This window comes from Archocentrus centrarchus, chromosome 7 (genome assembly GCF_007364275.1).
Source record: "Archocentrus centrarchus isolate MPI-CPG fArcCen1 chromosome 7, fArcCen1, whole genome shotgun sequence".
NCBI lineage: Eukaryota > Metazoa > Chordata > Actinopteri > Cichliformes > Cichlidae > Archocentrus > Archocentrus centrarchus.
The window spans coordinates 3,370,287-3,514,465 of NC_044352.1; the positions used below are offsets into that span (position 1 = coordinate 3,370,287).

The following is a 144,179-nucleotide window of genomic DNA, read 5'->3' on the forward strand; positions in this document are numbered from 1 at the left end:
ACAAAAGCTTGTTCACCTTCAGCCATGAGCTGATTATGAGAGGCTCCTCAGGCATCCTCGAGTCCTCCTTCAAAGGGTCTGCTAATCTTTGTGTTGGAGACATTTCCTTATGTTTTTGTAGTGCAACTTTTCATGGTTATTTCTGTGGAAGTCTAATCTCTTTAAGGTTGTTTTTGTGTCTTTGAAGATCTTGTGAGCCTCTGTTTCTTTGAGCTGGCTTGGAGAATTTTTGAATATTTTGTCATCTTATGGCAGTTTTGTTTTATGGTTTTGCATTTCTGTTTTCTGATTGTAGTCATTTAGTCACTGTGTGGCTCTGTAAATCTTTGTGTTCCCCTTTATTTGAATGAGAAATAATTCATTTACCTGTATGACAGTTCCATATTTGACCACATCTCCATGGACTTTCTTGTTTTCTGTTTCATTCTGCTTCTGCTCCAAATTTGATGCATGCTGCAACAGACACAGTTCAATCTAATTAAGCATCTGCTCATTAACCCTCTATCAAGCCCTTCTTGTTACAGTGTATCACAAAAGTGAGTACACCCCTCACCTTTCTGCAGATATTTAAGTATATCTTTTCATGGGAGAACACTGACAAAATGACAATTTGACACAATGAACAGTAGTCTGTGTGCAGCTTATGTAACAGTCTTCATGTAGAGCAACAATTCGTCTTTTAAGATCCTCACAGAGTTCTTTGCCATGTTGGAACTTTCAGTGACCAGTATGAGAGAGTGTGAGAGCTGCACTACAAAATTGAACACACCTGCTCCCTGTGCACACCTGAGACCTAGTAACACTAACGAGTCACATGACATTTTGGAGGGGAAATGACAAGCAGTGCTCAATTTGGACATTTACGGGTGTAGTCTCTTAGGGGTGTACTCACCTTTGTTGCAGCTGGTTTAGACATTAATGGCTGTATATTGAGTTATTTTGAGGGAAGAATAAATTTACACTGTTACATAAGCTGCACACAGACTACTTTTCATTGTGTCAAAGTGTCATTTTGTCAGTGTTGTCCCATGAAAAGATATACTTAAATATCTGCAGAAATGTGAGGGGTGTACTCACTTTTATGATACACTGTATATAATATGACAAACCACAAACCTATAGTCATATTTCTTTGTAGAGGTACACTTGTCTCCAAGAGGTCCAGTACATATTTGGATTAGCACAAAAGCTTTAAGCATGGGTACATGCTAGCCTAGCTTCATCCAAACAGAACCATGCTAATTTAGGACTCGGCAACTTGGACTTGATCATGTTTGTGCAGGAATGTGCAGGTGTTACCTGTAGTTTTTGTAGCAGAACCACATCACCGATCTTGTCCTTCTCATGTTTGGCTTGTTTGGCTTTCCAAAACTGCTTCTGAGCCGAGTATCGACTCATGGGACAAACCTTAAACAGGCAGTCTGGAAGAAGAAGAAGAAGGCAGTTTGAATCACATCACAGCGGTCTGCAGATCAAAGAGAAGATTTAATGCAAAACCAGTTTTTACTTCTTTTAAACAGTTTGTATTTTTTGCTCACACTGTGGTATTATCTCACTGTGTTTTGGGTGGCTGGTTGGTCAGTGGATCGTGTTGCTACTGTTCTAATTTTATTTATTAGCCCCATCTCAATCTTTAAACAGCTTCGCCCCAAAAATGCATTGATTTTTTATGAGCTGATTAACCAACAGTGATTAAAGTCTTGATGACATGAACATTGATTTCAAACCCAACATAAAAATGCACGTTCACTGTTTGCTGATGACAAACAACTTTATGTGACCTAAAAATACTAAAACATTTAGTTATTTTTTTCACATGTATTAAGATCCCTGGATGGTACAAAATCTCAGTTTTAGTAGAACTGCAGCAACATTTCTGATTCCTTCATCATTTCGGTCATATTTAAGCAGAGTAAATACTGATTTCCTTTAAATTATATTGTAATATATTGAAGATGGGCATCTTGGCCCAAGGAATCCTGGCCCCACGTGACTTGGGCCCAAATGTAATAGACATTTTTCTTGTTTTATTATGTGTAAGGATTAATAAGAAATAAAAGGTCAATCGGTAATGAAAATGTTGCCCTTTGGCAGGCTTCCAGAAACTGACCAACCAAAAGAAAGAGGGCTTTCATGGAGTGGGCAGAGGGAACTGAGTCCAGAAGGTGCCACTGAACGCTTCTACCTAAACACGAGCCAAAACAAGTTCAGTGACTTCAAAGAGACTTCTTTACGCAGAACAAATGTGGAAGTGGAAGACATTTGTGGTCAATGAATATTTGAGACATCGCCGCAGCGGCACAATGCATGAATGAACAAACATGTTTTAGAGTGAACAGAAGACTGACAGTGTGTACTTAGACAAGACCAATAAGACATTAAAAGAGTGCCAGAGAGAGCAACATTCAGTACAACAGTTGGAGCAAAATGATGTACGAGAACACAAAAGCAAGGCAAATATTGACCCTCCTTCAGCAGATCCTGTATGTTTTCACGCTGTTCCAGCTGTGTGTTTGTATAGCAAATATAAGTTGCCTGTGTGTAATCACTCTGTAATATTACTAGAATGTAAATGGTGTAAAAGCAGCTTAAATTAGAGCACTGAGGTTTAAACACAACACAACCAAAGAAATTAAAATAGCACTTAATAATGTGTATAATTAATAGGTGTATTAATTAATAATTAATAGGTGAAAAAAATAATTACATTTGAACTACAGTTTTTTAGTTTGGTGAAAAAACTTTAACGTCTATATTTCCAGATAGTGGATGAGATGAAAATATTCAAACTGAACAAATTTATTGGCTTTATTTTATCTAATAATCTATATTATGCTATTTAAATTTACAAAATCATCAATTATCAACATAATTACCGTATTCTGTTCTTTTTTCAACTAATAATTTATTTTTTTTTTTGGTAAATTAATGAATTTATCCTCTGTTGTGTTCTCTGCACCTTTTAGGCTGCATGCAGACTGAATTTGTGCTTCACTGATCTTTTAATTGTTTTTATGTGTCTGAGTTGTTTGCGTTTTGCATTCCTAATTATTTTTTTTAAGGCTCTCTGAGATCTCAATCCCAACAATGCAACATAAAAATAAAGATTTTAAATTCTAAATAAACATGAGTCGTAGTTCATGAGGGCAAAGAGCATCGATAAAGAAAGAAGAAAAAGATTATTTATTTGTAGTTCTCAGTTTAAAACAGCACAGCAAAATTAGGCCTCTGTTCTCCATCAGTCTGACTCTTAAAGCTGTTATAAATTATGTGTTTTGGTATCAGACGGTTATGTTTTTCCATTTGGACTGCCCTGTCAGGTTGCTGTGATCCACCAATAACGCTGAGTGAATTTCAATAGTTTGATCCGGCCTGTTCTGGATTTTAAGTTTTCACTGTCAGTCACTCTCTGTGCTCTACTTATAAACTGGTTCAGCCGCTCGATGTCCCAAAGTCGAGGAGAGCAGATGGTAAAGTAACTTTATATGAGAGCGAAATCATCAGGGAGCAGCTGGTGGAAAACTTCTCCTCCAATGGTCTCTGATGATCGAAGCTGAACTAACATCACACAAACTTCATTTATATTTCATACTAAACACTCGAGGTTTGCGTGGCTTCTCTTGGTCCTTTGGTCCTCAATCTTTTTATTATTTAAATAGAGCAGCAGTAGACACATTAGAAATACTGAATAACTCTTACTGATACAAACACAGTTATACCTACCCCTGAATTTCTTTGGAGGATTTTCCAAATCTCCCGCAGCTGGCTCAACCACACAGCGGTCATCTACCAACCTGCAGACACAGAACAGGAAACATGTCATCAATGTTGCCATTCTGATATTTGTAAGGAGGGTCAACTGATTCACCCACAGACTGAGGTGAACTGCTTGAATACAAATACACAGCACAACACCACAATATGTAAGCATTAAATACTCCTTTTATGCTCATTTCCAGCTCCATATTTCCATGTTTTAGATGCCCAGGTATCCGATTAAAAAGATTACCATTTAAAATTCATGTCGAGGAACTGATGAGGAGTTGAACAATTAAGGACTTAGTCACACAGGCCCAGAGACCAGTCAGCAACCCCCAGGCAACCACTGCTCATTAGTGGAAAAATGAGTATTCCCGACCAGCAGGCGAGTGACTGGTGGTTGTTGTTATAAAAATCAGCTGCTAAAGAGCAAATCACGCAGGCCTGGTGACCCTTTAGCAAATGCTGGGCAATAGGGAAAAATCTGTATTCCCTAACTAGTTGGTAAGTGGTTGCTGGAGGCTGCTGGAAGTAATTAGGTGAAAGTGGTCACAAAGAGGTACCGCACCAAAACCTTCCCTGTGATTGGTCATCAGCAGTTTGCCACGATCGCCTGTAGCTTGCACGGGAGACGCCAACTACTCGCCCGCTCTCAGTTTCTGGCTCCTTTTTCCAATCAAACACATTTTTCTCTAACAACCAGAGGATGCTGTGAGTGCCGCTGACCGGACTCTAGTCCAGTGTGACTGATTTCTTTATGCTTTCAGAAACACGCACTGCAGTAGGCTGCAGAGACAAGAGTTAAGTCACATGACCAACAAGCTGAAAGGATAATCAGGTTCTGCTGAAGAACAATACTTTAATATTTTGTTGTATTGCGTTTTCGATTCATACAGTCTACTTTTTTTGTTCTTTTTAACAGTTTCATTGTTAAATTTGCCAAATAGAAACCTGTGTTTTGCAAGTTTGAGTCAACAAGAACATGAAGTAAAAATAATTTACTGCACATGGTTCTTGCTCTGTAACTTAAAAATGATATAAGGTTAAAAAAGTCAAAATCCTGTTAATAAAGCCTTAGAAATATAACCAAGTAAAAGAGAAAACAGCAGTTAAACCAATGAAACACATAAATATAATGCTTGACAGTGTAACTATGTAACTATGCAAAGATCAATATGCCAAGCCAATAATCAGGCTGATAAACTGATCTCCAGTAAAATCAGATAAAACAATCAATGACTTTTGTGGCAGTTCAGTGTTTAAAGCTTACAGAGACGGTGTGGAAAGTTCTGAGTAGGGTGTGAAGTGTCTTCTTGTTGTTATGAATATAAAACAGCAGAAGTACAGTCATTTGAAGAGACGACAGGAAGCAACACTCTGCAGTCCTGTGAAGAAGTTTGTGGTAACTCTGCATCTATTTTTGGACACGTTTTCTCATTAAATGGGTCGGAGGTTTTAGACCAACGCTGCCGAGACATAAACTCTGCCAACATTGGTACAGATTAACCTGATCAACAGTGTGAAAACACAAGAGAGCACTTTGAAAATCTGTTATATTTTCCTCAAATTAACCTGGAAATAATCATTAGGTTTGATGATTTAGAACCAAACAGAAGAACATTAGTGGTGTTGAGCATGTTCACTTTGTACAATCCTCCAGTCACACTTCTTTAGATAGCTACAAGTGTGTATCTACAGTGACGCGGATACACACTTTCAGATTTAGCTCAGCAGCAATAACATGAAGTACTCTTTTTCTGTTTCACTTCATCAGCTTTTCACATTGTGAATGACCCACTCTTCTTTACAATGTTCATTATTATTATTATACACAGTTCTCTTAAGTTCCTGCCAGGCTGAGGTCTGGACTCTGACCGGGCCATTGCTTTTCTTTTTTAGCCATTCTAGATCTGCTGCTGTGCTTGGATCACTGTCCTGTTTCATGACCCCATTTATGACAAGTTTTAGCTGTCAGACATAAGGTCGCAAATTTGAATACTTTGGTGTACAGAGGAGTTCACGGTCGACTCAGTGACTACAAAGTGCTCAAACGAGCCCAATCATCACCCCTCCACCCTCATGGTTGACCTTTGCTGTGAGCTGTTTGTGCTGATATGCTGTTTGGGTTTCTCCAAACGTGGTGCCGTGCGTTATGGTCGAACATCTCCACTTTGGTCTCATCTGTCTGAAGGACATTGGTCCTCATTCACAATCTGTGAATACACCAAACATTTAATGCACAAATCAGCGATTCATCAATATTTTTGTACCTCAATTTGTTTGTACTCTACAAACAAATTTAAAAATGCCTCAACCCATGAGCATGAACAAATGATGAAGGCCTGGCTAGCCAAAAGATTTAAATACACATCTTTAAACTGACTACTAATATTTCTTTTGCTACTTTTGCTACTATTTCTTCTTCTTCTACTACTACTACAACAAAGAAGAAGAAGAAGAATTGCCTTTTGGTCATTATTTATTCTGGTCATTAACACAAAAAAATGTTCAGAATTACAATTAAATGAAAACAAAATAAATTTGCATGTAAAGGAAGCTAAATGCTAAATGAGGAGCAGAAGGTGTTTTTCTTCTCAGAAACTGTTGTTTCAGTTTCTTCAGTTGGATTTTCTTCTGCTTTTCTGGCTTAGCAGTGTTCTCTCTAATCTCGTCACTGCTTCCTCTGCTTCACCTTTAGGTAAACGTATTTCCTTATATAGAGAAACAGCAGAATGCAGATAATCTGCAGAATGTACAAACTTGTTGGTTTAGATTGAATCTGATATATTAACATAGGCACAGTGTCACATGTTTCATTGATCCAGTGGTAATTTTGCCTACGCACTTGTTTTGTGCACAGGGTAAGAACATTTCTATGCAAATATTAGAGGATGAGGCTCATTGTTTGAGACAAATGAGCCGTACTGAGGCCTGTAGAGTCTGAGATGGAGCTCTTACTTTTTCCTGTTTCTCTGAGCATTTTCTGGGACTTTCACTCCTGGGAAGACTGTAACATTTTGTTAACTCCTAATTACTATGGAAGTAGTAAGGGTATACTCAGTTTTTCACAGGACCCACTTCTGGTCAGATATCATCAATATCCTTTTTTTGCACGTGTAACTTGACCGTCAGTCTTAACCAACTGACACATTATTTGATGCAGTCCCACAGCAGACACCAGTATTGATGTGCCAATCTTAGGAGGCAGCATTCTTCACCTTACTTGCTCGACTCCTGCTAATCCTTAGCTGGAAGAAAAAGGATGACACCACCACAGAAGTGCTGGATAGAGGAAGCGTTACCACGGTTCCCAGGCTCCAGCATCATGTAACATAATAATTGGGAAATACGTCTGCAACATATTGATATGATGGAAGTGATATCCCTTCATTAATACATTGTAAACACCTCTTTTTCATCCTTTATCAGTTTTGTTCACTTTTAAATCTTGCGATCAAACAGAGCAGAAGAAATTTAAGTTTCTGAACATGTAGCAACAACACATCGTTCTTATTTTGGAACACTCAGCAGCATCACAATTGTGTAACGTGCTGAAAAAATCTAAGAAAAAAACACTAAAAGGTTGTATTTCCTTCAATTGGTGTAACCACTGTGACACCCACTGGTTTGTGAAGGCACATTATGAAGCCACCATCTCGGTATTTTAAAACCAGACATGACAGGCGACGGGTTAATCTGACTGAACCTTGGCTAGTTCTCCTTTTTGACTCCAATTCCTCGCTGACAGACCGAAAATAAACGACATCACAGGTACTTGACTAAAGAAAGAATACAAGGCCAAATCCTTGGATAGGCTAAGGCACGCCAGAACAGAAAGAGAAGAGGGCTGCTAAAGAAACAATCAGGTGGGGATGATATTTAAACCTGCTGGGTTGCAACTCTGGACTTTTAAACTTGTAGACCACGTGGAGGCCCCCCTGACCAAAGAGACACTGGTTTCTTCAGACACATGCTCCGCCCTCTGGTTTGCATCTTTTGCCAAGAGATAATGACCCCAAACACACCACAAACACATGAAGACCAAAGAGCAGGCTAATAACATCAGCCGGGTGCTGCTAATTAGTCTATCAACACACAACACTGTCCGTCTGTATATTTGTGTATTAGCAGAGCAGGATCTTTTATAAGAAAGGGTATTTGGAAAAATACATTAATTTACATTGTGGTACTGTGAACAGCACAGGTACTCACAGGCATGACCTCGACTTGATTTTGCACCAAAAACCTCTGCAACATGTTTCAACCTTTGAGGGAGAGTCAGCAGATTACAGAGGCTCACTAAGTAAGGTGATGGAGCTCGAACTTTACGTAACCAAACACAGCTCCATCCTCTGGGCCTGTCTGCTCTGTTTTTGGTGATTTTTGTATTAAATATGACTATTTAAGGACCCACCGCTGACAGCTGACTATTCAGAGCACGACTCTGCATGTGTGTGCGCTCATTAGAGTAAATCTGTCTTACCATCAGTGTTTAGGAAACACCGAGAGCACACACACACACACACACACACACACACACACACACACACACACACACACACACACACACACACCCTTTCATGCAGTGGCTGCGGTCAGCAGGATTACCTGTGCATTCAAGCACACTTTTAACTACTTTCAGCAGAATTCCAGGTGTGTGTCACACATCCTATTGTTGGGAGCTGACTCCATTGTGGAGACAAAAAGCAATTCCCATTAATGTAATTCATTACATTTAAGAATGAATCCCTGGTTTAAGGTTCATTTTAAGTTAAGTCTGCAGGAAACGGCCCCTGAAGTGAAACCTGCCTGTGTGTGCAGGTCTTAATCCCCCGCAAAGAAAATCATGACAAGGCGATCACAAAACGACACATTCAAAGTCTGGTTTTGTATTCTGGTTAAAAAAAAAGAAACACATTATACTAAGTGCATAATAGAGGCAGGTTTTGATGCTTACTCATAACTATTATCATTATCTGAATCATATTTTGCATTGAGGTTCACACTAAACAGCAGCCTGTAAACAAATCAGGTGTCTGCCAGTGAGCGTGGAGCTCCAACGTCCACGTATCTGCGGCCCATCGGTCAAACGCTTTTATGAGCTCAGTTCAAACAAACAATCAAACTGAGGAAGGCTGGATGTCGTGCTCACTGTGGTGTTCCTTCATTTGTTTACTGGCCTGGATGTCGGTGGGTAGGCGCACGATCGGGTTTATTCCACACTGACAAAAGTTCATTCATGCTGACCTGACAAAGCCAGAGAGAAATAATAACTGATAACTTTTAGTTCAACACTGTGAGGTCAAAGCACCTCGGCTGAACCCCAAACCCAACCGGAACAACAGAACAGGGTTTATGATTCCTCACAAGGCTGAAAATGTCCTCTTCCTCTCTCCCATTTTATGTCTTTTATTCTGTTAATTTCAGTTTTCTTGTGTCTTTCTTTTCTCTCTGTTTTCATTTCTGCCCATCTTTAGTTTATCCTCTTTTCTTTATTTTGCTCTTTTTCTTTCTTCTTTTCCTTATTCATTTTCATCCTATCGAGTATCAGTCAAAAGTCTGGAAAATGTGTGAGTGTATCCAAACTTTTGACTGGTACTGTCTCTTCCTTTCCTTTATCATTTTCCAAATTCTCTTCTTGTCTTTGTTTTTAAAAAAACTTTAGCCGTCCCTATTTTTGAAAAATGTCCTCCCGTTTATCCTTTTTTGTTTTCTTTACTTCTGTTTTTTTTTCTCACTCATCTACCTCTCTTGACTTCTAGACATCCTCCTCGTGTTTCTTCCTACTTCTGAGGTTGGATTTTCCACCCACCCAGTGAGACCAGCAACACTACAAAAACAGCCAATCAGTCCCTTTGTCTGCCTGCCAGGTGTGTGCGTGTCTTTCAGGACGTCTGTGCTGCAGATTGCTCCATTCAAACAAACTAAGGTGTGTTGACTCAGCAGCTGAAGTGCTCTGACACCATATAGTATTTTAATTTACTTACAGTGTAAATGGGAATTAACTAGGGACAAACTGAGGATGAACTGGGGATCATGGCAAAAAGTCTGAAATCAGCAGCTATAACCTGCATATGAGCCAAACAGCAGAAGATCAGCGATGTTGATTAGTGAACTGCATCAATCTGAAACCAAAATTATTTATTCAAGAAGAAAGGCCCAGACCTCCTTCACTCCAGCTACCTCCTTCAGATCTTTGAGGGACATTTTGTGTCCCAAAGGCAATTAAGAGACATAATCTGTCCAGTGTGTCCTGGGTTTGCTCCAGGGTCCTCTCCCAGTTGGACATCCCTGAAACACCTCCTGGTCAGATGCCTGAAGCACCTCAGCTGGCTCCTTGAGGTGGGTTTAGTTTGAACTGAGGAGTAAAAAGTTCTTAGCAAGGTCGAGCCATTCAGGCATCACCAGCAATACAAACATAATACTTTTCTGTTTTGGGCTTAAAAACACGGTACACACTTATGGCTTATTTAGCGAGGCACAAATACACAACAGTGGCAGCACAGATTAAACTTTTTACAGTTTTACTACTATTTATATTCACTGCCACCATTTTGGATTGCTAACTCGGGGCTGGTGGGGCTGCTCTGACTTTCCTGGTGGGAAATCCGAGTTGAGGCGGCCTTTCGGGAAAACTTCTGACTCTGAACTTGGAAATTCTAACTTCCAACTTGTTCTGGAGGTATATTCTCATCCCTGCCACATCACACTTGGGTGCTAACCACCGCAATGAAGGCCAGAGATCAATGAAGCCATAAGAACCACATTATCGTGATCCTGGGTCCAAACACGACACCTTTCCCTCTTTGGCCTAAAAATTCTGTGATTAGAAATTATGAAGAGAAGATGTAAAAAAAGCCCAAGAGAAGTCCAACACCAACTAGGAACAAGTCTGACTTTTTCACAATTACCGCCAAAACAAGAAAAATGAAGGATTTTCTTTGACTTAAATATAGCTCATTACGATAACAGCTCAAACCAAACTCTTTTCAGACTTCCATCCCTCTTACAGTTTATCCCTTGACTGGCTTTGAAACGGCAGCAGACCTGGAGGCAGTGGCTGGAGGGAGGTCTGGGTGGTTCTGCTTAGACCGCGCCCAGTGAGAGGTGGAAAATGAATGTTTAGATTAATAGATCAAAGTCTTTTTAACAGCCTCTTCGAGATGGACAACAATTATAATCCTTATATAGCACTTTTCTACTCTGAGCACTTATACAACACGGTTACATTTACCCATTCATACAAGCATTTCCATGATTAACTAAGCTAAGTGCTTTTATTATCTTACATTCACACACATTCACACTCCAACAGTTGTGTTGGAAAGCAACTTGGGGTTAAGTATCTTGCCCAAGGACACATTGGCATGTAGCCTGGAGTAGCTAGGAATCGAACAGCTGACCTTCCGATCAGTAGGTGACCTGCTCTACCTCCTGAGCTACAGCCACCCCCAATTTTAACAGTATTTACTTCAAAGCAGTACTCCCCCCCCGCTTCCTCCTGCTACTGCAGGACGATCAGATTTGAATGTGGATCCAGATATTTGAATAAACGCAGGTGTTTTCCATGTTTCCTTCCCAGAAAACAGCAAATGAGCTGGCAGGCCACAGATTTCACTGCTGATGAATGACGACTAAAATCTCAGTTATGCCTTTTAGTTTTTGAACCAAGGTGACCAAACCTTCCCACAGTGACTCTAATAGACTCAACAGTGGATAAAAAAAACTAAAGATGCAGCCAGTGGACACAGAATACAGTAATATCTCTTTATTAAGCACACATTGTATCTTTCACATACTTCATGTGAACACCTGTAAATTATCCACATGCAAAACTTCTTCTCTCTGATTTACTGCCTATAATAACCTAATAAAGGCATTTTAAACTGACCTGTTACAGGAAATCAGAGTTAATCATCTTAGAAACACAAAAATCTAAAACCTCCAAAAATGATCAGTAAAAAATATTTGTTTTAAAATGATTTTATTCAGCAAATGTTAAAAATTAGAAGTAATTATTCCTTCCCTATGAAAGCTACTTCTACCAGGAGGTGGTGATAATGCATCTATGAGCCAGCAAACATTAAACAAAACTAGAAAATTAATGCTCTACTAACCACGCATAGCACTGATAAAACCTGTGAGGCACTGTGAGATAAAAAAGTACAAACTGGAAAAACATGCAAAGCCAAAGATACGGCCGTCAGAGAGTTCATCAAAAAAAAGCTAGCCCGCTACACCTCCATGGAGCCCTTTCAGAGTGCTTTCAGGTGGGCTGCGTCTGCTGAATACTTCCCATTAAATACAAAATAATAGTTGCTTCAAATTCAACTGACCATCATGTAAATTATGGCTGCATTTTCCATCCAAACCTTACTTACCAACAGGAGGACATGTTTGTTGAACCCGCAGGTGATCTATGAACACTACCCTACTCTGGTGATTTATTTAGAGTTAAGGTTTGGTTCAATATTAGCAACACGCTAAACATTCACATTTTCAGAAGCTAAAATTTCAAATTCAATCTCACACATGCATTTTGGTCCTGCATTTCTTCTGTCATAAGCTTTTCCATCTGACTGGCAGCCAAAACTTAACCCTAACCCGGTGTGAACCAGTGGAAACCTGGTGGATGTTAAAAGGTTAAAGGTAATCACATAACTAATCCCAGCCTTGATAATGTTTCTAAGAGGTGTCCTCACTCATACAACCTGCAGAAAACAGCACAATAAGAACACATAAAATGGGGAAAGTATGTAAAATATGCTTTTTGTATTCCATCTTTGGACTACAATGAAGTTCCACCACAGCTAAACCACATCAACAACATCTGCTATCACATTTATAAGTAGTCTAATATAAGTGCACCCAAATTCTCTCCTAAGTCTTTATAAATTCTTATTTGAATCTTGCCAGGACATCATGATGTTTTCCACAGATGTCAAGGAAAAATCTTCTAATTGGTGGGTGGGAGTATGAGATCACTGAAACTATCTGAATGGATGAAGGTTAATGTACAAAGAGGAGGAAAAACTTGAGGGACAAATGTGTTTGCACCCAAAAAAAAAAACAACAAGAAGAAAGAGCGAGGACCCAGGAGGGGAAAGGTCCCAGCATTTCAGTTTGTTTATCACCTGGCACCACATATACAACACCGGTACACAACCACACGGTAATTAACACATAATGCACCAGCACAAGCATAAATAACAGCAACAATGTCGGCTACTTATGTCTGTGACATCGCAGGCTTTAAAAAGAGTCACTGCAGACGTCTAAATCAGGCCTTACTGTTGCAGCACCTTTGGCTGCAGCATAGAGCTGTTACTTGAACATTAAATTAAAAAAAGGAGAAAGAAGGAATAAAGGTGGAATTGGTGGGAGGCACAGGGCTGTCAGGTAGGACGGTACGACCGTATTACGAGGAATCCTCGACTGCAGATACCATCATATGACTGTTGCACCCTGCTGGGCTGCAGGTGCAGATGGACACAACAAGAAACCACCAAAAGAAGACCTGCAGAGATCCAGAGACCAATGCAACTGCAACCTTTAATGGTCCTTCAAAATGTTAACTGTCAAAACTTTTACAACTCTGATATCTTCCACACAGATCACATTGACTAAAAACTCTTTCCATTATCTTGGCATCTGCATTTGTCCTTCAGATATTCTCGCAGTGTGACTCAGACTCAGGGAGTGCCACTGCGATTTCAGTCGTTTTGCATACCAGAAAAACTACAAGAAAATTGCTTCAGCTCAGAGCTCTCGTCACTCAACACCTGCTTTGAATTAGCGCGCAGGGAGGACAGCCTGAGATGTTTTAACCTTTATGTGGCCTTCGTCACATGATTACAGTCTTTCTGCAGATTCACACTTTCCGTTCAGGCCCTACAGCCCTAACATGATCCACGTATAATGTTTATTTAATAGATCTGATTGCTGGGAAGGAGACAAATAATTTCTCTGGAAAAGTGAAGATGTGTTGGTAGTAGTTGTACTTCACTACTTCAGCAGCTCAGCGCATCTCTGCACATCCTGTTTAAATCCTGTTTGTGCAGCGGAATTTGACTGTAGGGAAACCAGCAGGTTCATCGAGACATACTTCACTCACTGTCTCACCCGGCAGGAACTCCCTATTCAAATGTCTCCCTCTCAAAATAAAGAGTTAGCAAACACCACACGCATGCCAGAACAACATGTGGAATTCTCTGAGGCCACAATGAATTTCATCCCAAAGAAAAACTCTTAAGCTTAGGCCTTGAAATTTTTGGCAATCAATGAAATAAACAAAGTGGTATCACAAATATGGAGACAAACGAAGGTAAGAGCCGCTGCTCTACGAGGTACCCAGGATGGAAAAGCTGGTCACGAAATCAAAACACACTAAACCTGAATTATTTTGTTTTCCTCAACGAATTCAAATTTCTTATGAAATCTCCTCTAACTGAAAACCCCAATTATTGCTCCTAAGTTAGATTTTGTATTATGTACCCATATTTCCTTATTTACTTATTTATTGTTTTATTGTCCCGTGTCCGTGGCTGATTATCATTTTTCTGTCTAAAGGTATGCTTTCTTGGCCAGGTCTTCACAGGAACAGATTCTAAATGTAACAACTTCCTGGTTAAATAACAGTTAAATCAAATATGGAAAAAAAAAATCATCTGTGGGTTAAAGCTTCCATTAAACGGATAAATGTTCAACTTTAAATGACTTTTTGTTCTCTTTCACAGAAGGTCTCTTAGGTGGGTCTGGTTCTTTTTGTTTGATTAAAGGAGTGGAGGAAGTGCAGCAATATTTACATTTCTCATGTCTGGCTAAGATGCTGGCATGGGCAAAAGAGCACACAACTACTGAACATTTAGCATGTCAACATCAGCGTGTAACACAAGTTTATCCAAACCACAGACGCGGGGATATCCAACTGATATAAAGGTTCTGATATAAAGATTAGGCTCTCTCGGATGGGCAAGATCTGGAAACCCTTTATGTTGTACTTTCAAAGTGGGAATTGTAAGATAACAATTGTTTGAGCATCACTTCATATGCTTTATAGGTGACAGCTCACATACTTAATAGATCTTTTTTTTTATGTATATATATATACTTGTTTTGTTTGTTTGTTTTTGAACAAACTCAGCTGACTAATATATTGTTCCTGTGACAGCTTTTTCCGGATTTTATACTGGAACAGGTGCCAAGGGTGGGGATGGATGGGGGTTTGGTTTATCAGTGACTAATTTCTCATATATTTGTTATTTCTCTGAACTCTGATTTGCTTTGATCTTCTGTAATTTGTTACAACATCTAATAAACAGAATTATAAAAAATAAATAAATAAATAAAGGTTCTATGGAATAAAAAGTTTAATAATTGATATGGTTACTTTTTTACAGATATATCTTTTATAGTAGGACTGTTTTGCTGCAATACCATAAGTGGACACAGGACAAACTAAAGAAGTATTCACATTATTGTGGAAAAATAATTTTATGTGATGCAACAAAAACTCAAACCTGCTAAACTTATTCATCTAATGGGAAATAATGACAAAAATATTTTATCTGCAGAAATCTGAAGATTTTGTTGACTTTTTTAATCCTCTGGAGACTGAAAAAAAAGTGCATCTGGACTCTTAGGTGCCGTTTACACGAGACCGTTTTCATTTTGAAACGGTGTCGTTTTGATGCGTTTCGGCCTTGCGTTTACACGACAACGGTGTCGTTTTGATGCGTTTCGCCCTTCTGTTTACACGACAACAGAGTGAAAACGATGTGTTTCAGAAACGGGGTCCAGAGTGGAGCGTTTCAGAAACGCACCGGCTTGCGTTTTCGTGTAAACACTTGAAACCGGGGTGATTTGAAAACGCTCAACTCGCACATGCGCACTATGGTTGCGACGGCCAGTTTTTCGCGCACGCGCAAACTGATAAACAGTACTCGCGGATTCACGAGTGCTTCTTATGCTTTTCCTGTGTTTTGACCGTTTTGTAATTCAGCGTTGTGTGCAGCAGCGATCCAACCTCATCATCGGTCCACACAAAACCTCTCACATTGGCCGTTTTGTAAGTAATGAACAATTTGCCGCACTACCTACTGTGTCACTCCACGCATGCGCGTCTTGCGTAAACAAACTTTGCAAAGAGAAAACCAACGCCAACTTGTGGCCTGGCATGGGAACTACATCGTTTTCATCGTTTCACATGTCCTCGTGTAAACGCGGATCGTTTCTGAAACGCCATCGTGTAAACGAAAGGCTGAAACGCATCAAAACGACACCGTTTCCAGTGAAAACGGCTTCGTGTAAACGGCACCTTAAAGGCTTCTTCAGTTCGTAGTCCCCTGGAGGTGGTTGTGACCCTCCTTTGTTCATGTGCATAATCACATGCACCAAGGTGTGAAAGGAGGTGTGTGTCATTACAATCAGTGGTTCAGGTGAAACCAATTTGGGACTTTGCCCTATTCTGACCTGTTGAGGTCACCTGAACAAAGGTGTGAACAGGGGTTGACTTTGTCTGTTTTATAACGATGCAAACTAAGGGTGTGGGGGCTGTGAATGCAGCTTGTCATAAATGTTTTCTACTGTCTCTGAATCTGAATATGGTGACTTGAAAAGTCTGAAATTCCTGATGTGGACATTTTAAAATTTAGTTGACTTAATAAAGATGCATAAAAGCCTCCTGTTAGTTATTAAAATGTTAGAGTGTGAATTGGGACTAACAGATGGAAGGGAAGGTGTGGGGTTTATTAAGGGCCCTGGGTTCATGTGTAGACTGTATGGACCGTATGTATTGGCTCGTGAAGCCCCAGTTTAAAGCCTTGACATTAGCATTTAGGCTAATTACTTTACTCTTACACATGTGGCGTCACGCTGGTTATTAAAGGGACCTGCTGTTGTTGTTGTCTTTGTTCAGATCAGTGGGGGGGGCCGTCCATGAATAAAGCTGGAAAGGTCAAGACTGAGTGAAATACAAAGGAGTGGGTGGAAGACCACGGTACAGGAAACACACACAAGCGTTTGTACAACTATCTTTGTGAGGACCCTGTGTGACATAACACACTCTCAGGACCCAAACTGAAAACATAAACCCTCATTTAGAGAAAATGGATTCTAACCTGAACCCAGAAAACACATCTGAACCTAAATAAAGTGAAGACCAGACACAACGTCCTCGTAAAACTAAGACTACAAACTGATGAACAAGGGCACACACAAACTGGCAAACTGGAAATCTCTCTTGGACATACTCGGTACCACTTCCTTTTCCTGTCAAGCAATCGGACAGCAATTCCTCTCCTCTATGCAGCGAGCGTGTGTTAAAGTTTGCACTGTAGATAGCAGTAACAGCATAAATGAAGGCTCCGGAGAATATTTGGAAAAAGAAGATCACATTTCTGTTGAACTTCTTTTTATTATTGTTTTCTTTATTTCAATCTTCTTCTTTTTTTATTGAAATAACACATTTAAGAACGAGTTTTTCAAAATCAGCAACTCTGATAAAACACAAAGTCGTGTCTTCTGGGTGGCACTCCCCTCCTGATTCAGTGGATAACCTTAGTCATATACCCGATAGAAATAATGACAGGTGGAATGGATGCATTATCTCTGTGACCTTTCTCCCTGAAACTTATCTTTATATGGTACTTTCTATATGTTGGCAATACACTCCACAATAAAACTCCACACTCCCTTAAAGAGAGGGTGAAGAGTGCAGTCATTTGAGAGGGGCTCAGAGTAGAGCCGCTGCTCCTCCACATCGAAAGGAGCCAGTTGAGGTGGTTTGGGCTTCTGACTAGGACGCCTCCTGGGCACCTCCTGGGTGAGGTGTTCCAGGCATGTGCTGCTGGGAGGAGGCCCCGGGGCAGACCCAGGACATGCTGGATAAATGATATCTCTCAGTTGGCCTGAGAACACCTTAGTGTTCCCCCAGAGGAGGTGGCTGGGCAGAGGGAGGTCTGGGTTTCTCTGCTTGGGCTTCTGCGCCTGCAAACCAGCCTATAAATACAGTATTGTGCAAAACTCTTGAGCCAACCCCCTTTCTCTATATTTTGCTTCCTTTGTAGTTTTTAAAGTGACCTTGACCAATAGTTCTGCATCCAGCAAAGACCTGACGCAGTAACTGAGAGTACAGATGTCACCAGACTCCATATTTATCAAACTCAGTACAGTAGGTACTGCAGGCAGCAGATGTGCCGAGTTGTAAAAAAAAGCTCTCAAATAGATACTTCAGTACTAATTGACACTAAAACAGGATCAATACCAACGATGTCGTCTTTGCTTCCACCAGATGACACACAACTTTACACAACAGTGCAGCATACAAGCACACACAGCCCCTCCCCTCAGCTGAACAGCAGTGTGACAAACCTGGCGAAGTATCCTAAAGACTTACACCTGAGTCATTACAAAGAGTTTTGTGAGGACACTAAAGTTCCCGTTTCAACAACACTGAAGTATTGAACAGTTATCATGACTGTTAACCTGGTCCTGCTACGGTGCTCTTAAAATCTCAGGCTGAGACTGAGAGAGGTCGACCAGCAACCAGACACCAACACAGGCAGTCTACAGTTTGATTTGATCAGCAAAGAAAAGATGGTGCCAGATAAACAGAAACAGGAAAAAAATAATACATAGAATACATTTGCACAGACCAGGAACCCTCTAATCTTTACTTTTAAAAACATTTCTCTTAATTTTGTCATATTTTTGCCCCTGTGTGTGTCACACACTGTGAAAATACCAAACACGTTTAAAAGCTTCAAAAGCTGCTCCTTCATTAAAAAAACAAGTTAAACCAGCGTTCTCTGCACACAGGACAAAATAAGGCACTTTCCATTAAAAAAAGGCACTTTGCATGCCTTCAGTAGTCAAAAGTAAAACAGTGCATCATGTCTATTTTCCTCTTTCTAAACACTGACAGGTCTGTACACTCCTTCACACGGGCCTCCGAGTGAAACGATCATCTCTGGAGTTTTGGACAAAGACGTTCACCTCGTGGACTATTTTTCCATCACCTGCAAAACTTTGGAAAATAGAACCTTAAATCGATTTAACATCTGCAAAGATGTTAAAGAGATGTGCATCTGTTCATGCTCTTTTTTTCCTTTTTAATTGCAGATGTTCTGGATTAAAACAGCTACTCTTGATTCTCACAGACTCTAAATTCCTCTGTTTCAGGCTTTTTATATGACTTCCATCAATTCAATTCAATTCAATTCAATTCAATTCAGTTTTATTTATATAGCACCAAATCACAACAAACAGTCACCTCAAGGCGCTTTGTATTGTGGGTAAAGACCCTACAATAATACAGAGAAAACCCAACAGTCAGAACGACCCCCTATGAGCAGCACTTGGTGACAGTGGAAAGGAAAAACTCCCTTTTAACAGGAAGAAACCTCCAGCAGAACCAGGCTCAGGGAGGGGGGGTCATCTGCTGAGGGGGGAGAGACAGAGATTAATAATAACTAATGATTAAATACAGAGTGGAGTTTAAACAGAGTAAAAAGAGGTGAATGAAAAGAAACAGTGCATTATGGGAACCCCCCAGCAGCCTAGGCCTATAGCAGCATAACTAAGGGAGGGTTCAGGGTCACCTGATCCAGCCCTAACTATAAGCTTTATCATAAAGGAAAGTCTAATCTTAAAAATAGAGAGGGTGTCTGTCTCCTGAATCCAAGCTGGGAGCTGGTTCCACAGAAGAGGCGCCTGAAAGCTGAAGGCTCTGCCTCCCATTCTACTCTTAAGTATCCTAGGAACCACAAGTAAGCCAGCAGTCTGAGAGAGAAGTGCTCTGTTGGGGTGATATGGTACTATGAGGTCTCTGAGATAAGATGCTCTCTCTTTCTAGTCCCTGTCAGTACTCTAGCTGCAGCATTTTGGATCAGCTGAAGGCTTTTCGGAGCGCTTTTAGGACAGCCTGATAATAATTAATTACAATAATCCAGCCTAGAAGTAATAAATGCATGAATTAGCTTTTCAGCATCACTCTGAGAAAGGATGTTTCTAATTTTAGAAATATTGTGCAAATTCAAAAAAGTGGTCCTACATATTTGTTTAATATGTTCATTGAAGGACATATCCTGGTCAAAAATGATTTCTCACAGTGTTACTGGAGGCCAAGGCCTGATCAGTGGCTCCCATCCCAATGGACATTATTAACAGTTAGTGGTGGGTGATATACCATATATACAGTCAAATATTTAAGCATGATATGACTTTCTCAAATAGCTCTACAGCACTGAAGAGCCAAATAAGGCGTTAAATTCCCCTGTCTCACTCATGGTTCACATTTATTAATCCACAACTAACTCTCTTCAACAGGCAAATGTCACAATAATTTGTGAAAGATGATTTGTTACAGCAATAACTGCATATTTACAAAATTATCCATAGATTTTTCTTTTTTCTCTCACTTTTTCATTTTTTGTGGGGTGATTGTTGACACGTGCTGAGGGGAAGTGTGTGTGCTGTGTGTGTGTGTGTGGGGTGACAAACATGGTACACTGGTGGTGTTGAGGTTGGGGTAGGGATTAATAAGCATATACATACTTCTTTCATGTCATCGAATTTGTTTGATTTTGTTTGTGCAAATGTGCATGTGTATATATTGTTTTTTTTATATGTCCGAAATAAAAAGGTTACCATCATCATCATCATCATCATCATCATCACAGCGTTCATACATATTGCAGCTGTTACTGAAACAAAGTGTTAGGTACGGTTTAACTATAAACTATAATTCTGATTTCTCTCAGGTGAGGTCACTCTAACTCAGTCAGTAACTCAGGTACCCACACAGTACTTTTAATAAATGTATCCAGGAGGACAATAGGAGGGATGTGCAGATCTGATGTGTGTATTGGATATCAGTCCTATCCTCGCTCCAAAAGCTGCTTTGGGGCCAATTTGTTCCATTTACCTCTGTTGTATGGACTTCTGTGTTTATGATCCCCTGCCTCAGCAGCACTGGCTGCTATCAGGAGAACTAACACAGCATGAAGGAAGCTAAGAGAAAAGCAGTTTGGAGGCATTTCCTGCCAGTTTCCAACCGTTTTTGAAATATTTTCACTTGAGCGGTAAATTGTGGGCAGGTGAGTCACTGAAATGCTGCAGCCATGATACCGTGACTGTAGGTTTCCCCTGTCTGGAGGTTAATGATAAGAATAAGGTGCTGCTGTCACCTGTCTCATGTCCTGCTGCAGTCCTCTCTCTGCTTTAAGTGAGAGCAGGGAGGAGAAACTGCTAACAGCAGGGTGCACTAACGACTCAGACTGAACTGAAATGAGACTAATGCAAATAAATGAGCTGATATGTATTCATTAGTTTCCATTATTTATTGTGAGTTATTGTTTTGCCAATAAATGAAAACTCTGTAACTTTATATTCGTCAATTGTTATGTTTTATTTTACAGAGTTAATAAAAGAATAATTGAGTGTGATGCTGCCTGATAGAAGAATGCTTCCTAGTCTCTAATAATCTACAACTTATTCATTTAACACTGCTATTAGATCAATACTCGGTATTGACACCTGAAACAAAGTTCCATCCCCAAATATCGAGTTTGAACTTATCTTCAGATTTATGAAGCTGGGGGGGGGGGGTTCTCTTAAGCTGTTAACGGATGTGTGGAGACGCAAGTACAATGGAGGAGCCCATAATCATTTCCACGGTGGCGGTACACTCACCCCAGCGTGCTGATGAAGCCGTTCACTGACCCCTCGGCATACAGGGACACAATATCCCCGATGTGGAGGAAGCTGGATGCAGAGTCAGACATTCTGCCGCTGATTTATTACAGATTCCTTCAACGGCGAGAGGAACCCGCAGGTAGAGCCGAGGAGAGGAACTTTCTCCTCCTCTCTTCTCCTCTCCTCTCTTCTTCTCTCTGTATGTGAGACTTCAGAGGCAGGACAGAAACTAAAGGTTTTCCTCCTCGCATGCAGCAGCTGGAGTCCAGAGAGTTCAGAGAAACCTCTTTACATTCAACCTGCTTCAGTCCTGCCGCCTTCACGGACTCACCGGCGGCTTCTGCATGACAGCGAGCTGGAAAAAAAAAAAACTCTCTGAAGACTTTAAAACCAGGAGCGCGCAAAGTGGGACAAACAGCTGATTAGTTCCCGCGTCTGCTGAGAGGCCGAGCGGAATACCACAGAAAACATTTGTGTGCGTATTGTGCTACAGGTTAAAGTGTGTAGACACAACATGGACCTGCTCTGTCCCCTCCCTCTCTGTCTGTGTGTGCGGCCCGTGCGCGCGGGCGCGCTTGCTCCGTAGACTCGGGTACTAAAAACCAGGAAGTGAGTTAAGGCGCTGATAAGGTTGACAGAAGGTTTCAAGAAAGAAAGACTGCGGCGGAGCTTAGCGCGCACACGCGGATGCAGCGTGTGAACGCAACACGGGCTCCGGTCTGAGGCGTGCGCTGACAGGCCTGCAGGACGCGGCCGTGCGCTCCCGTGCAGTCCCAATTATAGTGACATACTTACAGAAATAAACAGATCAAAGAGGGCACGTGCACACACATGCCAGCAACATGTTTTAGTATTCAAAGTTCACACTTGAGCCTGAACATCAATAATAAGGATCACGATCAGGATCTCAGCTCATCCGCATCACCAGAACCAGTCCAACAGGGGCGTTTCCAGGAATTTAAAAAAAATCTATTAACGCAAGAAGTCAAAATATTTGATCATAACTACACTGTAGAAAATAGGTGTAGAAAAACTGGCTATGAACTCATGTGCAGCCCTGTGCCCTCACTGCAGGAAAAGTGGCTGCACAAGAGTTCATATATTATTTTGCATTGAATAACTACTTTGTATTCAGACTCTTAAGTAAAAGAATGCAAGTAAAATTCACAATCCTGCTTCAAAAACATATTTAAAGTACTTAAAATACTGATTATGCAGCATCTTATAAATTATGTAATTAGATCAAAATGACTGAGTCATCAGTGCGTCTGTCACTTTAATGTTGCAGCTGGAGATTACTGCTGGGCAGCCATATCTATAATAATACAGGCTCATATATTACCAGTAAACAAGCCTCATAATACACTCACCACTTCATTAGGTACAGCTGTTCAATAGCTCAATAAAACAAAGCAGAAGAGCATCTCTGAATGCACATACATCAGATCTTGAAGCAGAAGAAGGCCACAGCACGCGCCACTCCTGTCAGCTAAGAACAGGAAGCTGAGGCGTAATGGTGTGGGGCACACTTTGTACCAAATGAGTCTCATTTAAATACCACAGCCTACTGGAGTATTGTTGTGGACCATTTTCACCCAGTGTACCCATCTTCTGATTCCAGCAGGAACAGGAGACTGGCATCATGGTTTGTGTGATGCTGTCATGCCATTGTGGACCAAAGTCTCTGAGAAATGTTTGCAGCATGTTGCTGAATCTGTGCCAGGAAGAATTACAGCAGTTTTGAAGGCAAAAGGATTCTAACCTGTACTAGCAAGGTGTACCTAATGAAGTGTACGGAGTACAAAATACAATATTTGCATCTGCAGGATGAAAAAAAGGCACGACACACTTTTTGTTCAGCAACACAATCTTCACAAATGAATATAACTTTTATTTTGAAGCTTTCATAGAAGTCACCAAATTACATCAGCAGTGTAAACATCATCCCCACTAACCTTAAATCAGGTAATGATGCTGAAAGTTCTGACAATTTTAACCACCTGTTAGAAAGCAGCTCCTTGTTTACTGACATATCTCACGCTGCAGATCAAACCATGAAACTGCCTAAAGCTTGTGTTAAGTGCAGGCATCATTTCAGGCATCTAACCAAAAACCTGCGTACAGGTGGGGGAGCAGGAAGTGCCAAACTGCAAACCTATTTCTGGGTTTCAGGATTCGTTGTTGCTGCATTAAACCTGAGTCCAATTTAAACTGGTGTTTTTAAAAACAAAAGTTATCATCTGTTATGAAGGGATAATTGTCTGCAGAGACCCAAACCATCTCTGCTTCAGGCTGTAAACATGCTGTTTGAACATGGGCCTGTCTCACCTTTGCAGCCACCCTCAAGTGCACATGAGAGAAAGCTCAGTTTTTGGCACTTCAGCCCACTACGGTCGCTGCTTGGTTGTGCTTAGCCCTAACCTGCCCTAATGCCCACTCCTGTTTTATAGACTTCTACATATTTAGAAGAATCTTTATGAATTCTGCAAATATCCCTGGAACACATCTTTTAAATGATGCTGGAGTTTTCAAGCATCTCACAAATTACAAAAAGCCTAAAAAGTTTCTTTTACTTTGTCAGTCAAACTTGGCTTCACTGTTGTAGTTATTGGAGTAAAATATAAAGTATAAGAAGTTGGGTCTTTGAAAGATGTGAAATGCGGAAGTTTGTGGTTTGCTGTCGTGAACCGCAATTTTCCGTCACAAGACAGAAACACCCAGAAGCTGAGTTTTTACCCCACAGATGTGCAGGCTGAGTGTGTGTGTGTGTGTGTGTGTTGTGTGTGTGTGTGTGTGTGTGTGTGTGTGTGTGTGTGTGTGAGAGAGAGAGACTAACTGTTAAATTAGCAGGCTGAAGCTGTCTGATGCACTCCAGCTGTGCTCCAGTAAACATCACGGCCGCCTTACTGGCCTGACGGTTCATGAAGCTTCAGCATTTGCATAAAGTGAACCCAGCAAAGTGACAGCAAATGGCAACAGTTTAAACTGCTCTGCTGTCTTCAGGCTGCACTCAGCTGACTTCTGTAAATACAAAAGGAAAACAAACGGTGCAAAAGAAAGCCTCGTTGCTGATTGGCTGGAAGGTGTCATGCGCTACACTAAGGCAGCACAAACACTGATCTGGTTCCAGTCCACTGAACTGCAGCCCACATCTGAGTCTGAGGGATTTAAATGATTCTGCTGTTTGTCACAGATGAAGGGCGTGCCATGTCATGCCTGGAAGTACACAGTAAGGAAATGTATTGAACAGCACTTTTTTAAAATATTACCTCTTGAAATGCATCGAGTATCAATATACACACTTTATGTATGCAGCTGTAATTTAAACAAGTCTATTTGCCATTAATTAACTGCAAACTGCTTTTTTTAATGGACTTTTAGGGTCATTTTTACTTTAGTATTTCAGTTTATCTTTACTGGAACTGGATTTATGATCTGCAAACTAACTTAACCCTGTGAGGTTCACCGCTGTTCCAAGACTTCTCCATTTGTCACTTGGTGTCGGCTCTCACTGCGGTATCGGGAAAGCAGGCCGGCTGGGTGACTGTGAGGAGGAAGCGTAGTCCTAAACCGAAGCACCACCAACCCCTTCATGTCTCTGTTTTTCCCCACTCAGCGACTCACCTGCTGAGGAACAAACTCTGATTTGAGAAACTAGAGACACCAGTGACCACAGTCAAATGGGGCCAGAGGAGGCGCCATTCAAGGAAATTTTAAATTTTAAATTTGCTTACCAAATCGTAGATTTGGTAAGATCATAATTCACATCAGCAGTAATGACACCCGGTTACCCCAATTGGAGGTCACTAAAATTAATATTGACTCGGTGTGTAACTTTGCAAAAACAATGTCGGACTCTGTAGTTTTCTCTGGGCCCCTCCCCACTCAGAGCAGGAGCGACATGTTTAGCCGCATGTTCTCCTTGAATCGCTGGCTGTCTGAGTGGTGTCCAAAAAACGACGTGGGCCGTATCATAGTCCCGTATCACCCCAACAGAGCACTTCTCTCTCAGACTGCTGGCTTACTTGTGGTTCCTACTTAAGAGTAGAATGGGAGGCAGAGCCTTCAGCTTTCAGGCCCCTCTTCTGTGGAACCAGCTCCAAGCTTGGATTCAGGAGACAGACACCCTCTCTATTTTTAAGATTAGGCTTAAAACTTTCCTTTATGATCAAGCTTATAGTTAGGGCTGGATCAGGTGACCCTGAACCCTCCCTTAGTTATGCTGCTATAGGCCTAGGCTGCTGGGGGGTTCTCATGATGCCCTGAGTGTTTCTTTTCATTCACCTCTTTTCACTCTGTTTAAACTCAACTCTGCATTTAATCATTAGTTATTATTAATCTCTGGCTCTCTCACCTCAGCCCCCCTCACAGCAGATGACCCCCCCTCCCTGAGCCTGGTTCTGCTGGAGGTTTCTTCCTGTTAAAAGGGAGTTTTTCCTTCCCACTGTCACCAAGTGCTGCTCATAGAGCATTGCCTGATTGCTGGGGCTTTCTCTGTATTATTGCAGGGTCTTTACTTTGAGGTGACTGTTGTGATTTGGTGCTATATGAATAAAATTGAAGTGAACTGAAAATCAAATGCAGAGAGAGACAAAATAACTCAGCTTAAATGCGCTCTGAAGGTTGTTCCATGACCACGGTGCAGAATAAGAGCGCTGAAAATGAACACAATTAACTGCAAAATGTTCTTCCAGCTGTTTCCATTCTTTTTATTCTTGCTTTATTCAACTGTTCTTTTAATTGTTTTGTTTAACGATTCCTTTTGATTGATTAATAGTTGTAATGTTCAGAGGCAGGTCTCCCTCTACGTGCTGTATGTAAATGCAAAGAAAACTGCAGCTGAACACAGTGATAGCATCAGCAGTCCACGCACACCTGCGCCGTCCATTAATACGGTTATAACCACGTCTGAGCCTCAGCGGTCACATGGTAGGCTGGGCACTCAGTTTCAGTGGTCTCTGTGGTGACTGAAGAAATCAGGCCAACAATGCCTTTCTTTTTTCTGCACTCAAACACAACTAAACTTCCTTTAGGCGGCGAACAACAAGTCCTCCTAAATCTTTCAGTTTCAGGGTGAAATCCTGGTTTAGCTTAAGGTCACACTGAAATGAAGCTGGGTGTTTTGTGACTTCTGGCAGCCTCTGTTCACCCTCCTCCTCCTAAAATAAAAATAAGGTGCTCACAGAGACACAGTTCAGTCTCATTGTGTTCGACAGCTGGTCTTTCCTCCACGTTATATCAAAATTTCTACGTTGATTAAATCCTATTTTTGGCCTCTTTGTTTGCAAATGTCACCAATCAGGGAGCAGCTAACATCAGGACCAACAACCTCCTGATTAGTAGACATCCTGAAGAAATGAGCTTTCTATATGTGTGTCTGTGTGTGTGTGTGTGTGTGTGTGTGTGCGTGCGTGTGCGTGTGTGTGTGTGTGTGTGTGTGTGTGTGTGTGTGTGTGTGTGTGTGTGTGTGTGTGTGACATAGTTGTGTTAACCATTTGAAGCGATGTGGAGTGGACAGATTTAGAAAATGGCAGCTGTTTAAATAGGGAGAAGACTTTCCATCTGAACCTGAAAACAAGCCACACTCCTCTCTGGAGGTTATGAACCCGCTTAACTGGGGCAGAGAGAGGGCGGGAGGAGAAGATGAGGTAAAAGTTCAGTGCTGAAGTTTAGAGTTGGTGCATTTCTGTAGGGGTGCAGTGCTACACAAAATTCACAGTGGGTGTGAATCTCGGTTTGGGGTCACACTCCGAGCTTCTTTTGGTAAAGCAAAAGAAAGAAAAGAAATCCATAAAGCAGCAATTTTGTCTTAAATTTGGGACATTGATAACTGACCTGATTGGTTTTCATTCTTTCAGTTTCTGCTCTCAGAGGTGAGAACATCAGCGTACAGAGACTCCTGACAGAAACAGATGAGATCACAGGAAGTGATGGACTGAAGTTGTACCAAATAAGCAGTCATTTTCAGGGCTGAAACATGAAACCAGTGCAGAAGTGCTAAAAACCACAATTCTTCTAATGGACACTCCGATGGCCAAATATGAGAGAATCCCTGCAGATTTAAAACGTCCAGCTGTGCCGCCTGCTACAGGAACCCTTTGGTCTCTATAGCTAATTACCTCCTTCATAACCACGGCACGAGGGCTCAATTAAAAATAATTCATCCATTTGGATCCTTAACGCTTAAGAGGAAAACAGAGTGAAAAGGATCAGAGGATAAATGGACGTGAATCACATGACTTCAGCCTCAAAGAGGGTGAAAAACAAAAACAGGACATGACTGCAGCATTTTCAATAACTTCATTTCCTCGTGTCCATTAAACCTCTTTGCAGTGGTTTAATGGCACCAATTAGCTTCACCAACTGTTTCCATGAAGAATGAACTCCTAATATTGCAGCTGGTGGAAATGATTAAGCAGGACTTTGTATTGTATCAACATAGATTCCAAAATATGATTAAAAAACGATGGACAGATGTGGCCTGTGTGACATTAGCTTTATGGAGTACATTAATGCTTTATAATTTAGACTGATATTTATAGCCTAGCATCTTTCTACTCAAACAAAAGACTTCTACCTTCACTGGTGCAGCACTTTACTCTCACAGGGATGCAGCAGGAACAATTTGGGGTTCAGTATGTTGTCCAAAAACATACTGACATGCAGACTGAAGGAACCAGGGGTTGAACCACTGACCTTCTGGACAGTAGAGGACCTGCTCAGCCTTTTGAGCCACAGCTGCCCTGAGACTGGGACAAATGAAGTATATCTTATTCCAGTGTTACGGATATTTTTGCAGGGGTCCCCCAGCTGTAATTTAGGGCTTTTCCTACACCTGCAGTTAATTTACTCTGGTCAGAATCAGCAGATGAGTTTGGAAACTTGCAGTTTTTTTCCCACAAAGAAAACTCCAAACGAGCTCCAGGTGAAAATATGTTACTGCAAACCACGTGAGGACATTCAGTAGTGAGAACAGGAAGAAGGTGCTAAGTTCTGAACTAGTGGATGATGTAGAGAATTTACTCCTAATATTTGCACTTATCTGGACAATGTATCAGGTTAAACTGTCTTCTGCAACATCTTTGTTGCATCCCTGAATACAAAGCATACCTGTCAACGGGAAGATGTTTAGCACAGACTTGCAGTGGTCACCTGGTACTTGGGTCAGCCTGAGGTCTGATCAGGTTCTCACCATAAACAGATCACTCTGAGCTTGTTTCAAACAGGCTGAAACCGCCTTACAGCTGCTTTGGTTCATATCTGTGTGACTACTGCGGGGTTCGGTTTAAATGGGCTGAACAGTAAACAGCACAGGTATGGAAACATTCAGATATTCACACTGTTTCCAAATCAAGAGGTGTAAACAAAGTCAATCAGACCCCGTCTTCTGTGAATGCCGTGTGAGGACTTCCAGCGACAGACTGTAGAAAGACTTCCAGGTGTGAAACGTGAATCCAGCGTTGAGGGGCCCCTCCTAGAGTTGCTTCTTTCTGATGGCCAGCAGGGGGCGATTTATTATGGTTGCACAAAGAAGTGTGACGGTAGCAGTCTATGTGGAAATGATCCTACTGCTCACTTAATCTATGAACTCAGTAATCAGTTTCCTGAGTTTATGTTCTCAGTCTCTAGCTTCAGGTCTTATTTAGTACATGATGGTTACTCTGTAAATTATAGTCCCATCAGAGTCAAAGTGCTTTAGGGTGGACCTAGCTTGTGATTGACAAGCTGCCACCATATGAGCGTGCAGTGTCCCTCGGTTTCACAGTGAGACCCTTTATCATAACACTCAGCTCGAAGCTTAAAAAATATGTTATTGTTCACCACAGAAATCAGCAGCTGTGATGTGTTGTGCTCAGTTTATGGACAAGAGCAAAAAGAAACTGCAGTCTTTGAATCTTTGAACTGAGATTCACTCGAATGAAAGTGAATCCCAGAAGCATATTGGGATTTTCACCCCCGCAGCTGGGCACAGCTGGGCCTTCCCAGAGTCTTGATATAATGAGGCTGCCTGAAGAACACAGACTGGGCAGATGGATGTTGGATTTTTGGGCTCAGGAACAAACATCTCTGAGCTTTAAGATTCTCCAGAATGATTCAGTCAGTGACCGTCGACTTCACGCATCTCCATGACAAAAGTGGTCTGTCCCACTGAGGGTGGACACAACGCACGAAGCCTGACGTGCTCGTGGACATGGACAGTGTATTAATGAGGACAGATTGCATCTTTTTTTTTAGATATTTGAGGTCAGCTGCTGGATGCTTCACTCCAAGCCAAACAGGACTGTCAGCTCTGGGAGATTTAAATGGGATTTAAGGGAAAGGAGGAATTTCATGCTCTGTTGTTTCACACCAACATTTTCCACCAACTTTCTCTCCCATATAAGGTTTGCATGTGTGTGTGTCCACTGACCCGTGCTTGCCCTCCATGTCTTTCCACTGGGAGAGACTGACAGCCTTATATAGAGCTGCAGCAGCAGAGAGGTCGAAGCAGAACAGCGAGTCCACATGCAGCTCCTCGACTCACCTGATACGTGGTGGCCTCACCTACAGTAGAACTGCCACAGGGCTGGTTCCTCCTGAAGCTGACGTGAAACACTGGAGCAACCAGACACTCAGAATGAAACGTCATATTATTACTACAGAGAGAGTGGAGGTGTCTCACAGTGAAGATGCTCCTGCATTGGTCATAATCACATCTTCACGGGAATGTTTGAGGGTTTAGACTCAATTTCAGGGTTGAGGTTTTAGATTAGGGCAGGAGGCCTCACTGAAGATCCTCACAAAGATAAAACATGTGAGAAGAAAACATATCAATAACATAATCCAGGAGGACAAAGTTCAGTTTGATCTAATACTGTGGAAATATTATTTTAATGAGGGTCAGTCACACTTACACACACAGAGTCTAACTAATCTCAAGGTTTATAGTCCATCCCAAGTCAAAATGTCTCTGAGCAAGATACTGACCTCCCAGTGATGACCTTTCAAACTCTCCGTGTGAGATCACACCTTCTAACAACTGTCTTTGAATGAGAAACAAGCTCTGCCTCTGTGGGAGAATCCAGTTTCATTTTTATTATCATTTGGCATCTAATCAAATTCCCACGTACTCCTAGGGCTCGTTGGCAGTGGGGTTCAAACTTTTTCTGGCATGCATCATATCAAATGCTTACGAAATGTCCTGCATCCCACAGTGAGCAAATTAAAAACAATATAACATAATCCGAGGTGAATTTCAGTGAAATATCAGTCAGCACAAAAGGAGGAGCAAATTCTTTGGGTCATTTTCCGAGTGACTCACAGTGTGAGAAATGCTGCTGCAGACTGTCAGAGTTTAAATCAGATCTGCAGCTTTTCTTTTTCTTTTTTTCTTTTTTTCTGTAATCTAGATGTCATCTTAAGCTGGAGCTGTCTGCATACAGTGGGACCTCCCCACACACACACACACACACACACACACACACACACACACACACACAAACACACACACACACACCACACACGCGCGCGCACGATCTATTAACCGCAGGTGTTGTCGGTTAGTTGATTTTGCCAGCACAAAGGAACATCGACCTCTGGTGGCAGAAAGCTGAACTGCGGTTTGCAGAGATGCACCGAACCATTTCATTATCACAGATATGATTTCCATATGTAGAAATCTGATCCAGTGGAGCATCCTGATTCTGCAGTGCAGTGAGAAAGTAATCTACTAACAGTAAAATTTCTGAATTTGAATGAACACGATTGATCCATCAGATGCAGCGCAGTTGGACGAATACCACACAGAGCTGGAGCTCTCTAATTTTTGATCAAAGTCAGCAAATGTTTGAGGAGGTTTTCCATCAGATCTGACAGGCGAGCACCGATATTAAAGGAAACTTTGATAATACTGCAGAATAACTGCCTAAATAAACATCCAGAGATGTTTGAAGAAGCTGCTGAGTGGTGAGACTTAGGATGGTCTAACTCATATATACTACTTCAAATTTGTAATGTATTTGTAACTCTGTGCATGAAGCATCATTATCTGGACCTTTGAAGGTGATGTAAGCATATCTATAGACTGTATATAAAGGATGGACACAGCCACCATGATGTCACTCACAGGTTTCTGGACTCAACATCAAAGCTTCATTGTTAGCTGCTGACTCAGGTGTGACAATATCCAACCATGAGGAGGACAAGTACTAAATTATTAGCTAAGGGTCACAGGCTGCATCCATAAACTGCATGGGTATATCAGTCAGACCTGATTATATCATCAGGTCTCATTGATATTGCTCATTGATTGCTGCTGAGCTTGTAAATTTATCCACCATCAGGTACAAAATATTCCAGGAAAACAAAGACTTATGCAGCCAAAACCAGAAGTGGATAGTGCTCTTGTTTTTTTCCTTAGCTATTAGCTCCTAATGAAATAACAGACCGTGGGTTAATGATGTATCGGTGGGAGCTCTACCACGTAAAAGAAAAAAGTCCCTTTGTCAGAGAAGGAGGGGGGGTGGTGACAGAACACAGTTATACGTTGATGACATTGTTGAAGTTACATCAGTAGGGCTTTGTATGTATGCAGTTACAGTTGCAGCTAAAGTCTGTCCCTAGTTTCATGTCACAAAAACACAAAGAAAAGCCGTTTCAGCAGCATTCAGTTCACTTTCTCTCACAGCTCAGCTGGGTTTAGGCCCCGAGCAAAACCACCACCAGGGGGCAGCAGAACTGAGACTTTGTTGAAAATGTGTGTGTGTGAGAGAAAGTGAGAGCCAAAAAGAGCAGAAGAAAGTATGCATGATTGTGCAGACAAATGTGTGTACTTGTGTGTGTGCCAGCCTTGTTTGTATGCCTGTGTGTGTCCCGACAAAGGCTCCATCCAGCCGTGCTGCAGAGGGCTGCTCGTTCCCAGAGACCCTCAGAGCTCCAGGACGCCCAGTCTCTGTGCTGCCTGCAGCCCAGACCCAGGAGCCCGGACACGGACACGGACCCTCACCCTGCTGCTCCTCCCATCCTCCTTCTAATTCTCCTCCCGAAGCCTCAACACCTGTTTGGATTACTAACGGATGGGAAAAACAGAGTCAAGTTTTAAAGTGAGTAACTTGGAGGTGTTGGGATTTGGAAGAGAAGAGCAGAGAAGAGAAGAGAAGAGAAGAGAAGAGAAGAGTCGAGTCTGGACCACAAACTTGGAAAACGACAGGGTTTCTCCATAATTGGAAATATTCTTAAACTGAGTTTCCTGTAACACGCTTGAAGTAATTTTAGAATTTTTTTTTTATGGATTTTTGACTTTGACAAACAAACTGTTTTTTTCATGATTTTATGGATTGCTAGACTTCATTAATCTAACTGAAAAGTTTTGGAAACTTAACTCATTTGTATCCAGAGTATTGGAAGTTTCTGGGAACATTGTTGGAACTTTATTGACTTTATTGACAGAATTAGTACTAACAGGTAGTCCTCAACTGTTCTGGTTTGAGTTTAAAAGGAAACTGTCACATTAAATTCTGCATCATGGCTCTGTCGGTCGGTTTGTGGCTGTGTCTGTATCTGTCGCTGCTGGTTACCAACGCAAAGAGTCTCGGGCAACATGACGGGCAGCAGAGCAACAATGATAAACCTTCCTCTGCTGTCAAACCGAAGTCCCTTTGGACCAGCCAACAGGCCAAATCCCAGGATGATGCCTACGCCCCTGACAAGAGCCACCCCCTCCCTGAGATGCTGGACCTGGACCTTGAAAGTACCCGGCGCCAAGCCCGTGGTGCAGATGAGGACGAGCAACACTCCACCTTTAGCGATTCCTTCGACTTGGATTGGGTGACGACACCTCAAGTCACCGAGTTCGGCAACACAATGACCCCAATGGCAGGAAACGGGGATCATGAAGATGATAACCACAACAGAAACAGCTCCAGCACCGACCACGATGCTCCAGGACTCTTCAACCCCTTTTACCCCCTGATGGAGAGCTCATACGCGGCCTACGCCATCCTGTTCCTGGCTGGCCTGGTGCTGGCAGTGGGCGTAGTTGGAAACATGGCGGTCATGTGCATCGTCTGGAACAACTACTACATGAGGTCCGCCTGGAACTACCTGCTGGCCAGCATGGCATTCTGGGACTTCCTGGTCCTGGTTCTATGCCTTCCTGTGGTGGTCCTCAACCAGCTATCCCATAGGAGGATCCTAGGTGACATCACTTGTCGCATGGTGCCTTATATGGAGGTGGGTGGGGCCTATTTTTTTAAAAAAGAGGAAGCCAGTGAGATGGTGTAAAAAATGTATTTTCTTAATTTTTATGATTGTCTGTCCAACATTTAAATCAGTTACATGATTCATTTTACTGGCAGCTTTGGCAAACATTTAATTTAAATTTTAATTAATTGGTTGAAGATGGTGTGGCAGGACAGCCACACTGAAATGTGCACGATTGCTCTTTGAAACACCTAAACAACAAATACTCCATGTACTACACTAAAAATGGCCAGAATATTCACAGGAAACCTTTGAACCAGAGTGATCTGATTTTGGTGCCAGTTTGTGAAAGGAGGCGGAGGCGGTGCCGATCTTCATTAGGATTCAGTTCAATTCAATTCAACTTTATTTATATAGCGCCAAATCACAAAAAACAGTTGCCTCAAGGCGCGTTGTATTGTGGGTAAAGACCCTCCAATAATACAGAGAAAACCCAACAGTCTAAACGACCCCCTGTGAGCAGCACTTGGTGACAGTGGAAAGGAAAAACTCCCTTTAAACAGGAAGAAACCTCCAGCAGAACCAGGCTCAGGGAGGGGGGTCATCTGCTGTGAGGGGTTGGGCTGAGGGGAGAGAGACAGGACATGCTGTGGAAGAGAGCCAGAGATTAATAACAATTAATAATTAAATGCAGAGTGGAGTATAAACAAAGTAAATAAGGTGAATGAAATGAAACAGTACATTATGGGAACCCCCCAGCAGCCTAGGCCTATAGCAGCATAACTAAGGGAGGGTTCAGGGTCACCTGATCCAGCCCTAACTATAAGCTTGATCATAAAGGAGAGTTTTAAGCCTAATCTTAAAAATAGAGAGGATGTCTGTCTCCTGAATCCAAGCTGGGAGCTGGTTCCACAGAAGAGGGGCCTGAAAGCTGAAGGCTCTGCCTCCCATTCTACTCTTAAGTATCCTAGGAACCACAAGTAAGCCAGCAGTCTGAGAGAGAAGTGCTCTGTTGGGGTGATACGGGATTCAGTCATCAGAGTCCGTTACAGTACCTGCTGGAACATCCTGCTGCAGCTTGCAGCATTAAACAGGAACTCATTTGGGGTGAAAACATGTTTGCATAATTTATGGAAGTGCTGAGCTCTGAGAACAGCTGGCAGTGTTTCTGTCCGGCTCAACAGTCCTGATCATCCATAGACTGAAGCAGCTTTGGAGGTGCTGACTGTTGAAATGTCCTGTTGGTGCACTCAGTGAGGCTAAACACATCACAGACACAGAGATGACATCATGCTTCCATCTGAAACATCCAGAAAGATCCCATCTTTGTCTTTTTTTTAAATTAATTACTTTTAATGAGTCTAAGGGAAGACTTCCACTGTGGACGGCATGTGGAATTTTAATTATGACTGTAAAACAGTTTAATTATTAACTAATGACCCCAATTAATATATTTGTAATATATTAACAAGATTTTTTAAGTGAAGTTTTAAAACATTGGCATTGGTTGTCATTTATTATTGAACCAATTCCAAACATGTGTGTTCATTTCTACTAATTTCGACTGACAAAGAAGATTAATAGGCTCATATTTAAAAATGCAGGTATTTTAAAAGCTTTTTAGAGTTTGGTGTGTCTGATCTGATGATCAGAACATCGATTCTTTCAGTCAATAAATGTGTTGGATTCCACACAAACACAGATAAACACAAAAAACGACCTTTTCTTGATGAATAAAGTAACTTGCTTGGATTACATTTCAGTGTCAGTGTTTAAAAGCTAAACTTCTGTCAGAAACTCCCTCTGAACAAACATCCTTTGTGATCAAGTCTGTGCCCTCTGAATATGACCAACGTGAGCGTCCTGTGTTTCACCTCCTTTTGTTCAAGCTGAGACACAGAAACAACCTGCATGAGTAAAAATAAGGTTTGGGCTAAAACAGAAGGCATCCCTTCACACACCAACTTTGTGGCTCTTTAACCCATTTCGTCCTTAACTCCTTAATGCAAGTTGCAAAAGAGGGTGTGGTTGTGGGTCAGGGTTAAATGTCTTTGATTATACTATCTAACCTAATATGAATAACTTCATATTAGAAATTCATAATCAAGAAGTTGCTTTTTTCTAAAACTAATACTGAGCTGTTTTTAGAACTGGAAATCTTTGGGGCACGTCAGGAGGTGGTGAGCTTCAGATGCGTTCTCATTTACTGCAAAAAACTCTGATTGATTTAAGTGATGGAGCACAACATGAATCACCTGCTTTGTTCCCACATAGTAGGGAAATTGGCACAATCAGATATCCCACAAACTTTGTATTAGAATAGGTAGATAGGTGGGTAAAACATACTAAGACAAGAACAAATGTAATTCAATTGAGAGGAAGGCAACCAAACCTTGATGCACCACACTGTGTAAAAGATGGACCATAGCTTCTTAAAAGTGAAGCCAAACCAAAAGTGCATTCTTTCTAATGGCCAGCAGGGGGCGACTTCTCTGGGCTTCTTTTGTATAGAAGCTCGAGGGGAAAACGATCCTCAGCTCTCTTCTTCTTTGACCTCAGTCAACATTTTCCTAATGAATTAATGGGCTCATTTGCCAATTCTAGGGTTAAATCAAACATAATGTTCATTTTGTTAACTATGATCAGCATTAGAGTTAAAAAAGATGATCTGTAGCATATGCTCTTCGTATCCAGAGCATGCAGTGTCCTCTGTTTCACAGTCAGGTCCAGTTAGCTTGTTTTTAAAGCACAAGGTGGAGACATTAAAACACTCAGCTTCATGACTGGACTTCATTTACCTAATGGTGAAGTCGTGGTAACCACGCCCCTCTTTTATATATATTCTATGCATCATACTTTAATGTATGAAATACTGAATCTTTTTCATAAGATGAGCACCTGATATTTCCTTGGTGTTGTTGGTCTCCTCTTCCCTGCAGGTCGTGTCTCTGGGCATCACCTCCTTCACTCTGTGCGCTCTGGGCATCGATCGCTTTCACGCCGCCACCTCCTCCTCCCAGCCGAAGGCTCGGCGGGTGGAGCGCTGCCGCTCGGTGCTGATGAAGCTGCTGCTGGTGTGGCTTTCTGCTCTGCTGCTGTCCAGCCCTGAAATCTTCCTATGGCAGCTCAGCCAGGCCGTGTCTCCATCCACCGGCCGGCTGGTCGACTCCTGCACATCACGCCATCCTCTCCTTTGTCCCTCTACCTGCCCGACTCCCTTCACTCCCTGCTGCTCAGGTATCACAGGTGAGACCATAGCAGGCACACACAGACTGGACTGACTAAACATATAGTATCCATCTGTTGATAATGTGACATATGATTATGTAAATCTGGACCTAGATCTCATCATGTGGCCATTCCCATGATGAGAGTCTTTACACTGCTGAAGAAATGTCACGTTAATAGGACGTCATTAAAGGAGCACCAATAGGAGCTCAAATAAAAGTAAAAAAATGGTTTATTTAATTAATGAGAGGATGATTATTTCTCTGAGATCTCATAGGTTTGGTTCTTAAACAGAGAAGAAGCTTCAGCCAACAGTGACGTCACATGCTTCACAAAAACACATACAGACAGATGTGCAAGAAGATGCTACAAGCTTGAATGCCACATGCAGATATGATGATGACACTACCTTTTTTAACTCATGGGCACGCAGGTGGGCTCAGTGCTGGTAACCCTGATTCCACCTGGTTGGAAAACAAACATTTTCTATCCAGAATATTTTCCGGTGGAAAAGATCTCAAAGGGTTCTTTAGTTGTGGAGAAAAGTTCTTGCATTGTGGCTTCTTTTGGCTCATGAGGTTCATAAAGTACCAGAGAAAAGCAGGACTTTCCCAAACTGCAACACAGACCTTTAAAAATAAAAGCACCACAACGTTATCCTCTTTCACTTGTTACTGTTTTAACTTCTCTGCTTCAGGGTCGTATGTGGTGGTGTTTCGGCTGCTACTTCTGCCTCCCTGTCCTCTTCACCATCCTCTGCCAAATGGCCACCCGCAATGTCAACAGCGACTCCAGCTCCACCCAAAAGCAGCGTAACCTTGACGAGCGCTCCAACCAGAAGCGTCAGCAGCACCAGGCCCTGGAGCGGCAGCTGAACTGCACTCTGTTAGCTCTAGCTGTGGTGTATGGGGTGTGCGCTCTACCTGAGCATGTCTGCAACATCACGCTGGCCTACATGCACATCACCGTCTCCGAAGACACCGCCACCATGCTGACGCTGTTACATCACTTCCTGTTGTTCTTCAAGTCATCGGTGACGCCGGTGTTGCTGCTGTGCCTGTGTAAGGTAGGTTGGCAATTAACGGACAACTGAGAGGGGGAGGTTCATTGAAATGTCAGAAAGATGATTTTGCTTTAGTCATACTCCAATCCCTGCAACGCCAAGGGGATCCCTCTTGAGGTATCAAAGGTGGATTGAGCCACTGTGACATCATGGCGACAGTAGCCGTTAAAATCCAGCTGTAAAGCCTCATCAATGGTTTGGGAAGGTTTTAATTAATTGCATTTTGGTCAAGTGGAGCACTGTGCTTGATTTATGGAAGGATGAAATCTAGATAGTCGAGCCATTATTACCAGTGCTGCGTATCGTGTGCATTTCAGGCTCTTGGCCAAGCCTTTATGGACTGCTGCTGCTGCTGCTGCCAGGAGTGTCAGCCAACCACAGCTCAAGGCTCTCCAGGCTCTGCCCAGGTCAAACTCAAGGGAGCCAATGAGACGATCTTCTTTGATAAGGCTAAAGACACGTCAGCGATCTTGTCCATCTCTAGCTAGAGCCACAAGTCTGTCTCTGACCACAGATCATCTCTTCTTCTCTTAGCTCTTCCTCCTTTTCTCCTCCCTACAACATCACCTGTTTACCCTTCTATCTGTTTTTCACTAGTCTGAACATATTTTTCAACTTTCTGTTTTCTTTCTATTCTGCTGGGCCATCGTTTGTATGATAGTCCTCTGTGGACTCAGCGTTACCCCCTTCAGCTTCCTGTCAGTGCAGGAAGTGATGTTTAATTTGTAGTGAGATGATGTAGTGAAGATGCTGTACTTGCACAACCAGTTGATGTGAATGCAGGAGCCTGTTTCAGGACTCTTTGAAAGAACTCATCTCTCTGGCCTCTTGCTGCACAATAGATGGAAATGAGATATTCCTGGAAGTCTTCCTCGGTTACACTCCTTAGATTGATATTACGGGCTCACGTGTTTTTGTGTTCGATGGAACATTAAATTAAGCTCATTTATATGCAACATTAGCTTGCTGCAAGGCACAGGAGTTTGCTGCTACGATAAGAAGTGGACTCCATTGACAATTTTAACAGGAACATTTGTTCTGCTTAATTAGAAATTAGAAGAATTAGAATTGTTCTGCTTAATTGGAAAACATTTAAATTTGTTTTTTTAATTTGCTGGAAATGATTGAATTGAAACATTTCACAGAGACAGGCCAGCCTGGAATTGCTTCATTCCTTGGTTAAACAAATGTTGCTGTTGAGGCAGAAATAATCCTGTTCCATGAAACGGGATGTGAATGATCTTGGTCACTGCAGGATCTGCATTTTGAGGATTTAATATTTTTCTCTATCAACAGTTTTCAGGCTCAGTCAAAACACAATGAAGCATTATGTAGCGTTACAAAATACATGTCCACAAATCAGTCATCTAATCGTTTTCATTGTTTTCCCCAAAAGCCAAAAACCACATATTCCGCAGCACAGGGTAGCAGGGGTTAGGTTTGGGCTGCTTTTCACTGATGATGACTTACAGATGGTAAGACTAATCTGATGGATAGTCACAGTTCACCATTTATCTGCATAAATGGTTAGCACACCTGGACTCATCAGTTTATCTATTTTCTGCAGCAGGTTTTTAAAAATGTCCGAAATTCAGAACTTCAAACATTCCTCAGAATCAGAATCAGAATCAGAATCAGAAGGTTTTTATTGCCATATGGGTGAACAGGTTCACAGCATTAGGAAATTGCTGCGGTACTTCGTGCTTACAGAAAAAAACAAATAAGTATAAAAACTATAAGACAATATACAAGTATACAAATTGCAAATATACAGAGATATTAGAGCTATAACTATAGCCCAATATTACAAAATTACAAAATATACAGTGCAGAGACTAATTAAAAGATAAAGAATGTAGACTATATTCCACTAATATGTACATCAGTGCAGTCAGACAGGTGCATAGACATAGGGTCATCAGCGTTTGTGGAGGGTGGTGGTAACAGTCTTAGGGTAATTGTTCATGAGTCCAACAGCAGAGGGGAAGAAACTGTTCTTATGGCGGGAGGTTCTGGTCCGTATGGACCGTAGCCTCCTGCCTGAGGGGAGAGGGTCAAAAAGTCTGTGCCCAGGGTGAGAGTGGTCGGCTGTGATCCGACCTGCACGCCCCAGTGTCCTGGAGGTGTACAGGTCCTGGAGAGATGGGAGGTTACAGCCAATCACCTTCTCAGCAGAGTGCACAACGCGCTGTAGTCTCTGTTTGTCCCTAGTGGTGGCTCCAGCGTACCACACAGTGATGGAGGAGGTGAGGATGGACTCAATGATGGCAGTATAGAACTGCACCATGGTCCTTGCTGGCAAGTTGAATTTCTTCAACTGCCGCAGGAAGTACATCCTCTGCTGGGCCTTTTTGACAACAGAGGTGATGGTGGGCTCCCACTTGAGGTCCTGGGTGATGGTAGTTCCCAGGAAGCGAAAAGAGTCCACTGTGGTGATGGGGGTGTCAGTCAGGATGATGGAGGGTAGAGGGGCTGTGTGCTTCCTAAAGTCCACTATAATCTCCACTGTCTTCTGGGCGTTCAGTACCAGGTTATTGTGGCTGCACCAGGACGCCAGACGTTTGACCTCCATCCTGTAGGCCGACTCGTCCCCGTCTGAGATGAGTCCGATGAGAGTCATGTCGTCTGCAAACTTAATAAGCTTGACAGACTGGTGGTCAGAGGTGCAGCAGTTGGTATACAGGGAGAAGAGCAGAGGAGAGAGGACACAGCCCTGAGGAGTGCCGGTGCTGATGGTCCGGGAGTCCGAGACATTCTTCCCCAACCTCACATGCTGCTTCCTGTTCATCAGGAAGTCAATGATCCACCTGCAGATGGGATCTGGCACGTTCATCTGGGACAGCTTGTCTTGGAGGAGATCAGGGATGATGGTGTTGAAGGCAGAGCTGAAGTCCACAAACAGGATCCTGGCGTAGGTTCCCTGGGAGTCCAGATGCTGTAGGATGAAGTGCAGAGTCAGGTTGATGGCGTCGTCCACAGACCTGTTGGCTCTGTAGGCAAACTGCAGGGGGTCCAGAAGGGGGGCTGTGAGGGACTTGAGGTGGGACAGCACCAGACGCTCAAATGACTTCATGACCACAGAAGTCAGTGCCACAGGTCTGTAGTCATTTAGTCCAGTGATCCTTGGCTTCTTGGGGACAGGAACAATGGTAGCGGTTTTAAAGCAGACATAAATGTAAAACTAACTCATTCTTGTTTTTCCAGTGGAAACACAAAGATGATTTCCTCTAATTACAGATGGTTCCCAAATCTAATTTAAGGTGTTTTCACATGTGCACTTTTTAATCCAGTTAAATCTGGTTCTGGTTCATTTCCCCCCTTGGTATGAATCGTTTGGGCAGGTGTGACCACAGTGATTAACAAAGACACCAAGACCCTTTACAGGTATTAATCGGGTCCCAAACAAACTGGAGCAGTTCATTTATGGTTGGGATGATGATCTGCCTCATATTCACATGGATTTCAGTTTGGGACTTTGGTTTGCTTCCATCATTTTCATAAACAAGGACACAAACCAGCTGATTTGGAGCAAACAAAGCATGTTTAAAAATGACCTCAGAACTGTTTGAGTGTTTCTACCAAAAGGAAACAAGTTTTGATGGGAATCAATGGAAATTACTAAAAACAGAAAACATTTATGTACGATTCATGTTGAAAGTTTTTGTTGTCTACATCTTTGCATCATCTGTAATTTGCAGAAAGGGTTCAGGTTTGATTATTTCTGCCTTCAGTGCAGCTCTGCCTTTGAGCAATGTTTGCAGCAGCTGTCCAGCAACCTCCAGGGAAGAATTTCATTGTACTGCAGCTTAGATATGCATGTATGTATCTGTGTGAAGGAAAATCAGGATGTTGTTGAAAGTTGATTTCTATAAGTTCTGTTTCTGGGAAAGATGCGGTGCCTCATGAGGCCACTAATCTGTCCTGAAGCAATAACATGAAGAAAGTGGTGTGAAACAGGAAAGTGAGGATCTCTGAAGAGTATTTGAGCAGGACTCGGACCTTCTGGGCACTGAGGCGCTCTCTTTGTACAGGAAGTTCTACTGTGTAGTTTTAAGAGTATTAATCTGTATTTAACACAGTGCTTTCAGTCAGGCTGTCAAACTCAAACAACTAGAACAAATGAAGAACAGAAGACATGAATGTAGCTTATTTTTAATGCTAGCTGATAAGATATTAGTTTTTTGTATGTCACGAGAATGCAGTTGTAATATTTGGTGGCACCATGTTGAATTTCTGATCGAGAGCCAACTGTGCCTTATTGTCCCGGCTGCGACGAAGTACCAGTAAAAACTAGTCAGACTAACTTTGATGTCACAGTGAGAAACTGCTTCCAACTGTTGCAGCTCTGCAGTACAGCTTTTTAACCCGAGCTTTGCATTCAGTAATTCAGATCGGCAAATCAAACCTGGGGAGACAAATATAAGACCTGCTCTGTTCCACTGGTTGTATAGCCATTAGCCAATACATTAACTCTGGTGAAGGTAATCAGGTTGATTTTGTGGTAATCAGGTCTAAAGGTAGCAGATGTTAAGTAAACATTTCCTTTTTGGGTTCAGACAGCTGAGTTGGAGCCTTGTGGGAGGCAGTGGCCAGTATGTCATAGTTTGCTTGAGGGCACCAAATATCAGCTTTTATTCAATTTGCAGCAAATCACAAGTGGTATGAAATTTGTCTTCAGACAAAGAGTGGAAGAGCCTCCACATGCCTACAAATTCAGTTTGTGACTGCATGGACTCACGTGTCCATGTCTGAGTATAAATGCCATCTCAGGTGTACTGTTAGGCAGGTGGTGATAATGTTTCGAGTCGTCAGTGGTAACAAACTGTGTAAGCACTTCCAAACTCAACGCTGATGAAACTGTCACATTTATGCAGTTTATGGTAAAAACGTCTCCACAGGTTACCCAGCTGACAGATCCCTCCCTCATTGTTTGGTCTGTTTGCCAATCTGTGCTTTCATAGATATCCAGGTGATTCGCTGCAAACTGAATAACAATAAACAGACCTTTGCTGCCCTCAGTTTTATTTCTTAACTATGATGTTCAAGAAATCTGAATGAGTATTATAGAAAGATAAAAACTGTTGCACACTAGATCGAAAAATTCAGATGGTACGATCAATGAACGTAGATTAAAAATTGAATAAAAATATACTTCTTCCTGTTCTTTTTCCATGTTCATGTGCTGCTGATCAGCAATTTGATTTTTGATAAGTGAAAAAGAGTTTTGGTTCCATCACGGGGTAAGGCACGAGAGGATACATCCAACATGATTGCTTCAAGAAATGCTTTTGGTTACGTTTATGTTTGTTTAGAGGGAATCTGGATCTATACTTACCTTCTATTTGTTGTTGCAGTGATGCCATGAAATGGAGACTGGAATGCTGGGATAAATCTACATTAGGATTAGATTTGGAAATTCCTTAATTCTGTTTTATGAATCTGGTAAATACAGCTTTGCTATGAGATGTAACAACAGCAGATTAACTGTGTTTGAATCAGTTCAGACAAACTGGGTGTTAATAAGTGTTAAGAAGTGACAGTGAACCTGGTGAAGCCAGAAAGAAACTTACTGAATGCTTCTCAATATTAGTAACACTATGAGACACAGACTGAAACAGGACTGGAGGGTTGTTGCAGGCTTCGTACTCAAGAACCACTTGTATCTTTCACAGATTCATTGTTGCATAAGTCAATAAACATGTTATTCCATATCGGCTTCAGCTCATTTGTCATATTATAATAACATTTGTCATATTATAATAACATTAACCTTTAAATTGATTCCATTTACCATCTACAGTTGTGTCTTCTGTTACTGACAGAAACAAAATTCACAAGTTCCACATAAAAACATAAACTGCTGTGGTTTTATGTTACAGAAGGTTTCCTGTCCTGTAGACTCATCGAGTCATAAAGCAATTCAATAACTGGTGGCCAAACACATCTGAGAAACCGTTTTATCTGGTTATTAAATGCTTTTTAAATAAAACTTACAAATTACAAATATGCTGTTATTCATAACCCTTTGCTAGTTTTTCTCAAACAAAAGCTGCTGCACGAGGTCTACAGGACTTTATTTTACAGGCTAGCTTGTCCTAATCCTCTGCTGCACTCCACATAAGAAGCGTTCAGAGAACATTCGGTATGAGAGGATAAAGAGGAGCTTCCACAGCTTCATCCAGCAGCTGAAGCTCGATGAGTCTGTTTGTTCAGACATGGTTGAGGGTGTCAGTAGAACTGTTTGAGGTTCTTTTCAGGAACTGTCACACATTTTCCTTTTAAATTGTGTCCTTTCTCAGGGCGGCTCAACGAGTCTACCACTGCTGTGGTCTGCTGTTCGCTCCATAAACACTGACTGCTGAGGCTTTGATTTGATAGGCTAAAGTTCAGAAACATCAACTCAGTAATATTCACATTGTCCATTGAGGTTCACAGTATGTAAAGGCTGTAGAATTCCAAAATTTAATAGTCAGAAATAAATTCACATGTAAAAAACTTCCAGATTTGTGTTATTGAATTTATTTTGTAACAAAATATAAAAATGTCTACAACGTGAGACAAATAAAAGCAAGAAATCACATATTTGAGAAGCTGGAACAGCCAAATGTTTGAAAATTCATATACAGTACCAGTCAAAAGTTTGGACTCTCACAGGTGAATGTGCTGGTCATGACTAAGCTCCTGGACAGCCTGAGGTGTAACCTGGTGGCTTCAGATGGACTGAAACATAATGTCCCAGAGGTGTTCTATTGGATTTAGGTCAGGCAATGGTATCAGTTCTTCACCATCCAGGAAGTGCCTGCTTACTCTCACCACATGAGGCCAGTCATTGTCATGCACCAGGAGGAACCCAGGACCATTCCCAGACCATCACTGACCCATCACTCTCTAACACTGTAACGCCTGTGTTAAGAGCTCAAACAATATAAAACGTAGACGTAGCTTCCAGGTTGGAAAAATTAAGCGACTGAGGAAGCACCTTAAAGCTGCATTCAATCTGAAGGCCACCAGAAGGCGATAGCTGTGGTTGCAAAATTACTTCTTGAAAAATGGATATTAAATAGAAGATAGATTTCCAAAGTAAACAGCTAAAGCCCATGCAGAGCTGCCTTAAACCTATATTCTTTGTAATGGCCAGCAGGGGGCGACTCCTGTGGTTTCAGACAGACTTTAAGTTTTATAAACATCTATGTAGAAAACAGACCCCAACTCCTGTGCTGTGTGACCTAAATAAACACTTTCCTCATGAGATTATGGGTTCAAGCTCTAGTTTCCACTCATGTTTAATACAACATGAAGTTCATTTCATAAATTATGGCACCTTTATGATGGCTAAATCAAACACTGGAGGATCTTACAAGCTTTTAGTGTGAAACCTTTCGAATTCCTCCGGCACGGCCACCCGAGGAATGTCTGGTTGCATCACACCAGCGGCTCTGTTACCATTCAGGGTTTTATTTTGGTGGATAAGTGACAGTTTAGAGGAGAGAAAAAACAGTGTGGAGCTCAGTTTTCTCAGCGATTCAAAAGCAGATGGACAAAAAAGCAGAAGAAAAGAAGCTGAAAGGGAAAAAAGGAAAAACGCTGGTCATTTGGTCATTTGGATGTGACGTGATCGCACTGATAAAAACTCCCACCTCAGTCTAACTTCATCCTCATTTCTCCTTCTCTGCATCCATCCATCCCTCCCCCCTTTTTTTTTCTCTCAGCTACTTGTCAACAAGTAGGCAAAACTTCTCTTTCATAGTGTGAAGTGTGTGAGTGTGTGTCTGTGTGTGTATGTGGAACCACTTTTGTACCAATCAACAAAGAAACAGGCCTCACAGTTTCCTGTCTGCAGTACAAGGTGGTCCCACCAGTGTGTGTGTATGTGTGTGTGTGTGTGCGTGTGTGTGGTGTGTGGGTGCGTGGGTGGGGGTACTGTTTCCAGTGAGAGTCAACCTAGCTCTCCATCAGGGACCCCGTGCTTGTAGTCATGACAACAGTATCCCCCCCCCCCCCCCCCCCCCCCCCCCCCCCCCCCCCCCCCCCCCCCCCCCCCCCCCCCCCCCCCCCCCCCCCCCCCCCTTCCCACTCCTGTCCTCATCAGCTTTCCCACAGAACAAAACCAACATTGTGCTCCTGGTTTTCTGTGTGTGTGTGTGTGTGTGTGTGGTGTGTGTGTGTGTGTGTGTGTGTGTGTGTGTGTGAGAGAGAGACATTCAGGTCAGATTAGTTTGTGTTCATTGAGCTCGCACTTGAAGACACACAAATACACTCACATCCTCACACATACACACTTGTCGCTCTTCATTCACTCGGCCTCATCTTGCTGATAAGAGGGCTTAAATTCACACACACACACATTTTTCTAGATGAGTAGTGCTCCATATCAGTGGATTTCAGAGTGCGAGGTTGCCGTTTAAGATGTGACGTAATGCAAAAAAACCTTTTAATTAAATGCACTGAACTCATCAGCTGTCAGAAAGCGCGTCTTCTGTCTGCTTCCAAAACTTAAATTTATGAAAGAGCCCAGTAGGTGAACCTTAGTGACCAGAGGCTTCAGCCTTTTATCTGAAGCCTCTGACTGATGCTACAAACACTCACTGCACATCAACTTAATGACACTCTGATATTTTCTTTGTTTAAAGGGTCCACGTCACAATTTTTCTGTCCAGAGTTGCATTCATTTTTATGCCAAAAGCTCGTACTGATTAGTGGGGTGGGGGAGAACATCACAGAGATTCACAGTGGGGTTAGGGTGCACCTCCATCTCAGAGTAAATCTGGACTCATCAGACCACATCACCGTGGTCCATGACTCCAGCAGAGTCCAGCCTTCATGATGCCTCACTGATAACTGGTTAGTTCAGGCTGCACAGCAATCAATCCTCTGATTTTTCTTCTCACTGCGTGTGTGGAAACACTCTTACTGTCACTACTGGACACAGCTGTGAGTTCACTTTTTATTTGTTTTTCACCAAATGTTTAAGTGATCTCCGATCATGTTCACCGAAGATGGTTTTTTTTTCCAGCCACATTTGAGTCTGGAAAATGAGAGCTCAGCAACATCTGCTTAGTTTTCTTTGCTAATAAGTTTATCCTGCTGAAACACAGCAGCAACGCACGTCTTCCAACACGGTTAACAAACGAGAAGCTGATCAAACATGCTGCCAGTTGAAACATATTAATAACTCCAATAGAAGGCTCAGACCTATTTGCTTAGTTAAATCCAGGTGGTGATTTTTTATTTATGTTTTTGGCCAGGATGTTTATAGAAGATGTATATATCCTTAGGATACGCAGTTGGAAATAATAAATAACGACAGTAATTGTCAAGATTATTAGTATGACACAAACAAAGTATTAATATGGCACATAATACACACAAAAAATAAGCATAGGCAGGAATTTATGGTCAAAAATCATATATTATAAAATAAACACCAAGGTTAAAATACAAAAACAGTCAGTGTTACCATAAATGTGCGATGGGTACCTGGGTCTCTCCACCATTTGGTTGAGAACTGAAGAAGCCTTTCGGATGAGAGGTGAAACGTCTTCAAGAAACAAAAGAAGTCCAGTCGCCTTTTTCAAGCTCCAGAGGTTTGCAGTGTGTGCGTTAATTTAGGTTGCATTAACTCACATGATGCTACACGCTGTTAAAAGGGCCAAAGTCTAAAGTTACCTTTGTGGAATCTCCTGCTGTCCATCATTCAATGACTATTAATGTCATTAGTATTTTTTAAAAAAGGCTTTAATTAAGTCTATTTTTTCTATTTTCTCACTCATTAAAAAAGTATTTATTTCTGTTTTTGGTTTATTAATTCTTTTTTTTTTAATTAATTAATTAATTTTATTTTATTTTATTTTTTTATTTATTTATTTTTTATTTTATTTTTTCTTTGATGTGTAGTTGATGTTTAGTTACTGTAGATTGTATTTTTCTTGCTGCTGTTACACAGTAATTTCCCTGTTGGGACCAATAAAGTATCTATCTATCTGTCTGTCTTATATGTGACATAATCTTTATATTTTACAGCCAATCCCAGCTGTTTCCTAAAATAATAAAGTAAATATTGCCCCTCCTTGTCCATCCTTTGGCCACATATGACAGAAAAGTTATATTACAACTAAAATTGTAACATTAATTATGTTCCACGTAATGTGAAAAGTCTGATCATCATATGAAATGTTATTGTGTATAAAGTGAGATGGTTTTAAAATGTTGCAGAGACTGCAGAGCTGAGTGAGAAGCGGATGCGGTCGTGTGAAACATGCACACACCTCGAGTATCGATGTGGGGCTCGAACCTGTGACCTTCCTGTTATGTAACTTCAGCCAGCAGTTGGTTCCCATCCAAGCCTGTCCCAGCGACACTCTCGCATGACCAATGGAGGTCTAGGTCGCCCTGTGTGTGCGTTCATTAGTGAACAGAGGCGGTCTGTTCACGAGTTTGTATCAGAGGGGCGAGCTCTCATCACTGCTAATGAGAACAACACCACCGGCCTCCCGAAACACTCTGTTCCTCCAACTCTGACTCAGTGGCTCTGTCCCTGCCTCTCCACCTCGCTCCACTCCTCCTGCCGCCTTCATCACGCCTCAGAAGCTGATTTAAGGAGCACTGAAATCAGATTTTTATGGGTTTGTTTGCCCAAATTACATAAAGTTTAGCACCTCGAGTCTCTTTTCTGTCAGTTGCTTCTGATAATTGATTGGGTATCGGTCCAATCCTGACTTTGAAACCTTCACAATGTCAGGACTGACACGTGCATGTGACACAATGCATTCAAGCTTTACGTGCTGCATAGATTTCCATTCAAATACAGGCAGGATTTAACCCAACTCTAAGAAGTTTAGAGGGGAAAAAAAAGTATATACAAATTACCTCTGCTACTACAGCAAAGATGATGATGGATGACATGGATCCTTACATACTGATTTTGTTTTTTAATCCTGTTCGTCCGTCTGTGGGACAGAAAACATTTTTGCCTTTTAAATTTGTAAATCCCCTTCATGGGTTCCTGGGAGCAACCAGACAAAATAGGGAGGAAAGACGCTCACACGGATTACAAAAGAGTTTCGAGATTAACAGAAGTGTGTGTGTGTGTGTATGTGTGTGTTGTATGTGTGTGTGTGAATTTGGGCTGGTATCCCATGGAGACAGGACAGTAGTGAGGTCATTGACATGCAGAGCAGCAGCAGCTCTGCTGAAGGAAAATCCTCCTCACTATCAGAGTCTCTCAGAGGATTCCTGTACTCCATTTAAAGCAGCGTGTTGGACAATGCTTTAAAAGCTTTAATGAGATCCTCAAACCGAGAACTCAGAGTTCGATTAGCACCTTTTTAACTCTCCACTGAGGGAAATTCAGTGCCCGCTTCATGGATCTATTATCCTAAATGTGAAATATTTCTTTGAAAACCAAAGGATAAATAAATGATTTGACATGTGCATCATTTTATTACTAATTTGATCTAAGTGATTAGTCATTTACACGTACACTGCTCAAAGAAATTAAAGGAACATTTTTAATCAGTTTAGCATCAAGACAAACTTCTGTGATATTGATGTGTTCAGTTTCAGTTTCAGCTGCTTTGGTCTTCATGAAACTAACAACAGGTGCACTAGAGGGGCAACACTGAGACACCCCCCCAAACAGGAATGGTTTACAGGTGGAGGACACTCACATTTTCCCCTCCTCATCTTTTCTGACTGTTTGTCACTAGTTCTGCATTTGGCTAGGGTCAGAGTCACTGCTGGTAGCATGAGGCCATACCTGGACCCTACAGAGGCTGCACAGGTAGTCCAGCTCCTCCAGGATGGCACATCAATATGTTCCATTGGCAGAAGGTTTGCTGTGTCTCCCAGCACAGTCTCAGAGCATGGAGGAGGCTCCAGGAGACAGGCAGGACTGTAGGAGAGCTGGACAGGCTGTTGTAGAAGGTCCTCAACCCATCAGCAGGACCAGGATCTGCTCCTTTGTGCAAGGAGGAACAGGATGAGCACTGCAGAGCTACAAAATGACCTCCAGCAGCCACTGGTGTGAATGTCTCTGACCAAACAATCAGAAACAGACTTCATGAGGGTGGCCTGAAGGCCCGACGTCCTCTAGTGGACGCTGTGCTCACTGCCCAGCATCGTGGAGCTCGATTGGCATTTGCCATAGAATATCAGAATTGGTAGGTCCACCACTGGAGCCCTGTGCTTTTCACAGGTGTGAGCAGGTTCACCCTGAGCACATGTGACAGATTGTAAAAAGGTCTGGAGGAGCGTGGAGAACGTTATGCTGCCTGTAACATCATTCAGCATGACCGCTTTGGTGGTGGGTCAGTGATGGTCTGGGAGGCATATTCATGGAGGGACACACAAGACATCTACAAGCCAGGCAACAGCACCCTGACTGCCATTAAGTATACCACTGACTGCTCCAATGCTCTCCTGACCTAAACCCAGTAGAACACCTCTGGGACATTATGTTGATTTGTTTCCTTAATGTTACGAGTCAGGTTTTTTTTGTCCGTACGGGGAATCTGTGTTAGATGTTTGATGAACTTAATGACCGTTAAGTTAGCGTTAGCTAGTGTAGCTCAGTGTTGGCTCTGCAGGGGTAGTGGAAAGGCCGTGAGAGAAAGAGCCAGGAGCATAAACCCCACATCCTTTGGAGAGGCAACCAAGTCAGTCAAAGGAATGTCACCAGATTTTTCCCCCAGGAGAGAACTGTTATTTTTTCACCTCCTTCCCTAGCTCTACAATTTTATCAACTACCTTCATACGCTTGGAAGTCCCTCTCCTTAAACAGTAACTAAGAGTGGCACTAAAGGGTACTGCAGCAAAGCCATACATTTTCTGGTAGTTACAACTTATCACATTGCCCCTCTGGATTAATGTCCATCTAATCAACTCAAATCTTAACTGCTATAAATCTCAGCCCTGTAATGTGTTGGCACTTATAACCAGCTTTGGGCACCAGTCTTTTATTTTATCGTGTGAACTGTCTCAGAGTAAAAATGCAGCAGCTGATACATCTCACATCAGCTGTGCCAACTTCTGCTGTATTGCTTCTCTGTTTTCAGTTGTTTCTCGGAGGTCTGCAGCTTCAGGGCAGCCGACAGCTTTCAGTCTCACTGCGATGATGGTTCTCACAGAGCAGCTGAACCGCTGAGCTCAGCTGCTGCTGCTCAAGTGACAAATTAGTCTGAATGTGACCCGGAGAGCTGACCTGACACACACACACAGCTGAGCATGGACCCACACCCACACAGAAACACCACTAACACACACACACACACGCACGCTGATCAGACACAAGCAGATGATATGACAGGACACACTGCCCCCTGCTGCTTCATCAGTAGTACTGCAGCTCAGGTACAAAAACTTTTCTGCTGAGTTTCCATCAGATAAACTCCTTTGCTCCTGCATAATATCACAGAAAATACAGCTCCCTGATGGCTCTCAGATTGCCAGCTCAATTTGACAATAGAGAGTTTAAAATTTGAAACTCTTAACTAAACTGTGCAGTGAAAGTTCTCAAAGTTTTACTTTAATTTTATGCCTATGTTTAAGCTAATACATAAGTGTAATAACTTTGGATTAAAAAAATATTCAAAGATAGTAATTTAATTTGTTTGCATCAACAAGGTGCTAGCTCAGGTACCCCAAGCAGACATGGAGCTTTACTGGATAGATTAGATATTCTGGTAACGTCTTAAAATCCCACCGGAGGAACTGAAAAATGTTGCTGGAGTATGGGGCACAGGGAGAGCACCTTACTTAGAAGAAGAGAAGAAGAAGAAGAAACAGCCTTTATTGTCCCACAGAGGGGAAATTTGGGTGTAACAGCAGCCGCAGTTATTATAAATAAAATAAAGATATAATAATTCACACTATTAAGAATATATATAAAATCAACAAACAATATTAACCTTAATACTACTAATAATAACACTATATACAATGTAAATGATGTGGCCTGTGTGTTGAACCTTAACAGCCGGACTATTTACAGTATATTATATATTATCCTACATTGTGTAGGCTATTGTGGTTTTTGTTGGAGCAGTGATGGTTATAAAGTCTTTACAGCTGCTGGGAGGAAGGATCTGCGGTAACGCTCCTTTGTGCATTTAGGATGCAGCAGTCTGTCACTGAAGGAGCTCTCCAGCTCAGCAACAGTTTCATGCATGGGATGGGAGACCTTGTCCATCAGTGATGTTATTTTGGTCAGAGTCCTTCTGTCTCCCACCACCTGCACTGAGTCGAGAGGACATCCTAGGACAGAGCTTGGCTTTCCTGATGAGCTTGTCTATCCTCTTCCTCTCAGCTGTAGATAAGCTGCTGCTCCAACATACTGCTGCATAGAAGATGGCTGATGCCACCACAGAGTCATAGAAGGTCTTCAGGAGTGTCCCCTGCACTCCAAAAGACCTCAGCCTTCTCAGCAGGTAGAGTCTGCTCTGACCTTCCTGTAGAGCGCATCAGTGTTATGGAGTCCAGTCCAGTTTATTGTTTAGGTGAACACCCAGGTACTTATAAGAGTCCACTATCTCATGTCCACTTAGCCTGCTGCCATGAAACGTAACAGTGCTTAATGACACAGTAATAATCACATGAATTCCAGGTGAGGCAGGTAGGATCTGCCGCTGACTACAATGAAAGATTCTGTCTCATTTAAGTGTTAGAAAATCTTAGAATGTCCTGCAGCACCAAAATAGACTTTAAATCTCAGTAAACAGAAAAATTGGGTTGACCAGCTTTAGCTAGGACTGTTCTCCTCAGCAAACCTAAACGCAACTGATTTATGTGGGGAAAAAGTCTCATGACAAAGATATCAAAAATATGGCTCCAGTTGACTTCAGTTAACTGAATAATAAAGAAAATAACTTGCAGATTAATCTAAAACCAAAACAAATTGTTTTTTGGTTTTGACTCTTTGGTTTCAAGTAGAATAAAGTTTGTAAATATATTTAAAAAAAAAAAATCAGGTGAAATAAAGACTGTTATCACAATGTTTCTCCATAGTTTTTAATTAGTATCATACACAAGCATGTTTCTATTAAAACACATTATATCAACTTAATTAAACAATAATGTACAAACAGGTTCAAAATGACAGGCTGTCTCACTGTGACCGTCCTGCATGTGCAAACTGACACAGAATCAGCAGCACGAGCACAAACACGACGCTCAGAGTTTCTTCTGTAAACTCGGCTCCACCTTAAAATATAAACTAAAAAAAAGCACAGCTGAATTTAGGTTACTTCTTTTCTACGCTCTTCTTTCCTGAAGGCTAGAAAGTTCAGTTTTAGAGCTCGAGTTTTGTCGTCTTTATACAGAGAGGTGTTTCACATATTTACATCTGCATAAATGACAAATGTTACCACAAAACTGAAAATTATAACTTTCACGAAAGAGGATTTGCAACACTGGCTGAACACATAACTAAAATCGGATATATGTTAGTATTCATTTTTCAAAGATTAAAAGTTTTGGTTTGAAAACTGCAACAATGTTACAACTTCCAGGTTTTAAAGTCTGGATTTTTTATGTTTGTGCTGCTGATTTCTGCAGAAATGTAACTGTACGGGATGATCGTGAAACATTTTGCATCACATCACGTACAATTTTTTCTTTGCACATGCAGGATCACTGCTCTTCAATAGATTATCTGCCATTAAAAAAAAACAAACACAGGTCAAACTTTATATCCCAATGACCATATTCCAGTGTATTCACCTGTGAGAAAAGCACTGCAAGCTTTGTGTGATTCTCATACAACAAAAACACAATGTCAATACTTTATTGCACCGTTTTACCTACATTTCCCATTGCGTACTTACACTACTTTTCTGAAGGTTAATAGTCAAGTTAACACACTGGATTAAGGCCATTTTATGGTAAAGTTACACCAAAATATGCATTTACTTCATCAGGTCCCACAGAAATACAATCCCTGCCCTTAGCATGCAAACAGAAGAGGCCAGAGCCAATCAGAGCAGACCTGCAGGGGGATTTCCAGGTTCACACATTCAGATAAACGAGGACACAAAGTACCAACAGCTGTCGTCGGGTGGTGTCTTAGTGGACACTTGGCGGGCTGGTAAACTAGTCAAAGTGGCTGGTGAATCTCAGAGTTTACGCGCCAAGGTGGAAGATGAACCTCAGCTGTTCAGGTATAAACTTTTGATTTTTCCAAATAAAAAGTAAAAGATGGCGAGACTCTACTGTAAAATCCCCTCTGCAGCGTGGTCTGTCTGACAGCATCAATAACTAAAAATCACTTTGCTGGCTGGCTTGACAGATCTCGAGCGGAAAAACGGAGTCAGACAACAACGGTTCGCTGGTTCACAAAACTCCAGAACCTGAAACCCGGAGCAGCTGGAGAGCAAGCAGAACTTTGAGGCTGATGGAGATTCTGGTTTTTCTCCTCTAGTTTAAGTTGTGCTTACTATCGGTTCATCATGAAAACACTGCACCTAATGGGGCTGCCAGCTCCGTCAGATAGGTGGCTCCGGGCAGTGGTTAAGAAATAAGAAGCTTTTCACTGTCGGGATAAAGAAGGCCGACCTGCAGATTTACGACTGTAACACCTACAGATGCTAGAAAACAGCTACAGTTATAGGGAAACCTCACTATCACAAGAACCAAGGACTCAAAATGTATGTTGAGATCTTAGGTGTTCCGTCGAGTTCTTGGGAATTTGATTTAACCGCACAGTCTGAGGAGTTCTGTGTGGAACTGTGTCAGGTGGCTCAGGTTTTCAAGCTAGCGTTCCTGGGCGTTTTGGTATAAGAGACTGATCTTGTATTATGGGTTTTGAACCTCTTGGATGCACACGTGTTCTTTGGAGTTCCTGGAAAGCACAATCTGTTATTGTTGGAACTTCCATTTTAGAGATTTCCAACAAGCTTTCTTAACGATCACCATCTCAGGTGACTGTGACGCTTCAGCAGCCCCTTATACTGACTGGGGTTTCCCTAAATATACATAAAAATACATTTAAAAAAAGGATGGGAGGCATCTTAGGAATATTCTCAAGAGAATATCGGAATGGTTTTCTGGCTTGGAAAGAAAACAGAAAAAAACAAAGTGACAGCTCATGGTAATCAAATGTTTTTCAAGCTCGTTAACTGTTAACGAGCTGAAATTAATCCTAAGTTGTGACCTCAGAACTCCTGATAAAAATTGGATGAGCAAGAACATTTTTGGCACTTTGACTGCTCTTAGCTAAATGTGGGGATCTTGACAGTCTGTATTCAAGTGTCACAGGAACTCAGGTTTACCTAAAGTTTCGAGGCAGACTAACACCCATTTGTCTCGACAGTGTAAAGCAGGTGATTTAATCCCACGTGCACTGCTGACAGTCTGACCACGTTTAAGCAAAGCAACCTAATTACAGAACAAACAGGTAACGCTTCTTCCTGTTCCTGTCTGACTGGCTGCTGTCAGGACCAGGATGTGATGCCATCCAATAGGAGTTGACCAAAACGAAATCCAAATGAGACAAACGGATGACGCGAGCGTGCATGATCAAAACCAACGCTGAGGGTGCTGCAGTGCTACATTTAGTGGCTCCAAATGTTTTTTTCTAATCAGACTTAGGAGAATATTTCAGCCTGTGACCGGATGTAATTATGCGACAGCTCGTTGTCGATGCCGCGCCTCGATAGCTGAAAATTTAAATGTTTAAATATTTGTTCGTGCCGCCGACGCCACGAAATCACGACTTCACATTCAACATTAGCCCTGTGGACAAGACCAGCTACATGAGCACCAACTGAATATATAAACATAAGTCTACAAACAAATGTAAAGTGATATTTCTGTGCGGCATCATTTCAATGCCAGCGTCACCCAAACTAAAGTCATCTCGTTGTGTTCGATTTAAATACAAACATTTGGTGAGCAGTTTGCGTGTTTATGGCTGCAAACTGCAATTTTTCATTTTACTTTCCCAAAACATGTTCTGATTTTAGCTGATTTGTATAATTAGAGAATTCTACGTGTGAAAATAACATGAAAAAGTACACAGGAATTTAATTTTCATTTCAAAAAGATAAAAACTGGAAATTAAATCCAGTTTCCAGCTTCATTTCAAAGATTAGTTGCAATTTCCAGCCAATTTAAGTTCACCCTCTGAGTGTTTTTTATGGAAATGTAACAATTTCAAACATTAACATTTTTTATATGAACTGTGATGAAGCTCTTAAACATTTTTTTAATCCATATTTGTAGTCATAAGAACAAATCTTGCCGATATTTATGATGCCATTTTGTGATTACAAACAGGATGTGGAAATTTTCTGTTGGCTTTGGAAGAGCGAGGAATTTCTTTTATGGAAATATTTAGTTTTACACTCTGACAAAAACGAGCATGTTCTCAAATCTGATGAGAGGAATCGTTGAGGTGAAATGAGGTAAATAAGTGCATAAAAAACTGCTAAATCAATGAGCATTAAATTAAAAACTCAGATACGTGGGAATTTCACCAAATCGAACAAACTACACGTTTCATTTTGGCCAACATGATGTGATCACATGACCTCCCCAGTCCAATCAGCAGACGTTTCAGAGGAGTAAACACTGAAGTCTGGTTAGACAACCATGTTAGACTTATGAAGTCAAAAACAGCAATAAAAAATAATAATACAAAATAAAAAAGCTTATTACAGAAATATGAACAGAAACAACAACATTTCTCCTTCTCCAGTTAAAGTACCACTTCCTTAAGTCTGGACAGATCGGGTTATGTCACAATAAGAAGATTATTAACATTATTCTCATTATTAATATCTTACAAAAACAAAATTAACAGTGCAATAAAAAGGTCTTTAATCCCTCGCTCTGCAAGAGAGATAGAGAGAGGGAGACGGCGAGGGGCGGGGCTTGGTGACAAGGAAGGACAGAAAGAAGGTAACATCCAAAATTAAGAAAGGAAGAAGAGAGAAATACAGAGGAGGAGAAGCAGTCTACAACAGGCGGAGGAGGACGGGGAGGCTCCCAGGATTATATAAATGGCGGGATGGAAGATGTGGAGGTAAAACGGGAAAATGGAGGGAGAAAGAGGAGGAGAGAAATGAAGATTTGTAGTGATGAAAGTGGCATCAGGAGGGGGCAGAAAAGGCTCATGGGAAATCTTTAGGAAAGATGCACACAACAGACGTCAGATAACCGGCTAATAATGCTTATGTGTGTCTTTATGGCCATTAATGAAAAATAACAGCTTCTCCTGATGATTAAGACTGAAAATGGCTGAAAAACAATCGTTTTTAAAATCAGGTTATGATGGCGGCTGCTGTGCGGATCTGTAAGGATGCACGGATACCACTTTTCCTGCTGTCAGCACAACACACTGACAGGGCTCGTGGTCCTCTACCATCTGTACCTGCCTCCATACATGAACTGTACCGGTCGTAGAACTACATAATGCTGCTCATCGCTTTGTAGAAGCACAAAGAGCTTCCAGGGTCTTCTGCAGATTCAGACAAGCAGCTCAAAGTTTGCTAAATGAAACAAAATGTTGCTTGTTTGTGGTATTTTAGGTTTGTGCTGCACCAGCGCGCACGGGGAAGATCTACAGCTCGATCCTGGCCGAGCGCAGTCAGCTTCCAGAGCGGCTGATCTTCTCAGAGCTTTCACCGTCTGCTGTGTGGACTTTAATGTTGGGCGGAAACATCAGCTTTTCTTTCAGTACGAGCTCAAGACTGCTGGTGATGAGAAGTGGGTTTCTGGCTACGAATGTTCACAGTTCCCAAGTTAAAGGAAGTGTGCGAGCAGAGGACTGACTGTAATGCCCTGAAGGAGAACATTCAGAGGAAAAAGTATGATGTCGTGCTTAAGCGTAATCTCGTACCAGCTCGTAGCATCTCGAAACAGAGGATTTATTTTTGTCAACACAACCACCACCTGGACCACTCGCCAAATTTGCCTTCTTCAAACTTTTTCCACTTCCCAAAATCTGGGAGGGCCCAAAACATCCCGGAGGCCCCCGAAGTCCATCGCAGAGACAAAAGCACAAAAAACAGCAGCCACACTGAAAACGATCCGGAGGACTCGATGATCTTCATCGTTAGATCGGCCAGATTTAAATCAGGTAATGCTTTGATTTTTATGGACCTGCACTGCGCGTACACAAATCTGCAGCCATAATGTTTAAGCTAAAGGCGGTCTGCTGAGACAAAGACAGACACGAGCAGGTTGTTAATTGTCACATCGCCCGGTCTCTCAAAGACTTATAAAATCAGATGTTTGTTAAAAATGATTGTGATCAGATGTTACCGTTTTTTCTACCTCAAAGATCTCGTGTGTTGAAGTTGGATTATTGTCCTACTAGGATATAACTAACAATACCTATAAAAACATCTAAAAATGTGATATTTGATGAATTCTCAACCTCCAATCTGTGTCTGAATATCACACAAGAAACCTTCATGATAACCTTTGACCCCTGCTTGGATTGATGGAGGTTAAATGTGTTCCCTACGTGAGGCTTTGGTTTGTTCAACCTGCTTTGATACTTCATCAAAAAACAAAGAGGTATCGGTGCATCTGACGGAGTCGGGGGTGAGGGTAACTGGAGGTCGGGTGGTATTAAGACGGGGTAGATGACAGACAGGGTAGTGGGGGGGTATTGGGGGTAGGTGGGCTTGGCCTGTACTGTTGAGAGTGTGTCATTTCTCAGGAACTCCTCTTAGTCCTGGAGTGTTGGATCAACCACTGAAGAGTGATGTCTGCAGAGAGAGAGGTGTGAGGTCAGCACTGAGTACAGACGGGAGAGAAACTCCGAGAAACGATGAAAGGAAAGAAAAATGCAAAGAGCAAATTCCAGAGACATTCCTCATGAGTGTTGCTCTGGAAAAATGAGCGGACTTTGGGATCTGGGAAACTAAATTTGTGACCATCCATAGGTGGAGGGGGGTGTCTCTCTGTTACAGGATAACTCAAAGAGTTTTGAAACAAAACTGATGAAACTGATGAAGGGATATTCCGTATGGGCCCAAGAACATATGATTTCATTTTCAAGGTCAAAGGTCAAGGTCACCAAACAATTTCTAAAATGTAAATAAATATGTCAGTGAATTTTCATCTGTCCGGATGAAATTACTCTTACTGTTCACAATTCATTATCTTTTTCTATTTTACATTAAAATACTGACAATAATGCAAAGTGAACTACAAACTCTACACAAAATAAAACACACACATATCTCGACACTCATATTTCTTTTTTCAGGCCGCTCTCAGGGTACATAAACATAAATATATCTGTTCATGTGGATCTCATTTTTAAATCAAAATACAAAATCACATTTTACACTTTTTAAAAGCCAATAAAATACATTTCTCATCTTTGTGATCGAGTAGTTTCTGATGGAGTGTGACGACACTGAGCGGTCTCTATAGCAGCGCAGCATCGGCACATTAGCGCTAACAGTCAATCGTACCGAGGGGTTCTTTGTGGGTTCTTTACGGTTCTATACAAAGCGCCCCGGAGGCGACTGCCTGTGATTTGGAGCTATATAAATAAAGCTGAATGAATGCCCACAGATCGATTTCCACCTGCACTCTCTGACTGCTTTCTGGTCTCATCCCTGACGTCACTGATTCGACATGACGGCTTCTGCAGCCCGATAAACACACACATTTATCACCTGCTGCTGCTACACAATTTACAAAAGGAGTAAAAAATGTTAGTTTCATGATACTGTACTGACTCTCAGCATCTGATATAAGATAAAAACTTTAAAACTTTAATGTAGTAGTTATAATATGTAGTTAACAGCTGACAATCAAAGACTCGTGGCAGACGGTTTTGTAATGATGTTGAACTTCCTTTCACTCACATTCAATAAATATGAAGATCTGTAACTTGTACTGCAGTTTTTCTATTTTTTTTTTTTTTGCAGTAATTGTCTAAATGACCTGATCAGAAGCCCAACAGCACCTCCTCTCTGCCCCCCACATGTCTAAAATCAATTAAAACATTTCTTTAACTATTATCTCTGTGTTTTACTCACATATAAAACTTGATGTTATCCAAAGTTAAATATCAGCGCAGTATTCTGAACAAACGCCCGTCTCTCATTAATGTCTCTCACAGATTGTGCTGGTTTCAGCAGAGACATCGAACGTTATCAAACAAACTGTTGTTCATCTGTTTGTGCGTTTTAGTGGACACGCAGTGTTTTTATGTTGCTTTTAACTGATTTCCCACAAAATAATAATAATACTGTTCTGAGCATAACTTTAGGGTGAGTGCACAGTGTATATACATTTCTCAAATTCACTCGTGTGTGTGTGTCTGTGTGTATTTGTGTGTGTTGTACCGATGTTGTCTTTCTCCTTGCAGGAGATGGAGTAGCAGCAGATCTCTCTGTCCTGGATGGCCGACAGGTTCCTGATCGCAAAGACACACACACACACACACACACACCACACACACACACACACACACACACACACACACACACACACACACACACACAAACACACACAATAAAAATTTTAGACATCCAGAAGAACTTTGAATTGTCCTGCTTCTCTATTCAGGCTTGAATTGATCAGCTGCTGAATGAAAGTCTACAGAAACAGAAATGTGTGACACTAAAAGGTCATTTATTATTTTGCCTCAAGATAAACGTATTTTTAACTGAGCGGGCGTTCACTGTTAATTTTGGACACTGAGTGTGAGGATACTGCAGCTCGTGCACTAAACGACTCCACAGAGAAGCATCAGGTCTGAGTCAGAGATGCGAGTCAGCGTGTTGGCGTCGACTTACATCCTCTCTATGAGCTCCTTCTCATCCAGAGCTCCTGGTAGGTCTCGCTTGTTTCCCAGAACCAAAACCTGCAGAGACACAGGAGGAACAAACATGAGCTCAACGTGTCACAGAATTTAGTTTTACTCCTGAATCGGCAGCTGTGGAGTTTAATTATGGTTCCAAACTTTTATCGCTCTTAGTCTGCTGTGAACAAGGCAAAAAAACAGGCTGCACATAACTTTCCACAACAGTGGATTTGTCTGCTGTTTGATTTAGAAAATATATAGTAAAAAAAACACTACCTGTGTACATGTGGAAAATGCCTGAGATGTATCTACTGAGGCCGCTAACACTGATTATTTCTTCAAGTGCTCATTTGCTCTGGTGGCTTGATAAGTATTCGTATAGCCTGTTTAGTTCAGGTTCAGCTGGTTCTGGTTTCATTCTGTGCATCAGTCTCACGTGTCTCTGTCAGCTTGTGTGTTTGTGGGGCTCAGTGGGGGAGCCTGGCTCTGCTCTTACAGGAATTCCCTGCAGCTGCGGTTTGTCCAGCAGGTTGTGGAGTTCATTCTTGGAGGCTTCAATCTTCTCTGGGTCTGCTGCGTCCACCATGTACCTGCAACAGGAAAATCAAAAAACAGGAGAACATCAAGCAGCAGGCTCAAGAGCAGAAGAACAAAGAAGAAAAAAACTGCAGTTCCTCTGATGTCCACTTGAGGCCGACTCCCAAAGTGAGCCAGTCCCCACAGACTCCCATGTTAAAATGTCCAAAGCCTGCACCCCACTATAAAGAACAGCTGTGACCCTTATAGCCAATTTCCCCCTTCATAATAACTGTACAGGAGTTTAATTTTATTTCAACTCATTTGTTTCAATTTTATAAAGGCTTAAAATTAAGAATAATTAGGAGCCATATTGTGTTTTTTGTGCATTTAGCAGCCTTTTAATGGGATTAGCTGGATTACATCAGGGCTCGCTGTGCAGTTTATTGTCTAAAAGTCTGTGCAGCATTTTTGGTGACTGTAATTCTGTTACTGTATTAATCTGTTACTAAGAAATAACCAGCAGATATCTGTGTCTTTGTGTTAAACACGTGCAGTTTATGAATGCAGCTTGCGAGCAGCAGCTGATAACTCCATCGTCTCATCTGAATATGATCACTTCTGGATCTAAAAGGCCCCAAAATGCCAAAAGACAAAATGCTGCTGAGACTGAGGCTTGAAAATGGAACTAACAGTTAAAGGATCATTGGCTATGTCCATCTTTAATATACAGTATATGGAAATCCTCTGTTAAAAAGTCGTCTGCTTGGCAAAGAAAAACTGCTGGCCTTTATAATCATATTGATATCGGCCTTCATATTTTAAGATTTTAAACTAAAACAATGTTGCTGACAAAGTTTGGGAGCCTTTCAGTATCACTGTTAATGCATCTCAACTGTCCATGCAAACCAGCGTTGGTGCTTCTTGTTACATAAATCTGACCCACATTCACTGCAGCTCTGCTGTCACATCTCAGCGACACAGCTGGGTTAATGTGACACAACACTGCGTTTCTAAACATCAGTTTCAAGGGTTTTTCTAACGTGTGCTTTAATCTGACCAAGCTCGTGTCTGCAGCAGTTTTACATCATATATGAATAAACACGTTCTGCACAGTTATCAGTTATCTCAGGGTTTGTGCTTTATTTCCATTCAGCGGGATTTTTAGGCAGAAGTCTGAAAGCAGGACTTACACGATAGCGCTGACTCCTCGACAGTAACGCTCCCACATGCTCCTGAACCGAGGCTGACCGCCGATGTCCCACAACTACAAACACAAGGAGGGAACACAGTCCAAAGTCATCATCTAACATAATAAATAAAAGGCAAAAATAATAATATATAAGAAAAATATCATTTTAAAAAATACTGTTTTGTAAAATCTCTTTTGTATGTCCTGAAAACCGACCCCACCACTAAATCTTTGTAAATTATTTCTGGCACTGTAAACCACATTTTAATTTTAATGAATATTTTTTTCAAATTACCTGAAAATTGGGAACTGATTAATGTTCAATAGTTATTATTTTTTATTACTATTATTATGTTACTATTTTTTTAAATGAATCAATTCATAATTATGTTTATAAAATGTCTTAAAACTGTTTAAGAAACGGGCCGCTCACGAGTTCTCAGAGCACAGAGTGACATTTTGTTTTGTTTTGTTTTTTTAATTTTTAAATGTGGTTTAAGTGTCTTGCCCAAGGACATAATGCCAGCGCAGGGACAGGGGCTCGAACCGGCAACCCTCCGGCTGCACCCACTGTGCCACTGCCACTATAAAGTGCGATGTAACATAAGAGCAGAGGAAGACGAAGGCAGCAGATGGAGCGACCGACCTTGATGGTGACGTTGCCTTTAGTGATCTTCCTCATGTTGAATCCGACTGTAGGAATCATGTCTTCACTGAACTGGCCAGACTGAAACACACAAACACACGACAGTTACCGATGCTGAGAAAAACAGTCATGGTCACGCATTCACGCGTCACGCATGCTGATGCTTTGTTTCCCCTACGATCAGCGAGTATGATTACACCGTACAGCAGCATGTACAGCTGGTAGATATTTACTTATTCATGCTGCATGAATTGGTAAAAAAAAATTCACAGGACTTTGCTGGGTCCAAAAGCTGAAAACACTTCAAGTGAAAGCTGCAGTTGTTGCTGCAGTGCTGAGTTATATCCTCAGAGTACTAAAGCAACAGAAAGAAAAAAACACACACACACACACACACACACACACACACACAAGACCTCAGATGCACTTTAAACACAGACTGTATAACAAAGATGGAGGTAGCAACTGCTACATTACCCATTGGTTGGTAAAGCTGAATGTTCTCTCCATCGTCATTTAGCTACACATTACAAATCTGAGCAAACTTTCCATTACAGGTCGATTCCCTGGTTTATGATCCTCTGTGACTCTAATGATGGCAGTAATTTACAAAATGGAACATCATGTTTTATTAACCGAGACCTGAAATGAGACACTGAAACCTGAAACACAGGAACAAGTCTAATGAAGGAACCGAGTAAGTCGCCCCCTACTACAAACGAAAAGGGTACGAGGCTTTGTTGGGTAAGGTCAGGCAAAGGTGGGTGTACAGCGGCTCGTCTTCAGCTCAATATCTGTTCCTCTTTCACAACACTTTATTTTCAGTTACTTCACTGCGAGAAGATCCTGTAACTTGATTGTAAAGTTTAATAATATTAAGAATAAAAGCTGATTTTTGTTTTGTACATCACTGTCAGTTGTAGTTCTTAGAAAGAATATCCATATCAGCAGGTCACAGGAACTCATAACTGGCAAAGGAAATTGCAGCTCTATTAAAAAACAAATTCCAGGCAACCCTGAAATTAACAGTGAAAGTAAAAAGAAAATATATAAATATAAATTATGCATATAAACTTTTAGTGTTTAAGAAAAGAAATAGGCTAAGCTATTAGATTTTTTGAAATAATATTAATATTTAATTTAATTTCCCTGTCTGAATCTTCCTACGGGCATTAATAAAGTTTTATCTAATCTAATACTCACGTCCACCCACATGCACACGTTTTTCTACTGTTTCTAAAGCGTCTTTAGACTCAAACTGAAAACCTGTGCTGACCTCGCTGACTTGACTTCACAGAAAACTGATCAATAAAGAATCTGAGCCACGAGAAGAATCACTAATGGTGCTGAAATCAATAAAACACAACCAAGGAAACCTCAGTCAGTTAAAGAAAATCTATGTTAGTGGGTCACGCAGACATTAATTATGTTACTACGAGGCTATTATTATGAGGTATGACAGGGAGTGACTCCGGTGTGACAGAGAAGGTCACTCTGACAGGAGCTGGGCAGGGCTGGGCGCCCATCATCCATGGACCTGAAGGTCTCACCAGCGGCTCTCTCAATAACACTAAGCCTGAGAGTCCAGTCCCAAAGGGGGCCTTCACTTCTTATCAAAGCCCACCGGTGCAGCTGTGAAAGCAGCTTCGACACAGTGAGCCGCGATGAGGAGCTTCGTGTGAAGCGTTAGCAGCGTTTATCCGAGGGGGGAACACGGACCCGGGCTGTAGCTCCGTGCAGAAACTGATGTTACCTTATCGACTGCTGCTGGAGAGTGGCTGACCTCACCGCTGCAGGACAACAATGGATGCAGCCAGATGCTAACTGACAGCTGCACAGCTGTTAGCAGCTAAATTAGCCTTACCGCTATCACATTAACGAAGGTCGTCTTCCCCGAGTACTGCAGCCCCACTAGGGTCAGCTCCATCTCCTCCTTCCAGAAGAGCGCCTTGAACCAGTCCAGCAGCTTGTTGATGAGCGCTATCATCTTTGTCTTCTGCTGCTAATGCTAACGCTATCTACGGGTGATGTTGCTGCTACGGCTGGATTGCTATGCTAGCTCGCTAACTGGCTGGCTAACGCCCTGACGGTTCTGTCGTGCTGGACGCTGACAGACACTATGACAACGGCGGACGGCACCGGGAGAACCGAACACACCGATAGGCTTCACACGAACCGGGACACGGCTTTAATTAGTCGGTGTTTTCGGCCTCGGATGTCCGGCTGTGGTGTTTACTAGCTACGCCTTTGACTCACAGCGCCGTAAAAACGAAAGTAATGCAACACCACATCCGTCGGGATGCCCTTCAAAATAAAACAGAATACAGTAAAACTTCTGTTCAAACGCGTAATTAAATGAAGCTGCAGCATTGACGTAAATATTATTACAAGAGGGGCTCAGTAAATTAAATTAAAGCTGGTTTTAGTCCAAAGTTTTTGTGATATTGGGTACTTTTCAAATGTTGGTTAATGTGTCAGTAGGTTCTGCTTCCTGTTTGGGTGGGGTTGATGTGTGGAGCAGAGGAGAGTGAAGCAAAGAGGATGCAGAGATTTGTGTGTGATTGAAACACTGCCCTCGACTGTTCACACGTAACAAAACACAAACATTTCTCTTTTTCTGGATATTAAAAACACGAAACTTTCGAGCTTTGATAATTGAAAAAAATTGCTTATTTCTGTGTATGAAGATTTTGCATCGAGCACCTCCGTTAAATGAATGAATTAAAGGTCTGACAGTGTGGTTTGCGCTGGGGCCACCACTAGAGGGGACTGTAAGGTGCCTCATAGAGGAAACACATGGACAAACGGCAGTAAGGGAAGTATAGTGTAAGACAATAAAGGAGTGCTCTGCATATCAAACATTGAAGGCACAACAGTGGCTTCATGCATGTCAGATCTGTGTGTTTTGTGTAGTGTTATGTGCCAAAGGCCCATGGATGTGAATAAGCAGTTTTGCTCAAACCGGGCATGTGCACAACTCATATTTATACTTATGTCCATTAACATTCACAGTCTCTGTCAGAGAAAAAGAGCCTCGGAGTCTAACACCAGCCAGCAGAAGATTATAGCTGCACCCTTCGCAAATGCAAAATGATTTTGCAAGAGCAAAATAATAAATATGCTAATGCAGAGCACAAAGTCAAAGACAGCAATGTTTGGTCACAGAAACAGCAGACATATTTCATAGAAACCAAAAGACAGCTTTTCAGGAGAGGAACCTACTAACTGTGACACATGCTGGTGGTATTCTTTTGGTTTGGAGTTGCAACACTGCCTCAGTGAGTAAGCAGCTTGGAGTGAATGATTCATCTATGAATTCTACATCGTATCAAAGCTGATATGTCCTGTCCTGGACTGCTAACTCCACAGCGGCCGCTACAAAAGCACAGCCCGAGAGTGTGCAGGAAATAAAACCTGAGTCAAAAGCTTCTGGCGACCTTTTACTCCTCCTCCACAGAGAGGAGCAGTAAATGTGATACGGCATCACAGTGAGGTACAGAAGCTGAGCCGAGGCAGAGAGGACAGGGCTTCAGCACATCATCAGCACAGCTCATAAGACTGTTGGCTGCTCTCTGACTTTCCTACAGGACTTGTGCACCTTTGCTGCCTCAGCACAGCCGCAAGTGTTTGGAAGGACCCTTCACATCCTGGTTTTCACCTGTTGCCCTGTGGCAGGTGCTACAGGCCCATCTAATCAAGTGCAAACAGATTCAGTGATGCCTTCTTTCCCAGAGCCATGACAGCAATGAACCTCAACAGGCAGGGGCTGTCTTTCTGTCTGTGTGTGTCTCTCTTCTCACCTACCTCTCTGTTTCCTTCTCTGGCTTCATCTCTCTCTCATTACTCTGTGCTGAATCATACTCTGTGCTAAACCATATTATGTTGCACGTAATGTGCAATAACTTGCACATTACGTGCAACAACACTCACGACTGTGCAATAAATAATTTTGTTTTGCAATAATTGCAGGCAGTGTGCAGCATTTGCTCAGTGTGCATGTCCACATTATTGGCAATTTTCCTTTGCAATATTCACATTATTGGTACTTCACTGTGCAACATCTGCATTATTAGCAATACTTCAAACATTCAGCTTTTTTACATTTACTGTGTAAATGATTGAATGTTTGTTTTCTTGCATTTGAAGTTGTAGACTTCTAATTCTAATTCCAATCATATGAAACTGCCTGTCTTTGATTCTAGTCAGTGAATGCATCTCAGATTATGCTCTCTGAATGCTTTTTGCAGTAATTTAAAGCCATGCCATGCAACATTTTAACCTTATAATATGAACATTTTTGCTGTTACAGGCCCTGAAAGAGCTTCAAACCTCTCACAACTGAACGCCAACTAGAAGCTCTTTCTGCTAAGGGGAGATGGTGGCAGTGATCTTACTTTTTCAACTGGAAAATATTACATCTGCTTTTTTTTTGTGCTCAATAAATGGCTGAAGATGCAGTTCTTTTTTCCTGGTGTTGTTCAGGTGAACCAGCTCTGTCTGTGCACACATGGGGGGGTTAAATGATTGCTTGCTGTCCAAATCTTTCCACTGGCTGCACTTATTTGTTCACATGACTTTAACTGAGGCTTAAAACATTCACTTGAAATGTAGAAAATTGAATGCAGAGCTGGTCTGTTGGATTAGATGTGTTCTTAAAAAAGTACTCAATGCAGTCTTTATTTTTATGATTTATTGATTTGGTTGTTGTTTACACAGTAGCCTCTAGAGCAGAGCAGATATCAGCAGATTTCCATGAGGTTCAAACGGTTTGTTCATAAATTAACAGAATAGGTAAAATAATGAAAGATGAACATACGGATCAAATGATTCCTGATTGTCAAACGTGCCCGTTTTGTTCTAAATGTGTAATGTCCTGATTATTAAAAAGTCTTTATATGTAACAGGCCTTATTTAGAGTCAAACAAATTAAATAAATATGTATGTTAAATAGCTGCTCAAAAAATACTGCAGTGGAGTCAATGAATATTCCCGTCTTATTTTATTTAATTAGTCTATCATGAACATGGTGCTTTTGATGTTCTAATTAATCGCATTCTCTACTTGTTCAGTCAAATTGGAGCAAAACACCAGCTCCTCTGGGGCTCCTCTGGGGCTCCTGTGAGGTCCTGCTGGTCCCCCCAGTTGTCCACCTGCTGGTGCCTCAGTTCTTTAAGTTCTGCTGCTGGGTTCTCGTGGACTTCTCTGAAGACACTTGTGGTTATCCAGGTTCTATGAGTTCTTCCTGTTCTGTTTGCTGTCTAGCTCGAGGTTCTGCAGCTGTATGCTGACCTGCTCCTCTGGGTTCTGCTGGCTCTGAGGCAGTGAGGCCGGCTGGTTCTGGTTCTGGTTCTGCTAAATACAAAACACTGTTTAATAACTGTTTATTCTCCTTCACACATCATTTTTACACCATTTACAACCTCAAACCAAAATTACAGACGTCTGTTTTCTGTCAGACGCTGTGGTTCGGTGTGTTGAGGTGTGGTTGAAGTTATGTGTTTCTTCATTATTAGCTGCTCTCCTTCCTCATTACTACCTCACAAACTGTCGTTAACTTGGACCGCCTCCCGCCCACTCCATCCTGCCGCCACAAATATGCATGAAATGCTGATGAATCCACTGATGAAAATAGTCCCTAACAAGTTATACCTATCTGTCTGTGGTGCAGTGGGCTGTGCAGCGTGGGGGTGGGGGGTGCACATATTGAAGTGTAATTTATGGTCCTGCAAATGTGTGGAGAGGGGCTTTCACCCACTTCAAACATGCTCCAATGCAGTCCATCAACGAGACACCTGAGGCTGGCGCCAATCCCTGTAGACTGTATATAAAAGATGGATGTAGCTTCTGGTTCTGAAACGTGAAGCTAGTATGGAAGCGCCTTAAACCTGCATTCCTTCTAATGGCCAACAGAGGGTGACTTCTGGTTGTATAGAAATCTATGGAAAAACAGCCTTTGGTTCCTTTGATCTTACTGAATGTAACATAATTATTTTGTGAATTATGGAGGCTTTTAAAGTCGGTCATGCTCACAGGCTTGTATCTGTTATATACCGTCATATCTCCAGCTTCTTGTTTAGCACTCCACCCTCTAAAGACTCCACCATGTAAATATGTCCGCTTTTGGCTCTGGAAACCCACCACGGCACCGACCAAAACACTAACACTGAGGCTTCAAAGTGCACCGTACAGAAACCAGCGGGTGACGTCACTATGATTGGGGCCACCTTTTATATACAGTCTATGATTTACACACAGGCCACATGCCAAACAACACTAAGACCAAAACCCTGAGTAAATATTGTGCAGCCAGTCGCTGTGTGTGCAACTGCACTCCATGTGCAATAAATCTACAAAAGAAAAATTACAAAACAAAACAAGTGATCTGTTTTTCAGCATTTCTAACAACTACTCAGAGCCGAAGGCCACAGGCAGCAGTCTCAGCTCTGCAGTGTTGAGTACCTGCTGCAGCTGGGAGCTGTACTGGGCCAGCGTGGAGTACAAGAACTGGTACTGCTCTGTAGTCTGGATCATACCGCCCCTGCACAAGACAATGGTGGAGACCACATGTTAAACATGTAGTTTTTTAGGGAATAAACTACATGTCAAAGAGGGACAGAAAGGAGAGATGAATTTCAGAGAGAGGAGCGCGCCCACCTGTCGAGTCGAAGCTGACAAACCGTCTCCAGGACGTCAGCTTGGCCGGTTTCTCTGAGCTGCTGACAGCCAATACTGCTGGCTATAAAACAACCCGTCCTCCCAATACCTGCACTGGGGAGAGCAGGACAGAGGAGATGTTAGCAGACCAGCAGAGCGAAACTCTTTTCAGGGCATTGAGGCTCATGGGTATCGTTGTATTTATCAGAACATTATCCAGTCTAGTCAAAACTTGCCATAATGTAGCGTTACTGTAACGACCAGTTCCCTGGTAACAACAGACACGTCACAACATGGAAACATTCGGCTTTCTGTTCAACAAGTCTGGACGTCATTTCAAGATGTCTCTGTCTATTTCAGCAGCATTTCAATGAGGAAAATACTGGATTTGGATTTCTGAGGCAAACGTCTCGCAGCAGTCCTTTAACACAGCTGAAAGGAGCAAATTATAAGGAAACTATGAGGAAAGATCCTTGAAAGGCTGCTGCGATGCGATGCGTGACCTTTGTGCTGACTTTTCTATGAACTCTCAGTGACGGCAGATTTATTTTCTCCCTCAGAATTACTGGTTTCTGTGTGTTTTCATGTGTGTTTTTTCATGCGTGCAGCAGGTGATTTGCATTCAAAGACATGTGTTAGGTCACTGTCACACCACAGGCCCCTCACGCTACACTTTTATCTCTCCCCTCTGCTGTGGTTGGCTGCTCAGTTACGACAGCTATCCCCGCTCTCAGGCAGGAAGCAGCTTTCGACACGCCCGCCCGCTCTCGTCTGTTCGCCCGTAACCATAACGCTGTCGTCAGCTGGTCTATTTCAAAAGCAGCTTGTTGATGTTGTTGTGTTACACAGTTTTAACTTCTGTTTATGGTCCTCACTTTGTTTTATGTACATTTGACATTTTTACTGCATTTTTTTTTCCTTTTTTGAGTTTTGTAACTAAGTTTTGTAAAACCCCTTCTTGCGCAATCTAAAAATATTTAAAATTATGCCAAAGAAATACGTCCTTAAATGCTCACAGATAGCTGCCATCAAACATAAATGAGTATAAATCAGTTCTGTTTTTATTAATTTGTAAATCAGTCATTTTCTCAGAGCTGACGCAGTAGCCTTGAACAGTAACACGAGCGTCACGTCTTGGACAGGATTCTTTTTCCTGTCCTTTGCACACCTTCAAATCTACCTGGAGCCTTTCAGAAGAGAAGAGCTTAGTCTGTACAGGAGCTTTTATTTTGTAAATTCTCCCTATTCTTTATGCCCTTCCTGTGTGTGTGTGTGTGTGTGTGTGTGTGTGTGTGTGTGTGTGTGTGTGTGTGTGTGTGTGTGTGTGTGTGTGTGTGTGTGTGTGTGTGAGAGAGACTTCTTGCCTTCGTCATTTGCTCTGTACAGGTGCTGTTTAGCTCCCTTTTACCAGCTTTTTTCATTAAAAACATGGTCATTACTCACTGCACTGATCTGCGTCTCCTTCATTTTGATGCACTGATGTTGATTTTTAGCATCAACAGTCACCTTGTTTTCATGATGGGATTTGACAGTGGCTGCACTCGAGTGTTAGAACAGATGTTATTTGATTGGTTGACGCCTCTGCTTGGAAACTGTTGTCAAAGTGAAGTGAGGGAATCCGCACTGTATTTGGGCATCGTATGACACATACCAGTATGTCCCCTGGTTACCGTGAGAATGAAGCAGTCAGATGAAGTCATCTTGGAGCTGACAGAGCCACCCTGAGGTAAACTAACCTGCAGTGGACGATGATTGGTCCGGGGCCTGAGGCGGGGACTTCCTGAGAGCTGGTGGGTACGAGGGACTCGCTGTACGTCTCCACCTCCTCCACCAGCCTGAGATATGGAGCGATGCATTGAGGGATATGATGGTCGGGCCAAGATGTGAACCAGTAGTGTCTGACGTGTCTGCGCTCTGAACGTAGCTGAAAGGATGCAAACAGAGATCAGGTTATCGCTCTGACCTGAGATCCCTGACAGGTGCACAGACACAGGTGATTCAGTCTGCTTCTGAAATATACACATTAATAATAAAGCAGCCTTTCCTCTAAAGGCACTTTTTTAAATTTAAAGAGTTTTTGAGCAAAGATGATTGTTTCTGTTACAGGAACAAATAAATGCTGGATTCACTGAAGCTCAGCTTTCACCCAGAGGAATGCTGTGATTTCTGGACTCTGATCAGAGCACAACAACGACAGAAGCGGCTCAGAGCTGCTTCCACCCGCTGCTTTTCCGGGACCGACGATCTCAGAATCTGTCCCGGAAAACATCTCAGAGTTTTCAGAGGCTCATAAAAACTTAAAAAGCATTTCATTGGTTCATAATCAGAGCCGTTTCCCCCCAAAAACAAAAAAAAAACTCTGCAGAGGTCTAATCTGTCCATCTTTGTTTAACCACGAAGCAGCTCTGCAGTAACATCAGTCTGCCAGTCATCCATTTAGAGAACAGCACCGTGCTGGTGTCTACATGACTGTGAACTTTAGAAATGACAAAACATTTAACATATGGATTCATGTGGTTTATAGAAGTGAGGTCTGTAAACTTCACTGTACCTCGATCTCCATATCTGTGACCGTGAACCCGTCCTTCTCTTGGCTGTCCTTCACTCTGATAAGGAATCTGCCGTGTCGACTCGTCTCTCCTTCCTCTTCTTTTTCCTCCTCCCTCCGCTCGTCCTCCTCCTCCTGGTCTTCGTCCTCCTCCTTTACCCTCTTCGTCTTGTCTCTCGGTTGTGGCCAGTACACCTCACATTTCTTTGAACAGACACACGGCCAGGTGTTCAGATCCGTATTCAGATGCATGTTGCATGAGTGCACAGTTCAGTGCACAGTGGAATAAAAGAATGAAGTCACATCAGTTGAAAATATAACATTTAAATACAAGGCGTGATACAAAAGCTCCTGCAGTACACGCAACAGGTGGCAGCAGCAACTCTCTGCATCCACACTGAGAACTGTGCCAACTGCATTTTTGTGTCAGTTCTGCAGTTCTGATCTGCCACATCACCAAAACTCCACTATGATCAGCAGTGATGAAAGTCTTTAATAGAGAGGAAGGTGCATGAGTACGTGTGTGTGACCTGCACTGTGGTTATTTTGTGCAACATGTGTGTGGTTGTGCACCACAAACTCTTTTGCGTCACACTGTCAACACCACTTTAAACAACCTGAACCTTGGTGAAACGGCAGTTGTGTGTTCCATCTTGAATGCACCCACTCCCAGTGTGCTGAGAGCGCACACCACACACATGTCTGATTTGGTACCCTGCAGCTTCATCCTGTTCCCCCAAAATAAGGTTGAAAGTAGAAATTGAAGGAGATCCAGTGCAAAACAGGACAACCGGTCAACCAGTGAGTGTTTCAAGAGTGGCAGCAGTGCAGGGGATGATGCACATACTCAAATACTGCACAGCTATTACACAAGAGAATGAAACGATCACAGGAAATCAGAAGCTGGGTCTCCTCACCTCATTGTTCTCCTTCAGTCTCGTAACCATAATGATGATGCTGCTCCTCTCCTGCCACACCATGTCCCAGAAGTCTCCCACTGTGTGCACCATCGGCCCCTGGGTGGCGATGTAGGCCCTGGGAGCCCCTTTGTAGCCCTGCAGCATCAAGAGCATCAAATTTCATATCAATCAATCAGTAAACGTAATCTGCACGGCCCCTCGTCTACAGGTAAGTGCTTTATTGGGAAGTTACTAGGACACTAAAACCCCCAGAGAGTGATCAATGAAATAAAAATTAGAATTTTTTGTAGCAAAAAATAAAATAGAAAACTAAGTGAAAAATGATCTCTGTGTCTTGTGGGAGTGAAATCCTTCTCGTGTGTGCTCATTTTGAGCTGCTGGAGAAAGTAAAATTTCTGAAGATTTAAGAAAAAAAGATGAAACAAAAAATGAGACAGAGTGATCCAAATGGAGCTGAAATTCAACTCAATTCAACTTTATTTATATAGCACCAAATCACAACAGACAGTCACCTCAATGTGCTTTGTATTGTAGGTAAAGACCCTCCAATAATACAGAGAAAACCCAACAGTCCAAACGACCCCCTATGAGCAGCACAGTGGAAAGGAAAGACTCCCTTTTAACAGGAAGAAACCTCCAGCAGAACCAGGCTCGGTGGAGGGGGGGGCAGCCATCTGCTGTGACTGGTTGGGGGTGAGAGACAGAAGCTGGTTCCACAGAAGAGGGGCCTGAAAGCTGAAGGCTCTGCCTCCCATTCTACTCTTAAGTATTCCAGGAACCACAAATAAGCCAGCAGTCTGAGAGCGAAGTGCTCTGTTGGGGTGATATGAAAGAGATCACTGTTCAAAACACGAGGCTGGAGCCTTTTTTTTATTTCACAATTCAAACAGCAGAATGAGATTTTCATTCTGTGATCTTTCAAATATTGATTTATAATAAAGACCACACGGGTCTGCGATTAGTTCTTGTGGTAGAGACTTTTAGGGGCACCTTTCATCATCACAGCTGAGACAAAGCACAGTTCACCCAGCCTTTATTTCATCTCTGAGGCACAGCTTAAAGCACGTGTTACATCCTGTTCTCTGTTTCCATCTCAGCCCTGAGCTGTATGGGTCTGTGTGGGTCTGTGTGGGTCTGTGTGGGTCTGTGTGGGTCTGCATGGGTCTGCGTGGGTCTGTGTGGGTCTGCTCTTGGTCCAGCCTGCTGCTGCAGCACCTTTGGGGTGCTTGGTTTATTCTTTTCATTTATTGAATCATTTGCTTACAATAAACCTTTTTGCATTTAAACTTCCCTTTTGCTTTGTCTTTGAGGCAGATGTGAGGAGTCTCTTCCTGCAGGCCTCGGTGCACTCTGACCGACATCTTTACTTTGTTTCATTTCTCAGATTGCTATAAACTGACGCAAATGCAAATAAAAAGATGTCACTTGCTGTCGTCACAGAGCTTCATCATATCCCCTCGACTTTTAAAAGCATCCTGATCTCACAGGGCAGGAATCGAATGATTAAGACTCAGTAACAACCATCAAGTGTCCAAATATTCCAGGAGTTGAACTGAACAGGCCGATGAATGAAAGCAGCTTTTTATTTGTTGTCACACATCAGCAGGAGCAGCAGGTGCTTTACAAAACTGTCAAAATGCCTGTGATTAACAAAACACACGCACACGCACACACACACACACACACACACACACACACACACACACACACACACACACACACACACACACACACACACACAAATTGAGCTGAGGCTGCACAGTGTGAGGGATGCGTGGGCCGTAAGGGAAGACAGGGGGAGGGGGAGTCGGGGACATGTCACTTCCTCCCTCACTTCCTGTGGTTTTCCTGGTTATCAAACTCCCACGCTGACAAACCGACGACTCATATCTGAGTTTCTGTTTGTTTAGCTGTCCAACACACACACACACGCGCGCGCGCGCACACACACACACAACGCATACACGCACACACTCACACACACACACACACACAAACACACGCACACTCACACACACACACACACACACACACACACACACAACGCACACATGCACACACTCACACACTCACACACACACACACACACACTCACACACGCACACACTCACACACACACACACAAGGCATGCAGACACACAAACGAGAAGACGCCCACGCAGAGTGACAGCGCTGTCACACACTCTATCAGCTTGTTTTCTTTTTAATAAAACCCTGAAGGAAACATATTTTCTTTACTGTCACTTGACTCATTAAATGCAGAACTAAAAAATAAAACGAAACAGCTCGAATGAAAAGACGTTACTGAACCCACGATCTCAATGACAGCTGCTGTTTTTCAAAGAACTTCATCTGCAGTGTAATTTTAAAAGTATAGGTGGCATATACAGTCATAGAAGCTTCACGAGCTCGTATCCATCCCATGTGCATCTGCCAGCTTGGCAGCTTGGGTCCAGCACTATGAAGGCCTGAGGAGAAGTTCCTCTCCAGTGGAGGACCTCTGACAAGCCCTCATCTCGTTTTAAACTGCCATAATTCCACCATCTGAAATAAAATAAGGGGGGAAAATAAGAGCACTCGACTCTGTACCAAAACTTTTCTGTCATTCTGTTTTTGTAAATTGTACTGGAAATAGGCCAGGAAACGTTCACAGGAAGCAGGCATCAGAAGATGAGAACACTGCAGCCATAAAGTGAAGGTCAGCAACTATCCTCAGGTAGGCTGTGGCATTTAAACGATGCTCAGCTGGGGCCCAAAGTGTGCCAAAAATCATTCCCCACACCATCACACCACCAGCAGCCCGAATCACTGATACAAGGCAGGATGGAGCCACGCTTTCATGTTGTTTATGCCACCATCTTCTGCACACCTCGGCTGTAACGAGTGGTTATTTGAGCTACTGTTGCCTTACTATGAGCTCAAACCGGTCTGGTCATTGACCTCTGAACTCTCCCAGAGAACTGCTGCTCACACGATCTCTTGTCTTTTTCTCTGTAAACTGTAGAGATGGTTGTGGAGGAAAATCCCAGCAGATCAGCAGTTTCGGAAACACTCAGACCAACAACCACGCCACAGTCCCCCTGATGCTTCCCTGTGATTGGCTGAGGTGTGCCTAATGAAGTAGACAGTGAGCATATCGTCTTTGTTGAAAAGAAGCAATTACTCACCTCCAGAATGGATTTCACACTCTCTACTTATTATTTGACCTTTAACAGTAGCATAAATGTTGCATAATATTAAACTGCTGTTTTACATGGAAAGAAATCCCACATTGATCACCTGAAACCACAGCACGCTCATTTGTGCAGGACAAAAAGAAACAGCTCCACACAGAAACTCACTGAGAAAGCCCCCCCCCCCCCCCCCCCCCCCCCCTGAATACAGGTGAGGGGTGGGGGTGACTCTATCACTGCAGCAACTATCCTTCAAAACCTGTCTGGAGTTGGTTGACCTGGCATGAAATCATTTGAGACTGACCCTGATGTAGTTGGCGTTTATGTAGCGATCGGGCCCCGGGTCATCGTCTGGGTTCCTGAGGATCACCCGGCTCTCAGGGTCTGAGGAGTAAACAAACAAAAAACACAGAATTATAAAAATGAAGGAAAACATCAACAGCTTTTCTACTGAGGTGAGATGAGCGGGAGAGGAACTGACTGGGGAGGATGGTTTTGTATCGGTCTTTCATCGTGTGTCCCGGAACATCGAGCTCAGCAGCGTTCACAAAGTTGGGAGGGATCTTCTGTTGAGGAGACAGGGACAGGCTGGATGTTAAAACTGGACTGAAAACAGGACGTCAGAGAGTTTAACAGGCGCAGAAATTCTGTAAATCTACAGGATTCTGCAGTAAATGGTGTTTCTAAGATTATAACTTTGCTTTTGTACCACAGGAGGAAGGAGACCCATTGCTGGTTTTTACAATTTTCCAACTATTCTGGACAAAAGATAAAAGCTTTACAACTGTGGTCAGGTCTGTGTGGAATCCAGACCTGGCACTCACTGCACGCACAGCAAGAACAGCTCCACGTCCTGCAGGTTTCCTCCTGTTAAAAGGGAGTTTTTCCTTCCCACTGTCACCAAGGCCTGCTCATAGGGGGTTGTCTGATTGCTTTACAGTATAAATCACTGTGACTGTTGTGATTTGGAGCTATATAAATTAAACGGAACTGAATTGTTTCACCTCACATTCTCCTTTTGTCGCTGCTTAATTGTGTAATTACACAGTTGTATTCATTTATAAGCATACCTGGTACTCTACATTCAGGGTATTTGTGTCCAGGGCAGCTTCCTGCAGCAGCGTGTGCGTGAGCGGTCGCGAGGAGGTGTGAAGCAGCTGAAGCCACACCTCCTTTGGGGTGGACACAGAACATACAGTCTCCACCCCCAAAGTGTTCACGTCCAAAAGAAGAGACAAATTAGAGCCCCGCCTACAAAATAAGACAACATTCAAGAAAAGAAGACAATTTTAAACCAATTAGGGAAAACGAGGACAATTTCAGAGCACTGAGGATATTTGACAGAGATAGGAGATCTTTAGAAAGCAACATTATGAGAGGAATCTAGTGCGTAGTTAATACCCACCTCTCCTGGAGACGGACTGAGGCTTTGCGAGGAGGTGTGGTCATGGGTGGGGGTGTCACTGGGTCCTCAGTGGGAGAGGAGGAGGAGTGCACTGCTGAAAGGCTCATGGTGTGTTTAAGTGTGTTTGCGTAGTTGGGTTCGTCTTATCTGCTCATCACCACAGCGTGCTGCAGGACACAGAGAGAGGGAGCATTCATTTCTGCACATCATCGAGTGCTTCAGTAGCCGGGAAACAGCCGCTGACTCAGAGCTGCTGCTGACCAATCAGCAGCCTCTGCACCTGAGCGTGAACGCCCACACTGAAACCTGTTGGGCTGCAGATGTTGTGACTGTTACTGAAGTTAATACATGATACGAACTGCACATGAATCAGTTTTGAGAATGTTTTCTTGTTTTTTTTTTTCAGTAAATGTGTGAAACTGGATGTAAAGTTACCTGTAGGGTCACAACTTTGAAAAAAAATCTGCAGATGGTAAGCGCTGAAGTTAAGATGCCACAAAGATGGAAATTCAAGTGCAACATCAGTCAGTGACATCTACACAAAAATGTAAAACAGGCTGCAGTGACTTGGCAACACGAGACAGACTGATGGAAAGATTAGAGCGTTCTGACCTGCGTCTCCATCCACGATCTGACTAGACGGCATCTTTGATGTGAGAGATAGAAGAACCATGAAGAAGAAACTGGAGGCCCTCTTTATCAGTGAAATGTGCAGGCGATCAGCTGTTATGCAAACTGTCAACACATTTTTGTAGAAATTTGCTTTCCTTCCACTCTTAGAGCGTCATTATTGTTAGACTGCTGCTCGTTAACTCATATATAGATCATCACACGTCTGTACACTTTGGATCAGCTGTGGTTTCTCTCAGGTCTGGTCCGGTAGAGCTCCGATTTGAGCTCCTTCATGAACGCAGACACATCAGGAAGGAATGAGAAGAAATCTGCAGCTTTTATCATTTTATTGAGGAGGAAAAACTTTTGCCTCTATAACCTCTTTGACTTTGGGAATTTAGTATAACAGATATTTCCACTGCTTTTCTGATAATGCAAAACTGCAAAATTGTATGAAAAGTCATGCACTGTAATGGTAACATTTGAGAACCTTTATTGTGATTGATATTAATAATAATATGCAGACAGTAAGCTGATGGACTACAGCCCCATGTGACTAACTGTGTAAAATTAAAGCAGCTACAGTTCAACAAACCCTGACAGATATGGTGGCATATTTGGGATATTTATTCTCTTTTAGCTCATATTTTATTGCACTTGTTTTTTCGTGGCCACGTCTCCAAAAACAAAACATCTGTTTGCACTCACCGCTCTGCTCCTCTGTTGCTTCTACGTTAACAAAGATCAGACTCCACGTGTCACTGCTGACAGCCCTCTGAATTGCAACAGTTCGCTGTTGTCATTTGACATGTTGAACAAATTATTAATGCGATGATGAGGAAGAGCTCCCGTCAGACGCCACAGATCTGTCATCAGTACATGACAGAGAGATCAGAGGAGCGCCGGTTAGCAAACTCAACCAGCCTGAAACCTGATGAAGTGAAAACAAGTATGTGTAAATAAGTGTGTGTATGTGTGTGTGTGTGTGTGTGTGTGTGCGTGCACTATCACAGTTCCGTGTGTTTCCACATCAGTTTGGACCTGAAACATTTCAGCGTGTCTCCATCGGAAGAGAGTTTCCTCATAGCAGGAAGTCAGCACGCCTACACTTACTCAACTCAGAAAAACACACACACCGCAGTCAATAGACTCAAACATAAAGTCCGGAATGACATATATTACTATTTTTGTTTATTTTTAATGGATTGAACTTAAAAAATAGTTCCTTTAGAAAGCTGCAGAGAGCCTGAGCTACATGCTGTTTTGCACAACTCCTCGATTGCTTGAAACTCTGCTACAAAGAGTGCAAGCTCACGATGATTCACAGAGACACCACAGACACATTAATGTGAAATAGAGCAGCTGAAACAAACCTGAATTACCTGTGAACATATGCATTATCTATGCAGTCACAGACCTGCTGTAAGGTAGCAGCAGTTGAGTAAAGTGCTACTTTAGACCGAGTTGAGACGGGAGCTGGATGGACAGCGGAGCTGCACCACTTTTTCAGGGGTAGTTAATATTCTCTTCTTGCTTTACGTTACAGGAACCTCTGAGCGCAAAGGCAGAAAAAGATAAAATAAACATTATTTGAATATCTCTTAGACTTCAGATGAATGAATGATAGGTCTCTGGCTGCAGAGGCAACTTACTGTAAGTCTGAGGTTATGGTTTATGTTCTGAGTAATCTATTAATACGGGACTATAGATTATAACTTGATATCATGCACAAATGCAGCTCACAGCTTGGGAAAATAATCTGTTATCCTCTTAAAAGCCAGCAGATTACGAGCTACCCGTACAGGATTAGGGATTGTTTTTGTTTTACCCACATGCCAAAGAGAAATTTTTCATATCCTCGGAGACGTTAACTTTCAGATGACGTCTCTGTCAGGATCCTTTGCCCTCCTGCCCTCCCTCTTCCATGAATGGAGACTGATTTGTGTTCCAGAGGCGGGGTACAAAAAAGTCTCCGCCCCTTTAATCATGTACCTGCAGTCCTGCACCTAATATCTCACCTGTTTGCTGTTGAGAGTCTGACAGTAAGAGACTGGAGCTTCTTCCAGGTCGATGCCAGATTGTTGCACTGTAAGCTGTAACCCCTTTAAAACGTTCTCAGTGCTTGGATTATCGTGTTCTCGATTACTTACCTGTTCTCTCCCTTCTTTGTAGCAGATTCAGATTCAACGTGTGAGACTGGAAACTCACTCACAGAAGAGCGAGAAAGAAGAGACACGTGGAGATTATCGCCTCAGTCACAAAACAATTCCAGCCCTAAAGACCGTGGTGTTTTATAATAAAGACTTGTTTTACCGTACCACCACACTCTGCGCGTTAACAGAATGATCTGGCCAGCAGACTTGGAGCCAGGAAGGAAAGCACTCACCCATCAAGGAGAGTTCCTGGGAGAGCGTGATAAAGCTTATTGCCATCCGTATGATTGCCAGGATCCCATTTTTCTGTGCATTTCAGTTTTTATTGATGGAGACTCTGATGATTTTCCTGCTCAAAAATGTTTAATCGACATCAAGGGAACAGGAGTGTAGCTGATTTTGCTGTGGATTTCTGGATTCTGGCAGAGGAGAAAGTTCTGCTCAGATTAAGTGAAGACATTCAAGATGAATTGGCCACAAAAACAAAACTCCCTGCAACCCTTAAAGCTTTGGTTGCTTTATGTGTCAAGGTTGATGATCACATTTAGGAGCTGGCACTGGCTGGAGGGCTTAGAGCAGCCATTTATGGTCTGGGCCAACCACAAGAACCTGTCCCACCTCCGATCAGCTAAACGCCAGACAAGCCGGGTGGGCCCCGCTCCTTACTCACTTTGACTTCAACATGTGGGAAGGTGGATGCCTTCCTCACAGTTCTTCATCACTGAAGTGCCCGAAGAACCTGAGTTTGGGACTCATGATGAGGGAACCATGATGAGAACCATTATCCACAAATGGAGAAAACTTAGCTATCAAAATTATTGCAAGAGTCTATTGACAACTCATCCAGGAGGTCAAAAGAACCCAGAAGAGCATCTAAAGAACTGCAGACCTCACTTGCCTCATTTAAGGTCAGAGTTCATGATTCAACAATAAGAGAGAGAGCAAAAAATGGGAGCGTTCCAAGGACTGCTGACCAACAAGAACGCAAAGGCTCATCTCACATTTGCCAAAAAGTATCCTGATGATTCCTGAGACCTCTGGGAAAATATTTTGTAGACTGACAAGACCAAAAGTTGAACTTTTTGGAAAGATTGCGTCCCTTTATGTCTGCATAAAAAGAACACCACACTAGGTGGTGATAGTGTGATGGTCTGGGGCTGCTTTGCTGCTTCAGGATGACTTGCTGTAAATGATGGAACCATGAATTCTGCTCTTTACCAGAAAAGGACATCCAGCCATCAGTTCGTGCCCTGAAGCTCAAGCACACTTGGATTATGCAGCAGGTCAATGATCCGAAACACACCAGCAAGTCCACCTCTAAATTTTGGATCGGCCGAGTCAAAGTCTGGACTTAAATCAGATCGAGATGATTAACAGGCCGCTGATGCTCAAAGTTTCTGAATTAAAATGATTCTGCAAAGAAGAGTGGGCCAAAATTCCTCCACAGCGATGAAAGACTCACTGTCTGTTATCACAAACACGTCACTGCAGTTCTTACTGCCAGCAGCCAGTTATCAGGTTTACGGGGCAATCACTTTTACACCGGGCCATGCCCCTTAATAAATGAAATCATCATTTGAAAACAGCATTTTGTGTTTTCTCTGGTTATCTTTGTGTCATATTAAAATTTGTTTGATGATCTGAAATGTGACAAACATGCAAGAAACTAAGAAATCAGGAAGAGAGCAGATAATGTTTACTTCAGGTACCAAAAGAAATGTTCTCATTATGCTGAATTATAAACATCCTGGAATATAATTATTGTTTCATTAGTATTGCAGCACTTTGATGTTGCAGCTGGAGGTGATTTTAATTACTTACATATTTCTGGTTACTTTTTAGATACAGAATAATTTCTAGATTTATATTTTTAAATCTGCACAGAGGCCAAAATACAATGTTTATATCCAAACTATCGTGATGTAGAAGTGCAAAGCACCAAAAAATAAAAATATAAAAAACTGCTTATACTTCATGTACAAGTACATTAAAGCTGTACTTCAGTGAAATACTTCAGTCAACATACTGAGTTAAAGCCCCTCACTCATCCAATCTGCCATCCAATCATGCTGAGTGTGGGAAGGCATCTGACCCCCCCCCCCCCCCCCCCCCCACACACACACACACACACACACACACACACACATACACACATACACACACACACACACACACATACACACACCTGGCTCCTGGACACACCCCAAAATAACCATTAATGCTGCCTGTCGTGCATATTTTCCCGTGATGGCTAAAATGAATCTTTGGTTAATTTATAACTAAAAGAACTTTTTAATCTTTTTTGAAGTAAAACACGAGTTGCTGAAGGTTTTTCAGAGATAAGAACAGAAGAGCGTCTTAAATTGATCAGCCTTACCATGATGTTTGTGATTGAGGTCTGTGAGATGTGAATCCTCCTCTGATACTGAAGCTCCTGCTGACTTACCCACACAGCTAATAAACTAACCAGCGGCTCAGCAAATCACTAACTAGCAGTGAAATAAATGGCTGCTCTCCATTTGTTCTCTCTCTTTCCCACCTTCCTCAAATGAAACAGATTACTTACTGACACACCAGGGGCAAGAAGAAACAAGTGAACAGAGAGGGAAAGTGATAGTAAATGAGAGAGAAAAACAGAATATTATGTGGAAGAAAGAGAAGAAGCAGCAGGAATAGACATGTCCTGTTTTTCTGGCTGTTAGTACCTCGGTTCAAGGCGTGCAGGTAGAGAGGGAGAGGCAGAGAGACCTGGGGGGGGGGGGAGAGAGAGAGAGAGAGAGAGAGAGAGAGAGAGAGAGAGAGAGAGAGAGAGAGGGAAAATGAGTCAGAAAGCAAAAGAAAAAACAGATAGAGAGATAATGAAAGAGAGGAAGAGAGATGCTCCAGGCGTTGATTATTAACACACCAGCAACAGCTGCTCATGAATCATTCATGTCAAATCACACATCGCTAACAGCAGCACAGGAACATGCACTAATATAACACGCATTCATATAAAACAGCAAAATAACAAACAGGAATATTACCCTGCACCCCCTGACACTGATGGCTATTTACCACAGAGGGAACTTAAAAGTCAACCCTTTTTATGAAAACGCACTGACTCAACCTCACACCTCCGCACTGTTTTTCACTCGTCACTCAACTACGGAAAATTCTGTCCTTTGGACCTCTGAACCCCAAATGTTGGACTTTGTTTAAAGGACATTCTGCTCATTTGGAACATTTTATTTTATTAAAAAAAACTCCACTCATGTCACTTTGCATGACTGGCTGTTTCAGCTCCCTAAAAGCCCACTTCTGATTGGCCAGTGTTTGGAAGCCTACCCAAGTGCAGTACGACGTGCTTACGAGCTGCACTCTTTGCACTTTGTGAGGTCACTGAGGTCAGTCTTGATATTTATAATCTTAATTTGACGTTAATCTGTCTGAATAAAGGATGTAATAATAATAAACAGGGAGGCGGGGGGCTGTATCAGTACAGGCATGAATCAGCAATAAATCAATACATGTTTACTTTGATGCACCGTAGCTCAAAACTGTTGCAATTCACTACAAAAATGTTAACTTTGGTAATATTTAACATATTCTTCACACATCCAAGTAGAAAGATCAGCTTAGGCTTCATAAGGAAATCTGTTTCTAGTAAATTATCAATAAATAAAGAGAGAGCTAATAAAGCAAACTTAATCTGACAGAAGTCTCTAAACGCTGATCTTCATTCAGTCAGGTTAGAAAGTCACAGAAGCCCAAAGAGGAGCAGAAACTTCAGCGTTTACACTTTTACTCACAAAGTTGAGCAGTTTGCCCGTATCACTTCACATATTCTATATTAGGATACTGAAAACAGACGGCTGCTCATAATCTTACTCAAATCAACAATGGAGCCTTAAACTCAGCACTTGAGTCAGTTGGAAACATGTAAAACTCATTTGGAGACTTTTCCGTAGGCTGCAGATCAAAGAGTTAATTTTAGTCAGCAGCAGCAGCGTTTCTGTTTTTGGTTAACAAAACAAATGGCTGCTTTTACCTGAGTCAGAACGGACGCATGAGTTCTAACATTTAACTAATAATGGCAGCGACTGATGCTCGTCCTCTCAGTGCAGCTGAATTTAGAGACAATGTGTAAATAAATGTGAAGCAGTGCTGGTTTTCATGCATTTACCTCCACAGCCAATCACCAATGCACACACTGACAATGATGTTACCATCCATCCATCCATCCATCCCTCTGCTGCACTATATTGTACATTCTCTTTTAATACATCCTGATAAGTTTGATTCTGTCTTGTTTATGAGCAGCACACTGATGTACAGATTAACTCTGCTGCCGCTCAGTGATAACGCTCTGGGTTCAAATCTGCCTTTGTGGTTCCTGCATGTGGAGATGTGAATGAACGATAAAGCTGATTGGTCAGCGAGTCTGTAAAACTGCCATAAACATGTTTTTGTATTTTAGCTCCTTTTTTTAAAAAGGTCAGTCTTTATATATTAAAGGTTACAGTAAAGTACAAATTTCTACCTGCAGGTTTCAGCTGCTGCAACGGACAAAAAGCTACAGATAAATACTTCCTGTCAGAAGTACCATGGCAGTACCTTAGCGAGTACACAGTGACAGGTTCCTTTACCTCTAAATGATACAAGATGTGCTGTACAACAAGTATGGCTCAAACTCAGAGCTGTGTTTCCAGACTAAAACAAATACCGGGCTCAATTTGGCTTCATTAAGCAGATCCTGGATCAGCGGTAACAGCAGGTAAAGTAAACACAAAGACGAGCTTCAGAAATGCTTCTCTAAGTTTCTGGAGAACATCTGGAGGGAATGAAAACCACTGTTCCCTCACTCAGAGCCTTATGGATGTTTTTGGACTATCAGTCACTGTGAAGGTCACAGCATAAAGTTTTGATGGCTGAGAACCAGCACGAGCTCAAAGGCCACACAGGAAAAATACTTTTTGGTTAGTGTTCAATAATTATCATGGTTAATCTCTGTAACTATTAGTTTCTAACCATCACTGAGGTGGCGTAGTCACATAGATGATTAGAGATAAAGTTAAAGACAAATAATCATCCCTCCGTCTCCTTCTGTGCTGTTATGACCATGATATGATATATGATGAACAGTGATGTCTTCTTTATTTGATGCTTGTAGGTTACATGAAATAAACTCTTACTAAGGAACACGACTCGCATCATTTTTATCCTTATCAAAACATTTTCCTTATCCATGCAGGGACACCCCCCACCCCCCCACCCCACATTACAGGTGTCCTAACAGCCGAGTGGCAAAGGCTCATAAATATGCTAAACATGTGTTTTCTCACATGTTGTGACTTCTATATTTTTATGCCATTAATTTTAGATTTTACTTCCAAAACCAAAACTGAATTGCAGTCAGATCACAGTTATAGCAGCCGTCACAGCAGCTGAAATATTTACTCACTCAGCTGTGACGGGTCAACAAATACTTTAACTTGTAATTAAATATTTCTATGAAACATACTGCAATTACTTTAAAAGGGACGAGAAACACATGAAATATCTACAACATGTTGTTGTTTGTAATTTTCACAAACAGCTGCTGCAGATTTAGACACAACTAACCAAAGTCAATAACAACAATAATTCATACATTATATATTTTACAGTGTGGTGTTTTTAGTGAACATGCTATAAATCTATAAGAAATTTGACCACATAGCTGCATTATCGTGATCTTTCCATAATGCGTGTAACACATATTTACAATAACACAAAATCTCTCGGAGAATCCTATTTTTAGATCATTTTTTATATAGAAGTAAATAATATTTAGCTCACATTAGTCTCAGATGTACGTATTAAATATGATGTTGGTACCTCACATGCACAAAACATCCAACATTATAAAATATATAAACTTTGTGTGGTAAAAGTTTGTCATTCATATTGTATTCCTATTATAATTATGATCATCACAAACATCTCACAGTGCATCCACACTCAGGTTGGCAAGCCCCCCCCGCCCCTCACCTCTCCGTGATTCCCCGTATCCTTCGATCCTTCCTTCCCGCCTTTCTGGTCTTCCTCCTTTCCTCTCCTCTTCTTTCTTCTTCTCTTCTCTTCTTCCTTCTCTCATCTGTTGCTGCTGCTTTCTGTTGTTCTCTCTTTACTTCTACCTTCACCGCCACTTCCTTTTCTGCACCCACCCACTCGCTCATTACCACACACACACACACACACACACACACACACACACACACACACACACACACACACACACACACACACATTTTTGCGTACACATACACTTTCTATTCCCCTCGTCCAAGGTTATGGGTCCCCTTTAGACTGTGAGCCACAGGCTTTAACATTGTGTTTGTGTATTTATTGTGGTTGTGTGTGTGTGTGTGTGTTTTAAGCCATCAGCGGTGTCTCACAGCGGGGCTGCACAAACTGATTTTCCACATCTTTTCTGTCTCCAGCTGTCAGATGAACATCAGCAGGATTAAAACCGGCTGGGACGCAGCCAGGAAGGCTAACCCTGCTAGCTTTATTAGCACTCACCACAGACATGAACTGCACAGAAACACTCTGTGTTCATCTCCTCTCTCACATCAGGACACAGTTATGTGACGGTGTAGCTGGAGGTTATGTTTCAGAGCTGAGGAGCAGTTTGTGAGCAGAAGCTCGTTTAAAAAGCTGATGAGCGTGTTCAGCGTTAGCCGCTGCCGTCTGCTGTTTACTGTCAATTAGAAAAGGCCAAACAACGCTCACGAGTTCAGAGTCAAGTGTCTTTTTGTGGTCATCACTGTGTTAAAGAGAAACACAAAACGGAAAGTGAAACAAAGTCACAACAGGAACGGGTACACAACATGAAATATGAGAATCAGAGCATCAAACCTGATGAATTGTGTTTCTGTAGCTTCCCAAACAAACTTAAACTCAATATTTAATCATATTTTAGCTGTTTGTGGCTCTATGCTGGCTAGCTGCAAAGAGCTAGCTTTAATATGCTAGCTATAAGCAGCGTCTGTGACGTCATTTATGGGTTTTTGTTCTGCATTTTTTAAACCTCAGTGTTCGTGTTCAGGCCGGCGTCATGTTTAGTATTTTGGAGACAGAAGTGGCCACACTTGGAGGGTGGAGGAATACGTTATGAGCTAGCAGGCTCGTTTAGGAAGCTGTACAGGTGCACGGGCCTACTTCTTCACTCAGCTGCTCCTTTTAGGGGTCACCACAGGGGTCATCTACCTCCATCTCACCCTGTGCATGCACCACTCCACAAACATCCGTGCCTGCTAACTAGAGATGTGTAACAATACACTAGAATATAATTCACCAAAACTTAAGCACTAACATCTTGGAGAGTCTGAACCACACAGAAAGCTGTATTATTTGTCAGATGATTAAACTAAAGGTTCAGGTCAGATTAGAGGAGGTGGATCCCAGCAGGCAGCTGCACCTGTCAGCAGTCACATCCCTAATGTTAAGCCTCACTAATATCCACATTATGAGTTATAAAATAATACCCCCAGCAGAGGTGCTGTGAAGGGTGAAGAGGCCAACACTGTTTTAAAGTTGGACATTTTTATCATAGCTTTTAGAGCCTCCAGTGGCCGTGAGAGGAACTGCAGTTTTTATCAGCCGCCCTTTTTAAAACAACATGAGGCCATCACACCCGCTGGCACTCTCTTCCCATGCCATCTTTCCACCTCTTTAGATGTTTTATTGCTATTAAAGTGTCCAGAACACAGAAAGTATCCATAAAAGGTGGATGCAGCATCCGTCATGTCACCCACCGGTTTTGGACTCTGTGTGTTGAAACTTCAGCATTTGTGTTTTGACTGCTGCTTTTTTCATTAAGCAGCCTTATGTTGGATGAACTGTATAAGCTAATGTTAGGTTAGATAGCAAGCTATATTCTTATAATGTATGGGTGCTAATTGGTGCTAAGTAATAGATTAACAAAATTAATAAAATACTAGAATTTTACTCGCCAAACCAGAAGCACAAACGTCTTGGTTGATTTGTTTCACCCTGCTAGCTGTGATAGCCTGTTAGTGATAGAGTCCATTAAAATGATTGAACACAGAGTGAAGAGGTCCAGTGTAATGACTGGAAACTGTGGGGGAGGCCTAACAGACACTGATCAGCATCAGCTGCCTGTCAGGACGCCTGTTAATCAAAGCAGTCATGCCCCGTACTATTATCTACATGGATGAATTATTATAAAAAATTCACCCCGCTAAGTGTTGTTATTTGGGGGGGGGGGGGGGGGGGGGGGGCAGTCTATAAAGGACAAAAAAAATTGTTGGAGGCTGTAAATATGTGTTTTAATGCTGCAGAGTTGGATATTTTAATGTGGGAGTCTATGGGGACTGACTCGCTTTTGCAGCCAGCCTCATTTGGCACTTTGGATGTGCAGTGTTGGCTTTTTATGACAGCCAATTTTCATGTGTTATATCTGCATTAGTTTATTGTCCTGAAAACTGTACCCAGTGTTTTCTGAGCTCGCTTTCATCCGTCTGTCCATCGAGTTTCTCCTGCTTATCTGGGTCTTTGCCACAGGGGTAACAGTTTATGCAGAGATACCAGAAACTACTTCCATTACTCCTGGATGGACACCAACCTGTTCCAAACCAGCCGCTCAAACTGGTCTGTTTTCAGCTCTTCAAACAGGAGCTTTGTTTAGGACACAACAGGCAGCAGGTGTTTGTCTGCAGAGGCTGGTTTAATAAAGTGTCAGCACTCTGAATTCAGGGTAACGAGTGTTTTTCCTGCTATGCTCACATTAAACTGTCGGCAAAGAGGCCAAGAAGAGAAATATTAAATAAAGAACTGAAACATGAGTTCATTTCATCCCTTCTGCATGAATCTCAGGAGATGCTAATTTCTGGTTTCCCTTCAGCTGTTTTCACTTTCGTCCCCATCAGTCCCTCCATCCTACGTCTCAGTGTGTGTAAACACAGGTCAGAGGTCAGCTTTATTTGCCCTAAACCTCAGATCGGCTCTACCTCAGAGACGTTCCTCTGTAAAGACTGAAAACATGCGAGTTGTTCAGTGAAAGACTTCTGGGCTTGTTTGTCCGCGCTGCAATCACTCGCCTTCATTTGTTTGTGATGCAGCCTCGGAGGCCTCTGACTGCTCTCGGTTTCACGAGTGGCTTCTTATTGCTCTGCTCTCATCCGCCATCGTTTACCTCGCTGATGTTCTGGATGCTGTGCGATTAGCTGCTGTGTGTTTTCATTGCGCGTTTAGTCTGTCTGCAAAGCAAATTTCCCTCATGAACAATAAAAGCAAAATGACTGAATGAATCAGACAGGGGAGTTTGAGCGAGCTGCAGCGCTCCCGACTTCAGCGGCTCCCTGTGAAGTTGTTTCATTAGTTTCTATGGTAATTCAGCACGGCGCTGGAAAGCAATTCAGCTCAGAAGTAAAACACTTTAATTCATTCCCTTAATGACACAGGGAGCGTTTATACTGTCATCTGTGCCATAATGGGACATGGGGAGAAGAAACGAGAGCGAGAGAAAGGACAGAGAAGAGGACGAGCTGTGATCAGACAGGAAGCTAGAAAAGAAGGGAATAAAAAAGAAGAGACAACAGTAGAGTGGTGATAAATCTATCCATCCATCCATCCATCCATCCATCCATCCATCCATCCATCTTTTTTCACTTATCCAGGGTCAGGGTGGGGCTGGAGCGTAGCCCAGCTGCCATAGGGTAAGAGGCAGGTTACATCCTGGATAGGCTGCCAAACTATTGCAGGGCTAACAGAGACACAGACAACCATTCACACTCTCATTCACACCTACGGCCAATTTAAATCACCAGTTAAACTAACCCATGCATGTCTTTGGAGTGTAGGAAGAAGCCGGAGCACTCATAAAGTATTTTAATAGATTTTAAATGAACAGATGTTGCATCTATATGAATGAATACCTCCTGTTATGCTTCTTTCTGTGTGTTGTGCTTTCACTGCCTCCATATTTGAAGGGCATATATTCAGTAAATTCAATCCTAGATTTTAAGTTTGATTTAAAAATTTTAGATTTTTTTAATCTTGATCCTGTTTGTACAAAAATCTCATTGTATAGATCCTGTGATCTGCACAGCTGAAAGGAACATTTGGAGCTGATTAATTAGAGAGGAAGGTAACAGTATTATCTGTCAACAGCAACACAAGGTCCAAGAGATACAATATGTCATACAGCAGGCTTTTGTCTTCAGAGGTGAAACTTGTGGTTCTGTTCAGGAGGGTGTTCCAGTGATTCAGTTAAGGGGGAAATATGTAGAATACCTCCGAAGGAAGGAGTTACTGTTGTTGTTTCCGATCTTTCTTTCTCATTTCTACAGCACAGACCTTGGAACAACAAGTGTTTACTATCCTCAAACACTGCTACAGCATGGAAACCATCCAACAGCTAACACACACGATCTTCAGCTACATGATCTTGTTCTGCCTTCAGTCCTCTGTTGGTGGTAAAGTACATGAAGAATTTCAGTTCATTCTTTAAATTATATTTTTAATATGTGGACTCCACTAGAGTCACAGTTGACAGTCTCTTATTTATCTTATTCATGGCCTTGATGCAGCCCCTCACTTCATCCTCTGTCAAGAACAACATATTTTAGTTCCTCCTCCTTTAAAACAAAGCTGCTTTGAAGTTACAGTTCTTCTGATTGGTTACCACTTGCAAACAGAAGGCAGGAACAGCAGGTGGGTGGGGCTCCTGTGCTCCTGGGGCTGTGTGTCTGAGATTACCATAATAAGGATCTGTGACATCATCTGATGCTAAAGGCAGTCTGAAATTTAGCTTTGACTCGCAGGGATCACTTGTACACTGATCAATGAACTTTGGCCACATTCACAATTAAAAGAGCAAGAATGAAAGGTTACATGTGAGGAAATCCCAGAATTCAAGATATGTCTCATATCCTGGTGACTTAAGTAAACATAATCATCATTAAATAAAATAAAGAAGAAAAGAAGAAAGCCCTCTAAACATAAGCAGTGCAGAAATATCAGCCTAATGAGGTTTCAGTGCCACAATTGTTCAAAAGACAAAAAATAAAATGATGCAGCAGCGACCCCTCGTGGCCTGTGTCTAAATTACACGTTCCTCAGGTATTTGGCCACCTTTTTTACATTGACTTTGAAACATATTCAAACTTCACTTGCTGCACTTAATAGTAAACAGAGGTCCATCTGTGTCCAAGCTACAAAAAAGTCTGCTGTCTGTCTCACAAACGTGTCCAAACACTGAATCACTGAGATAACTCACAGATCCTGTTGTTCATGACCGTAATTATCCAAGGTTTAAAAAGTTTAACTAAAATAACTTTGATTTTATTAGATTTTGATTCTCATTTAAATTTTGTTAAATCTGGATCAGATCATTTTCACTAAGTTTCACCACATTTGAGCACGAAAAGATGTTTTCAACAACTGAACAAATAAAATACCGTCAGCTGCCAGCGCTCCCCCTCAGACTGCTGACAGGAAAATCTTTAGGTGGCACAAATCCCCTGGAAGTACAAGTTCTCTAACACATAATTACAGTCTGTAGATCTTAATGGGTGCAAATCAGCTTCAGTGACTTTATTTACCATATTGATTCAAAAGCAAATGGCTCAGTAAGAACCAGGAGAAAGAAATGCTGAAATCATAATAAATATAAACCACTGAGAATACATCGCTCTCTGTGAATGGCTTTATTATGGGAAGAACTAAGCTGTCTGAGATGTTTAGCAGATTAATCTATGGTATGAATCTGGTTCTCAAGTTATCACATTCACAAAATGTTCAGAAAACTTGACCTCTGACCTTGACCCAATTATGTCAACAGCTTAATCAGGTGATCTAGATCATAGATCTTTTGTGCAAATTCAGTATGTATAGAATATATTGATCATGTCCTGGAGACATGATCAATATATCCTGGAGGGCTTTAAGACCTTCACAAATGGGAAAACATTAGTTTCAGGCTCTTTAAGAGCAGACTGGTTATTGTTACACATCGGGGGGGGGCAAAAAGTCTGAGCGAAAGAAAACAAAGGAATTTTTAAAAAATAGGAGGAGATATCAAACAAAGGATGTCAACTAATCTATGCAAAAAACTAAAATATACAAAAAAGGAAAGAAATGCTTATCAAACCAAAACATCACTCAGATACTGCCAAAGACCTGCTGGGCCACAGCAGCTATACAGACACACACAGTGCAAGGGAAACTATGGCGACAGAGAATAAAAGGAAATGCTGATGATAAAAACACACGAGGTAATCAGGGGAATGGGACACACCAGGGAAACAGCTGAACAGAATCACATTAACAAGACAGAGGAAGCAAAACTAAATACAGAGCAGGAGTTACAGCAGACTGTCAAAGTAAAACAGGAAATGACTAAACATGAAGACCAGGACCAAGAACTAAGATACTTGAACTTGACACAAAAACCAGACAGAAACATCAGAGAGTCAGAGGGACCACATGGAGACAGGAACTAAATACAAAAATCACAACACAGAATAAAACAGAAAACACCGGGTCCTAGACCCAGGACCATGAAAAAAAGGCTATAAAAAAGCACTAAAATAATGAAACATTCATACAGAAAAGAAGACAACAGAGACTGAGTTCATTCCTGGATAAAACAAAATATATAATCTATAAACTGTTACTGAAGATTTAAACATTTGCACCAACATTTACAAACATCCTGCAATTTCTGTGGTCTTTAAGCAGAAGCATCAAACTCTCACTGAGGCTCAAACTGCCTTTTTACAGCGATGCCACAAGATGGCAGCACAGAGTTATTAACATGATTTAAGAGCAGCTCCAGACAGGAAAACGGGAAACATCAGTTTTGTTTCTCCTTTCTTTATTTCTCCTTATTTGAAATGTTTGGATAATATTTGTCAAAATCTGTCCCCTAAAGAAACACAAAGCAGAACTATACAAACATAAAGTTACAAAATCATCTGCTGACACAATGAGAGAACTATAAAAATACACACATGTAATTCAACTGAAGGATCACGAACTGACACCATCCTGCTACAGTCCACTAGATAAAAAGAGGCAGATACATGAATATATGAGCTACATGCAGCATGAATACCAGAAAATCAGGTTCCTACAGGCAATACAGGACATTGAATATTAAATATTATTTTCAGGATTCATGTGCTTATATTTATCAAAGGTAATGTTTTAGGCTGAAACCAATTATAAGTATTAGAAATATCTTGTTTTTGCCTAAACAGGACTTTTAATGTAGTCCTGATTAGAATATTGTTGAGGAAATTATTACAGAAGACACAAAGACAGAGGATCACGCCTGAGATTCACAAGAGTATGAAAGTTAAATTTCTCATTATCGAGAGAACAAATTACAACCAGAGGATCTTCAGCGCAAATGTTCAAAATACATCATTTACACAGAGCTTATGATACAAAGTAGAGGTTAACCTTGAAGGTGAACTGTGAATGTCATAATAAACTCATAGTTCATTAGTAGCAGAAAACCCTGTTCTTGCATCCGTGTGAATGATTCCGTGTCACTCCCTGTGCACACAGTTCATATCCTGGAGGGTGAGGTTACTTCAGTTCAAACAGTTAAAGTCAACATATACAAACTATAAATCATCACTTTGATCTATAATTTCCATCCTGTTTTTACTTTATATACAGTACCTGTAGCGATTCGATACATAAAGTAGGTTTTGCACCGTGACGCGTCTCCAATAAGCTACGACAAGTTCCATTAGCGTTTTGTGTATATATTTTAAAACGTTAACAAATACATTGTTGTGAATAACGTTCAAAATGACAGTGGTTAGGAATGACAGTCAACAGAAAGTTGGCCAAAAAAACCCCTCACCCAACCGCCTGTCGGCTACGCCCGTATCAGGTAAATAACGTAAGACCACACCCCTTGCCTATCACCTGAGGTGTAGAAAAAATCTGAACACCTGTGCCACCATAACATAAAAACATTCACTTTGGCTCCTACAATACCGGCTCCTGATTATTATTCTTCAAATAATAATTACAAAGCAATGAAGTTTTAAAAACTTCTGCAGGTTTATAAAGCATTTCAATTATCCTTTAGTGTCACATTCACCAATACCACAAACCATAACACCATAGTGAATCTGTGATGTTAATAGTCCGTATGCAAAAGCAAGTCACTAGATGACAAGTAAGTTAGTCCACTTAATCAAATGTTCTCTGCATCCTTTAAAAGGCAAACTTTATTTATGGTTCTATTCAGGAATCCAGATTTTGTCTTGATCCGAAGATGACGAACAAATCCCCTTTTGTCCTGAATAGCCTCTTCAATGTTTCCAGTTATCCAGGAGTTCTGTGGTGCTGATTCATCAATGATGATCACAAGGTCTCCTGGCATGAAGTTCCGTCTTGGGTTGTACCATTTCTGCCTTTGTTGCAGTTGTGGAAGATATTCCTTGATCCATCTTTTCCAAAAAAGATCCTGAGTATCTAAATTCTTTCCCTTCAGCTACTCGTTTGCATTTTCAGTGGAATAACTGTCAGTGCAGTTTGGTGTGTCGGTTCTGGAGGAACTTTTGGATCAGTTTGTCACATTTGTCTTAAGTGAGGGGATAGTTTTCCCTTCAGGGCGGGGTGGAGGAGAACAGTTTATATTACAGTTCTATTTTCTATTCAGTTGTATCTCTTTTTCTCTATAATCTATTTATGCTGCATGTTGCCCCATATGCTGCTGTAACACCTGAATTTCTCCTCTGGGGATCAATAAAGGAATATCTTTCCCAGCCTTTTAAAATATTTGATGTTATTAGGATCCCCAGCGAATGTTCATTTTTCCCATGCTGGTGAGGTTTTTATCTTCAACTTTAGTATATAATTTCCCCCCCCCATTTCCTTACTTGTTTTTATGAAGTACAAACTCCATCCATAGAAACTGGCCCTGTGGATGAGTACCACTGATGCTGACACTGTAAGGTTATCCCTCTCCTTATGATTCAGACACCTTGTGTTTCACACCTGTGTTGTCACCCCTCCACATCCACAGCAGGTCCCAGCCTCTTTTTACAGAGGTCTGTGTTTGCAGGAGTCCCAGACTCCCCTGTGCAGTTTCAGGTCCTGCTGGGTGGCAGACGAGCTGTTGGGATCCAGCTCAAAGGACCAAGTTGTTTGAGAAATTACTACAAAAGACACAGAATCATGTCTGATATTCAAAAGAATAGGAAATTTTCATTTCTTGCTAGCAAGGCAACAAATTACACACAGAGGGTTACAAAGTAAAGGTTAACATTGTAGCTGACAGCCTTAAATTCTCTGAACTTTTGTATCTTATAATAAACTGATGGACCCACATCATGAGTAGCAGAACAGCCCATGTTTGCTTCTGTGTGACTGATCCGTTCCTCCCTCTGATTCTGTACCACTTCTTTTGCACACAGTGAGGTTTCTTCAGTTCAAGCAGTTAGAGTCAACATATACACAGTATAAAATCATCCATTTTTTCTACAGTTCTCCAAACTGCAGTTTATCCATTTTAGTGTAACTGTACAGGACTGGAACGTTGAAGTCATTTTAGACAAAAAGTCTTACATTTAAAATATTATAATAAACATGCTGAGTTTTTTTATGAATAGGTTTGAATCTTTCAAAGCAATTTAACTGTGAAAGATGGTAACAGTCATTCACTTTACTGATGATCCAGCTGACTCATCAGATCAGAAACAAAAAATAGATCATAACTGTGGCCTCAGCTGTGTTGCATACTGTAAGTCTGGCTCCTGTTTAGGGCCCTGCAGCAGTTTTTTTCGTTGTTCTTTAGAAAGTTTGGGTTCTCTCCTTTTTTCAACCATTTCTGAAGCAACATCAAGGCACTCCATCCACTTATTTTCTTCTCCACTTCTGCCTTGATTTCTATTTCCATTTCCACCTCCACCTCCATTCACATTTTCTTCTCCACCTCCACTTCCACTTCCACCTCCACCTCCATTTCCACTTCCACCTCCATTTCCACCTCCACCCCCACCTCCATTTCCACCTCCACCTTCATTCACATTTTCTTCTCCACCTCCACCTCCATTTCCACCTCCACCTCCACCTCCATTCACATTTTCTTCTCCACCTCCACCTCCACCTCCATTTCCACCTCCACTTCCACCTCCATTTCCATTTCCACTTCCACCTTCACCTCCATTCACATTTTCTTCTCCACCTCCACCTCCACCTCCATTTCCACTTCCACCTCCACCTCCACCTTCACCTCCATTCTCATTTCCATTTCCTTTTATTTTCTTAAAGATCATTTTGAACAATTCGTCTTTTGCTGCTTCTCTAAAAACCTTGTCGAGTACATTTTCCCCCTCTTCCAAGATCACTGTGTCATAGACTTGTCTTCTGCTACCACAAAACAATTTTTGGAGACATAGACAACATGGACAACATGCACAACATTCACAACGTTCACAACATCTCCTCCAGTCACACAGGGTCATCAGAGCTGCCAGAAGAATGATACCAAGGAGCAAACCGAATCCAATATTCTGAAAAAGAACCATCAACGTTCAGTATTTGATGAAAACACTGAATAAGATAGAACAGAGTTAAATGCTGTGAATAAAGAAAGAAATACTCACCTTGGATGTGTTTTTCAGGGTATTGATGGCGACGTATTCTCCAGCTGTGATGTTTTTGTCTTTGCAGGCTAACTGTGACTGATTTTTAGACTGATCGTACCAACAGCAAACATACAAGTCTCCATCGATGAGCACAGAGGCAAACCACAGCCCACCAACACCAACTGCTTTCAAAAGGCGAGTCCAGAAAACTCCACATAACTCTGTCCTGCAAAAGTTGCAACATTTGCAACAAATGCTCTCCTCTGTGCGCGCCCCTATGCTCTCCTCTGTGCGCGCCCCTGTGGGCTCCTCTGTGGGCTCCTCTGTGGGCTTTTTACATGCACATACACATGTATACTTGCAGATTCTCTCCAATGTCTTGTCTGTCCAAAGTATTAAAAAAAAAATAATAAGAAATGGCAGTGCCATGTACCAAAAGCAGTCTGAACCTACATCTGTGCAAGTGCACGCCATATCCCGATCGAGTAAAACATTGTAAGTAAAACTGCCAACAATGGTGACAAAAATGCTGAGTTCCCTAAAGGGAAAATTTGTGAGAAAGTTCTTCATCTTTGGCAGACAGTGTGCATCTGATGAGCGCTGCAGCTTGAAATGTGAACATGTATCAGCAAGAACACAAGTATTTATATTTCCATCTTAAAAAAAAAAGGAGGGGCGGGAACTTTTTGATTCATTTGTCAAAATCAAAAGTTTTTCATGATTTTTAAAATAATTTTACTGCATTCTCACAAGTTACTTTTCCAGAGTTAATATAGTCACAATGCAGTGTTTAAAATCTCACACAAGTGTGTGAGAACGTTTCATCAATAATGTCTCTAACAGCCCCTCATACTATTGCATTATGTGCCATAACTAAAATGGAGGTGCACAGTGTTTATATTAGCCCAACCCTCTAAAACAAATTAGCAAATTACAGTCAGCTCATTTCTAGACTAAAACTTGTTTTAAATTATGAGAATATGCTTGTTGTTGTGGTGCAGCCTCAGACTGTGCTGTGAAACCCTCAACAGTGCAATGATATTAGAGCTGCAGGAGCGTGTGGGTGGAGAAACTATCTGCTGTAGTCCTCTCCATTTAAAGAAAAAAAAACTATCGTGGCCCCCAGAGCAGGACTGAGAAATACGGACATAATATAATTGAGTTATGATTTTTTATACTGGTCCATGCAGCAGAAACATGTTGCTAAGACTGAAATTTGGGGCTCAGCTAAAGTATGTGAAGCTGTCTGAGCTTTCATGTGATTCCTTCAGTAGTGAAATCAGTGCAAACTTTTAATGCTTTGTTCTCTTAAAGACTCAATACATTGGATTTTGTTATATTTGTCGTCAAGTTTTAGTCTGTTGATTTTTGCTAACTGAGAAATTGTAGCTCCAATTTTTTTCCTTATTTAAACATCATCCCAGATGCATTATTATTTTACTGTTTTGTCTATGCTTACAGTTTTGATAAAGTTCAACATGCCAGAGGACAGACAGCCAGATGCACAATAACGATCTGCAACATTGGGAAATGTGGGAGAAACAATGGAGACTCTTTGTGTTGTTCAGGGCAAAAAATGATGCATGACCATTTCAGCTGCATCAGAAACATGCTTTACATAACTATAACAAATATATAAATAAAATTATTACAGGATGTTTTTGGTCCATCAACCAAATCATCAACGAAACTTAGGGCAGAAATACAAGAAGACCAATTCATTAAGTAGGCCATGACAGAGCTTTTCCTCACTGGGCAACTGACTGAAACAGCTACTGACAAGTTCAGACTCTGTTTTGTTCAGATAAGGTGCTCTCAAGATGAGTGTCTGCTAAACAAAATACCTAACAGACTTCCTACAGTGTTCCTAAATTGTTTCCATCTAGCAGCAGCATACTTTGGCCACTTCTAAGTGCTTATTAGTGTGATCACAGCTTTTAAAATGAACATGATCCAATGGATGTCAAAGCTGATGTGTGATAACTGCAGACAAACTAGAGATAAATTTTAGGGCATGGAGCCACTAAACATGCTATTATCTTATAAAAGAAGTATGCCTCATTTACATACCTTTAAGAAAATGAACTTGAATTTTGTGTTTATGGTCCAATCAGTGTTGATGCATTGAGCACAGAGGCTACATAATTAATGTGGGCAATTACAGCCACTGTAATTTCATGTTTTCACCCGCAGACTCTTACCTTTATTGCTCTTGTCCAACATATGGTAGCAAAAAATGATGCTATGTTCTGATAACAAGGGGCTTGCAGGTGGGTTGGAACTGGTTCCCCCTCCCTGACTTACAGAAAGAGGAGGTGCACACATTTCTGTTTACTTCATAATTTGGCATCAGCAACGTTTGAGACATTTCATTCAAGTGAGTCATGATTAGAGTGGAGTCCCAAGCCAAAGAATTGTTGGGTTTGAGTGCTGCTATGTTCAGAATGAGACACACAGCATGAGGTGACATGTTTTTCATGTATAGAAGATATAGGAGATACTTTGATTATAACAGCTTTGTGAGAGAATGGCACACAAAGACCCACCTCGTGATACGTTTCCTCACTCAGCATCAGGAACAATGTTGAAACATGTAGACAAGCTCATACTGGTGGGTTGAGCAGGCAATATAATCTGATTTCTACATGGCACATGATTATGATGGGCTAGTTGCAATGAATAAAACTCCAAGTACTGCTGATGGCAGGGAAACTAGTCTGTAGTCATACTAACACCTTTTTATGATCTGTTTTTCCTACTCTTATTTTCCACTGATCTAATAAACATGTCTGCATAATTCACTGACAACATATTTCAAATGTCCTGCTGTCCACAGACTTCCTGCAACAATTACAGAAAATAATCCTATGTTGGGTGTGAGGTGCAATTTCTCAGCTTTCAGAAATCAATGTTCTTTTTGTGCGTGTGCTTTGGTATTTTATTACAGGTGCAGAAACTGGTGACCCCACCCCCATTTAAAGATAAATTTAAAAAAAAATTGAAAAGAAAAAAATAAATAAATAATAACAACAAGAGGAGCATACAATACAGCTCCTCTTGGCACAGCAAAGCTGTTTAAAAAAAAAAAAAGAAAGAAAACAAATCTTTTGAATTTTTCCAATAAGACAAATGGTAGCATGATGCAAAGTACCCTTGATCAGCAGTGTTAAAGGGTGTAAAGGCAGGTAACCGGCGTGTTGTGTATATGCACTGTTTTGCGTTTTTTTATTGTTTAAAATAACCTTAAAATGATTCTTTTGTGTTTGCATTGTTTTATTTCACTTATATCACTTTTTTCTTTCTCTTTCCGCACTCAGCAATTTGTTTACTTCACCTTACATACAGCACACATACATACAGGCACACACACCCTTTATTGTCCATTCAACACTCCACCAGTTAGTTTAAACATGAGGTTCTCATGAGGAGACACATGTTCAAAACATCTGCACACACACACACATCTCCACAGTTCCCTCACACGTACTCAGCCTGCTACAACTCAAAACAAAGAGGTGTGGCTATATTGATTAACAAGAAGATAAACTTCAACATTAGCAATACTACAACACATCCAGCATAGATCTAATAGATCACATTAGTCTGCAATCGCAACTCTTTTACCATATCGTGATGATACGGTTTTAAACTGCTTGCAGTGTATGATTTCAGCCAACTGCCTTAGTCTGATTTGCTCTCTGCATGGAGTGTTTACTAGGATGAAACTAAAGCCACCTCAAAGGTAAATGTATGCTTATAAATATCACTTCTATAGAGAAGAACTCGGAGAGGCTGGACATCCTCACTGAAGTCACCTGCAGATGAGATGTGCCAGGTGAGGATGGTTAAACTTGTATCTCCCTGGCTTGGAACATGAACAGCGGGATTTTCCCTGATGGACAGGAGAGTTGCTTCACTGTGTCTTTGGGTTGGGGAACAAGCCCTGGCTGGGGACTCCACTGGACATCAATGCTCATGTGGGACATGATGGTGAGACTTTGAGGGTTATAATTGGGAGGAATGCTCTGCCTGATCTAAACCTGAATGGAGGTATTGTGTCTTGATATTGATACCATGTAGATGTATTGAAGAAATTCTCTATGACACAGTTCTGCTCAGAATATCGTTTATTACAGAAAGAAAAGGTGCCATAGCAAACACTCCGAGTTGTTTTTGGGAGAGACCGCTGTTACGGCCCCGGCTGAAATGTTATTCGTGTGTGTAACTGCCTGTGTATCTGTCTGCGTTCGAGTGTCCGCTTTCTGCAGGAGTTGGATGTTCTCAGCGGCCCCGCCTCCTTCGCTGGCGATTGGACGTCCTGGGGGTTTGGCACTCCGACTGGCGACTGGCTCCGGGTACCAGCTGACAGCTCAAAGGCTTGTTGCAGCCAGCAGCTGTGGTGGCGGCCGAGGTGAGCATATTGTGAGTCAGACCTTGCCTCATCCACCCATTTGCAGTGCAAAGTGTGTTTTTCCCGTGTGTTTCAGGTGTGAAGCAGAAAGGGTGAGCTGCCATTTTCTTTTGAAGATCTTTTCTCCTGTTTTGTGGTTAGGGAGTAAGGGGTAGTGAAACACTTGGTGGTTACTTAAAGAGATCTTACCTCAGGATTTTCCTGCCAAAACTTAATGTAAGGAAGTTTAACTGATTTGGGCCAGAAGGTTCGGCTTCAGGAAGAAGGTATGAAAAGAATGAGACTCAGACACAGGTTATGGTTTTGAAAAGTTGCCGGCTTGTGTATTTGTATTTAAAAGAGAAAAAAAAAATGTAATAAATTTTAAATAAAAGTTTCCCTTTGGTACCAATAACTTATCTCACAATCAATTGGCAATTTTAAAGCTCTCCCAGGTGCACCCTTCTAAATTCACAAATTAGGCTTTAGTTCAAAATAAAATCATTCCAATAACAAAACAAATTGATCTCACCAGCTGTATGCAACAGAACCTTATTTTGGAGGGGTGGTTCCAACCTGTCCATACCAGATCCACTTCCTGCCTGTGGGAGTGTGCTGAGTCCGTAGAAGTCCTTAAAGCGTCCAAAAGTCGAGGGGAATGTCAGTGTATGTGTGTGTGTGTGAAAGAGGACAGCAGGTGCAGAATGGTGTGGCAGCTGGGCTACTGCACTGTGCAGGGCAGCACGGGAAGAAGTTGTCTGGCTCGTTTGTGGGATTGGCTCGCCATCACAGATTGATCCAACTCACATCACAAATAAAACAAATCAAGGAAAAAAAATCTGACCTGTCAACGACAGCATCATAAAGTAAAATGAGTTTTCGATTAATCACAATTCACAATTTCTTAGCACTTAAAAGTACTTCCTGTAACATTAACCATGTTTACAGTTCAAAGGAATTAGTGAAAAACACAATAAGGGTATTGTATTGGTTTTAAATGCTTCTTCAGTCTCCTCTTAGCAGTTTAAATATTCACCATTTCAAATACATTCCTGATAAAACTAAACTTCAACGTAAACCATTTCTTTGATAAATTTTAGAAACACTTTACCCACACTGAACTCGTGAAAATTGCAAATAAACTATAAACAGAGAAAATAGTTTGCTTACCTATCTCAAAAGAGGACAGCGCAACAGCACAAAATGGCACCGCCTCTAATCTGAGTCTTTACAACCAAAAAGTACAAAGAGAACCGAGCTAGTTAATATCTGTGAACTTAAGACATCGATCCAGCAGCAAACACACATAAAATCATGCTCAGCATCAACAACGTTTGCTATTTATTTTATATCGCTCCTGTACCTTTAATTTGCAAATCTCTGTCTCCTTTGCTCAATTGGCGGGCTGAAGTTGCAGCCGAAAGAGAAACTGGGAGAGGCCTGCACCCGGAGGCGAAGGCGGTTGGCGAGAAAATGTGTCATTTGGCAGCAGCCCATTGGTTAAGAGCGATGTACACATTTTTTCAGAAGGGGTTAACCCTTTAATTACTGATCATGACACTAATTCACCATAAATAAAACAACTATTAACTGACAACTCTTTTCATGTTCTATGAGCGTAAAAGGTTTTTTCTTTTAAATAAAGCCATATTTAAATGTGTGTTACACCAGCGAATGTCATTTGTTTGGTTTTTTTTGGATAGGGTTTAGTTAGTTTCTTCCCCCCTGGGTTAGTTGGTTTGTTTGTTGTTTTGGCCTTTGCCCAGCCCGGAGCCTATTCAATTCAATTCAATTCAATTTTATTTACATAGCGCCAAATCACAACAAACAGCCGCCTCAAGGCGCTTTGTATTGTGGGTAAAGACCCTACAATATTTTTTTAGCACATTCAATAAACTGTTTAATCGTTATGTCTAAACCGCTTGTCATGTGTGGTGCTTTTGGGGCTGAGGCAAAGGGGCCGCCTGTCCAACTCTTGGCGTTGTGCTCTAGCCCCTAGACCGGGGAATAACATCAAATGGGGGCTCGTCCTTTTGTTTTGTTTTCTCTTTGTGCTGGTGTGTTGATGCTTTTTGCTTGGCGGGTTTTTCTTTTGGTGGGGGCGGTGGTTGGGTATTGGTTTTGGTTGTTGTTTGGTGTGATGCCATTTGAAAAAATCTCACTTGTTTGATAAATGGTGCTCTGCTTGTAAGGTTAAAGACTTTGCTCAGCTACGTGAATTGATTCTCCTGGAGGAGTCCAAAAAGTGTGTACCAGAAAACATAGTGTTGTATTTGAATGAGCAAAATGTGGAGTCTTTATCAAAAGCTGCTGTGCTCACAGATGAGTTTGTGTTGACGCACCGCGGCACTTTTTTTGTCTGCACATCACGAGCTTACACCGGCATCCAAACCTTTGAAGCAGGGGAAGACCTCTCCTAAACGATCACAGCCCAGCCCTGTACCCATGGCTAACCGCAAATGTTTCTATTGTCACGAAACTGGACATCTCGTAGCTAACTGTCCCTCGCTTCAGCGTAACAGCATGGGTTTTGTCCAGTCTGCCCCTGTAGCTCCACCGGCCCCAAACGGTTGTGAATCGGATGGAGGTGAGGTGGGGGATAGCTACCAGCTTTTCGTTATGAAAGGGATGGTTTCGTTGACGGGGAGGGCGTACGACCAGGTGCCTAGTAATACTGCGCGACACTGGAGCTGTGCAGTCCCTTATTCTGCAGTCAGTGTTGCCTTTTTCTGATGATTCGTTCTGTGGGGCTGATGTTTTGGTGTGGGGCTTGAAAATGAGTGTGTTGAGAGCCCCGTTGCATAATATTCAGTTATGCTGTTCTATTGTGTCGGGTCCGGTGTGTGCCCACGTCTGCCTGTGCCAGGGGTTGCATTAATACTCAGGAACGATTTGGCCGGAGAGAGAGTTTTTCCATCCACCGAGGTGATTGACAACCCCACTGATAACGTTAGCATGCCAGGCTGCACTGCTGCGGATCCATCCCCAGCGTTTCCTGCCTGTGTCATTATGCACATGCAAAGCCATAAATACGGTGGCGTTGACCTGTCTGACACTTTTCTAGGTTCATTATACGGCCCTGGGGAAAAGGGGCAGAGAAAGCAGTGCCGGAAATCTTGTCGCCTGCCGAGGCTGACTTCCCTTTTGATCTAAACAAGGCTGAGTTTGTGCACACGCAACAGACCAACCCCTCGTTGGCCAAGTGTCTGTCTGCCACGCTTTCCAGCGCCCAGGGTCTTTGTGTTTAACGGATTGAGGATGATGTGCTGATGCGTATGTGGCATCCTCCCTCGTCCGATGATTTAGGCTGGAATGTGTTTCGCCAAGTAGTGGTGCCTCAGAAGTTTAGACCCCAAATTCTTAGCCTCACTCATGACATGTTCTCTGGACACCTAGGAATAAAGAAAATGTATCACCGAATTTTACATCATTTCTTTTGGGGAACCACGTCGCTCTTAAGCCTGGGTTTAGGAGCAACGTGGTTCAGTACTACCACTCTTGTCATGTATGTCAGTTGGGGGGGAAACCAAATCAAACCATACCTCCTGCACCGCTGCACCCGATCCTTGCGACCAGGGAGCCTTTTGATCACATCCTGCTCGACAGTGTGGGTCAGCTTCCACGAACGAAATCGGGACACCAGTACCTGCTGACTATAATGTGTGCTGCCACGCGATACCCCGATGCTTTTCCATTGCGCACTTTGAAAGTCAGGGCAGTGGTCAAAGCTCTCGTGAGGTTTTATTCAGTGTTTGGATTACCGAAATCGATCCAAACAGATCAGGGTTCCAATTTCACGTCCAACATATTTGCTTAAGTCCTACAAACACTATCCATAAAACACCGTAAGTCCAGTGCATATCACCCCGAGTCACAAGGTGCACTCGAATGTTTTCACCAGACGCTAAAGTCGAGTCTGCCATGGTAACTCAGAATCAGAATCAGAATCAGGTTTATTTTGGCCAAGTATGTTTACACACACAAGGAATTTGGTTCCGGTTGATGGTGTCTCTCTAGTATTATACAGTGTCCTATAATTTAACTTAAATGCTATACAATATACAATACACAATATACAATACACAATATACAATACAGGTCTGGGAAGGGAAGGTGCAGTGTAATTTAAGAATTACAATATCCAAAATCTAATAAATAATAAAATAAAATAAAGTGTAGTGTGCATTGTAGTGTGACAACAAAGTTTGTAACATTAGGCAGTTGTGTAGAGATCAATGTTACTGATCAGCTGTTAATGAGTGTGATGGCATGAGGAAAGAAACTGTTTGAGTGTCTGTGGTTTTTGTGTACAGTGATCTGTATCTCCTGCCTGAGGGAAGGAGCTGAAATAAAGTGTGTCCAGGGTGTGAGGAGTCTGAGATGATTTTCTTTGCCCGTTTCCTGGTTCTAGAAGTGAACAAGTCCTGAAGGTTTGGCAGAGGAGCACCAATGATTTTCTCAGCAGTTCTAATAGTTCTCTGCAGTCTGTTTCTGTCTTGTTTTGTTGCTGCTCCAAACCAGATTGTAATAGAAGAGCACAGGACAGGTTCAATAACCGCGGCGTAGAACTGCCTCAACAGCTCCTGCGGCAGAGCGTAATTCCTCAGTTGGCGCAGAAAGTACATCCTCTGTTGGGCCTTTTTGAGGATGGAGCTGATGTTGAGCTCCCATTTCAGGTCCTGAGAGATGGTGGTTCCCAGAAACTTGAAGGTTTCCGCATTCGTCACAGGGCTGTTGGTTATAGTGAGGGGAATCATTGATGAGGGGTGTCTTCTGAAGTCCACTGTCATCTCCACAGTCTTAAGCGTGTTTAACTCCAGGTTGTTCTGACTGCACCAGAGCACCAGCCGTTCACCCTCCCGCCGATATGCAGACTCGTCACCATCGTGTATGAGTCCGATGACTGTTGTGTCATCCGCAAACTTAACGAGTTTAACTGTCGGGTCTGTCGATGTGCAGTCGTTGGTGTAGAGGGAGAAGAGCAGTGGGGACAGGACACATCCTTGTGGAGCTCCAGTGCTGGTTGACAGTGTATCTGAAGTGATTTCCCCCAGCCTCACTTGCTGTGTTCTGTCTGTCAGGAAGCTGGTGATCCACTGACAGATGGCAGGAGGTACGGTGAGCTGAGAGAGTTTGGAGGAGAGGATATCAGGTTTTATGGTGTTGAACGCAGAGCTGAATCAACGAACAGGATCCTAGCATATGTCCCTGGGCTGTCAAGGTGTTGTAGGATGTAGTGCAGTCCCATGTTAACAGCATCATCCACTGACCTGTTTGCTCGGTAGGCAAACTGCAGGGGGTCCAGCAGGAGTCCTGTGACATTCTTCAGGTGAGCCAACACCAGACGTTCAAAGGACTTCATTACTACAGACGTCAGTGCGACAGGCCTGTAGTCATTTAATCCAGTGATGGAGGGTTTCTTTGGTACTGGAATGATGGTGGATTTTTTGAAGCAGGAGGGGACTTCACACAGTTCTAAGGATTTGTTGAAGATCTGCGTGAAGACCGGAGTCAACTGGTCAGCACAGGTTTTGAGGCAGGAGGGGGAGACACCGTCTGGGCCTGGTGCCTTCCTGATCTTTTGTCTCCTGAAAAGCTGGCTCACCTCCATTTCATGTATTGTCATTCCAGTAGATTGACTGATAATAGTTTGATCAGGGAGAGAGGGTAAGGGTGTGAAGAGGGCAGTTGTTGTCTGGCTGGAGTGAGTGGGAGATGTAGACTTGTCTCTCTCAAACCTACAGTAGTAGCTGTTGAGATCATCAGCCAGGTCTTTGTTTGCTTCCGTAGGGGGTGGTGGACTCTTGTAGTTTGTGATGACTTTAAGGCCTTTCCACACTGATGCCGGGTCGTTGGCTGAGAACCTGTTTTTTAGTTTCTCTGTGTATATTCTTTTCGCCCGTCTGATCTCTTTAGTCAGTGTGTTCCTGGCCTGCTTGTACAGGTCTCTGTCCCCACTTCTATAGGCGTCATCCTTATTCTGACGAAGCTGTTTTAACTTGGCGCTGAACCATGGTTTATTGTTACTGTATGTGCGAAAGGTCTTGGTTGGCACACACATATCTTCACAAAAACTGATGTAGGATGTCACAGTGTCAGTCAGTTCGTCCAGATTTTCAGTAGCAGCTTCAAAGACACTCCAATCGGTAGAGTCAAAACAGTCCTGCAGTTCTTGTTTTGCCTCCCTGGTCCATTTCTTCACAGTTTTGACAACAGGCTTTGCAGATTTTAGCTTTTGCCTGTATGTTGGAATGAGATGAACCAGCCAGTGATCAGAATGTCCCAAAGCTGCCCGGGGAACAGAGCGATATGAGTTTTTAAGTACTGTATAGCAGTGATCCAATGTATTATTTTCCCTGGTGGGAATATTAATATGCTGTTTATATTTTGGCAGTTCACGGTTTAATTTTGCTTTGTTAAAATCCCCAAAGCAAAATTAAACCGTGAACCAGCAGCACTAGCAGCGGGGGGCAGTGGAGCAACAGGACCAGCAACATCAGGGGGCAGCAGGGCAACAACAGGAGGGGCTAATGGAGAAATGGGACAACAGAACCCAAAATGCAGGGCAGAGTTATGTACAGTTTCCTTGGGGCGCATTTTGAACGCAGGTTGTGTTGGTTTGCTGTGGGTTGCCTCTGTGTACATTGATGGAGATTGGTATGTTTGCTGTCGGTACAATCAATCTAAAAATCAGTCACAGTTAGCCTGCAAAGACAAAACCAACATCACTGCTGAGGAAAATGCGATCATTAATGACCTGAAAAACTTATCCAAGGTGAGTTTTTTTTTTCCTTTATTCACAGCATTTAACTCTGTTCTCTCTTATTCTGATCAATCAGCCTAATGTTGTGATTGAATTCCTTTTCAGATTTATGGATTCATTGCTCTCCTTGTTATCATTGTTGTGGCAGCTCTGATATCACTGTTTGACCGGTGTACATGCTGTCCAAGTTGTGCATGTTGTTGTAGCAGAAGACACATCTATGACACAGTGATCATGGAAGAGGGGGAAAATGTACTGAATGAGATTCTGAGAGAAGCAGCAAAAGGTGAATTGTTTGAAATCATCTTTAATAAAATAGATGGAAATGAGAATGGAAATGGAGGTGGAGGTGGGGAAGAAGATAAGTGGACAGAGTGCCTTGATGTTGCTTCAGAAATGGTTAAAAAAAAAGAAGAACCCAAACTTTCTAAAGAACAGCAGCAAAAACTGCTGCAGAGCCCTAAATGCTCCTGTTTAGGGACTGGCAGTGGGCGACATGGCTGAGGTCACAGTTATGATTTATTATTTGTTTCTGACCTAATGACTCAGTTGGATCAGCAGTAAAGTGAATGAGTGTTAAAAGCTCTCACAGCTATAATTGCCTTGAAAGATTCAAACCTATTTGCAAAATATATACTTAAAAAATTAAATACGGCATGTTTATTATAATATTTTAAATTTAAGACTTGGTCTCTGAACTGACTTCAGCTTTCCTGAACAGTTACACTAAAATGAATAAACTTCCCAGTTTGTAGAACTGTAGAAAAAAAAATTATAGAAAAATGTGATGACTTTATAGTTTGTATATGTTGACTTTAACTACTTGAACTCAAATAACCTCACTGTGCAGGATATGAACTGTGTGCAAAAGAAGTGGCACGGAATTGGAGCAAGGAACGGATCAGTCACATGGAAGCAAGGACAGGATTTTCTTCTACTTACGATATGTATCCATCAGTTTATTATAAGATACACCAGTTCAGAGAATTTAAGGTTGTCAGTGATATTAACCTCTACTTTGTATTAAAGGCTCTGTGTAAATGCTGTATTTTAAAAACTTGCATTGCAGAGCCTCTGTAATTTTTTTCCTCATTAGTGAGAAATTAAAATTTCCTGCTCTTCTGAATATCAGATGTGATCCTGTGTTTTCTGTAGTAACTTTTGTTTGTGCAAAAACATGATATTTCTAATGCTTATATTGGTTTTAGCTTTAAACATTATCTTGGATAAATATAAAAAACAGTTGTAAAACATGTTTTTTACCTTTAAGACATTTGACAACATGAATCCTGAAATGTCCTGTATTGTCTGCAGGAACCTGATTTTCTGGTATTCATACTGCAAGTAGTTCATGTATTCATGTTTCTGCCTCTTTTTATGAAGTGGACTGTAGCAGTATGGTGTCTTTTTTCATTTTTACAATAGTTGAATTATATGTATGTACTGGTTGTACTCCTCTCGTTGTGTAAGCAGATGATTTAGTAATCATTATGTTTGTATACCAGTAGTTCTGCTCTGATTGAAGTGTTTCTTTACAGGATAGGTTTTAACAAATATCATCCAAACATTATAAATAAGGAGAAATGAAGAAAAGAGAAAAATTATGTTTCCTGTTTTTCCTGTCTGGTTCTGTCCGTAAACTATGTTAATAACTGTGTACTGCCATCTTGTGGCATTGCTGTAAAAAGGCAGATTTTGATGGTTCTGCTTAAAGATCACAGAAACTGCAGGATGTTTGTAAATGTAGCTGCAAATGTTTAAATCTTAAGTTACAGTTTTTAGATGATATATTTTGTTTTATCCAGGAATGAACTCTGTGGATGTGGAGCCACTGGTCTGCTTTTCTGTATGAATCATTTATTTGATCATTTTCTTACTTTTTATATCATTTTATTCTTAATTCATTGTTTTATTGTCCTGTTGAGCCTTAGCGTGTTCATAGTAAAATTCAGATTTGAACTGAATTGAATCTTTTCTTTAATCACACAGCATAATTTTGTTCTCATGTGTCTGTACAGCTGCTGTGGCCCAGCAGGCCTTGTATGGGTGGGTGTGTCCTGTTTACCTTCAGCCAGCATAGATCTGATTCCACTCAGCAAAGCCCCTTGGAGGGGCGTCACTGCGTCACTGCGTCACTGCGGCGAGGAGATGCGTCACTGCTGAGATCACGCGAGAGCTGTGCGTAAGTAATATGGCGGTATATTAAACAAACCGGTGCAACTCAGGTAAATCAAACCAATATATTTATACCAAAATAGAATTATTCCTAATACTAACCTCTGCCTACTAATTCTTTCAATATAACAACCTGGACGAGGAAACATTGGACAGCCTGGAGAGCTACGTCGACGAGTGCTTTGTCAACTTCGTGATGGGCAAACCACAAAAAAATCCCGCTACCACGGCCACACCAACTTCTAAACGCACTCGTTCCGAGTGCTCAACAAGCACATCCACATTATCCCCAGAGAAAAGCTTCACTGATGTCCTGGACTCCATCGACAAGAAGCTAACCAGCCTAGATGCCCGACTTGCCTTGGTGGAGATTCTCCACAAGGAATTCCAACAACTGAGGGTGTCGTTGGAGTTTAGCCAAGAGCAGGTGGCGTCGCTCGCTGTCGAGAACCAAACGCTGAGGGATACCGTGAAACAACTCACCGATGGGATGACACAGCTGACCGGGGAAAACAAGAAAATGAGGGAGAACATTCTGGACATCCAAGCTCGGAGCATGCGGGACAACCTCGTCTTCTCCGGGATCCCAGAGCAAGCAGAGGAGGATGCCGAAGCCTCGGTTCGTGAATTCCTCCAACATCAGCTGAAACTCCCGAGTGAAGCGGTAAAAAATATAACTTTCCATCGTGTTCACCGGCTTGGAGGTAAGAAGCCCGATAACAAACGGCCTCAGCCAATTGTAGCTAAATTTGAACATTACAAGCAAAAAGAGCAGGTCAGGAGTCGGGGCAGAGAGCTGCGTGGAACACACTACAGTGTTAATGAACAATTTCCAAAAGAGATTCTCGATCGGAGGCGAGTATTATTTCCAATAAGGAAGAAATACATCACTGAGGGCGTCAGAGCTACGGTAGCTGTAGATAAGCTTTATGTTAACGGTCAGCTGTACAGGGACCGGGAGGTTACCCCATGGCTTTATTAGGAGCAACTTCATGTTAATTTAAAGCATGTAATTGATTAGATAAGAGGTAAACTTAAACCGCGGCCGGTCTACAGGTCTGTATATAACAATTAATGCACAGCGCTTTGTTTTGTTATCATGTTGAGTTTTTTTTTTTTTTTTTTTTTTTAATGCTTGGCTCTTTGGTGTTTGCACTGTTTCATTTCTCTCTCACTTTACACTCCTTTTTCTTCTTCTTTTTTTGCACCCAACATGTTTGCCACGCGGACATACAGCACACACACTGCCATACAGGATACACAGTCATGCAGGACACGTACACATGCGCACACAAGGTCATGGAGGACACATGTGAGGACGCGCGCACACATCTTTAGTAAACACACAACACTTCACCTGTTAATCTAAACATGAGCACACTCAAGTTTGTCTCATGGAATGTACGCGGAGTTGGTTCAAGGGAAAAGAGAGTGAAAATTATTAATCGGTTAAATGATTTACAGGCTGATGTTGTTTTTCTACAGGAGACACATGTGTCCAGAACATCTGCGCACACACTCTCCTCTCCACAGTTCCCTCACATGTACTCAGCCTGCTACAACTCCAAACAAAGAGGTGTAGCCATATTGATTAACAAAAAGATAAACTGCATCATTAGAAATACTACATCAGACCCAGAAGGTAGATTTATAATACTCAATTTAACTATTCAAAATATAGATTTATGCATTGCTAGTATATATGGGCCAAATGTTGATGACCCCTCCTTCTTTCATACCTTCTTCACTTTACTGTCCGATCACTCTGACACCACACTTATAATAGGAGGAGACTTCAACCTGGTACTTAATGCAGATATTGACAGGCTCAGTACAGCAGTGAGTCAGAGGAACTGGCAGTCTGCAGACATTCTTAAACAGTACATGAAGGATTTTGGTCTTTGCGATGCTTGGCGTTCACATCACCCCACTCTGAAAGATTATAGTTTTTTCTCACCAGTACACAAGTCTCACTCCCGCTTAGATTACTTTTTAGTTAGCAGCTCCATGATGATGGATATCACAGACACTCAGATTCACCCTATCACTATCAGTGATCATGCACTGGTGTCTATGTCTCTGACACAGAAAAGAGTCACACCACCAATCAGGAACTGGAGATTTAATACATCATTACTTAAAGAACAAGATTTCATTAATTATTTCAAAAAGGAGTGGTCAGCATATTTAGAAAATAATGATCTTCCTGGAATATCACCATGTGTTCTTTGGGAAGCAGGAAAAGCAGTAATGAGGGGCAAAATAATATCTTACTGCTCGCATAAGAAAAATAAAGAAAAAACACTTGTGTTAGAATTAGAACAGAAAATTAAATCTTTAGAAACTGCCTATGCTGCTTCACCACAAGAACATATAATTAACAACATGAGGAAACTAAAACTGGAGTTAAATGAAATAATTGATAAAAGGACACAATTCATGTTGCAGAGGTTGCGTTTAGAAAACTTCGAACATGGAAATAAATCTGGTAAATTTTTGGCTAACCAGTTAAAACTAAATAAAGAAAAAACAGCCATTTATTCTATTAAAGACTCAACTGGTAATATTACCCACGACCCACAACAAATAAATAACTCTTTTAGAGACTTCTATGAAGCCTTATACTCATCACAGATTAATCCACCTGATGCTGAAATTGAAGAATATCTTAATAACATTAATCTACCTAAACTAAAGGATGAACAGGCCGCGACTCTTGATTCGCCTCTTTCATCATCTGAATTTTACGAAGCAATACAGCATCTCCCAAATAATAAAGCCCCAGGCCCAGATGGTTTTCCAGCAGAGTTTTATAAAGAATTTTGGTCTGTGCTAAGACCCTCTTTTCTCAGAATGGTGGCTCAGATTCAGAGCAATCATGCGGTCTCTCCAAACATGAACTCTGCTAACATTAGTCTACTTCTTAAACCAGGCAAAGACCCCACACTCCCATCCAGCTACAGGCCAATCTCTCTGATTAATGTAGACCTTAAAATAATTTGCAAAGTCCTTGCCAGAAGGTTAGAAAAAATCACTCCATCTATTATACATCCAGACCAAACAGGTTTTATCAAGGGTCGGCACTCTGCCAATAATACACGCAGACTGATAAATATAATAGATTACTGTTCTATTAATAAATTAGAAACCACAGTTGTCTCTTTAGATGCAGAGAAGGCATTTGATAGGGTAAATTGGAAATTTCTGTTAGCAGTTCTACACAAATTTGGATTTGGTTCATCCTTCAAAAACTGGATCAGAACATTATACAGCTCTCCAAATGCACGTGTTAGAACAAATGATCTTATTTCCCAAAGCTTCAGTCTGCAGAGAGGCACCAGACAGGGCTGCCCACTTTCTCCTTCACTCTTTGTCATTTTCATTGAACCACTAGCAGCAACAATCTGACAAAATGTAGATATTAAAGGAATTCAAACAGAAAACACAGACCATAAGATAAGCCTTTATGCTGATGATGTATTACTTTTCCTTGAGAACTCACAAACTTCTCTTCTAAAAACAATCACACTTATAGATAAGTTCTCATCTATATCAGACTACTCCATCAATTGGAGTAAATCAAACGTTTTACCTCTAAATTGTAATTTTCAGAACACCACGACCACCTCACTACAATCTGGCAATATTAAATATTTAGGTGTTAATTTTTCCCCCAGGCTGTCAGACCTGGTACGGTTGAATCATATTCCTCTATTAAAAACAGTAGAGGATGATCTCACACGTTGGAACTCTCTACCTATATCTATCATGGGGAGAGTTGCCACAGTAAAAATGATGATTTTGCCTAAAATCAATTATTTGTTTTCACTGATCCCTAATAAACCTTCTGTTGCCTGGTTTAAATCTCTGGACTCAAACATTTCAAAATTTTTGTGGAAAAATAAAACCTCAAGAATAAGTTTAAAAACTTTACAAAAGCTAAAATGCAGTGGTGGTCTAGAACTCCCAAACTTTTATCACTATTTCTTAGCCAATAGATTACAGTATATTTCAAGATGGATCAAATCAAGCCCTTTAGACAGCCCATGGCTGGATTTAGAACAAACACTCTGTGGAAAAGTGAAAATCTCTGACTTACCTTTCATTAGCGTCAGTATTAAACATCATAGCGGTTTTAAAAGTCTTAACATAAACACCTCTCTGACAGCCTGGTGGGAATTCTTAAAGATAACAAAGTCTTCACTTATCCCATGTGAACTGACACCCATTTGGAACAATCCAGATATATGTCAGAAAAAGACAGTACTGAACTTCTCAACATGGCAAGAGAAAGGAATAAAGAATTTAGAACATGTTATTCACGATGGGACCTTTATTTCATTTGAAGAACTTATTTCCAAATATGAAATTAGCAATAGCAAATTTCTCGAATACCAGCAGTTGAGGTCTATCATACAGGCAAGGTTTAATTTAAATAATTTAAAATTAGAAACCCCTGTACTGGTAACAGAATTTCTAAATCTTTATACCCCTAAATTATTATCAAAAATATATAAGTTATTATTAAAAATTAATGATTCAATATCCCTCCCAACTACAAAATGGGAGCGAGATCTTTCCATTAACCCAGAGGAAAACTTCTGGACACAGATATGTTTAAACACTTTCAAAATGACTAAAAGTCCGAATTTACAACTTATACAATACAAAACTCTCCATAGAATACATTATACAGGACACAGGATGTTCCAAATGGGCCTCAGAGACACAAATATATGCACCCACTGTTCAGGCAACCATACTGAAAACTATATGCATGCAGTTTGGTCTTGTACACCTGTTCAGAGGTTCTGGCAGAGGATATGTGAGGAATTATCCACATGTTTTAATTGCGATATCCCAACATCACCAAAACTGTGCATTCTAGGTGATTTAAGTGAATTAAACATGGAAACAAATATATCACACATAGTTCTTACTACCTTATGCATCGCTAAGAAAACTATCCTCATGAATTGGAAATCAAAAAATGATTTATGCGTTACTCACTATAAGAATCTACTTTTAGACCACATTAGTTTGGAAAGAATGTCTGCCACCTCTAAAAATCAACTGGCAAAATTTGAATCTCTCTGGTCCCCACTGATCAGCTCCATCGCATGATGGGGGTGACGAGCTGTGGTCTAGTTTCATGGCGCACCCGGTAGGTGGCTGGGGGTGGGCCGGGGGGACCTGGGTGTCTGATGGCTCTGGCCTGGAGGCGGTGGCTACCGTTTTGTGGTTTCTGTGTCCGGGCCCTGGTTGTTGGTGGTGGGGACTTGGATGGTGCTCTTATGGTCGTGGGGTGTGGGGCTCGGGGTCACGTGGTGGCGGTGCTGGCCCCGTCCGGGTGGCCGGCTTCCTCTGTGGGGGCCGGGGTGCGGGGGTCGAGGCCCTGGTGCCCGGGGTTGCCCGTTTCCTCGCTGGGCCCCTCCCTGCGCTGGAGGGGTCTGTGCCCCCTTGGGCGCGCCGCCGTGTGGGGTGGGTTGGCTGTGTCGGGGTGTCTGGCTGGCATTCCGGGATTCTGGGTGCCCTCCCCCATGGGGTGGTGGGGCACTCAGGTGAGGGAGCAGCAGTTGCCCCACACGGGGCCGGTTGGTTCTGACTCAGGACCACTGTGTGCGTGTGTGTGTATGTGTGAGTATGTAAGGGAACTGGGGTGCCTAGTGAGCCAGTAGCTAGCTGGCTCTCTTCCTCCGGGGGGTAGTCCTCTGCCTCCCGGTCATATTTATCCTGGCCCCTCCCCTCCTCCCACTCAGTTTAACATCACATTATGCACACATAGGTTCTCGGGGGAGGGGGGCTCGTGCTGCAGTGAGTAGGGCCATCACCTCGGCTCTGCTCGCTGTGCTGCGTGATGTCCCACTCCTCCTTTTTTAATTGCATTATACAGCTCACAACACATCATAGTACATATAGGGCCTTGGGGGGCAGGTGTGTCACACAGTGGTTAGTGGGTGGCACTGCTGAGGTGGCCCCACTTGTCTGTTCACTGCTGCCTGCACCTCGATTTTATTTACATTTTAGACATTGAGGGCCTTGGGGGGACAGTGTGGATGGGCGCTGTTATTCAGTGCTCATATTACATCTGTCCCTCCAATTTTAAAAGCACTGTAGTTTTCACACAGCCATACACATTCTTCTCAGTACATACACTCACATCACCCCCCCAACACGCTGAGTGGGAGGAGGGGGCGGGCGGGCCTTCTCACACCCCAGTTCCATGCACCCCGCCTGGGATGGGGACTGGCTCATTGTTCGGGGCTGGGTTGGCTGCTTCCCTGGGTTGCCGCTGGCTTGGTGCTGGTACCCGCTCTCCCACATTAGGTGTCCATGTATGTTACATGTGCGTATGCATGAGTGTGTGACTGGTGCATGCGAATGTGCGTGCGTGTGTATGAAGAAGAAGAAGAAGAAGAAGAAGAAGAAGAAACAGCCTTTATTTGTCCCACAGAGGGGAAATTTGGGTGTAACAGCAGCCGCAGTTATTATAAATATAAATAAAGATATAATAATTCACACTATTAAGAAAAGAATATATATAAAATCAACAAACAATATTAACCTTAATACTACTACTAATAATAATAACACTATATACAATGTACATGATGTGCCTGTGTGTTGAACCTTAACAGGCCGGACTATTTACAGTATATTATATATTATCCTACATTGTGTAGGCTATTGTGGTTTTTGTTGGGAGCAGTGATGGTTATAAAGTCTTACAGCTGCTGGGAGGAAGGATCTGCGGTAACGCTCCTTTGTGCATTTAGGATGCAGCAGTCTGTCACTGAAGGAGCTTTCCAGCTCAGCAACAGCTTCATGCATGGGGTGGGAGACCTTGTCCATCAGTGATGTTATTTTGGTCAGAGTCCTTCTGTCTCCCACCACCTGCACTGAGTCGAGAGGACATCCTAGGACAGAGCTGGCTTTCCTGATGAGCTTGTCTATCCTCTTCCTCTCAGCTGTAGACAAGCTGCTGCTCCAACATACTGCTGCATAGAAGATGGCTGATGCCACCACAGAGTCATAGAAGGTCTTCAGGAGTGTCCCCTGCACTCCAAAAGACCTCAGCCTTCTCAGCAGGTAGAGTCTGCTCTGACCCTTCCTGTAGAGCACATCAGTGTTATGAGTCCAGTCCAGTTTATTGTTTAGGTGAACACCCAGGTACTTATAAGAGTCCACTATCTCAATGTCCACTCCCTGGATGTTCACCGGTGTCTGTGTGGTGGGTCTGCGCCTGCGGAAATCCACCACCAGCTCCTTGGTTTTATGGTATGTGCATGTGTGTACATGAGGGAACGACTGGTACGTGTGTGTGTGTGTGTATGTGCGTGTGAGTGTGTATGCATGAGTGTGTGACTGGTGCATGCAAATGTGCGTGCGTGTGTATGTGCGTGTGTGTACATGAGGGAATGACTGGTACGTGTGTGTGTGTGTGTACGTGCGTGCTTGTGAGAGTGTGTGTGTGTGGACAGCTGGGCCTGGGTTGGTGGCTTGCCAAGCCTTGGCACCTGTGGGACACGGAGGGTGGGAGTTACCCCTCCCTACCGCTCCACGCTGCTCCCCACTGGTCGTCACTGCCGCCCCTGGGGTGTGGGTGCCCGTGGGTCCCGGGATGTGTGGCCGGATGTCTCGGCATGGTTTTTGGCCTGCTCCCTTGGCGGCCGTGACCTGGGGGTGGCTTGGGCCTCTTTGGCGCGTGGGGGGGCTCTGCCGGGTGTCGGGCTGCTTTCGGGCGCTTGGGGCCTCGTGGGCCGCATGCCTGGCTCGTGCTGGGGGTGCCGGCCTGCCGGGGGGGGTGGGCTGCCCGTCGTCTCTGGCTCTCTGGACTCTAGCCCCTGGATTGTGGGGGTTCCGTCTGTAGCCTCCCTCCTTCCTCTTCTGGGGAGTGTACGCGGTTGCCATCGGGATGTGTGGCCCCAAGTCTTCTGAGCTCCTGTGCTGTGGATGGCCTGGGTCCCCTGGGTCCTTCCCTATCTGCCTCTGGATCGCGGGGGGCATGGTTGCAGTTTCTCGTCCTCATTATCGAATACATTGCATGACAAAGGCGCATACACACACATTACTACAAACAATAAACTTGTGTGTGTGTGTGTGTGTGTGTGTGTGTATATGTAGGTGCATATGGGTGTGTGTATGGATGTGTGTGTGTGTGTGTGTGTGTGTGAGTATATCAACCCCTTTTATTTTTTTATTTTTTTATTTTTTTTCTATCTCCTTTCTTCCTCCCCCCCCCCCCCCCCTTTTCTCCCCTCCACCTCTTGTTCTTGCCCCTTCCTTGTTGCCTGTCAGACTTGGCATGAATAACTAAATAAAAAGATAAATAAATAAAAATAAAATTGCAAACATTAACAAGAAGAGCCTATAGGAAACATATAGAGCTGTTCTTGTCAAAGCAAATATGTTTGGTACATCAGTGCATTCGGATCATCATTCTGATTGTGAAAGATGCCAGACATGACAGGCTAAAAAAAAAAAAAAAAAAAAAGAAAAAGCAAAGCTCCACCTGCAGTATAAAAGCTGGTGAACTCGCAGTCCTGCAGGCAGCTTGTTGAGCTACTAGTGAGCAGTTGTTTCCCAGCCTGCAGAGGCCTGTGTTTGTGATGTGCTTTGACAGTGTTTGAGTGTTTTGGTTTGATTGTGAAGCATTGCTTTCTTTTTTTTCCCTGTATATTTCAGTTTCTTGACATCCTTTTAATGAGCCGTGGACAATGTCATGTCTCAACAGGAGTGATTGTGCATGCAATTCAACAACTTATTCATTATGTACGGATTCAAAAATTATTCTTTTTGTTCCACATATGAAGTCTGTTTAAAACATACGGTAATTTAACAAAATACTGATTTCATCTGTATTTCAATCTGTCTTTATTAGTTGGCTATGTACAACAGGCCTTCAAGGTGGCTGTAATTAAACCTCTACTTAAAAAGCCATCACTTGACCCAGCTATCTTAGCTAATTATAGGCCAATCTCCAACCTTCCTTTTCTCTCAAAGATTCTTGAAAGAGTAGTTGTAAAACAGCTAACTGATCATCTGCAGAGGAACGGTTTATTTGAAGAGTTTCAGTCAGGTTTCAGAATTCATCACAGTACAGAAACAGCATTAGTGAAGGTTACCAATGATCTTCTTAGAGCCTCTGACAGTGGACTCATCTCTGTTCTTGTCCTGCTGGACCTCAGTGCAGCTTTTGATACTGTTGACCATAACATTTTATTACAGAGATTAGAGCTTGCTATAGGTATTAAAGGTACTGCACTGCAGTGGTTTGAATCATATTTATCTAATAGACTCCAATTTGTTCATGTAAATGGGGAGTCTTCTTCAGACAGTAAGGTTAATTATGGAGTTCCACAGGGTTCTGTGCTAGGACCAATTCTATTTACATTATACATGCTTCCCTTAGGCAGTATTATTAGAAAGCACTGCATCAATTTTCATTGTTATGCAGATGATATCCAGCTTTACCTATCAATGAAGCCAGATGACACACATCAATTAATTAAACTGCATAAATGTCTTATAGACATAAAGGCCTGGATGACCTCTAATTTCCTGCTTCTAAATTCAGATAAAACTGAAATTCTTGTTCTCGGCCCCACAAATCTTAGAAACATGGTGTCAAACCAGATACTTACTCTGGATGACATTACTTTGGCCTCCAGTAACACTGTGAGAAATCTTGGAGTCATTTTTGACCAGCATATGTCCTTCAATGCACATATTAATTTTTGCCCGTTCTTCTTTGCAAAACAGCTCAAGCTCAGTCAGATTAGATGGAGAGTGTTTGTGAACAGCAGTTTTCAGATCTTGCCACAAATTCTCGATTGGGTTTAGGTCTGGACTTTGGCCGTTCTAACACATGAATATGTTTGGTTTGAAACCATTCCATTGTAGCCCTGGCTTTATGTTTAGGGTCGTTGTTCTTCTGGAAGGTGAACCTCCGCCCCAGTCTCAAGCCTTTTGCAGACTTGAGTATTTGGCCCTGTAATTGGCTCCATCCATCTTCCCATCAACTCTGACCAACTTCCCTGTCCCTGCTGAAGAGAAGCAGCCCCAGAGCATGATGCTGCCACCACCATATTTGACAGTGGGGATGGTGTGTTCAGAGTGATGTGCAATGTTAATTCTCCTCCACACATAGCGATTTGCATTTTAGCCAAAAAGTTCAATTTTGGTCTCATCTGACCAAAGCACCTTGTTCCACATGTTTGCTGTGTCTCCAACATGGCTTCTGGCAAACTGCAAACGAGACTTTTTATGGTTTTCTTTAACAATGGCTTTCTTCTTGCCACTCTTCCATAAAGACCACATTTGTGCAGTGCATGACTAATAGTTGTCCTGTTGAAAGATTCCCCCACCTGAGCTGTGGATCTCTGCATTTGGTCCAGGGTCACCGTGGGCCTCTTGGCTGCATCTCTGATCAGTGCTCTCCTTGTTAAGTTGTTAAGTTTAGGTGGACGGCCTTGTCTTGGCAGGTTTACAGTTGTGCCGTACTCTTTCCATTTCCAGATAATGGATTGAACAGTGCTCTGAGATGTTCAAAGCTTGGGAAATCTTTTTATAGCCTAAGCCTGCTTTAAACTTCTCTACAACCTTATTCCTTGTTCCTGTGTTCTTTGGACTTCATGATGCTGTTTACTCCCCAATATTCTCTTAACCAACCTCTGAGGCCATCATAGAGCAGCTGTATTTGTACTGAGATTAGATTACACACAGGTGGACTCTTTTTAGTCATTAGCAGTCATCAGGCAACTTCTGAATTCTGAATGCAATTGGTTGCAATCAGAGAAAAGGGGCCTGAATACTTTTACACACCGCACTCAGTTTTTTATTTCTAAAAAATGTTTTGAATCATTTATAATTTTCTTTCCACTTCACAATTGTATACCACTTTGTGTTGGTCTTTCACATTACATTCCAGTGAAATATAATAATGTTTGTGGTTGTAATGTGACAAAATATGGAAAAGTTCAAGGGGTATGAATACTTTTGCAAGCCACTGTAATCTCTCTAGTGTGTCCTAGGTCTGCCCTGGGGCCTCCTCTCGACAGGACATACCCAGAACACCTCACCTAAGGCATCCTAGTAGGATGCCTGACTGGCAGCACAGCTGCAGGAATATTTCTGTGATTTGTCCGAAAAAAATTTTTAACAGTGTATAGTCAGACTACAGGGTGGGCCATTTATATGGATACACCCTAATAAAATGGGAATGGTTGGTGATATTAACTTCCTGTTTGTGGCACATTAGTATATGGGAGGGGGGAAACTTTTCAAGATGGGTGGTGACCATGGTGGCCATCTTGAAGTCGGCCATTGTGAATTCAACTTTTGTTTTTTCAATGAGAAGAGGGTCATGTGACACATCAAACTTATTGGGAATTTCACAAGAAAAACAATGGTGTGCTTGGTTTTAACATATTTACAAGTTTCTCTTTTTTTTACAGCCATTGACATGTCGCAGACGAATAGAAAGGAGGAGCGGATAGAAATTGTGTTGATGTGTTGTGTTGATCCATGTAAATGTCCCACCCTGTAGAGCCCCTACTCATCAAAAAGAGCCAGTTGAGGTGGTTTGAGCATCTGACTGGGATGCATCCTGGGAAGAGAATGATAAATTTTTTCCTCATGATTTTTATGGTGAAAATCTGTTGTGTCAATAAAAAAAGCCATCTGAAATTTTTTGTCATTATGCACTCAGTGCATCAAATTTCAGATATGTATGTTCATCAATGTAATATTGCTAATATTTTTTCAAGATAAATCTAGAATTTAACAGTTTTATCTTTGAAATATTTGTGAAATTATGTTACACATGGAAAAATCATGGATTTCCTATGAAAACATGGAAAAATCATGTTTATTCACAGGTCATTCAGACATGTTAATTCACTGTCTGATTTTGTGATTTTATTGATATTTCAACATAATAGTAAATTCTGTAAAATTTATAGAATAAATTCTGTTAAATCACAGAGTTTTTAAGAAGAAACAGCCTTTATTGTCCCACAGAGGGGAAATTTGGGTTTATTTTACAGTGTGGCAACCAAGGGTGTAGGAAGGAGTTTACTATTGGGGGGGACACATATCGGAAACCTGACAGATCCGTAAATACTCAGAGCAAAGCATAAAAAATGCTATTTAATCTTTTACTTTGTTCTTTTTTCAAATGTTTCTTGGAAAAATAGAGTTGTGTACACCTATATTATTCCATGTAGAATTTACATATGTATATGTTTTATAATCATAAGACGTGGACAAACCAACAAACAAAATGGCTTGAGTCTTTTATGAAGCATAATGACTATGTCATTCCAGGCTGTAGGGCTTACTTTATTAGCTGGCTGCACTGGTACTAGTACAAAGGAGTATTCGGGCCACACTGAGAAAAAAAAAATTGTGCATTTTGAGAATGAATTCAGAATTTTGAGAAAAAAGTCGAAATGTGCAGATTAAAGTTGTTTCAAGTCAAACAACTGCCACGACACGTCTGTTATCCCCTCCAGAATGTCTAGTATTACGAGTCAACATGGAGAGAGAGAAATTTATCAGTAGTCGTTATGCGATGTCATGGCTTAATCACTTATGTACCTTTTACAAAGTCCACTGATATGTTGAGCAACCTGATGAATGCGTTGGCCTCTTCTGGTGATTTAACCCCTTAACTGGCAGCAAAAAAATCACCTGACAAAAACTACATAACGCCTTCTGGTTATTATTGGCTCTGAAAAACCCATTTCATAGCCTATTAATCGGCTGCGTCTGTTCCGGGGGCCGAATGAAGTGCATTTATATGGCAGGCTAGACCCGCCCATTTTGACTGACACCTCATTCGGCCAATAATGTTAAGAAATGGGTTTCCCAGAGCCAATAATACTCAGAGGGCGTCATGTAGCTTTGTCAGGTGATTTGGTGCAGCCAGTTACATGATTGGCCGAATGACGTGTCAATAAAAATGGGAGGGTCTAGCCTGCCATATAAAAGGGACTACAAACGGCCCGTCACCGGGCCCTTGCCAGTTAAGGGGCTACACTCCTTCTCCATGCCATTGTGTGTAACCAGGAGGCGTGCCGGGTAAAGCAATCCAAAACGGATCCCCGGGATCCCGCGGAGCTGACAGCAAACATCATTAAAGGCAGCTCGGGCTGTCCTCAGAGTGTGGTCAGGGAAAACAGAGAAAGGCATATCTCCAATCTTAATCCATTGCTGAGTCTTGGCTCGGCGTAATATGTCCACACAGTCCATATAATAGTGCAGGCTAGCGACTATTGGGTGAGGTCGTTCTTTGAGTTTTGGGCTGGGTTGGATAAGCATGGTCCACCAAGGGCTCCTTCTCTAGCCGAAAAGCCTCCTTAAGCTGGGAGCGCCATCGGGCAACTGTGTGCGTGCTCACCACATCGGTCCATAAAGTAATGGCAGCGGTCTGCCGAGAAACCGCACTGATCCTTCAACGTAACCTGACGTGCTCCTCCGGAGAAATCGAACTACATGTCGGGTCCACACAGCCCACAAGGTTGTGATTAACCTGTTTGAATTTACCAGTGAGAGAATAACAATCAGGACTAATAATCAAAGCATCAATATAAGGACTCACAAATATCAGCAAATTCCTGGAGGGAGACTGCTGAGACTGTAAGAATGGAGAGGAAAGTGGAAAAACCGGGACAAATATGTTTGCAGACAAAAAACTGAGCACAAAGAGCGTGGACCAAAAACGTCCCAGCCGCGTCCGCATATAAAACACCAGCACATGACCACAAGGTAATTAACACACACAATCCAGCTACACAAGCAGAGATGGTCAGCCACTTAAGTAGGTTGTGTACAGAGGCCGCAAAGCGAGCTCTCCGAGCAGCTCCAAAACAGAAGCAGCTTCATGTGGTGAGACCATAAGGATGCAGCTGGATTTGAGCTTTGACAACTTCAAAGAGTTCAGATTGTTTTTGTACAACATTCGCTGTGTTCTGATGTTTTATACCACGTGTTCTGCACTGACGCTGAAGTTTGTTGGAGAGTTTATTCAGTTTTGGAGTTCATATTTTTCTTTGTTTCTCCTTGTTGATGTTCATGTGTTTCCTTAATATTACACACATTAAACATGTAATGCTGCTATTTTGTGAACAGTTGGTTGTTGAATGCAGTTTTTTAAACGGTATCTTTTGTCGAGTTTATATACGTATATATCACATTAAATAGGTGGACTTCCGGACCTTGGCCTCATGAAATTTTGTCTGACTGGACCTCTTTAAATTTTATTTGAATACCCCTGGTGTATAGGAACATTTTTCTAGTTTTACCTATGATAATTCATGTACAATTTGCCAATAATGCACAGTTTAATACACAGTGAGGTGTTTTTGTAGTGTGGCATTGCTGCTTTTACTAAAGAAATAGTTCTAAAATAAAAACTTCCAGCACTTGTCATTTTCAGCTAATTGTAAATATTTTAATGACTACAGAAATAATATTTTAGGTTTTAAAAATGATGCAGAAGGCTGCCGGCATAAAAAAAAAAAAGAAAACAAAAAGGGGTGGTGGTGGTGAGGTGTGTGGGGGAATGGGAGGGGTGAGGGTGGAGTATTTGTCTTTGCTTGCCTTTCTTTCACAGCCTACAGGAGAGAGGTCTCCCGCCTGGAGAACTGGTGCCAGGAGAACCACCTCCTGCTCAACGTCAGCAAAACGAAGGAACTGATCGTGGACTTCAGCAGGAAGCAGCAGAGGGACTACCATCCACTTGTCATCAGTGGTGCTGAGGTGGAAAGAGTGGACACTTTCAAATACCTGGGAGTGACCATCTCACAGGACCTGTCCTGGACTCATCACATAAACATCACTGTGAAGAAGGCCAGACAGCGTCTCTACCTCCTCAGGCGGCTGAGAGACTTCAAGCTCCCACTCAAGGTGCTCAGGAACTTTTACACCTGCACCATCGAGAGCATCATGCGTGGGAGCATCACCACCTGGATGGGAAACTGCACCAAGCAGGACTTCATGGCCCTAAAAAGGGTGGTTCATTCAGCTGAACGGACCACCAGAACCACCCTCCCCAACCTGCAGGACATTTACACCAAGCAGTGCAGGCTGAGGGCCATGAAGATCCTAAAACAGCCCAGCCACCCCGGACACTCTCTCTTCTCCCTGCTCCCATCAGGCCGGCGTTACCGCTGCCTGAGGGCTAAGACTGAAAGGTTGAAGAAGAGTTTTTACCCACAAGCCATCCGTCTGCTCAACTCTGAGCCCTAACTGGACCATTATTGCACTATGTAAATATTATAATTTATAAAAGTGTGTATAGTGTATAGTATATAGAGTATAGTGTATAGTGTGAATTACTTTTTTTTAATTTTTATTCTTCTTATTTATATGTGTGTGTATATATGGTTGCAGGTACAAAATACATTTCACTGTGCATTGTACTGTGTATAACTGTGCATGTGACAAATAAACACTATCTTAATCTTAATCTTAATCTTTAAAGTCACCGTATGCCACTGCTTGATTTAATAACAGCATGTAATCCTGCAGACTTGTTCAGACCAGTTACCTGGAACTCAATTCAACAGGTTTTTTTTTTTCCAAAACAAGATAGGGTATACATCTGCATTTCAAGTTTCAGGTCTCATCAGATGCAAACTGTCCACCAAAGATGAAGGACTTCATAGCAAATTTTCCCTTTAGGGAAATCAGCATTTTTGTCATTATTATTTGCAGTTTTACTTACAATACTTTGCTTGATAGAGATGTTGCCTGCACTTGCAAAGATGTAGATTCTGACTGCTGGGTATACCTGCTTTTCCCAGCCTGCACTATATTATGCTTAATCCTCTGGATTGACAAGAAAATGACGACAGCCTGCCAATATTCATGTGCATGTACCTCTAAATGCTCAGGTGAATTATGTGGGGTTTTATTAAATCGCTTTTTGAAGGCCTTTTGTGTTGGTCTACTGTGGATTGTCTCTCTACTCATCGATGGAGACTGGTTTGTTTGCTGTAAGGTAGGTCGGTCTGCAGAACAGGCGGCAATAGCCTGCAAAGACAAATCCAGCATCACAGCCGATGAAAAAGAATTCATTGCTGAACAGAAAAACATTTCTAGAGTGAGTATTTCATACTCTATTCACAGCATATAAAACGGTTCTGTTTGACTCTAGTTCATCATGTATATCATAAAATGAAGAACACCGCCATATAGAATAGAATAGAATAGAATAGAATAGAATGCCTTTATTGTCATTATACAGGATGTACAATGAGATTGGAGGGCCACTCCTGTTCAGTGCCATGTAACAGAAAATCAAACTCTCTAAAATAAAAATATTATAAAAATATTATAATCTAGTATGATCAATATAATCAAGAGATATACAGAAATAAACAGTGTGTAAAATATGCAAAAAATAGAATGTATAAAAATATATACATACATTGGTGCATCTGTACATTGTAAGAAAAGTAAATATGTGTATACATATAATAATGAAGATGATGAATATTGCACTTGGTGAATGAATATTGCACTAGTGAATGAATACTGGATATTACACAATATAGGAATGTTAGATATTGTTCAGTATGAATAATATAATATTGCACAGTTACAGTGGGTGAGTGTGTGAGTTCAGGGTGGTGATTGCTCATTCTTTGCTGTTTCCTTTTCAGAGATTTGGCTTCTTTCTGGTATTTTTTATCATTCTTTCAGTGGCGCTCATGTCACTGTGTAATTGGAGGAGATGCTGTAACTGCTGTTCTAGCAGAAGAGCTGTTTATGATACAGTGCTCTTGGAAGAGGAGGGAACAGTTTTGAATGAGATCCTGAAGAAAGCAGGGAAAGAGGAGTTGTCTAGAATCATCCTTAACAAAATAGGTGGAAATGAAAATGACTGGGGAGAAGTGGAATTTGCTGCAGGAATGATCGAAAACTTCAATAAACCAAAACTTTCGAGGGAACAACGACAAGAGTGGGATGAGCTAGCAGGAGGAAGAAGGTGAGAACCAGCTAATGCGACGTCACAGGACGCAGTGGAGGTGTAGAATCTTGTAAGGGCCATAGAAACATGATCACAGGAGGATCCACAGCAGGGCTCAACAACAAATATAACATTTATTACTTTTTGTTTCTGACCCAATGAGCCGCTGGATCATCACAGTGACTGACTGCAATCTGCACAGTGTCCAAAGGTATCCTTCAGCATTTCAAAATCAGATCTTTCCCCGCATTATATTTCATGTTAAAATATTCCTCATTAAAAAAGAGAGAGAGAAAAGGAAATGTAGTGGAGTTAAAAACTGAAAAGATAAAACAATCCATTGTGTTATTAAAAAATGTTCTAATTCTGTACAGTTTTATATTCAAAACCTTTATATTTTAATATGATTATGCCTTTCAGCTTTTTTCTCTGTGTGGTTTGAATTTTGACAAATATAATACAAAAACAAATATTATAATTGTTACAAATGAGATGAAAAAATAGATTCCTGTCTCAAATCTTCTTTGATCAAATACATAAAAATGCAGAGAATGTTTTGATGTTGCTGCAGAAATAATTAAGAAAACAGAAACAAAATAAAACAACTGAATCAACAGCAGCCTGGTTTGTAAGATTTTATACTGACCTGCTTTTACTCACAACAAAGGGGATGAAATGTACATCACAGCCAAAAAATGATAAATTGATAAATTCTTTACACTTTCTGGTTTTTAATTTTGCATGAATAAGTATATAATCATATAAATCTACCCTTGTTATTATTTCTTTATCATTATCTCTCTTTAATAAACAGTCTGTACACTTCTTCAGTTTGTCTGTTAAAGATGGGACAGATGGGACTCTATTCTCCTCCTGTAGTCCGTTTTGGCTTTTTTAATTCCTCTTTTCAGGTCAGCTCGAGCAGCACTGTACAGAGCTCTGTCGCCTGACCTGAAGGCAGCATCACGGGTTTTGAGGAGTGAACGGACCTGGCTGTTCATCCAGGGTTTCTGGTTAGGGAAAACCCGGATGTTTTTGCTGACAGTCACATTTCCGATACAGAACTTAATGTAGTCCAGTACCGTCCCTGTGAATGTTTCTAGGTCCTCGTGTTCGAATAAGTCCCAGTCTGTGTATGCAAAGCAGTCCTGTAGGTCGGAGAGTGCGTTTTCAGGCCAGGTTGTAATGGTTTTTACAGTAGGCCTGGCTCTCCGTCTGAGGGGGGTGTATGCTGGGGTGAGCAGCAGGGAAAGATGGTCGGACTGGCCGAGGTGGGGGAGGGGTTTGGCTCTGTAAGCGTGCTTAATGTTGGAGTAAACATGGTCAAGAGTGTTCTCCCCTCTTGTGGAACATTTGACATGTTGGTGGAATTTCGGGAGTTCAGTCTTTAAGTTGGCCTTGTTAAAGTCTCCCGCGATAATAAGAACACCGTCGGGGTGGAGCCGCTGCTGTTCGTTAATGGCGTTCAGCAGGAGAGAGAGCGCCATGCTAACGTTAGCATCGGGAGCTATATACACAGCTGTGACGATCACTACTGTTAGCTCTCTGGGTAGAAAAAAGGGCCGACATCTTACAGACATGTACTCGAGGTCTGGGGAACAATGTTTGTCTATGATTGTTCCGTTGTTACACCAGTCCTCATGCACGTAAATACAGAGACCCCCTCCCCTGCTCTTACCGGAGTCCTTGGTCCGATCTCCGCGTAGCAGAGTGCGGCCTGCTAGCTGCACGCTAGCATCGGGAATGTGGGGGTTTAGCCAGGTCTCGGTGATAATCATTACACAGCAGTCACGAACATAGCGATTTACAGCCAGCTCTAACTCTAGGTTGTCCGTTTTATTTACCATGGACCTGGCGTTGGAGAGATACAGGCTCGGCAGAGGAGGCCTGTGTGGTTGGCGTTTCAGCTTCAGCATAAAGCCGGACCTGCAGCCCCGCTTCTGCTTCCTCTCCCTCCGCCGTCGGCGGCGCCTTCCAGACCCGATAACAATCCACGGAGCCCCCGGCGGTCTCGCTATGTTGTCTGGGATGTTATGAGTGTAGTGAAAATCACTCGATACTGATATCTTGTGCCGGTAGCCAATGTCCACAAGATCCTGGCATGTGTAGCAGTTGTTTGCGGAGACAAATGCACCAAAACTAACAAATATGAAATACAAAAAGTACAAAAAAGAGCACCGAAAGGAAGAGCTGTGAGCCGCTGCGTCTGTGCGCGCCGCCATCTTGGTCATTTGGGCAGACAAAGAGCAGCAGAGCTATGCTCGCATGCTCTTTGTGGATTACAGCTCAGCGTTCAACACAATCATCCCGGACATTCTCACCACCAAACTGCACACCCTGGGCCTCCCCCCTCTCACATGTTCCTGGATCAAGGACTTCTTAACCAACCGGCCCCAGACTGTGAGACTTGGCCCCCATCTCTCCTCCACCCGCACACTGAGCACTGGCTCCCCACAGGGCTGTGTGCTGAGCCCCCTCCTGTACTGCCTCTACACCCATGACTGCAGTCCGGCCCACAATAACAACCTCATCGTCAAATTTGCTGACGACACCACAGTGGTCGGACTCATCTCGAAGGGAGATGAGGCAGCTTACAGAGAGGAGGTCTTGAAGTTGACAGCCTGGTGTTCAGAGAACAACCTGGTACTGAACACCATGAAAACCAAAGAGATCATCATCGACTTCAGGAAGCACAGGACTGACCCAGCTCCCCTCTACATCAACGGCGAGCATGTGGAGAGGGTCCACACCTTCAGGTTTCTTGGTGTCCTCATCTCTGCTGATCTCTCTTGGTCAGATAACATCACAGCTGTTATCAAGAAGGCTCAGCAGCGACTTCACTTCCTGAGGGTCCTCAGGAAGAACAACTTGGACTCAAACCTGCTGCTGACCTTCTACCGCTCATCCATTGAGAGCCTGCTGACGTACTGTATCACAGTATGGTACGGCAGCTGCACTGAGGCAGACAGGGTCAGGCTTCAGAGGGTAGTCAAGACAGCACAAAGAATCGTTGGCTGCCCTCTCCCCTCCCTGATGGACATCTACACCTCCCGCTGCATCAGCAGAGCCAGGAACATCATCAAGGACAGCTCACACCCTGGCTTTGACCTGTTTGACCTGCTGCCCTCTGGCAGGCGCTACAGGTGCATCAAAGCCAGAACAAACAGACTCAAGAACAGTTTCTTCGCCAGAGCAATCACCACCCTGAACTCACACACTCACCCACTGTAACTGTGCAATATTATATTATTCATACTGAACAATATCTGACATTCCTATATTGTGTAATATCCAGTATTCATTCACTAGTGCAATATTCATTCACCAAGTGCAATATTCATCATCTTCATTATTATATGTATACACATATTTACTTTTCTTACAATGTACAGATGCACCAATGTATGTATATATTTTTATACATTCAATTTTTTGTATATTTTACACATTGTTTATTTCTGTATATCTCTTGATTATATTGATCATACTAGATTATAATATTTTTATTTTAGAGAGTTTGATTTTCTGTTACATGGCACTGAACAGGAGTGGCCCTCCAATCTCATTGTACATCCTGTATAATGACAATAAAGGCATTCTATTCTATTCTAAAGATAAATTCTGTTCTTTCTTTGATTATTCTTTGCAGTTTATCTTATTGCTCTTTGTGATTTGTTTTGGGGATTTTGTTTCTTTTAATGTAACTTTTTAAATGGAGCAAATATAATCCAACAATAATTTAAACAATAATTTTAAATAAGTCTGCAATGTTTATTGTTTATAAACTGATTAAACATGTAAGTGGGCAGAGCTTTTTTCTTTTTTGCAATCATAGATTTTCAACCACTACAAAAACTGAGCTTATCCAATCCTGATGTATATCTGCAGATGCTATAAATGTAATCAAGTATGTACTGTAAGTATCTCCAGCTGGGGGGCATTTGCTTGCCCTGACTTTGTATCGATGCTGTGAATACCTGAGCTTATGCAAGTTCCCACAAAGTTCCAAAGGGCGTCTTGCACATCAGGAATGTTGGGCTTTGTTGCATGAAGAGTTACAGGATAGTCAACATTTTAGCTCTGGGCTCAAAGCTTTAAGCCATCCACCCATCACAATAAAGCTCTCATTCCAAATAAATAAACAACTCTATCAAAAATCCCACAAACAAAATACCACATGCTTTGTTCAGTGTTACATTTAATGTAAAACTGCATGCCACATTTCATAGTAAATAACATTTGGCTAAAATATCATCTGTTCAAACTTGACTGTTTCATTAAAGTGGACACAGCAGGAAGGAGACTTCTGTAAGTACAAACACAGGATTGTGGTTGTAAAGCAGCTTCTATTCAATTCAAATCAACTCAATTTTATTTATATAGCGTCAAATCACAACAGTCACCTCAAGGTGCTTTGTATTGTGGGTAAAGACCCTACAATAATACAATAATATCAAACAACAACAATTTTTGCTCACCTTCTTGGAGGAATTCATCTTCAAGATGCATCCAAAGGTGGACCTGACACTTGGCTTGTACTCGTGCAGCCGTGTCAGGATGTTGTAGCCATACACCGCCAGCAGCCAGACAGGTGAAGGCAGAGGGGGCATCGGGGGTGGTGGTGGAAACTGCCCCCTCAAGTTGGACAAGGCCAGGAACTGCTCGCAAACGCCGAGGTACTGGATCGCTCTCCGCATCCAGGACTCCGAGTGCTGCTCCTGCAGGGTGTTGTACAGCAGAGTGGCACTGCTGCCCAGAGTGCGTGACCTCAGCTGTGCAATCACCCTCTGGTCACAGGACAGCCTGCACAACAACAAAAGCAGCATTATGCACAGCTTCATCGGATTAATGATTGCAGCAGACAGCACACATGGATGAGATACTTGTCTCGTACTTGTACATCAGTACAGCAGGGAACTGGCAGCTGTAGGTGGGGGGCAGCTGCCTCATGATGCCCTGTGACCACCCTCCGACCTTCTTCTTACACCAACGGCACTCGGTTTGAAACTTGGTTTGTTAGGCCAGTGTTTCTCAAACTGTGGGGTTGCAGGGTCCTGACGGGTGGGGCAACAACAACCTGGGAGAAAAGTCATGCGGAACAAATGTTGAACATGGGATTAATTCTCACAACAGAATAAGGAAACGTTAGCAGGTACGTTGGCACCAGCAAAGCTGTCCCCTCTCACTGTCCACTATAAACATAGAGCAGCCATGCTGCCGCCCAGGCTCCACCCCCCACTGGGTTAGACTGAGTCCACCTTTGCCCATATAGCATCATGTGAGAAAGAAACCTTGGTTAGCTGTTGGTCTCTTAGAAGTTCAGGTGTCAGTCTTCAAGTTATTTCTTTCCTCTGTAAATCTGTCAGACATGGACAGTCTTAAACTTGCACTGGAAAAAATTGTGAATGGATTCATTAAATCAGATAGTCTCTATGTTGCCATTATTGTAATTTTTTCTCACCATGTTGTATTTGAAAAGGATTTCAAGCGTACCTGTAAAGGACAAACCGGTGACTGCTGGTTATACATAACTCTGCCTGTATTTTTATACTTTTCTTGCTGCTCTGGATCGATAAATCATGTCAAAGGGTCTGGAGATACACAGTGTCTACACGCAGTTTAAGATTGTGTTGCTTATTGTTACATTGCTTTTTCGCAGCACTTTCTATTGGCCTGCTGTGGTCTATGTCTGTGTTACTTGATGGAGACTGGTATGTCTGCTGTTGTCCTGACAAACAACAGCAACATTTAGCCTGCAAACACAAGAATAATCTCACAGAAGAGGAACGAGAAAGAACTGCTGCACTGAAAAACAAATCAAGGGTGAGTGTCTATTTTTATTTATCTGGATTAATGTAAAAACTAAATTTAACCCAGTTCTGTGCCGCATTTATCTACTCCTATCTTGTAACACCAGCATAAGATTAGAATGAGCAGATTTACAAAATAAGATTTCTGCCAAGACACAAAAAGCCAAATTTACTCAACGGGGCAAATGAGCACGAGGGAGCAAGAAAACAAACAAACAAAAAACAAAACAAAAACAAAAAAACATTCCGTTGAGAGTCAAAACCTCTGATGTGCTGCTTTCAGTAACAAAAGTAACAAAAATTAACAGGTCATTGGATGAAGGGAGTAAAGCCCTAATAAATTTAAAAAAATACGCTCTGAATAGTATTCAGTGAGCCTTAGAAATTTGTATGCAAATGTAAATATTAAATTCATCTATTTGTATAAATCCTTTAAATTGTATAAATTTTGCACTCTGAGAGAAAAACTCCTAAACAAAATTACACACAGAACCTGTGTACACGCATTTCTGCCACAAAATTAACACTGCACCTGTTTTCTCTTTTCCAAAACAGGCTTTAGGTTTATGGCTCTAAATGCTAAAGAGTAATTATAATGAGGAAAAGATAGAGACAATCAAAAATATTAATAGCTCTGGCACAGTACGCTGGCACACATTAACTTTTTGATATGGCCTTGAAATAAAGTAAGGGTGCAAATAAAGGTTTTGCAAATAACAAAAATAATAAATACTAAATCATAAAAATAATTTTCAGCATTTTGACTTGCCTTTTCTCTTCGGCCTCATCTTTTTGGCTGCCACTGTCTCATCCATACCTTGGAGGAAATGTTGTCGTAAAACTTCAAATAATTCAGAGGATTCCAAGAATGATACCAACTTTGATGAGATTGTTTCGGAACAAGCTGAATTTTTAGTTGTTGAAGCACTGAGACAAAATGCAAAGGAGAAGATAACTGCAAAACTCAACACCTACAGAGACAATGAAGAGTGGAGGAAGTGTTTTGATGTTGCTGAAGAGATCATAACAGAGATGATAACATCGTCTGGACAATCACGTGAATCTTCAGCTGTGCCACCTCCTGGAGAGGGAGGTGCAGAAAACGTGGATCTACTTAATTAAATTCAAACAGGGGTTTTTTTGTCAGCTGTTTCATTTCTATTTCAACTTTTCTATTTCTTCTTATTATTACAGTGCTAAAAAAAAAAAAAAAACAGCAGTGAAACACACTATAACTTTTTTGTAGATTGCTCAAAAATTCACTGTCATTTCATCTCATGAGAACCTAAAACTGTTGTTGAATTTTCTTTTTTCTGTTATCATTGTACATTTTATTACATTTTAAAAGATTTTTAAGACATTTATTTACTTTTTGCATTTTAAGAATTTTTCTGTTCTTATTGCCGATTTATATTGTTAACATATTTAATCTGATTGTGACTAATTGTAATTTTAGTGACATTCCTAAGCCCTTTATAAGGGTCTTGTTATAGTTGTTTGGATCATTAATGATGTACTTTGATCTATATATTGAGATTATTAATTTACTTTTTACATAACTGCATTTGACACGAACACGCAGTGCGTGTGTGTGTGTGTGTGTGTGTGTGTGTGTGTGTGTGTGTGTGTGTGTGTGTGTGTGTGTGTGATGTCTGTTTTGTGTGGGAAAAGGGTGATCACAGCCTGTACACAAATAAAATCTACTGGATTTCACAATAGAAAGTTACGATTCTTCTTCCCATGCAGAGCGCTACTGCCATTCTTAGGGTTCCTCCACCTTCTGAATCCCACTGTAACCCCTGAGTATCCTCATGTTGGTGTTCAGGTGTGGAGGCAGAGTCACCCTCTACTATGGAGGACACAGAGAATAGAGCTTTTTTTAGACTAATTCTCATGCCAGCTGCTTCACACTCAGCTGTGAACCCTCCTACTGCGAGGAGGCCACCACCTGATGAAGCGAACAGGACTGCTGAGGGCCAATGAAATAATAAAATGATGAAACAGGGGGAAAAAAGGATATTAAAAATCAATTAAAAAAAAAAACAGACAGAAGAGAAAGTACTATAAGACATCCCATAATGATCAGTTACAGTCAAGAACATCACTGGCTCCACATCTTGGAGTCTGACTGAATTCATGTCAGGACTGGATAAAGATAATGCAATATTTAGATTTATGCGACCTAAACTTAAGATTTAATCATTTGATTTAAACATATGCGCCAAAATTTAAAAGCATCTTACAGTGTCCAACATCACGTTATTGCTGAGGCTACAACTGCCTTTTTTCCAGCAGTGACACAAGATGGCAGCATATATTGTCAAAATAACCTTATCTTAAAATGTAAGGTAAATACAGTGATCCCTCACCTATCGCGGGGGTTACGTTCCAGAGACCCCCACAATAGGTGAAAATCTTCGAAGAAGCGGCATTATATTTATTTATTCATGCGATATAGGAAAAAACTCTGCAATTCAGAATTAAATGTATTTTATTTTTAAAAAATTGTGATACAGTGAAGCTACTTTAAACGTAGTTGCAGACTCAAAAATATTAAGAAAGATACATCTTTCTTTCTTTCTTTTCCTTATTTGTAAAATTTGCATCACATTTATTTAACACAGTTAAATTGTGTTAAATCCTGCTAAAATCTTCTGGTCAAAAGTCATACTGCATTAACCCTTGAAAAGCAAGGTATTATGGGTAATCCTCAGAGCCGCCTGTGAGGATCACAGATGAGAAGGAGCACTTGTTTTTCTCACCAGAGTCACCTTACCTCTGTGCTCATTGTGTGAAATGCAGATGGAAAATTAAAGATTGATGCCACAGCTATAGGGCAGCTCCTTATGGTTTATTTCCACACCAAGAAAGGACACCAGATACACATAGGTAACACTGGTGATACACTGACATAACTTACTGACTGTCTCTAAACCACTTTGAAAAGCTTTTTTTCATCCCAACAACATTTTTATCCTTCTCCCTCGTCCGTTTTCTGTTTTGTGCACCGGAGAGCTTTCTTTTTTTGCCTCTCCATCTTTAGCTACCTGTCATCAGACAACCCGGTCTCATGGCAGTTCGTGCAATAGTCACAAAATAAAATCTATTGATTCGTGCTCATGAACACAAATACAGTGGTACCTCGAGATAAGAGTTTAATTTGTTCCAGGGCTGAGCTCGTAAGTAGAGCAGCTCGTATCTCGAACAAATTTTCCCCATTTAAAATAAAGGAAATAGATTTAATCCGTTCCAGCCCTCTGACAAGTCCCCAGAATATCCCAAATTGTGAAAAAATACATGTTTTTAATTAAGAAAAAGACAATTATACACAGATGAAACATAATAAAATAAATAAATAAAAGAAAAATATATAAACTACGGTACTGTAATCTTACCTTGGCGATAGATGAGCGTGGCTAATGGAGAGCGGCTGAGGAGAGAGGGAGGGAGGAAGGGATACTAGCACGCTATGAGGTGTAGATACGTACGGGTAAACTGAAACAGCACTTTTTTGCACTTTAAACAAAACTTCAATTGCACTTTCTGGACTTTAAATTAATTCACAAAATTACGTAAATTGTAAAAAAAAAAAAAAAAAAACTTTCTTAACTTTGAACTTAGAATAACATCACGTACGTATGATAAAGTTTACACTAATCATCTGTTTTTGCCTTTTTGGCTGCACTTTCGGCACCTTCACTCGCAGCCCTTTTATACATAAACAAGACGTTTGCTGTTCCCTGCCTTTTAACATGTTCCGAAAGCGAGACAGGCAAGTGTCATTGAAAAGTGCCGAAGCACGACCCGTTGCAACTTTTTCTGGGTGTTTCTTTTCAGTGAAACCTGAAACCTTCTCCCACATTGCCAGCATTTCATTAATTTCACTTGTGGAAATCACTTCCTCCAGCTCTACCTCCTCCTCACTACCACTGATCTCTTGCTGAAGCTCCGTCACTTGCATCATCTGCAGCGCCTTCAACTTCTCAGTTGAGAGTTCCTCGTCATGTTCATTGACAAGCTTGTTGACATCACCCTCGTCTACCTCCAGACCCATCGACTTGCCGAGGGACACAATCTCCTCTAATGGTTCTACGTCGGTCTCCGTCTCGGGTTCAAATCCTTCGAAATTCCTCTCTGCAACCACACCAGGCCATAGTTTTTTCCACGCCGAGATCACTGTTCTTCTGGTCACTTCTTGCCATGCCAGGTCAATAATTAGTAAGCATATTATGATACTGAAATGTTCCTTCCATAATTCTTTAAGTGTTAGCTTTGTATTCTCGGTCACCTCGAAGCATTGGCGGAACAAGTGCTTTGTATAAAGCTTTTAAAAATTTGATATGACCTGCTGATCCATTAGTTGCAGGATTGAAGTCGTGTTGGGTGGGAGGTAGAGGACTTTGATGAACTGAAATTCTTCTAGGATGTCATCTTGGAGACCAGGCGGGTGGGCTGGAGCATTGTCAAGGATGAGTAACGCTTGTAACAGGAGTTTATTTTCGAGAAGATATTTCTTCACGGCAGAACCAAATGCCAGATTTACCCAATCTACAAAGAACTGCCTCGTAACCCATGCCCTTGCAATGGCGTGACACATAATGTGCAGTTTTTCTTTCAAAATCTTGTGCATCTTGAATGCACGAGGATTTTCAGAATGGTAAACAAGCAGTGGCTTCACTTTGCAGTCACCGCTAGCATTTGCGCACAATGCAAGGGTGAGACGGTCCTTCACTGGCTTATGTCCTGGCATCTTTGTCTCGTCGACTGTTATGAAAGTCCTATGGGGCATTTTCTTCCAAAACAGCCCCGTCTCGTTGCAGTTAAAGACTTGCTGGGGGATGTAGCCGCCTTCCTTGATGAGGTCAGCAAAACGTGTGATAAACTCGTCAGCTGCCTTTACGTCATGCCTTACGACCGAGTGCATGCCTGGTCTCCTTTTGAATTTCTCAAACCATCCATGACTGGCCTTGAATTCTTCTTCTCCACCTGTAGACGTGGATGGTTCTTTCTTCTTCAGATCGCTGTATATCACGCGGGCTTTCTTGCTTATGACCTTTTCGGTGAGTGTATCTCCTGCCAGCTCTTTTTCTTTTTATCCACACTAACAACAGCTTCTCCATTTCTTCGTGCACAGTCAACCTTAACTGCGAAAGAATTGTAGTGCCTTTCGCTAGTCTAGCACTTTTGATGGTGTCTTTTTGTTTTAAGATTGTACATATGGTCGACGTACTGTGGTCGTACAGCCTGGCAAGTTCAATCACATGCATGCCTTGCTCATGTTTTTCTATTATCTCTTGCTTTGGCTCAATTGGCATCATTCTCTTCTTCTTGTCACCATTGTCATTTGCACTTACTTTCTTGGGACCCATGATGTACACACAAAAAAGTTAGTAAAACACCAAAAAATGCTGCTGAAACGCTCACACGAAGGAGACACCGCTTGACTCTGCATGGTAAAACGTGAGAAGAATGAGATGAGGGATGCGAGAGGATTGTGTGACTGAACACCGACATGCCAACTATCGGTGGCGTCCCAAAGTTCGGCTCGTATCTTTGAACTGAGCTCGTATCTAGAGCAAAAATTTTGCTCGAGCCGCGGCTCACATCTCGAAAAACTCGTATGTGGAGCAGCTCGTATCTCAAGGTACCACTGTACCCATTTAATTTTGTTTTACTGGATAGCATGATTCAACTGAAAACAGTCACGATCTCGAAAGCGTGCGCCGGAGCGCCTTTTGTGCGTGTGCGTGCGTGTGTGTGTGTGTGTGGTGGGGCGAGAGGAGGAGGGGAGGTGAAGCAGCAGATGGGCGCCTAATCAGTGATTATTGATCATATCATATGCACCAGGGTTATAATAGTTTTGGATTTTACATTATAGTTTAGTTTTAGTTAGTTTTCAGAGTGGTTCATTTTTTATTAGTTTTTATTTTTGGTTTCATGCTTAGTTTCATTAGTTTCAGTATTAGTTTTACTATTTTCATACCTAAGCAGGTGGAAGATTCAAGATGCAAAAGTGACAATTGTGTAATAAAAACTCAACAAAACATACAAACACCTTCTTCCTGCTCTTGTCGGAGACGGTCGCACTATCTCTCTCTCCCTGCCCTCCCCATCTCTCCGCTTGCTGCTTGCTGTGAGAGCGTCTTCTACACACTGTCCGAATAAGAACAAGATTGAAACATGGATCTGGCAAACTGGGCATTCTCCATCATTGATCGAATTTTTTCCACTATGAGATCCGGGACAGGGGAGCCTGCGTGTCCGAGTGGAACAGACCCGGTTGGATACGTCATCGACTCTTGGAGCTCGTGGAGACCGGTGTGCTTCTCAGCCCTTGGAGTGGAAGACGTGGAAGACGCATATATATTCGGCTTTTTGGTGGCGGTATCTTCTCTGTTTGGGCTCGGTGGATACCTGCTTTACTGGCAAATTAAGAAAATCTGGACGGCGGTTCGACATCTGCAGAGGCTGCCGACCCAGGTGGAAGGGCTGAGCAGAGCCGTACAAACTCAGACTCAAAGCCTGGTGGACCTGAGCCGCAAGATTAGCGAGCTCGCAGGCGAGAGGGGTTAGATCAGGAGATACAGTTCGGTTCTGCACAGTGAGGACGGCAATCAACGAATTTGGAATATTGGATTTTTGAATGGTTTCCCAGTAAGACTGAAGGCTGTTGGAAAAACAAGCAGCCTGTTCCAAAACAACATTTGTTATCAGGAATTCGGCTCCCCTGCCGGCCTTGGGTTGGCAACCATATCTCTCTCCGGGGCTCTGTGTGCGGCTGCTCTTCCCCCCACTCCGCGTTGTGATTTGTGAAGCTGGGTCTGGTGTACCACGGCCGCTGATGAAATTCCACCACTATCAGCGAACTGTTTTGGCTGGAACCTGGCATCTGGCTCCACAATGCCCCCACCTCTCGTCTCCGTCTGCATCCCCTCCTGACCTGACCTCCCCTACCGCCGCTGTCCTAGCTTTACATGTGCAAATGCTTTGCTAAGGTGGTTTTTTTGGACCCTGGTATAGTGCTCTTTTTGAGCACTGTACCAGATGACTTTTTTTTTAACCTAACTTCCCCATGATGTGTTGTTTTCTCCTCCTGCCAAAGGTAGCGCTGCAAGTCGGCTGCATGACCCGAGGACACATATCCCCCCATGTGTGTTGTGTTTGTGTATTCTTGGATGGTGTTCTGTAACTGCAATTTCCAATGTGTGAACTTGTTCACCCACATGGCAATAAAACTTCATTCATTCATTCATTCTTTAAAGAAATATATTCAACGACCCACTGTTCACAGACAGCAGCACTACCTGCTAAATGTGTGTAATATTAAGGACACATATGAACATCAACAGGGAGAAACAAAGAAAAACATGAACTCCAAAACTCAAATTCTACAATAAACTCCCAATAAAGTTCAGCGTCGATGCAGCAGATTAACAACACCTACATGTGGTGTTTGACAAAAACAAAAACTGAACACACTTTGAAGGAGTCAAAGGTCAAATCCAGCTGCATCCTGATGTTATCACCAACTGATGCTGCTTCTGTTTTGGAGCTAGCTTGGTTAGATGCTCGCTATTTAGACTTTCAGGGTCTTTGCGACTTCTGTACACAACCTACGGAAGTTGCCGACCTCATGTCTGTATTTATGCTTGTGTAGCTGGATTGTGTGTGTTAATTACCTTGTAGTCGTGTGCTGGTGTTTTTTTTTTTTTTTTAAAGCCTGTCATGTCTGGTAGATCTTGCAAGCAGAACTGTGATCTGAATGCGTTGTTGTGCCAAACATATTTGCTATTTCAAGATGAGCTCTATAGGTTCTCAATAGGCTCTTCTTGTTGATGTTTTAACCCTTTATTTTATTTATCTGAGTTATTTTTTTACATACAATGTAACAGCCAGAGCTGACAGGCTGAAGAAAAGGAAAATAAAGAAAAGAAAAAGGGAGAGAGAAAGGGAGCAAAAAAAGGAGAGAAAAAAAAAAAAAAGGGGAAAGAGCACAAGTCTATTAATCAGATAGTTCATCACTTTAACATAAAAAAATACTATCAATACTTGCAAAAATAAATTTGTGTGTGAAAACAAAACTAACAAAGCATGTTACGCACACCAACAATTTTGTTGAGTTGTGATTGAGTGGGTGTTTGTGTCTGTGTCACGTTTGTGTCTGTGTCATGGAACGTACTTACCAATGAGGGCAAAACGCTGCAGCTCTACCCATCAGAAGCCAGAGGCAGGTACGGAAAGCCCCCGGAACCCCAGGCCACCAGCAGCCCACCAAGAGCCAGGAAGACCCATGGCCACTCAATCCAAAGACAACCGCACACCTACCCCAGCAGACGGGAGAGGGTGGTCTCAGACGGAGCCCCCCCAGTCGAGGAGCGAGGGCTCCAGGGAACCCAAGGCGATGAGAAGCCAGTCCCCTCCCAGCGGCCAGCCCCCTGCACTGGCCGGCGGCAGGGCCCCCGGGCCCACGGCACCCAAGGACCGCCCGACCCTCCACAGAGCCCCCCCCCACGCCGAAGAAGCCAACGCAGCCCCGCACCGCACCCCCAAGGGGAGCAGGCCAGCACCCACGCCAGAACATCCAGCCCCACCCAGGAACCCTGAGGCACCCCCACCCCAGGGGGGTAGGGGGGAGGAGGCAACCAGCAAGGAGCGGCCAGGAGACAAGGCACAAGGCCCAGACCCAGGTCCAGCCATACATACAAACACACCCACACACCCGTGTACACATTTATGCACAGATACTCATTCATGCCCATACATACTTACCCACACACAGATATGCCATACATACACATTCACTCACCCACCCATACTCACGGAGACGGTGACAAATACACAAAGACACACATTCATCCATAGCTACCCACCCTCTGAAGACGGGGCAAGTGGAAACCACCCCAGGGCCAACAGCGACCCCAGGACGCCACCAGCCCGGTCCCCAAGGAACCACCCGACCCCTACCCTGGGCGAGGTGTAAGAAATCGGGGTGTAAGATGACCCATCCACCCCTCCTCCTCCCCAACTTGTAGGTCTATGTGTTAATGATTGTGAGTGAATGAGGTGTATAGGGTGCAGTTAAAATTGAGGGGACAATTATGCCACAAGCGCCAACTGTTGGTCGTCAGTGCTTGCCCACACTGCCCCCCCAAAACCCTCCATGTCTAAAGTGCAAATAAAATTTGGGGACAGACAGTGACGAGGATCCGAGTGGGGCCACCTCAGCGGCCCCACCTCATCAACCTCTGAGTAACATGCCTGCCCCAAAGGTCCTATGTGTATCAGGTTGTAAGTGTGTATGTGTTGTGAGTTATAATGACTAAAGTGCAATTAAAACGGAGAGGCAAGTGGTGGTGCAGCTCTCCACGTGGCCTCTCCATCCTACATCTGTGAGTGATGTGTATTCTGTGTGTATGTGTGTGTTTGTGTATGGGGAGGGGGAGGGGGGGGGGGGGGGGGGGGCATATGACCAGGAAGAATCCTGGAAGAAGAGAGCCAGCTGTCCGCTGGCTCAATAGGCACCCCGACCTCCCACACCCCAGCACAGGGCAGGGGGAGGTGAGCCCGGGGCCGTGGTGACAGCATCCCGGAGCACTGCAGCACCCGAGGTTGGCACCCCCGCCCCGACTGCAGAGGGCGGCCCGCTCCCCCTAGATGCCCATTCACTCAACAATAGACACAAACAAGCGACAGGACATACTGGCCTGGGCATGGAAATACAGTGCCCAGTCCCCCCCAACCACCCCACCATGGCCCCATCCCCCACCCCACCCCCATGCAATCAGAATCAGAATCAGAATCAGAATCAGAAGGTTTTTATTGCCATATGGGTGAACAGGTTCACAGCATTAGGAAATTGCTGCGGTACTTCGTGCGTACAGAAAAAAACAAATAAGTATAAAAACTATAAGACAATATACAAGTATACAAATTGCAAATATACAGAGATATTAGAGCTATAACTATAGCACAATATTACAAGATTACAAAATATACAGTGCAGAGACTAATTAAAAGATAAAAGAATGTAGACTATATTCCACTAATATGTACATCAGTGCAGTCAGACAGGTGCATAGACATAGGGTCATCAGTGTTTGTGGAGGGTGGTGGTAACAGTCTTAGGGTTATTGTTCATGAGTCCAACAGCAGAGGGGAAGAAACTGTTCTTATGGCGGGAGGTTCTGGTCCGTATGGACCGTAGCCTCCTGCCTGAGGGGAGAGGGTCAAAAAGTCTGTGCCCAGGGTGAGAGTGGTCGGCTGTGATCCGACCTGCACGCCCCAGTGTCCTGGAGGTGTACAGGTCCTGGAGAGATGGGAGGTTACAGCCAATCACCTTCTCAGCAGAGTGCACAACGCGCTGTAGTCTCTGTTTGTCCCTAGTGGTGGCTCCAGCGTACCACACAGTGATGGAGGAGGTGAGGATGGACTCAATGATGGCAGTATAGAACTGCACCATGGTCCTTGCTGGCAAGTTGAATTTCTTCAACCGCCGCAGGAAGTACATCCTCTGCTGGGCCTTTTTGATGACAGAGATGATGGTGGGCTCCCACTTGAGGTCCTGGGTGATGGTAGTTCCCAGGAAGCGAAAAGAGTCCACTGTGGTGATGGGGGTGTCAGTCAGGATGATGGAGGGTAGAGGGGCTGTGTGCTTCCTAAAGTCCACTATAATCTCCACTGTCTTCTGGGCGTTCAGTACCAGGTTATTGTGGCTGCACCAGGACACCAGACGTTTGACCTCCATCCTGTAGGCCGACTCGTCCCCGTCTGAGATGAGTCCGATGAGAGTCATGTCGTCTGCAAACTTAATAAGCTTGACAGACTGGTGGTCAGAGGTGCAGCAGTTGGTATACAGGGAGAAGAGCAGAGGGGAGAGGACACAGCCCTGAGGAGTGCCAGTGCTGATGGTCCGGGAGTCCGAGACATTCTTCCCCAGCCTCACGTGCTGCTT

At 42.2% G+C, this 144,179-nt stretch overlaps 4 protein-coding genes and 1 long non-coding RNA gene across 10 annotated transcripts in view; 1 reads left to right on the top strand and 4 right to left on the bottom strand.

Moving 5' to 3' along the window:
- Positions 1–21,583, bottom strand: part of LOC115783183 (inositol 1,4,5-trisphosphate receptor type 3-like) — a 21,602-nt gene extending 19 nt beyond the window's left edge. Inside the window, exons 1-5 of the mRNA XM_030733887.1 lie at positions 21,451–21,583; positions 3,724–3,794; positions 1,300–1,421; positions 362–453; positions 1–45 (exon numbers count right to left, since the gene is read on the bottom strand). The exon at positions 1–45 is cut by the window's left edge and continues 19 nt beyond it. Coding sequence (XP_030589747.1) covers positions 1–45; positions 362–453; positions 1,300–1,421; positions 3,724–3,794; positions 21,451–21,542 — 422 coding nt within the window. The 5' untranslated portion in view covers positions 21,543–21,583. The remainder of the gene's footprint in view (positions 46–361; positions 454–1,299; positions 1,422–3,723; positions 3,795–21,450) is intronic.
- A 10,765-nt stretch (positions 21,584–32,348) lies between these two features.
- On the top strand, positions 32,349–39,598 carry LOC115782682 (G-protein coupled receptor 37-like 1). The gene is given in 5 exon segments (XM_030733015.1): positions 32,349–33,663; positions 36,573–36,807; positions 36,810–36,876; positions 37,555–37,927; positions 38,242–39,598. Coding segments are annotated over 5 exon segments (1,554 nt in total). The 5' UTR covers positions 32,349–32,955; the 3' UTR covers positions 38,413–39,598.
- An 18,116-nt stretch (positions 39,599–57,714) lies between these two features.
- LOC115782627 (ADP-ribosylation factor-like protein 8A) lies at positions 57,715–65,311 on the bottom strand. Its single transcript, XM_030732921.1, has 7 exons — positions 64,908–65,311; positions 63,044–63,124; positions 62,399–62,472; positions 61,186–61,279; positions 60,682–60,749; positions 60,229–60,299; positions 57,715–58,632 (listed from the first exon to the last, which is right to left on the bottom strand). Exons 1-7 carry the CDS (start codon positions 65,028–65,030, stop codon positions 58,580–58,582), a joined length of 564 nt encoding a protein of 187 aa, XP_030588781.1. The 5' UTR covers positions 65,031–65,311; the 3' UTR covers positions 57,715–58,579.
- A 2,714-nt stretch (positions 65,312–68,025) lies between these two features.
- On the bottom strand, positions 68,026–86,608 carry LOC115783242 (tyrosine-protein phosphatase non-receptor type 7). Of its 6 annotated transcripts, none has more exons than XM_030733977.1 (11): positions 86,521–86,608; positions 77,744–77,910; positions 77,409–77,589; positions 76,820–76,904; positions 76,643–76,722; positions 73,163–73,300; positions 72,249–72,449; positions 71,434–71,621; positions 69,698–69,811; positions 69,503–69,581; positions 68,026–68,395 (listed from the first exon to the last, which is right to left on the bottom strand). In XM_030733977.1, exons 2-11 carry the CDS (start codon positions 77,848–77,850, stop codon positions 68,273–68,275), a joined length of 1,296 nt encoding a protein of 431 aa, XP_030589837.1. In that variant the 5' UTR covers positions 77,851–77,910; positions 86,521–86,608; the 3' UTR covers positions 68,026–68,272. The 6 variants fall into 6 exon arrangements, 4 of the variants coding, with proteins under 4 accessions (XP_030589837.1, XP_030589834.1, XP_030589838.1 ...); XM_030733974.1 differs by lacking the exon at positions 86,521–86,608 and adding an exon at positions 82,886–83,163; XM_030733978.1 differs by lacking the exon at positions 86,521–86,608 and adding an exon at positions 82,886–83,160 and having other exon boundaries at positions 68,026–68,392.
- Positions 86,609–101,314: 14,706 nt separating this feature from the next.
- LOC115783785 (uncharacterized) lies at positions 101,315–102,926 on the bottom strand. Its single transcript, XR_004020237.1, has 3 exons — positions 102,866–102,926; positions 102,673–102,728; positions 101,315–102,346 (listed from the first exon to the last, which is right to left on the bottom strand). It is a non-coding gene; the product is annotated as an uncharacterized LOC115783785 (long non-coding RNA).
- Positions 102,927–144,179: the final 41,253 nt, after the last annotated feature.

Excerpts from the sequence above, each read along its gene's own strand:
- LOC115782627 (XM_030732921.1), bottom strand. The coding sequence starts at position 65,030 with ATGATAGCGCTCATCAACAAGCTGCTGGACTGGTTCAAGGCGCTCTTC. Across the intron at positions 63,125-64,907 it reads CCTTCGTTAATGTGATAGCG|TCTGGCCAGTTCAGTGAAGA; the intron begins GTAAGGCTAATT and ends TGTGTGTTTCAG. Across the intron at positions 60,300-60,681 it reads AAGGAGCTCATAGAGAGGAT|GAACCTGTCGGCCATCCAGG; the intron begins GTAAGTCGACGC and ends CTTTGCGATCAG.
- LOC115783242 (XM_030733977.1), bottom strand. The coding sequence starts at position 77,850 with ATGAGCCTTTCAGCAGTGCACTCCTCCTCCTCTCCCACTGAGGACCCA. Across the intron at positions 76,723-76,819 it reads ATACAAAACCATCCTCCCCA|ACCCTGAGAGCCGGGTGATC; the intron begins GTCAGTTCCTCT and ends TTTACTCCTCAG. Across the intron at positions 69,812-71,433 it reads CCAATCATCGTCCACTGCAG|TGCAGGTATTGGGAGGACGG; the intron begins GTTAGTTTACCT and ends TGCTCTCCCCAG.